At 49.4% G+C, this 121,896-nt stretch overlaps 8 protein-coding genes, 1 non-coding gene and 1 pseudogene across 35 annotated transcripts; 9 read left to right on the top strand and 1 right to left on the bottom strand.

Annotated features, from left to right (window-relative positions):
- The first annotated feature begins 1,655 nt into the window (after nt 1-1,655).
- Mon1a (MON1 vesicular trafficking associated A) lies at nt 1,656-16,238 on the top strand. Of its 5 annotated transcripts, XM_085688830.2 has the most exons (8): nt 1,656-1,944; nt 6,717-6,848; nt 7,550-7,667; nt 11,678-11,817; nt 13,146-13,631; nt 14,327-15,092; nt 15,735-15,882; nt 15,971-16,238. In XM_085688830.2, the coding sequence occupies exons 4-8, from the start codon at nt 11,691-11,693 to the stop codon at nt 16,109-16,111; spliced, it is 1,668 nt and encodes a 555-aa protein (XP_085544956.1). In that variant the 5' UTR covers nt 1,656-1,944; nt 6,717-6,848; nt 7,550-7,667; nt 11,678-11,690; the 3' UTR covers nt 16,112-16,238. The 5 variants fall into 5 exon arrangements, with proteins under 5 accessions (XP_085544956.1, XP_048279610.1, XP_048279608.1 ...); XM_048423653.3 differs by lacking the exon at nt 6,717-6,848; XM_085688831.2 differs by lacking the exons at nt 1,656-1,944; nt 6,717-6,848 and adding an exon at nt 2,524-2,870.
- A 2,789-nt stretch (nt 16,239-19,027) lies between these two features.
- LOC125393805 (U6 spliceosomal RNA) lies at nt 19,028-19,124 on the top strand (annotated as a pseudogene).
- Nucleotides 19,125-20,229: 1,105 nt separating this feature from the next.
- Mst1r (macrophage stimulating 1 receptor) lies at nt 20,230-34,698 on the top strand. 2 transcript variants are annotated; one of them, XM_087905266.1, is made up of 20 exons: nt 20,230-21,751; nt 25,800-25,988; nt 26,072-26,200; nt 26,366-26,536; nt 26,838-26,995; nt 27,325-27,490; nt 27,585-27,721; nt 28,305-28,466; nt 28,560-28,653; nt 28,789-29,004; nt 29,090-29,236; nt 29,318-29,483; nt 29,625-29,717; nt 29,827-30,006; nt 30,347-30,427; nt 30,566-30,747; nt 30,828-30,937; nt 31,436-31,601; nt 31,985-32,121; nt 34,128-34,698. In XM_087905266.1, the coding sequence occupies exons 1-20, from the start codon at nt 20,516-20,518 to the stop codon at nt 34,384-34,386; spliced, it is 4,179 nt and encodes a 1,392-aa protein (XP_087761392.1). In that variant the 5' UTR covers nt 20,230-20,515; the 3' UTR covers nt 34,387-34,698. The 2 variants fall into 2 exon arrangements, with proteins under 2 accessions (XP_087761392.1, XP_048279815.3); XM_048423858.3 differs by having other exon boundaries at nt 20,231-21,751; nt 28,792-29,004.
- A 7,290-nt stretch (nt 34,699-41,988) lies between these two features.
- Nucleotides 41,989-45,859, top strand: LOC125393394 (uncharacterized). Its single transcript, XM_048423854.3, has one exon. It carries the CDS (start codon nt 42,163-42,165, stop codon nt 45,826-45,828), a length of 3,666 nt encoding a protein of 1,221 aa, XP_048279811.3. The 5' UTR covers nt 41,989-42,162; the 3' UTR covers nt 45,829-45,859.
- Nucleotides 45,860-49,654: 3,795 nt separating this feature from the next.
- Nucleotides 49,655-63,057, top strand: Camkv (CaM kinase like vesicle associated). Its single transcript, XM_087905265.1, has 11 exons — nt 49,655-49,820; nt 58,607-58,710; nt 58,825-58,956; nt 59,215-59,289; nt 59,504-59,642; nt 59,781-59,901; nt 60,056-60,131; nt 60,221-60,357; nt 60,519-60,597; nt 60,758-60,845; nt 61,121-63,057. The coding sequence occupies exons 2-11, from the start codon at nt 58,616-58,618 to the stop codon at nt 61,697-61,699; spliced, it is 1,521 nt and encodes a 506-aa protein (XP_087761391.1). The 5' UTR covers nt 49,655-49,820; nt 58,607-58,615; the 3' UTR covers nt 61,700-63,057.
- A 1,278-nt stretch (nt 63,058-64,335) lies between these two features.
- Nucleotides 64,336-91,189, top strand: Traip (TRAF interacting protein). The gene is made up of 15 exons (XM_085688835.2): nt 64,336-64,555; nt 72,927-72,984; nt 73,484-73,567; nt 75,824-75,863; nt 76,409-76,536; nt 78,042-78,136; nt 78,576-78,689; nt 79,508-79,595; nt 80,147-80,236; nt 80,651-80,739; nt 87,086-87,238; nt 89,450-89,498; nt 90,164-90,313; nt 90,402-90,452; nt 90,649-91,189. The coding sequence occupies exons 1-15, from the start codon at nt 64,458-64,460 to the stop codon at nt 90,769-90,771; spliced, it is 1,410 nt and encodes a 469-aa protein (XP_085544961.1). The 5' UTR covers nt 64,336-64,457; the 3' UTR covers nt 90,772-91,189.
- A 3,825-nt stretch (nt 91,190-95,014) lies between these two features.
- Uba7 (ubiquitin like modifier activating enzyme 7) lies at nt 95,015-103,889 on the top strand. 4 transcript variants are annotated; one of them, XM_085688836.2, is made up of 24 exons: nt 95,015-95,202; nt 95,288-95,456; nt 95,548-95,682; nt 95,778-95,884; nt 96,194-96,284; nt 96,388-96,523; nt 96,620-96,717; nt 96,816-96,962; nt 97,413-97,583; nt 97,769-97,876; nt 98,025-98,105; nt 98,186-98,341; nt 98,583-98,748; nt 98,827-99,032; nt 99,121-99,185; nt 99,267-99,450; nt 99,524-99,598; nt 99,811-99,958; nt 100,605-100,687; nt 101,047-101,139; nt 101,219-101,410; nt 102,943-103,035; nt 103,110-103,210; nt 103,651-103,889. In XM_085688836.2, exons 1-24 carry the CDS (start codon nt 95,174-95,176, stop codon nt 103,787-103,789), a joined length of 2,973 nt encoding a protein of 990 aa, XP_085544962.2. In that variant the 5' UTR covers nt 95,015-95,173; the 3' UTR covers nt 103,790-103,889. The 4 variants fall into 4 exon arrangements, with proteins under 4 accessions (XP_085544962.2, XP_048279405.3, XP_085544965.2 ...); XM_048423448.3 differs by having other exon boundaries at nt 98,183-98,341; XM_085688837.2 differs by having other exon boundaries at nt 95,024-95,202; nt 96,623-96,717; nt 98,183-98,341.
- A 188-nt stretch (nt 103,890-104,077) lies between these two features.
- Inka1 (inka box actin regulator 1) lies at nt 104,078-105,764 on the bottom strand. The gene is made up of 2 exons (XM_048423456.3): nt 105,548-105,764; nt 104,078-104,933 (listed from the first exon to the last, which is right to left on the bottom strand). The coding sequence occupies exons 1-2, from the start codon at nt 105,596-105,598 to the stop codon at nt 104,133-104,135; spliced, it is 852 nt and encodes a 283-aa protein (XP_048279413.1). The 5' UTR covers nt 105,599-105,764; the 3' UTR covers nt 104,078-104,132.
- A 1,923-nt stretch (nt 105,765-107,687) lies between these two features.
- LOC148122199 (small nucleolar RNA SNORA61) lies at nt 107,688-107,815 on the top strand. Its single transcript, XR_015737782.1, has one exon. It is a non-coding gene; the product is annotated as a small nucleolar RNA SNORA61 (small nucleolar RNA).
- Nucleotides 107,816-111,773: 3,958 nt separating this feature from the next.
- Cdhr4 (cadherin related family member 4) lies at nt 111,774-119,585 on the top strand. 19 transcript variants are annotated; one of them, XM_087905246.1, is made up of 19 exons: nt 111,774-111,892; nt 112,160-112,347; nt 112,451-112,613; nt 112,688-112,779; nt 114,190-114,300; nt 114,857-114,960; nt 115,148-115,284; nt 115,481-115,664; nt 115,763-115,916; nt 116,138-116,231; nt 116,705-116,908; nt 116,989-117,128; nt 117,344-117,494; nt 117,579-117,799; nt 118,007-118,149; nt 118,539-118,595; nt 118,697-118,760; nt 118,943-118,970; nt 119,429-119,585. In XM_087905246.1, the coding sequence occupies exons 1-19, from the start codon at nt 111,844-111,846 to the stop codon at nt 119,482-119,484; spliced, it is 2,340 nt and encodes a 779-aa protein (XP_087761372.1). In that variant the 5' UTR covers nt 111,774-111,843; the 3' UTR covers nt 119,485-119,585. The 19 variants fall into 19 exon arrangements, with proteins under 19 accessions (XP_087761372.1, XP_087761370.1, XP_048280214.3 ...); XM_087905244.1 differs by having other exon boundaries at nt 118,943-118,972; nt 119,425-119,585; XM_048424257.3 differs by having other exon boundaries at nt 118,940-118,970.
- The last annotated feature ends 2,311 nt before the right edge of the window (nt 119,586-121,896 follow it).

Here is a 121,896-nt window from a genome sequence, read left to right as displayed (position 1 = left end):
GCTTACAGGTTATAGTTGATCCTTGAGGGAAGGCGGAGCAGGAACCCAAAGCAGAAACCAGGAAGAAACACATGCTGCTCACTGGCTCACCTACTTGTGCTTAGTTAGCTTTCTTACATAGCCCAGGATCACCAGCCCAGGGAATAGTACTGACCACAATGGGCTGGGCATTCCTACATCGGTTAACCATAAAAACAATTCCCACGCTGGGAAGTGGTGGGGCAAGCCTTTAATCCCAGCCACCACTGCCCAGCTCTTTTCCATCTTTTCCTTCTGCTTCCTCTGGTATCTCTCTCTGAGCCTGAAGTTCTGCCTATCCTCCTTGCCTAGCTATTGGCCATTTAACTTTATATTAAACCAATCACAGCCGGGCAGTGGTGACGCACGCCTTTAATTCCAGCACTCGGTAGGCAGAGGCAGGCAGATAGAGCTAGTTCCAGGACAGGCTCCAAAGCTACAGAGAAACCCTGTCTCGAAAAAAACAAAACAAAATAAAACAAAACAAAAAAAACCAATCACAGTGACACATCTTTACATAGTGTAATCAAATATCTCAAAATACTTTTGCAATGAAATAATATGAAATAAAGTATATAGAACAAAACTTATAAATTATATTTGACTCAAGGTAGGGAACCTGGAACCCTAGGCTCAGGAAGAGGGAAAATCCTGAAAGACCTGTGGAGAGTTGGAGAAGCTCCACTCCAATCTAAGGGAATGAACTCTCACATGGGAACTTGCCAGGTTCTAATCACCCTGTGCAAAGCTGTCTCTAGTAAAAGATCACAGCTTTGTCACCACGTCAGTCATACATATGCCAGTATCGTGAAATGGCACGAGAAAACAAAAAACAAACAAACAAACAAACAAAAAAACAGGGACACAGATCTCCCCAACTTCCTGATGTGACCGACTGAGATTTAGGGGACTGACAACCTGAGAGTGCTTGTCCAACAGCAAGTAAGGGTCAGGGTGGGATAGTTAACCGTGAAGCTAAAGAAGTGAGCAAACTCTTCACAGAAAAGATGAATAATACTATTGTCATGCCCTGATTTTGCTTCTTTAAACTGTTCTCCAAACAAAAGTAAGGACTGCTGGGAAAACTTGTTTTCTTGTTTTTGTTACTTTGTGCCTAGAAAATTACAAGCTGGGGTTCCTTACCCTTAGAAATCACCCTGGAGCTTTAAAATATAAATTCGATGCTTCGTTCCCCACATTCATTCAATTAAGTAAAAATCTCTAGGGGTGGTGTCCGGGCATTAATGTTTTTTAAAAGCACCCCAGATCAGTCTATGCGAAACGTTGAGAACTGCGCCTTCTAGATTCTTATACTAATATACTGAGGGTAAGCAACAATTTTTTAAAGCAACAATTCGTGCACCTTTTCGATATGTTCACATCCATCAGTGTGGCTGGGTTCACTAACGACATTTATCCAATTTCCTAAAATCACATTTTCCTTCTACGATCAGTGGGGAAACACAGACGTCCTTCTCTAATGCGCTTTGGGGGAGGGGTGGGGGACCGGCCTCTAAGACACGGAAGAAGGCGGCGCCAGGTGAGGCAACCCAGGACCTGGGTCAGACCCCGCCTCTGGCTCTGCCGGGCTCCGGAACCGCCCCCGTAGTGCTTAGGCTGCAGAGAGCTACGGACTACATTTCCCACAATGCACCGAGGGACGGGCTGGGACTGGCAAAGCGGCTGGAACCGGGCCTCCGCCACCAGAGGCCGGTGAAAGCTGTCTTCCTGCGCCGGTGACCGGTTAAGGGTGGGCAGGAGAGATCGGTTCATCCGCTGTGGCCATGTTTGTATCCTCCAGGGGCGGTAGCCCCACGAAGTTGCACCCTCAGGCCAGGCACGGCTGGACACTCATATCCCCCCAGGGGTCTGGCAGAGGGCAGTGACTGGCACCCTCCGTAGGTCCTGTGTTCCCCCAAGAAACAGGTGAGTTCGACTGCCAACCCACGTGGCCTGGGGGCGGCGAGAGGCGGGCAAGCTGTCATCTTTAGAGGGAGGGGCTTGAAAACTGGGGGGGTCCCGGCCATCTACTGCACCGATAGGAGTACTGCGTCTCTTTGGGGTCCTTCAGCCAGCTGGCCCCAACTGGGCAATATGAATGATGAGGCGAGAACTCATTCTTTGGCCGGGAGGGCAATGTCCCATAGGCAGCAGTAGTTGGGTAAGACACCAACCCCCAATTCGGACGTATTCAGACCTTAGAGGTCTCTTAAACAGTGACAGAGAGGTGGAGTGAGCAAGGCAGCTCACGGAAGGGTCGCAGTCTTGCGACTTCGTTCTCAAGGGTGTCCTGGCTCAGATAACGAAGCTGCCCTTAACACTAGGTGAGCCAACCCTTTCTGGGCTGGAGTTTGCTTAGGAAATGTGAGCAGCCTTTGTCAGGAAGGGGAGTGGCCTCCAGAGGTGACCAGCAGGATCAGGCTAGGCTCAGTGTAAAGTAGGTGTCCTGCCCGAACACCCACAGCACAGCCTCAACTGGCCCCTTCCGTCAAACATTCGGCTTCACCCTCCCAGGTAGACCAAAAGGTCAAGGCCAAAGGCGTAGCCCTGTCAGAAAGGGGAGGAGAATCAAGGTGGTTAGGAGCCACTAAGAAGGGGCTTTTGGAAGACCCTCCCCTCTCAGGAGCCCTCTGAGGGAGGGAGGAACAGTAGAAGAAGGGCTGACACCAGTTCAATCGGTGGCATCATCAGAGGCTCTACTGGGCACTTCTAGAAAAAGTTGCATGCCCTGTGGACATTTAGAGGAGCTGCCTAAAAAGTGTTCCTGTGGAGATTTCTGGAGCTTCATGCCTAACTGCTTCATGCCCAGTTTCCCAGGAGCGTCAGCTGAGAAAGTTAAAGCTCCAGTGGAGGTGAGAGGTGGGCTTGACCTGATCCACTCAAGCTTCCTGCTTGAGAGGGTGGATATCCAGAAAACTGTTGGCTTCACCAGGCCGACCTTGTAGAGGATAAAGATGCTGTGTCATCTCACGTGGCAGCGGGATTGTTGTGAGAAAAGCATCTTCTAGTTCTAAACTGCTGACCCTGATCCCTTACTCAGGCAGGTACCAGGCTGGGTACACTCAGAAACACTGGCTCCTTAATGGAGGCACAAAGGCATACTGACAGAGTGAAGCTGCTGTAGAACTGGTTTGAATCTTTAAACCAGAAGTACAAGACCACAAAGAGGGGAATTATGCAAACCCAGGAGGTAAACTTGGAAGAGCCAGAGATCAGCCAGTTTGCTTGATACTCTGAGACTGAGGTGTATGGATGACTCTTTGACCTGACATTGAGGGTGGGGGTTATAGGGGAGCCTTCAAATTGGAGTTCACCTGGCTTCATCAGGTCCTGGCTTACTGGCAAATTCCCAAGGGATTCATTAGCAGAACAGAGACCACCAGATCTGGCAGTCTGGATGCTAAGAATGACCACAATGTGCTAATAACGGCAGCTGAGTACATGATATGCCTACTCTATATAGCCAGATCACATGTATTATCTCATTTAGTCTTACCACCCCATAAATCAGAGGCAGCTGTTTAAAGGATATCTCCATTCCATAGCTTGTTTGCTTTAATTAATTAATAATTTAATTTTTCAGGAAGGGTTTCTCTGTGTAACAACAGCTCTGGCTGTTCTGGAACTTGCTCTGTAGACCAGGCCTCGAACTCACAGAGATCCGCCTGCCTCTGCCTCCCAAGTGCTGGGATTAAAGGCGTGTACCACCACTGTCCGGCTTCTATTCCATACCATTTTATAAGTGAGAAAACAGACCAGTAAAACCAGTCCCTCTAACTACAGAGCTGTTTTTCCTGAAGACTTGATTACTTTCAAAGAAAAGCCATCTCTATAGACAAAGATTTTCTAGCCTGATCCCAGGTACCCGTGAGCTGGTGTTTGTCACAGACCTTTCATTTTCTTTCTCTGCCAAAGATATTTATTCATTAAATGTTGGTTTAAATCTCCTGTATATATCTCATGTGTAGCAGGCCACATGGAGGGTGGCCTTTAATCTAGAAAAAAAATCAGAGTGAAGAGGTTTATTGCGGGAAAGGCCTCTCGGGTCAGGTGCTTCAGCAAGGAGCTGAAGTGAGGGAGTGAGTCATGGACTAGCCTAGAAAGGGCTATAAAGGAAGCCGGGTGAGGGCAGAGTAAGGGGCAAAGGTTATGTGAAGAGGTGTTCAGGATAAGCTGAGCTGCTGTAGCAAAGGGGTGGGAAGAAAGGGTAGAGAATAAGCTTGGAGAAATAAAGGGGGAAGGGCCTGGTGTGCCATCAGGAGGAAGCTGATTTTCTTGCTAAGTGAGGTGAAGGTATTGCAGACCTGTGAGCAGAGGACGTCACCTGACCTGTTTCCAGAGGCTCACCTTGAATGCAAGGGCAGAAGTGGTGGAACGCATTAGGACTGATAAGGAGGTTGTGGCAATAATTTGCTAGAGAGATAATGGTGTCTTGGACCAATCAGATAATCACGGAATTGATAAGAAATGGTCAACTATTGAGCCCAGTGTGGTGGCACACACCTTTATTCCCAGCACTCAGGAGGCAGAAGTTGGTGGGTCTCTGGGTTCAAGGCCAGCCTGGTTTACAGAATGAGTTCTGAGATAGTCAGGGCTGCACAGAGAAACCCTATTTTGAAAAAAAAAAAAAGAAAAAGAAATTATCAACTATTAGATACAAGCATTTATCACTTAACTTTCATAAGTTATTCTGTGAAAGGAACCATTTTTTGTCTTGTTGTCTTCCTCCCACTATTATTTACCCATTTTTAAGATTTTAATTTTATTTAGTTATATGTTTATGTGGAAGAGGGGAGATTTGCATGTGAGTGCAGTACCCGAAGAGGCCAGAAGAGGGCATTGAAGCCACTGGAGCTGGAGTTAGAAGTAGTTGTCTACTGCCTAACCCAGATGCTGGGAATCAAGCCCAAGTCTTCTCTAAGAGAAGTATATGCTCTGTTCTAAACTGCTGAGCCATCTCTTCAGCCCCCACTTACTGTGTTTTTGAGACATATCCCCCAGGTTGACTTCAAACTCATATAGTTAAAGAAATTAACTTGTGATCCTCTTACCTCCACCTCCCAAGAGTTGAAATTACAGGTGTGTCACTACACCTGTTTATTTAAAGATTTAGCTTTTATTCGTGTATATGAGTGTATATACATATGTGTATATAGGCGCCTGAGGCCAAAAGAGAGCATTGGGTCCCCTAGGAGCTGGTTGTTGTGAGCCACCCAACATGGGTCCCAGGAAATGAATTGCAGTCCTCTGCAAAAACAGAAAAAAAAATCCCTCTCCTTTTGGTTTTTCTTTGAGACAAGGTTTCTCTGGGTAGCCTTGGCTACCTACCCTCCTTTACTCTGTAGACCAGACTGGCCTCAAACTCACAGACCTCTGCCTGTTTCTGCCTCCCGAGTTTTATGATTTTTTAAAAAATGCTGCAAGATCCCTGGTGGCAGTAGACAGCAGAAATGCTGTAGGTCCCAAATGGTGGTAGCGGGCCATGTGGCAGCAGACAGCGGGCCCTGGGAGCAGCCAGTCCCAGGCAGAGATGGCCGGTGGCCAGAGCAGTGGTGGCGGGCCATGTGGCAGCAGACAGCGGGGCTCTGGGAGCAGCCAGTCCCAGGCAGAGATGGCTGCTAGTCCCCAAGCAGTGGCTGGTCCCAGGCAGGGAGACACATGGCAGGCGGGCAGGAGACAGAGACATGGATAGACATGACAATACAGAGTGAGGTTGAATATTTATTCAGGGGGTTATGGAGGGGGAAGAGAGAAGGGGGGCAGAGAAAGAGAGAGAGAGAGAGAGGAGAGGAGAAAGAGACAGAGAAGGGGGGAAGCAGAGAAGTGGGGAGAGAGGCAGAAGTGAAGCTGCCTCTCTGAGAGGAAGACAGAAAAGAGCAAGCTCAGGCAGGAAGCTGAAGATCAGCCTGCCTCAGCAGATGGGGGAGGGAGTGGGCATGGCTTCTCTCTTAAAGAGACAGAACAACCATTACACCGAGTGCTAAGTTAAAGACATGTGCCCTCACCACCCATCTTGCTCAGCTTTTTTTTTTTTAAACAAGGGATTCAACTCTGGTTTTTAAGCTTAACTGGCAAGTGCTTTAGCAGCTGGGCTCTCTCCCCAGTCCCATACATGGTTTTATATAGTACAGGACTCAAACTCAGAGTTTGCATTATAGGGAGGCACTCTATCAAGGAGGTTATACCCCTGAGCCCTAATTTGGGTTTTACTGAGACACTGTAGCTAGACTGGTCTTGGATTCACTCTAGTTCTGGATGCCCACAAACTCATGGCTGATGGTGACCCTCTTTTCTCAACCCTTTGAAGTACTGGGATTACAGAAATGCACTACAACAACAGCCTCTGCCTACATTATACTTTATTTTATTTTTTCCCTGCCCCTTATTTTAATTTTTAAGCTAGGTATCCCAAACTGCTGCCTCTACATCTCAAGCACTACAATTAGAAGTGTACATCACTATGCAGAGCTTTTTTTTATGCAGAGATGAAGATTGAACTAAGCAACAGCCTCATCCTCTGCTGTTTGTCTGTCTTTGAGATAAGGTCTCACTCTATAGCCCAGACTAGCCCCAGTCTTTCAGAAACCTTCTAGCATTAGCCTATGAAGTTTTGGGACTATAGGCCCTGAGCCACGATGCTCAGTTTTGTGTCATGGAGACTAAACTCACTATGCATCCTCTTGTGTCTGCCTCCACAGCCCTGGGATTACAAGAGGCCCTAAACCCAGCATCTTCACGTTGGTTCTGGGGATGGGATTCATGTTTTCTTATTTGCAAGGCAAACACTTCATGGACTGAGCCATCCCTCATATCTCTGTTAGACTGTTTTTGTAAGATTTATTCTTATTTTATTCATGTGTAAGTGTCTGTGTAAATGTATGCCACTTGTGTGCACACCCTGTGGAGCCCAGAAGAGTACATCTGCTTCTTGGAGTGGAGGTTATAGGCAAACTTGGGTTTTCTAGAATAGCAGTAAATATTTTTAACTGCTAAGCCATCTCCCCAACCACCCTTCTGTTTTTGGGTGTTTTTGTTTATTAGTTTGTTTTGAGACAAGGTCTCACTTAGATAAGACAGGACTTGACTTGCTTGCTTTGTACCTTAGAATGACCTTGGAGCCTCTGGCCTCCAATTTTCTAGTGCTAGGATTTTGGGTGTGTGCCATCACACCTAGCAAGGAACATCCTTTTGTTTTGTTTTTTGTTTTTGTTTTTTTCTTTGGTTTTTGTTTGTTTGTTTGTTTTTGGAGACAGGGTTTCTCCATAGCTTTTGGAGCCTGACCTGAAACTAGCTCTTGTAGACCAGGATGACCTCGAACTCACAGAGATCCACCTGCCTCTACCTCCCAAGTGCTAGGATTAAAGGCCTGCACTGCTGCCACCCAGCTAAGGAACATCCTTTAAAGAAAGGATAAATTAGGATCTTGGTTTTTCACGCATAACCTTACGATAGAAAACTAAACAATTACGTGTGTATGCCTGTAAATAAAAGAAAGATTGGAGCTAGAAACAAAAGTCATATCCATTAACAGGTAGAAGTAATTTTAAACTATGAGACCAAAATGAGATCACAGAGGCACTGAATGAAGACAGAAGAGAATCAAGGACTGAACTCTGGGCCCCTCCAATAAGAACTGTAAAAAGGCTCAGGTGAGTAGTCCATGAAATAATAGGTTTTCTGTCCATGAATAATGGGTTTCTCCACCAAGGCAACACAGTAAGCCAGATCAAGCCAAATTGAAAAAGTAAAATAGCAGGTTTATTTAAGCAAAACAACTCCCAGGTGAGTTCTCCAGTCCCAGAGATTGAGGCCAGAGAAGACGCTGCATCTGAACTGAAGCAGGGAGGTTATATAGCCTGTAGTTGAGGGGTGATGATGTGTCCACCACAGCTGGGTTTATGACCAAGTATGGTCAAAAGCTGACCACTTTAGGCAGGTACGTGGGCTGCTGGCAACTTTAGGGGAGGAACTGCTGAGGCCACCAAGAATGCAGAACTAGGATTTTTGGTGCCTTCCCTTTATTGGAGATAGTGTGAGAGGGCAGGGTTTGGAGAGAGACGGGATAGGGCTTTCCAGATCAAGCTGGAGTGAAATGGAGGTTCCAGTGAAACTGCCAGGAGAGAAACTGAGGAAAGAGAGTGGTATACTAGAAGCCAAGAGTGGAAAGTGCTTTAGAAAAGAAAAGTAAGCCAAGAAATGCCAGGACTTGGGAGAAGAGACATTATTACTTGGTGAACCTCAGAAAAGCAGAGCAGCCTTAGCCATAAAGTGAGACGTGGTCTAAAAAAGATTAAAAAGATAGGCTAAGGTAAGGGATGGAAGAGGGGGAGGGAAACAAAGCAGAGCGGGGGAGAATGAGGATGTGTCAGGAGTTTCTATTACTGTTCAGGGATGAAGTAAGTTGATCTGGAGAGTCATTGGTAGAATAATATCTGGATGTAACAGATTCCAGAGAGAATAAGAGATCTGAAGATGCTGTGGCAGAAGCCTTACTGCTTAGCAGTTGTCTGTGGAACTCTCCGCATTTCCCAGCCCCCTCAGCTTTGACACTAATCCTAGATAGCTTTGACTCTGGAGTATTGAAGAGCTTATACATAATCTTGCTATGGTTTCCCATGCCACAGCATGTGGAAGGCCGGGTTCTGATGCTAGTAGAATGGGTCACGGCTTGGAAGGAAGCTACTCAGAATTATTTCCAGACAGGAGCTGGAGGGATAGCTCAGTGGTTAAGAGTGTTTTCTCAAAACCGTGAGGACTGGAGTTGAAATCCAGCATACATATAGCAAGCCTCACAAATAACCTGTAACGGGCTGGAGAGATGGCTCAGTGGTTAAGAGCATTGACTGCTCTTCCAAAGGTCCTGAGTTCAATTCCCGGCAACTACATGGTGGCTTACAACCATCTGTAATGAGGTCTGGTGCCCTCTTCTGGCATGCAGACATACACACAGATACACAGAATATTGTATACATGATAAATAAATAAATATTTAAAAAAAACCAAATAACCTGTAACCCCAAATCTACAAAGTGAATTCCAGGACAGCCAGGGCTACACAGAGAAACCCTGCCTCAAAAAACAAACAAACAAACAAAAATCTGTTGATCAATTCAAATTTTGTTTGTTTTTGTTTTCAGACAGGGATCCTCTATGTAGCTCTGGAAATCCTGGAACTCACTACGTCACAGATCAGGCTGGCCACAGAGATCCTCCTGCCTCTGCCTCCCAGGTGCTGGGATAAAGGTGTACAATACCACATCCAACCCTTTTTTTTTTTTTTTAAGACAGTGTCTCTTTTTGTAACTCTAGCTGGCCTGGACCTTGTCTCTGTAGACCAGGCTGACCTCAAACTCACAGAGATCTCTGCCTTTGCAGTCCTGGTGCTGCAATCAAAGGCATGCAGCCGCCATGCACGTCCATGGAAAATTTGTGGTAGACTGTGGAGTAAAAGCAGCATTACAAAAGTGTTTCAATTCCTATATCAAGTTCTCCCCTCCTGTAGTAACACCAGACCAACTCTCAGCCTCAGTTCTTAGCTCATAAAGTTAATCTACTCTGAATTAGATACATTAACCCGCATACACTTTGTAGCATTCTAACTGTACTTGAACTTTTTTGAGACAGGGTTTCACGATGGATTTCAGGCTGACCCAAAACTTTGAACAATCCTTCTGCTTTAACCTCCCAAGTACTGGAACTGCTATTGTACAAATACTGGTGGCTATCCTGACAGTGTTACTTCCTTCTGGTCCTCTTCCTTTGTGTATCTTATTTGTAGTTGATATATAAAAAATTATGCATTGGGGGCTGGAGAGATGGCTCAGAGGTTAAGAACATTGCCTGTTCTTCCAGAGGTCCTGAGTTCAATTCCCAGCAACCACATGGTGGCTCAAACCATCTGTAAAGGGGTCTGGTGCCCTCTTCTGGCCTGCAGGCATACACACAGGCAGAATATTGTACACATAATAAATAAATAAATATTTTAAAAAAATTATGCATTGTCTTTTTAAAATGTATATAGGGGCTGATGAGATGATTCAGTGGGTAAAGGCACTTGCTGCCAAACTTGAGTTTGGTCCTTGGAACCCACATGTGAAAATCTGGGATCAATGGCACATGTCTGTAATGTCAGTTTATCTAGGATGAGATAGGAGGCAAGGACAGGAGAACCAGCAGGAAGCCTGAGTACAGTGCACAGTGACAGGAAAAAGAGAGATCCTGCCTCAAACAGAGTGGTAGGGAGAACTGACTCCTGCAGAGTTGTCCTTTGACCACCTTACAGTGCTGTGGCATGTGTGCACTTGTGCACACGCACGCACGCACACGTGCGCGCACACACACACTAAATAGTTTATTTTACTTTTAATTATTTTAAGGATTTATTATTTTATTTGATGTATGAGAGTGTTTTGCTCCTGCATTTATGTATGGGCACCACATATGTGCCTGGTGCCTGATTGGCCTAGACTTACAGGCAGCTGTGAGCCACCATGTGGGTGCTGGGAATGGAACCCAGATCCTCTTAACTACTGAACCATCTCTCTAGCCTCTAAATAAGTTTTTGTTTGTTGTTTTTAGTTTTCTGAGACAGTTTCTCTGTGTAACTGCTCTGACTGTTCTGGAATTCACTCTGTAGACCAGGCTGGCCTCAAACTCACAGAGATCCACCTACCTTTGGCTCCCGAGTGCTGGGATTAAGGGTGTGCACCACCGCATCTGACTCTAAATAAATAATTTTAAATGTAGGTTAAAATGCATGTTTTAAAACTGGTGTGGTGGTGCACACCTTTAATCCCAGCACTAAGGAAGCAAAGACACATGGATCTCTGTAAATTCGAGGCCAGCCTGATCTACAGAGCAAGTTCCAGGACAGCCAAGGCTGCACAGTGAAACCCTGTCTTAAAAACAAACAAATAAAAAACAAACAAAAAGTAAAAGAGCATGTTTTTAGATAAACTGATTAACATTGTCAGCATATCTAAGATAGAGTGGTAGGGAGAATGAGTGATGTTTCCCCACACTTTCCTGTGTTTCCCTGTTTTCTGTGATGAACGTCTTTTATAATCAGAAGAGAAACATGATGGCTGGGTACAGTTCAGTGGTAAGGTGTCTACCCACTATGTACAAGGCCCTGGGTTCAATTTCCAGAAAAGGAGAGAGAAGATGGGATGGAGAGGGAGAGAAACAGGTTATAGTTTTGAAACAAAGTTTTACTATGTAGCTGCAGCCAGCCTGGTACTCTGGGCAATTCTCCTGACTCTGCCTCCTGAGTCCTGGGATTAGAGGTACACCCTCTAATCTGGATTTTCACATCCAGAAAAAAAAAACTTAAAACTTAATATTTATTTATTTATTAGTTTTTCAAGACAGTCCTGGCTGCCCTACCCTGGAACTCACTTTGTAGCCTAGGCTGGCCTTGAACTTACAGAGATCTACCTGCCTCTACCTCCCAAGTGCTAGGATTAAAGGCATGAGCCACCACCACCTGGCTAAAACTTTATTTTGTGAGCGAATACCCAGAAATCATTTCCCAGGGATTTGACTTAGTGGGGTCCTGGTAAGAAGCTTAACTCTATTAATTACACCAGTGCCTACCAGCACCTTACTTCTATGCCCTCCGTGATATATTTTTGTTTGTTTGTTTGTTTTTACCTCATAGGACAGCCCCAAAGATGGCTGCTGACATGCAGAGGAAAAGAAGCAGTGAATGCCCTGATGGCACATTGGCTCCTTCTGATGGCCAAAGTGTGGAGAGAGCTGAGAGCCCCACGCCAGGACTGACCCAGGGAACGGAGCCAGGTATGGGTAGAGCATGCAGTCCCCAGCCACGCCTCCAGGGGGAGGTAGGGCTCACAGCGCTCTTTCCTTCCTGCTCACTTGTGCATTTGCTCATTCACTAGTATTTATTTGTTGCATGCTGGTAATGCTGCAGAGAGCAGGGCTGTTTCCATCTTACCTTTCTTGCCATTTCAACTAGACAACTGTGAGGACCTGTCCCTTACGAGAAAAATAAGGAAAGATGCCTCCTTTCTTCTCTTAACACTCTTACTTAAAGTCTCTATTTAAAATATCGTATTTTTTTGAGACAGGGTTTCTCTGTATAACAGCTCTAGCTTTCCTGGAGCGCACTCTGTAGACCAGGCTGGCCTCAAACACAGAGATCTGAGTGCTGGGATTAAAGGCATGCGCTATCACTGCCAGGCTAAAATATCTTTTAATAAAAATTCAAACTGAGTTTCACAGGAAAAAAAGAGCTCGACGTGGTGGTGTCCACCTGTAATGCCAGCAGCTGTGGGTGGAGGCAGGATTAGTGTGAGATCATGGCCAGCCTTGGGCTACATAATGAATACCAGGCTAGCCAGGGCTATGTAGTAAGACCGTATCTCCAAAAGAAGAAAACTAAGTAGGGGTTAGGGCTTCACCTCATTAGTCAAGTACTTGCCTAGTATGCCTCAGTCCTTAGATTCCAGCACCCAAAAAATATCTAAGAGAAGCCCAACATGGCTCCTGTCCTGGAGAAGCCACAGGCTAGTGGTCAGGGGCTATGGTAGCCCTCCTTCATGGATGGAGAGGGTTAATAACTAAATTTGTATTCTTAGGGGATACCACCGTAGTGACCAATAACTGGTTAGTGTACCAAAGGAAATCTAAGAGAGAAAATGATAGTGTCTGGGGTTGGAGGTCAGGGGTGAAAGTAACTACATCTTACCTGAGAGAGGGATTGTGACAGGTACTCATCCACATGGAGAGATGGGGATGCCGTCCAGGTACACAGCAGGTGCAGAGCTCTTGGATATGTGTGGTGTGTGTGTGTGTGTGTGTGTGTGTGTGTGTGTGTGTGTAGAGGGGGTCCTTAGCGCAGATGGATAAAGACCAGTGTGTTTGGAATGGGCAAGGAGGTGAGCTGTTCAATGTTAGTGAGGGGTAGGTAGATATCAGTTTCTATTGCTGCCTTGAGACCAAGACCCATTAGGCTGTAGTTGAGCATGATCCATGGGAGACAGTGGTAGGGCAGACAGTAGCTTGGGCCCATCAAGACAGGCAGCGATCCTCTAGACATCTCCTTGGTGAGTGCTGAGTATCTGCCAGTAGCTACCCCTCTAAGTACCAGTGCTTTTGGTCTGCAGGTGCAGGGCAGGAGGGCGCCATGTTTGTCCATGCACGTTCCTATGAAGACCTGACAGAGTCAGAAGACAGGGAAGCTTCTGGGGACAGCCCCAAAGAGTATGCTGGAAGTCCCCCTCCACTGCCTACAGACATGCGCCAGATCAGCCAGGACTTCAGTGAACTGAGTACCCAGCTAACAGGGGTGGCCCGTGACCTGCAGGAGGAAATGCTACCAGGAAGCTCAGAAGACTGGCAGGAGCCCCAGGGAGCAGCCGGACGACAGGCCACAGAGCCTTCTCAAGAGGGCACAACTGAAGGGGATGAGGAGGACGCTACGGAGGCATGGCGCCTCCACCAGAAGCATGTGTTTGTACTGAGTGAGGCAGGGAAGCCCGTGTATTCTCGCTATGGGTCTGAGGAAGCACTTTCCAGCACCATGGGTGTCATGGTTGCTCTGGTGTCCTTCCTGGAGGCAGACAAGAATGCCATTCGCTCCATCCATGCAGGTGAGCCACCTGAAGAGGGTTGCGGGGAAGGCTCCAGTGGCAGGGCTTATTCATACCAGGTTTTACACACACACATGCACGTGCACACACACACACACACTCACACCTAGAAAGCTGGGTGGTGCTATTTGCTTGAGAGTAAAGTCCTTCCATCTCTCTGAGCCTCAGGCTCTTACTGGACTGGGATAACAGTATCAGCCTCCTGAGTGGCAGGGCTGTGGTGAGAGCTAAAGGCAGTTCTTTGGGGCAATGACAAAAATTATGAATAAATTTTAAAAAAAGATCTAGCTTAGATCCCTTGCCAATTGAGTTAGCATTTAGCATAAAATGTGTTTTCCTAAGTTGGGCCTGGTGATGTATATCTGCCTATAAATTCCAGCACTTGGAAAGTGGAGGCAAAAGTATCAACCTCTGCGGCATTAGCCAGTCCCGGGTCAACCTAGGTAGGCTACTTGAGACGCTATCTCAAAAAGCAAACAAAGAATGTGTTTTCCTGAAGAGCTTGTGTGTCGGAGGGTCAGGTTGTGAAGCAGGTGTCAGGGAAGAGAGGTGACTGACTACCCATAATCAATAAGCCCCTACTGAATTCAGAGCTCCCAGCAAGGAAACCCCGGAAAGTGAAGCCCACTGGGAAAGCCTGTCCGGGAGGGCTTCTGGGAGGAGGGCTGAAGCTGACCCCCTGCCCACACCCTCAGATGGCTACAAGGTAGTATTCGTACGCCGGAGCCCTCTGGTGCTGGTGGCGGTGGCCCGCACGCGGCAGTCGGCCCAGGAGCTGGCACAGGAGCTACTGTACATCTACTACCAGATCCTGAGCCTTCTAACTGGCGCGCAGCTGAGCCACATCTTCCAGCAGAAGCAGAACTACGACCTGCGGCGCCTGCTCTCAGGCTCGGAGCGAATCACCGATAACCTGCTGCAGCTAATGGCTCGAGACCCAAGTTTCCTGATGGGCGCAGCGCGTTGCCTGCCTTTGGCAGCGGCAGTGCGGGACACGGTGAGTGCCAGCCTGCAGCAGGCGCGTGCTCGCAGCCTGGTCTTTTCTATTCTGCTGGCCCGCAACCAGCTGGTGGCGCTGGTGCGCCGCAAGGACCAATTCCTGCATCCCATCGACCTGCACCTGCTTTTCAACCTCATTAGTTCCTCCTCATCCTTCCGTGAGGGGGAGGCATGGACCCCCGTGTGCCTGCCAAAGTTCAATGCGGCCGGCTTCTTCCACGCGCACATCTCTTACCTAGAACCTGATACCGACCTCTGCCTGCTGCTGGTCTCCACTGACCGTGAAGACTTCTTTGCAGTCTCTGACTGCCGCCGCCGCTTTCAGGAACGCCTTCGAAAGCGGGGAGCCCACTTGGCCCTGCGGGAGGCGCTGCGCACACCTTACTACAGCGTTGCCCAAGTGGGCATCCCTGACCTTCGTCACTTCCTCTATAAGTCAAAGAGCTCAGGACTCTTCACCAGGTGAGAGGAAGCACTGTTTCAGGGAAACAAGGATGCAGAGATGGGGGGAGGCTGGTTGGTCCTGAGACCTAAGATGCAGCCCTGAAACTGACCACTCCTTTGAGAGTGTACCGGTGTGCTGGGGCTGTTTGCCTCGGGCATCACTCGGTGGGCATACACCTCTCTACTTGAACATATGTGAGGCCTGGAACAACTTGGGAAAGAAGTTGGAACAGAGGTTTCCCGGGTACTTTGCCCTGAAGTAACTCTGCCTTTGGGGTCATTTTGGTCCAGGTCAGGATGCAGAACCCTTTTCCCACGCACTCCTCCACTAAAGGAGCTGGACAGATATGTCCTCCCTCAACCCCCACTTTTGGCTCAGAAGGTTTCCCAGAAAACCTCCTCTGCTCTAGGCTTTCTACTCCGTTAGGTAGCTAAACTCAGAAATAACCTCTCCAAGGAAGGGTCACTAAAGGGTTACTATGAACCCGGCAGGGGGGCAGGGTCCAGTCTGTCCTGGGTGGTCTTCTGTAATAAGATGATAGATAGCCTGTCATGGGGAGAACGGGCAGTAAAACCTCCCTGTCCAGAAAGAGGTGTTTCTAGTTCTCCTGAGAAGACAGTGAAAGGCATTCCTTTGTGAACCAACTTCTCCATCTGCAGTCCTGAGATCGAGGCCCCATACACCAGTGAAGAGGAGCAGGAGCGGTTGCTGGGCCTCTACCAGTACCTGCACAGCCGCGCTCACAATGCCTCTCGCCCACTCAAGACCATCTACTATACAGGCCCCAATGAGAACCTCCTAGCCTGGGTAAGGTGGCCCTAGATGAACAGATACTGGGTAGATACCACAAGAGGCGTGCCTTTTCTAGGTGATGACCCTTTGCCCCCTCCTCCAGGTGACAGGTGCCTTTGAGCTCTACATGTGCTACAGTCCACTGGGAACCAAGGCATCAGCTGTCAGTGCCATCCATAAGCTGATGCGCTGGATCCGTAAAGAGGAAGACCGGCTCTTCATCCTCACACCCCTCACCTATTGATGGAAGTGGGAAGGCACACTGGGTGTGGGAAGCCGTGAGAGCCTCCAGGTGAGGCTGGCTTCTCCTGTCCAGCCAGCAGGCAGGGACTGTGGGTTGGTGCGTGCATTAAAGTGCTTTGAGAAAGACACTTGTTGCGCTTTGCCACTGGTTCTTTTTTTGCTTGCTTGCTTGCTTGGTTTTGAGACTCTATGTAGTACTCTCTATGTAGCCTTATCTGTCAGGAGTTCACTATGTGGGCCAAGCTGTCCTCAAACTCCTGAGTGCTGGGAATAAAGGTGTGTGCCACCACACCCAGCTCTGGCGCTGGTTCTTTTACCCATCCATTCTTACATATAGATACAAAATCCTTCTTCCTGGCCCAACACATTCCTTATATGGCAGCACATGTTCATTTGAGCCCTTCTCTCAGCTTTTGCCAGCATCAGGCCACTCATATGGAGTCAGATTCCAGTTTGGGATTATTTTGGTTCCATGAAATCCTGCCATATGTAAAAGGCTCACAAGTACCCTACTGCCTTCCCCTTGTCCACTCCCATCTTTACCCATACTCAGTCTCCTCTAGTGCCAGCCTGCCCTTGGTGAAATCACCAGAAGCATGCTTCCAAGGACAGTTCAGTCACCAGCACTCTAGTTAATGGGCTGCTGTAGTTAGGCACAGGCTGAACTGAGAAAAACAAGGGCAGATGACCTGGGCCAGCTTCTGGGTAGGAGCCATTGGCAAGGCAACCCGGTGTTGAGCATGATCAGATTCAGAGCCCAGTCCTCTGTAGCCACAGGCCTCTAGGGAGAATGCTTAGGTCTACCCATAAAGGGCTATCTTAGTTCCTGTATCTCCGCCAGCCAGTTCATCAGAACAGCTTCCCAAGAATGAGCCTTGATCTGTACGGCCTTTGGAAGTAAATCTGTCTTAAGATCACTTGATATGCGGGGCTGTCCTCAGTCACCCTCTTCCTCAGCCTGTCCTACATGAGATACTGTGGACACTTTCCACACTTTAGGCTTAGCAGTAAAGGACTGACTCCACACACTCTGCCGTAAGACCCTGGGAGCTCTCCTGGTCCTGCTACAGCCCAACTGTCTCACTGCTCAGAGGAGCAAAAGGCTGACTAAAGAGAATAGCCTGGCTGGGTGATGGTGGCGCACGCCCTTAATCCCAGCACTTGGGAGGCAGAGGCAGGCGGATCTCTGTGAGCTCAAGGCCAGCCTGATCTACAAGAACTAGTTCCAGGACAGGCTCCAAAACACAGAGAAACCCTGTCTCGAAAAACCAAAAAAAAAAAAAACCAAAAGAGAGAGAGAGAGAGAGAGAGAGAGAGAGAGAGAGAGAAACAGCCTGATAGTGTCCTCAGGCTGCCAGAACCACCTTCAAGCAGTCTCTGGAAATAGGGCTACGATTATTTTTGCCACTAAAACCACATCAGAGAACATGTATGAATTAAGACGAACCACACTGAGGAGACACCGTGACAGCTGTACTTAATTGGCAGCATTATTTTGTTACTGGTTTCATCCAAGATTGTGTTAGACTTAACATGGCAACCAGCCACCTTCCCAGACCCCTAAGACCCTTGGAAGCAGACTTAGTGTACATGCTGCACATATGCCCTAGGTCTCTTTCCTGCCTGTTTTGTGCTTTTCTTCAACTTGCTCCTGCCAGTGATGTCAGATCAACCCTTTGGAACCAGGGTGATGTGAAGATAGACATCCCTGGTTGTTCTGATCAGCAGTTAGCCCCTAAGTACTTCTGGTAGCTACTCTAAGCCTGTAGATATTTAACTTCTCTCTGGTTCAGTATCCCTTCTGCTCAGGCACAGGAAAAGGGGTCACAGATAAGCATGGTACCGGGACAGTAGGTTCCTAGGTGTGGGTTTGCCTATTTGGAGGCCAAGGATTAGATGACATATAAATAAAGGAGATATTCCTACTAGAGGCACCAACACCGGCAAAGAGAAGCACCTGATAAAACTGCTCTGCCGTGAAACTGTCAGAATCTGCAAGCTCAGGGCTTTTCAACCTCCAGATAAAACCACAGCGGGGCGAGTCACTTAGAGCTGCAGTCTGTTATGGTTAGTTACTGCAGTTGGAGAGAAACCCCTAGTTTCACTAAAGTGATTTCTGGGTTTTAGAAGGAGACTATTCCTAACCCTTGGAAGGAATGTTCAGAGAGACCTGAGCCTACGGAGGGCAAAGAGGCTAGCATTCTTTTTGAAGTAAGATCTCAGAGTAGTTAAAGAAGTCCTAAACCAGCAATAGGCCAAACCTAGTGAGTTTACCTTAAGAGTGCTTAAACTTAACACTGCAGGGTCTCATACCTTGCTTGAAGTTCCTACAGAACCCTCAGATGAAGAGTAGCAAAAGGGGGTTCTCCTGTGGATCCCACAGCTGATAAACAAATCACCCCCAAGTGGTGCATTGTCGTGGACTGGGGGGGGGATGTCACCATTATGGCCACATGGTGGCAGCAGCGAACCAATTAATGGCTGCTCCCACCTCTAAATGGCTTAGGTAAGGCCATCTAAACAAGCTTGTGAAGCCTCCCCCCAGAACCCAGAAATGTCTCACAATCTCCGGAGGCAGGACCACATTCACAGAGCCCCTGTCTGGGTGCTGTGTAGAGGGTGTTTCAGTTTTTCTCTGCATGGCTATCTTTAGACATGTTGACTACGGAACACTGGAAGGGTGCCATGGTTTCTGGGTCGGGTCCACTTGGGTAAAGGAGCACCTTTCATGTTGCCTTGGGCATAGTAATCTCTCTCCACTGGGTGTGGCTGCTCCATCTACCATTTCCTGTCAGCTAATAGGTGCTCATGAACCTCCCTGTCCTGGAAGGAAGGGAAGTCCTACCCTGGGGACAGAGGAAGAGAATGAACTAATTGTGTTTAGCCCAGGCTCCTGGTGACCCATGATCTGCATCTGACACAGGCTGGGTGTGAAAGGCCTCCTAACCCTACAGAGAAGATTAACATGGCCCCTGCAGGAGGACGAGCAAATTTGTGAAGGAGTCCATATTTTTTCATGACTTTAAATACTGTTTTTAAAAGTATTTAGAAAGGCATCCTAGGGTAATGCCATCCCATCTCTGAAAGGATGATGGGGAGAGGAAACATTCGCTAAGGTCAGGTTAGAAAGCAAATGCAGGTAGGGGGGTTGTACTGGGTGGGAGTGGGCCAGTAAAGAGCCCCAGGCCAAGACTGAATCCTCCTAAGCTCCTCCCTCCCCAGCCCCCTTATCCTCTGCTACCCTGGGACTCACAACTGCCTACAGCCACCCTGTGAAGAACCCTCTGGAGCCCAGGCTCACTGGCAGGCTAAGAATGCCTCTCCCTGCCCCATCACCCCCCGGGTATTGAGAAAGACTGCTTCCCAAGGGATAGCTGCCGAGGTCCAGGTGAGGGAGACGGCAAAGCAGAATGGGCTTCACTCATGCACACATTCTGGAAGAAGGACCAACCAGAACTACATTTTTGTTTCAGAGACCGAGTCCACAAAACAAGGCTCAGAGCAGATCAGAGGTGCCTGGAAGTCAGAGACTCACCCCTTCCCTCCCGCTCTACACTTCCACACGCTAAGGCCACAGTGACAGGATCAGAGCTACTCAGAGCTACAGCTAGGTCTTCGCATAAGTTACCTCTGGCTATTATCCAGCCAGGCGGGCCAGACTCCATTAACCCTTATGGCTCTGGGCAGACAGCATAGGGCACAACATGGAATTATGGTACCTGCCCACAGAAGGTGTGTCCCGTGGTATTCCTTTCTGGATACCCTCCCATCACTCTGTCCTGTGTTTTCCGGCGTGGAAGAACTGGTGCCTGAGGGTGTACCTGTGAATGAGGGCCATGCGGAGAGAAGAGCCATATTGCCCTGTACCGTTCTCACCTTAACCTGGTGGGTTGTGGGGGAATAGGATGGTTCAGGAATACTCCTTCCCAGTCCACTCCATTCACACACCCACACACCCACAGACCACTGAGAAATACACATCCAAGAGAGGAAACAGGAGACAGGCTTCTCAGGGTTGGAAAGAGTCAGACAGGGCTGGAAAGAGAGAGAGCAGCGCCTTCAACAGGGCTCCGCCCGTAGCCCCGCCCCCAGCCCGGCCGCACCCACGGGGCCCAGCGTCTTTCGACTTTGATCTAAGTATCTGTGGCAGCGGCAGCTACAAGAAGCAACTGGAGCTGCAGGTGAGGTGGTCATGCCATTGCCCTGCCCGTGGGTCCACAGCCAGATCCTCAGACTACAGGGCAGAGAGGGAAGGTTGGGTTTGCCAGGAACCAGTGCAGGGGGTCAGCTGCCCAGGAACTTTCAGTACTGCTACTGAATAATGCTGGCCTCAGGTCGGACCTAAGTCTGGTCCCGTCAAGTCCTGGGACTTCTGAGGTTCACGAGAAGTTCCAGCTTAGTCTCGATGGGGCTGCTTCTGCCGCTGCTACAATCCTCTCTACTGCTAAAGCTTCTTTTGTGGTTACCGGCGGCGTCCACCAACCTGGACTGGCAGTGCCCACGAATACCCTTCTCAGCCTCCAGGGACTTTGATGTTAAGTATGTGGTCCCCAGCTTCCATGCCGGTGGTCAGGTACAGGCCATGGCAGCCTACGAGGACAGTGAAGACGGGAGTGCGCTGTTTGTGGCCACACGCAATCGCCTGCATGTGCTTGGGCCTGACCTGCAGTGTATAGAGAGCCTGACCACCGGCCCTATTGGAGATCCTGGCTGCCAGACATGTGCGAGCTGTGGTCCAGTCCCTCACGGACCACCAAACGACACAGACACAGTGGTGCTGGTGATAGACCCAGGTTTGCCAGCCCTGGTCAGCTGTGGCTCAACCCTCCAGGGCCGGTGCTTCCTCCATGAGATATTGCCTCGGGAGAAATCCCTGCACTTAGCAGCACCAGCCTGCCTCTTCTCAGCAAACAGTAACCGGCCTGAGTCCTGCCCGGACTGTGTGGCTAGCCCCCGGGGCACTCGTGTGACTGTGGTTGAGCAGGGCCATGCTTCCTACTTCTATGTGGCATCTTCACTAGACCCAGAGTTGGCTGCCAGCTTTAGCCCGCACTCAGTGTCCATCCGTCGCCTTAAGGCAGATGCTTCTGGATTTCAACCGGGCTTTCCTTCGCTATCTGTGCTGCCCAAATATCTGGCCTCCTACCTCATTGAATATGTTTACAGCTTCCGCTCAGGAGACTTCGTCTACTTTCTGACCGTTCAACCTTCCAGTGTTACAAGCCCTCCGGGTGCCCTGCAGACTCGTCTTGCCCGACTCAATGCTGTAGAGCCAGAGATGGGTGACTACCGGGAGCTGGTCTTGGATTGTCAGTTTGCACCTAAACGCCGGCGTCGGAACGCTCCAAAGAGCATACAGTCTTACCCAGTGCTTCAGGCAGCCCACACTGCACCCGTGGATGCCAATCTAGCTGTGGACCTGAGCACCTCAGAGGGCCAGGAAGTGCTATTTGGGGTCTTTGTGGCTGTCAGGGTTGGTACCTCTGGCACGGGTCCCAGTTCTGTTGTATGTGCCTTCCCCATTCACCAGCTGGACGCCCTGATTGAACAGGGCGTAGAACGCTGTTGTGACTCTTCACTTTCTCCTCGTCCCTCGAGAGGCCTCGAATTCTTCCAGCCACCCAGTCTTTGTCCTAATCCGGTGAGCAGAAAGAGCGGGCCCCTGACCTGTGAGTACTCAGTGGGGCTGAAGACAGGCCATTTCCTTGCTATCATTGAAAGGGCCTGGGTGGGAGGAGGCAGGCAGTGTGAAGCATTCGCTCCTTCTCAGCTCCTAAGTACTGGATGGAGGTAGTGGGAGAAAGCAGACAAACAGAGGCCATACTGGAAGCGCATCCCAGTATGAGATTCTGTCACCCTTCCTGCTATCTGAATTTTTAAGGTACTTTCCCTGGTTATGTGAGGAGAGGCTTACGTCATAGTTGCCTCTGTCAGCACAACTTCCAACTTCCAGGTCAAATGATAGGCATCCCCTCCAACCTGTCCACCACCCACACCCTCAGGCTCCCAGAGAAAAGTATACACAAAGGCAAAAACCCCGTGGCAGCTGCTCGTAGTCAAAGATTCACCGCTGCTTGCCAATATAGTTTCACTTCCCTATGAAGGCACTGTGTTGCTCTGCCTTCCAAAGATGGCAGGGCAGGGTTGCCAGAGAACCCCAACAGGTTCCCAAAGAACCCTGGCAGTCTGGGAGCTTCTTAGGGAGCCTGCATGTTCTGTGATTTACTAACCCATTCTCCACAGGATCATTACAGGAAAATTTGGGACATAGTGGAAAGGCAGTTTCAGCTCAGCTCTAGAAGGTTCCTGGAAACCTCACCCCGGTCTTGTGCAAGCAAACTCTAAGCAATTGAGGATGAGTAAAGGCGTAGGAAGGGCTGGTTGGAATGGGTCCAGCCTGGACTTTCTGTCTCTGTAGCCAAGGCCCTGCCCCAGGCGGGAGGGTCTCTCAGTCCACCTATCATATCACGGAGGAAGAAGAGAAGAAACAAACAGGAAGCAGGATGTTTTTAAAATGCTACCTCGAGGACCTAGGGCCTTAACTTGGGGCCTAGTCAGGGTTTGAGGGCCAAAAATAAAATCAAATAAAAACAAAAATGCTTGCTTGAGGACAAAATGAAAACTAACTCCTTGAAACCATTCAAATAGTCTCACCTAAGACTATTGAGAGATTAGGGCAAGATAAAGGGTTGAATGGAGCGCTGGGTGCCACAGTCACACTCTTTGGTCACACAGTGCCTTGACTTTGCTGTAACATTTTTTGTTTGTTTTTCCCCACACCCATTCAGACACACTAGGAACTGCTAGTCAAATGCTCTACCACTGAGCTGGGTCTCCAGCGCCCTCCTCTCCTTTTATATTTTTAATTTTGAAACAAAGTCTCACAAAAGTTGCCCAGGCTGGCCTTGAACTCACTCTCCAAACACAATCAATTCTTGAACTTGTAATCTTCCTGCTTCGGCCAGCGGAGTAGCTAGGGTTCTGGGCCTGTGCCACACCAGGCCTGTCAGTGACTATGATACTCTTGTCTGATTGATTTCTAGCTGCTGTTAATGCCCTGGAAGTATAGAATTTACACCCAGTGTTGGAGGGGGAATTCATTTTTCTTTTAGAACTTGAAGGACCAAATCCAGGGCCTCACATGTGCTAAGCCTCTACCATGGGTTGTATCTTCAGTCTTTGGTTTGTTTTTGTTTTTATGAGAGAGGACTTAGTACATAGCCAAAACTGACCTTGAATCAATCGTGCAGCTCAGGTTGACCTTGAATTCAAGATTTTCCTGCCTTCACCTCTCAAATGCTGGTTTTTACAAGTGTGCACCAGGCCTGGTGCAAATTTCTTTCTTTTTTTCTTCTCCAGTACTAGGGATTGAACATCTCTAGGGCCTTGGACATCTTAGGCAAGTGTTCTGCTGCTCAGCAACATCTCTTGCCTTCGAGTGGGGGTCTTTAGCTCTTCTTCCTCAGATGAGTATATTTAGGTTGAGAAATCCTGGGAGTAAGAACCTTTTGTCCAAATCTAGATGGGAAATCAGAACCTCTCCCAATTTAGCTAGAGGTGCCAGGCACCAGGAGAACTAATCTTGGGCCCTACCTACGGGCTCCATGTCTGGAGGTCTGCCAGATCTCTGAAGATATGTAAGTCAGTGTTTGATGATCACCACTGGAGTAGCAGCCACTGTGTACTCAATGGTTGATCTAAAGACTCGGTCGGGCCTGCCTAAGTGGATTCAGGTAGGGTGTGGAACAGCTATGGGGAATAGGACACTTAAGGCAAGTTTTCAGGGCTAGAGACCTTCGTCAATCTTAGGACCCAAATCTAAGACCCCTGTGGCCTAGAGGCAAGCAAACAGGACCACGTTCTTACCTGAGTTAGTGCCTGTGCCCCGCCTGTCCCTGAGTCATAATGAAAACACCTGGCAAGTTTCTGGCTAGGGTCAGGCCCCTCCTTTTCCTTCTCAAGTGCTGACAAAGTCTAGGTCCCCACCCAAACAGGATAGAGACCCAGATTGGGTGGGGTGTCTAGACTCAACACTGCTTGCTCTTGCCCCTCCCCCTCCCCGGTCCTACCTATCACTGAGGTCCAGGGATAGGTTAACTCTGTGTGAACTGAAGGAGGTTCTGAACACCTAGGGCTCTCTTCTGGCCCTTTCTGTACCTCTACTCCAACCCCAAGTCTTAAATGCATACCTTGGCTTTCTACTTTTCCAGGACCATTCACAACCCTGTCCTAAGAATTTACACCTCCTGGCTAAGAGCAAGGGAGAGGTTTATGTCTTCTAACTTCTTCTCTCTTTTGTTTTTGTTTTTTCAAGACAGGGTTTCTCTGTGTGACAGTCCTGGCTGTCCTGGAACTCACTTTGAGAATAGCAAACATAGCAGGCTCAACTCACAATCTCCCAATTTCTTAAGCATAATCTGACATTCAGATCATAGGGCCTTGATTTTTTATTTTTGTACCTGAGGGAGGTTTAGGTAACTGAAAGATCTGTAGACTTTCAGGGAAAGACGCCATATAGCCAGTTTTGGGAAGCCACTTAAGCTCAGAATTCAGTCCCTTGTGCAAGTAGGGAAACTGAAGTCGAGAAGGGACATTTGCTAAGAAGCGCTCACACAGGCAGAGAAGGGCCAGCAGGGGGCGTGAGAGTTCTCTGGTTAAGGGTGAGGGCTTCTGACTTAGATCCTGAGGGACTGTGAGGCCTTGAACAAATGAATGGATGGGAGGACCGGCCCGGTCTACAGTCTGCAGAATTAATCATCAGACTGGACATAGCAGGGTAAGGCAGGGAGTAGGTGAAGGGAACTTCCACACAGTGGGGCTGCCTCCCAGACCCTGGATCCAGCACAAACCACAGCTAAACAACTGTTTTTCTTTTTCTTTTTTTCCTTCACTAAACAATGACCCTATAAACAACTGTTTTTCACAGAGAGATCCTTTATTAAGCAGGGAAGAAAAGTTAAAGTGCCTGCTTTCTGACTCTGGCAGAAAAACAACAGCAAATGACTGTGCAGGGGTGATTTTTAAGAAGAGAAAAGGGGGAAGTCTGTGTTAGAATGGGCTAGGATTTGGTAGTAGAGGGGATGGGGGAATGAGGGAAAAGGGAAAGGGTCAGAGGTATTCGTCCCGGAGGAACAAAGGAGACAGGCGTGGCACATAGGCAAATGGCAGTTTATAAAGGTAAAGGGGAAGACCCTGTGTTAGGATGAGGTGCTTAATTTTAATTGGGCATGTTAATTAGCATAATCAAATGGGGCTTCTGGTTGCTGAACTCCAATAGTTTGATAGCTGAACCTTGGTAGTCAGCGTCAGAAGGAGGAAGTGGCTGGCCAAATAAGGAAATAGACCTTGGTGACTAGCTTCAGGAATGTAATCTAATGGTTTTTAACAAGGCAGAGGAAATGGGAGAAAAGGGGAAGGCTGGCCAGAGCTGTCCTCACTACTCTCAAGCTGGTCAGAGTCCCTTCAGTGGGGGATCTGGCTTTCTAGACTGGACCTCCCTTCTTCCCTGCCCTTGCTTCCCAAGCACCTATGAGCATGGTGGTAGTAGGTGAGGGGTAGCTCTGGGCCTCCTCTAGTCAAGCGAGGTGAGGAATAGTAGTTTAGAGCTGCTGTAATCACTGACAAAAGCCCTAAAGAGTCAGTAGTGCACAGTCCTGAGCCCTGACTCTCTCTTGCCTGGGTTTCCCCAGCCTGGTGTAGAGGCCTCCAGCCCCAGCTTCCGCTGCCACTACTTCCCTCTGCTGGTCAGTGAAGACTTCTCACGCGTGGACCTATTCAACGGAATGTTAGGATCAGTGAAGGTCACTGCACTGCATGTGACACGCCTTGGCAATGTTACAGTGGCCCACATGGGCACTGCAGATGGGCGTATCCTACAGGTAGGTCCTTCACCCCACCATTGTCTGTCCCTGCATTCCTGGACCTTGCCCTTGCTAGCCTTCTCATAGCAGACCTATGACAGGTGGAGATAGCCAGATGGTTCAGCTACTTGCTGTATGTGTCCAACTTCTCCCTGGGCAGCAGCGGGCAGCCTATTCAGCGGGACGTCAGTCGCCTTGGGAATGACCTACTCTTTGCCTCTGGGGACCAGGTGAGGTGTGCAGGGTTCAGGTGGTGGTAGCATAGCCTCTCTGTCAAACCCAGACAGGCATTGATATGCGGACCTGACCTCTCTAATCTAGAAGGGACCAGCAGGGTCGATGGGGCCCAGTTCCCACCCTTAGCGATTGCTGAGCCACCTATTTGCCACCCTAAGGTCTTCAAAGTACCTATCCAGGGCCCTGGCTGCCGTCATTTCCTCACCTGTTGGCGTTGCCTGAAAGCACAGCGTTTCATGGGATGTGGCTGGTGTGGGGACAGGTGTGGCCGGCAGAAGGAGTGTCCTGCCTCCTGGCAACAGGATCACTGTCCACCTGAGATCACTGAGGTACAGCCTACCCCCCCAGGGCTCAGGTGACAGAGGGACAAGCAGGGCGGTGGGAAGGTGTCAAAAAGTCCTGGTCACGATCTTCCGCGCTCTGAAATGCCCATAGGAGGGCATTCTTGTCAGAGGGGATGGCACAGAGGGAGACTTGGGAGGCAGGAAAAGGTCTGAATGAGGACTAGCACATGACCCAGAATGACTGGAGCCGGAGTGTGAGATAGGCAAGGGGTATGGCCGGAACTCTGGGGGAAGCGCTGAGAGAATCCCACCCCGCACAAAACTTGGGTTGTTCTCTCCACTTCAGTTCTATCCTCACAGTGGACCCCTAAGGGGCAGTACAAGGCTCACCTTATGTGGCTCCAACTTCTACCTGCGTCCTAATGCGGTACCTGAGGGAACACATCAGATCACTGTGGGCCAAAGTCCCTGCCGACTGCTACCGAAGCACTCTCCAAGCTATAGGTATAACCTGGTCCCTGCCTTCCCTGTCCCTGATGAGAGTGACCAAGCAGCCTCTCATCTGTGAGACCCTGTTCTGTGAAGGGTAGGGACAAGCTAGATTGACTTCTTGTGTCTTAGATATCTGTCCCTTTTTGAAACTGCATGTGCCCTACTTGTCTGTTTAGTTATGGACTAGACAAGGTTAGTCCCTGTCTCCCTCAATTCTGTCTGCTGTCAGAAAGCCATAGGTGTAGCTGCCATTCTTCGGCAGATAAGCCCCATGACTTTTGGCAAGCATGCAGCCAGCCCTCTGGGATTCCTGACCTCATGGTATCCTTCTGATGTCCCAGGCCAGAGTTCCCCAAGGCGTTTGTGGAAGAACTTGAGTGTGAGCTGGAGCCTCTGGTCACCCAGGCAGCAGGGACTACAAATGTCAGCCTTCTCATCACTAACACGCCAGCAGGCAAGCACTTCCGGGTGGACGGCAGCTCTGTTCGGGAAGGCTTCTCTTTCATGGTGAGTCTACACTGCTCGGTCTTTGCCCTGGGTCAGTGGGAGGTACAAGAGGAATAGACTTGGAATGAAATTTTCCATTTCCATATCCTCTTAGGAACCACTGCTGACATCAATAAAACCTGACTTTGGCCCACGGGCTGGGGGTACTTATCTCACGCTTGAAGGCCAGAACCTGTCTGTAGGCACCAGCCGAGCTGTACTGGTCAATGGAACTCAGTGCCAGCTGGAACAGTAAGTGTTATCAGGTAAAATCACAGGAAGCCACAGGTCCCTACTGCTGTGAGGCTCCAACTTGTATTTGCATCCTGAGTTGGCCTGATATCTGAGGGAACCTATCAGGTTCCTCCTGATTGCTGCCTAAGGTTACCTCAAGTCTCAGGCACAATGTAGTCCCTGCCTTCCCTGTCTCTGATGGGGACAACCAAGCAGTCCCTTCCTTGTGAGACCCTTTCTTCTGTTCCCACCCAGGGAGCTGCACCAGGTGGGTACCTAGATACTGCCAGTGTGGAGAGAAGAGGGCTCAGTCACATGATCAATGTAGGGATCAGTTCCAAGAAGGATCTGCTGTCCCCTCCAACCCAGAGACAAGAGAGCCCACCACAGAGGCCACTGTCTCCAGCCAAGGGTGCAGGAACTTGTTCCGTCCCTGCCTTCTTGGAGGTCTTACTGGGAGCACCCTCTCTCCAGAACCATGGAGTGTAGGTGGGTGGGGAAGACAACCAACAGAGGAAGTAGGAGGGATTGCTAATCCCTGGCGGGGGTAAACCTCTCATCATAAGAAGGTGTCCCAGTGCCCAATCCCTCCATCCTGCAGGGTGAGTGAGGAACAGATCTTATGTGTCACACCTCCTGGAGCTGGCACAGCCAGGGTCCCCGTTCATCTGCAGATCGGAGGTGCTGAGGTGCCTGGCTCCTGGACATTTCACTACAAGGAGGACCCCATTGTGTTGGACATCAGCCCCAGCTGTGGCTACAGGTAAGCGCCACCTGCTTGGCTACTTTGGCCTCCAAGAAATAAGAGAGTCAGTCCCCTGAGTCCTCTAACCCCAACACCCTCCCTTCTCCGCAGTGGCTCTCATGTCATGATCCATGGCCAGCATCTGACTTCTGTGTGGCACCTACAGCTCTTATTCCATGATGGACAAAGTACAGTGCAGAACAGCGTGAGTGAAGGGGGTTGGTGGACAGGGTGGGGCTGGACCAGTCCCCTGATGTCCAGCGTCACCTCACACTGGGCTAAGGAGACTGGAGCGGTCAGGCGTGGGCCCTTTGCCTAACTAGTTTCATATGGGTCTCAGCAGTGCGCAGGGCAATTTCTGGAACAGCAGCGTCAGTGCCGCCTGCCCGAATATGTGGTCCGAAACCGTCAGGGGTGGGCAACAGGGAATCTGAGCGTCTGGGGGGATGGAGGAGCTGGCTTCACACTGCCTGGTTTTCGCTTCCTGCCCCCACCCAGTCCACCCAGAGCTGGCCTGGCCCCACTGAAGCCTGAAGAGCATTCAGTTAAGTTTGAGGTGGGTATAAGGGATAGGATAGGGACAGTGGTGGTTAAGAGACAAGAGTCCAGCCTCTGGCTGATTCTCATGACTGTCTCTGCAGTATATTGGGCTTGGCGCTGTGGCAGACTGCGTGAGTGTGAACATGACCGTGGGTGGTGAGATCTGCCAACACGAGTTCCGGGGGAATATGGTGGTCTGCCCCCTGCCCCCTTCCCTGCAACTTGGCGAGGATGGTGTCCCACTGCAGGTAGGTGCCACAGCTGGTCTTTTCAGGAAACCACAAGCTGAAGGGTCTGCAGTCTGGGCTTAAACTGCCATCTGCTTTCAGGTCTGCGTAGATGGTGAGTGTCACAAGCTGGGCCAAGTAGTTCGGTCAGGCCCAGGCAGGGCCTCACAGAGTACACTCATAATTGCTCTGCTGGCTTTGATTGCGCTCGTGGCTGCCCTGGCCGTTGCTCTGGTCTTCAACTCGCGGAGACGGAAAAAGCAACTAGGTGAGCTCCCTACACCCATCTAGACTCAGCCTGCCCCTCTAAACAGTAGTGTCTGAACTTAGGGGTATCCCACATTTCCTCAGTGGGACTTGATCTTCAGGAGCTTGGAAAGGCTCATCACCGGGGGCTGTCTTTCCACAGTCCTTGCTCCCAACTTGGATGACCTGTCATCTCTGGATCGGTCTCCCAGAGCCATGTCCCTGTCTACATTCTACTCTGGCTCTGACTACAGAAGTAAGTAGCCTTGATGAGATGGTGGGAGGCGCTAGAAGCCAGGGCTTGCCCCGCCCCACTAGCTCTCGCTCCCTCTCCCCAACAACACTCTCTGACATTGATGATATAGCCTCCACACCTCAGAGCTGGGAGGAATCTACGGATAACAGGGATGAGACAAGTATCCCACTACTGCGAACAGATTCGATCCGGCTCAAGGATCTGGACAAGACGCTTCTGGCCGAGGTCAAGGATGTACTGATTCCCCATGAACACGTGGTCATCCACAGTGACCAAATCATTGGCAAAGGTGTGGGGGATGGATTGGGAGGTGGGGCAGGGCAGAGGAGGAGTCTTGAGATTGACAGTTCAAGTAGACTTTCCTGGCCTACTCACTAACTTGTATGATCTTGAGGCTACTACTTAACTTCTGAGCCTCCACATGGTCATCTTTGAAGAATTTAATCTTCAGTGGCTTCTGGTATGGATAAGTGGGCATGGGAGGACGGTAAATGGTTCCACCATTGCGTAGCTGCTGCTTGTTTTTAATGTCACACTAGTCAGTTTGGGGCTCTGAGGTTACTAGTTATAAGGGGCCATGCAGTGAGTCTGGGCACTGAGGTCCCTCTTTACCATCTCGCTCTTTCCAGGCCACTTTGGTGTTGTCTATCATGGAGAGTATACAGATGAGGCACAGAACCAAATCCACTGTGCCATTAAGTCACTGAGTCGTAAGTGAGGCATAGGCTGGGTGGGCATAAGGGTGGTCTCAGGCTGAGAGGTCCTTAGCTCCTTTTGTGCTGGCACTTTATGAAGTGAACCCCCACTGTCTCCGTCTCGCCCTTGGCCTGACCTACGCTACTCTACAGGCATCACAGAGGTGCAGGAGGTAGAAGCTTTCCTGCGGGAGGGACTGCTCATGCGCGGCCTCCACCACCCGAACGTTCTGGCTCTCATTGGTATTGTGCTACCCCCAGAGGGGCTCCCCCGGGTGCTGCTGCCCTATATGCGCCACGGAGACCTGCTTCGTTTCATCCGCTCCCCTCAGAGGGTCAGTGCCCTTCCATCCGGGGTGGGAGGTGTCAGCCGCACCCGCCTCTGCCTGTACTCACCAGTCTCCTTGTGCCACAGAACCCCACGGTGAAGGACCTCATCAGCTTTGGCCTGCAGGTAGCTTGCGGCATGGAGTACCTGGCAGAGCAGAAGTTTGTGCACAGAGACCTGGCTGCTAGGAACTGCATGTGAGTGGCTCAAGTAGGCGGCGGGGGTGTGTGTGTGTGTGTGTGAAACAAAGGGACAGTTATGAGGCTATGCAGCTGCTCAAGGCCAGCTTAGAGGAGGACCCAGTCCCCCACTCCACCCTTTGCTCTGCAGTGCTAGGCATTTTTCTGTCTACCTGGTATAGGGTTAGACAGTGTGATTTTTTTGTTTGTTTGTTTGTTTTGTTTTGTTTTGGCTTTGGTTTTTGGAGACAGGGTTTTTCTGTAGCTTTGGAGCCTGTCCTGGAACTAGGTCTTGTAGACCAGGCTGGCCCTGAACTCACAGAGATCTGCCTGCCTCTGCCTCCCGAGTGCTGGGATTAAAGGCATGCGCCACCACACAGTGTGATTCTTAAATCCTTAGAAGGGCTAGGAAGCGGTGGGCTCCAGACCTGGCAGGAGCCAGTGCTAGGCAAGTGTCTGCCACTGAGCTACAGCCCCAGCTGAACATCAATTGTCTGTGTGATGTCCTCTTCTCAGGCTGGACGAGTCCTTCACAGTCAAGGTGGCTGACTTTGGTCTGGCCCGTGACATCCTAGACAAGGAATACTATAGCGTCCGACAACACCGCCATGCTCGCCTGCCTGTCAAGTGGATGGCCCTGGAGAGCCTTCAGACCTACAGATTCACCACCAAGTCTGATGTGGTAAGGGACCCTCTGCTCCAGGTCCACTTGACCCCTCCATGCCTTAAAGTATTTTGCCCTGCTTCTGTGTAATCTGACACTTCCCAGGTTAGCAAATCCCGTAGCTCCTTTGTCTTGGACAAATGTGAACTAGAATCTGGTATCTGCCAGGGCAGAAGAAGTCTGTGCTTTCATCTGTTCCTTATGAACAGTCCAGGGCTCAAGTCACATTGTGGGAGACAGAGGGACGATATTTGTACAGTATTAAGGAATGAGCTCTGTGCAGAGGTGGGGTCCTTCATTTCCAGTAAAGAATCCTGAGAGGTAGAGGACCTGGGGGGCCCATGTGCCCCCCCCAAATTTGGGGTGATAGTTGAGTGAATCTCCTCACCTTTCTCCAACAGTGGTCATTTGGTGTGTTGCTGTGGGAACTGCTCACACGGGGTGCTCCACCGTACCCCCATATCGATCCTTTCGACCTCACTTACTTCCTGGCTCAGGGCCGTCGCTTGCCCCAGCCTGAGTATTGTTCCAATTCACTGTGAGTATATAAAGGGCGATGGAGGGGCAGGGCTGGGCTCTAGAGGTGCGGAGAGGGCAAGAGACCAGGCCCTGCCTGGCTTTTTGTCTGACCCTTTGGTTGACCAGGAAAGGGAGCCTCTCTGGGACTTAGTTTACTTATCTGTGTACTGGTCCCACCCCCATGCAAGGAAGGACTCTGAGAGGCCCTCACAGTTGCCATGGTAACAGCATTCCAACTCAGAGTCTGGGTTGAGGCCAGTGGTTTGGTTTCCCAGATCTCTTTCCAAACCCCACTGCTGCAAAGGGAGAGAGAGGGGCTGTTTTCCATCTCCTCCACTCATTCAGCCTCAAAGAACGGCTTAGTTAGCTCCCACACCAGTCCCTCCGCATCTCTCCAGCAGGGCTTTTGCACTGCATGTAGTTCAGATTTTTTTTTCATTCCCAAGGGATGGCGGCAGCTGTGTCATCAGTGCCCGTGGGGTAGGTTTGGCTCCCTAATCAGCAGGCAGACCTCGGCTGTGCTCAGGTCTGTATGCTTAGAACAGGCAGAACCAGGTCACAGGTAGAGCCCTTGATGACTCCTGTCCCAGGCTGTGTTCCAGAAAGGCTCTGGGTGGTTCTCAGGGCTCGCCCCATCTTGGCCTTGACTTTTCGGTTATCTGTTTTTTTAATGTACACGGTTTGCAGTAAGAGAAATTAACCTTACTGCCTGCCTGGATCTAAGACAGGCTCTCTGAACAGATGAAGGTAGAGATTTCTATGTGGGGGGCTTCAGTGGTAGGTTTGGGAGAGACAGCGGAAACAGGGCTTGTCAGAGGGAGGTGGTGGCTGGGATGGAATCATGAGAGGGACGGAGCGCATGGGGCAGCCCTGTCAGAGCTGGGCTGGCCCTTCAGAGTTTTCTGAAATTGAGACCAACGGGCCAGGTCTCTGTCCCAGGCATTAGTCAGTCACTGTCACAGGCGAGCAGATGTGAGATTGGAAAATGTGTTTCCCTTCTGCCTAGAGAAGGCTTAAGCTAAGAGCCGTCAACAGGTAACACTCTAAGTGGCACACGAATAGGGGGAGTCCCTTTTCCTTGCTGGGCTCGGTTTTGCTCATCTGTAAAGTGGGTATCATAACAACATTCCCCTTGGAGAGTCCGAAACACTGAGACTATAATTTAAGGCAGGATGCCGTCCCTACGGTGATAAGGCAGGTTCTAGGATCCAGCAGGGTAATCTACAGGGCCTCAGCCTCAGGACCCTGGAGTCGCCGGAGCTGTTCCATATGTTTCTCTTTCAGCAGTCCCCGTTTAACTTTCCTGGACTTTTTTGCTGCAGTTTTTTTTTGAGGCTTGGTCTCTGTAGCTTAGGCTAGCCTTAAATGCAGGCTAATTCTGCTTCACCCTTCCAAATTCTGGGGTTAAAGGCATCTTTTACTGCACCTGGTATGTATTTATTTGTTGGTTTGTTTTTGAGACAGGCTATCACTCTGTATCTTGGGCTATCCTAGAACTCACTATGTAGCCCAGGCTGTCCTCATACCCCTTGTGTAGCTAAATCTGATCTTGAATGCCTGATCTTTCTCCCTCCACCTCCCAGCATTGCCGGAATTACAGGTGTGCGCCACCATGCCCAACTCTCTCTGCAGGGTTTAATCCTCACTTTATATCTGATCTGGAAAAGGTGTGATGATCCTATTTCATGAGCCTCTTAGCAATGTACTGAGGATTTCACAAGTGTCTTTTTACCCTGTGCCCCTAATGCTGTGGTCAGAAGAGGCCATCTAGGCACAGAAAAGTTAGAACACACCCACACCCAAGATCACACAGATAAGGCCCCAGGGCATAGTCGCCCTCAACCCTTTTCTGCTGAGGTATCTGGACTGCTGCCAGGCATCGCAGCCGTGAGAAGAGCCAGCACTGTTCTGATGGGGCTCTAGGGCCTGTCACGGCTCTTCATTTCTGTTTCATTCAGTGAGAATCGGGCTGCCCAGAACCCCCCAGTAGGACGACACCTAGACCTGACACCCCTCTTTTTACAGGTACCAGGTGATGCTGAGATGCTGGGATGCTGACCCAGCAGCACGGCCCACCTTCAGAGCCCTCGTGATGGAAGTGGAGCAGGTGGTGAGCTCTCTGCTTGGGGATCACTACGTACAGCTGTCCCCAGCTTACGTGAACTTAGGTCACAGCATCTTGGATGACGTGAGTGTGCTTCCAGAGCAGCCACAGTCTTCAGCACAGCAGCACAGAGGCACATCAAGGCCCCGGCCTCTCTCAGAGCCACCTCTGCCCACTTGACCTAAGCCCTCAGTAGGTCACGGACTGAATCTGCTAAGTGGTCTTGAGGTAACCCCAGCCTGCCTCTGGGCTATGACAAACTAAAGGGCATTGAACCTCCACCCTTTAGCTTTCTGAAGCTACTGGAGGTGGGAAACAGCCCGTGTAAGCCCCTCACTCCAGCACAAGTCAGTGAGGGCAATCCTTTTGTAGCATGTATTTATGGAATGTTTGTTTTATACCCTGTCTGCTGAGCAGAAAGAACTCAGCAGTGATCATACGGATACCACAGTGTAAACCACTAAAACAAATAAATGAATATTCAAGCACAAATTATGGTATATGCTGTGAAAGAAAGGAGGCACGCTGAGGGGATGGATGGTTGCTTTAGAGAGGTGACGGAAGGCTCCCAGGAGCTATTATCTTTGCCAAAGCTCTTTCAGGAGGTCTGAGTTCAGATAAGAGATTTTGGTCAGGACTGAAGAGATGGCTCAGTGGTTAAGATCACTGGCTGCTCGTCCAGAGGTCCTGAGTCCCAGCAACCACATGGTAGCTCACAACCATCTGTAATGAGATCTGGTGCCCTCTTCTCGCCTGCAAGGCATACATGCAGGCAGAACACTATATACATAATAAATAAATAAATAAATAAACCTTAGAGAGGGGGGAGAGGGAGGGAAGAGAGAGAGAGAGAGAGAGAGAGAGAGAGAGAGGAGAGAGAGAGAGGAGAGAGAGAGAGAGAGAGAGAGAGAGAGAGAGGAGAGAGAGAGAGGAGAGAGAGAGAGAGGAGAGAGAGAGAGGAGAGAGAGAGAGAGAGAGAGAGAGAGAGAGGAGAGAGAGAGAGAGAGAAGAGAGAGAGAGAGAGGAGAGAGAGAGAGAGAGGAGAGAGAGAGAGAGATTGATTTGTGCAAAGGCCCTGTGATTCTAAAGAGGCTGGGTCTGCCAGAAGGCTTCCGAGCATAGGGAGGGTGACCATGCCCAGATCAAATTACAGGGCCCCTGTGGACTGCTGGATGAACCAAGGGGGTAGGTTGAGTGTCTAATCATGCAACAGCCAAGATGGTTTCTTCCAGGGCTCAAACTAGCTACTGCGCTGCCCCCCCCCCCCTGCAGTTCTCCTAGGCTTCCTATGTAGTCCACATACACATACATACATGTATATTCACTGTCATGGTATGCAGACTTGCCTGCCTCCCATCTTTGCCAGCACTGCATTTGAGAAGGAGGCTCTCATAGAGAGGCATCAGCTCTACACTTGCAAGGAGCCAACCTCAAAGGACCGACTTCCTCAGCTATTTATACCCTCAAGGATACTACAGCATAGCGATTGGAGGGGCACATTCCTCTGGAGGAGGAGTTAATCCCAACTCCTACCTCTCCCCTATGCTATGCCTGCTGAGGGGACTTCATGTGTTAGGAACTGGAGTGCTGGGGAGCCTGGGCCTAGGATATAGATCTCAATATTATCTCCCCTTTGACTAAGCCCACCCGCCATGGTCTCCCCTACTCCTCTGGTTTAATGTCTCCTGGGTCTGTAAGAAGGGAAAGCTTGGTACCTGTGAGTGCCTTAGAAATGCTCTGTCACCGAGGAACCCAGGATTTGGAGCCAGAGCTCTTTCCTAAATGGGGTCTCCTTGGGATAGCAGCCATCCAGCTGTTTTCTACCCATATTGTTACCTATCCTGGTATCTTGGACTGGAAAGAGGTACTAGGGGTCCAAAGGACCCCAAGGACATGTGTGTAAAGTGTGGCAATGGACTCTTCTGCTGGGAAGCAGGTGTAAAGGGGAGGGTCCTGGGAGTGGAAGGCAGGGGGAACTGCCCGCCCACTCCCAGTGCCACCCTGGTGTCTCAGCACAGGCACAGAGGAAGGTGTGGCTTTGTAGACCTGGTCACTGACTGCTTGGCCATATGCTGTTGAAGACAGGACAGCTGTGTTGTTCCTTCCCAAGGGGACCACTCAGAGTTCTAAGCCATGAGTTGGGGTGATGTGAGGGGCTTGTTCCCCACTGGCTCATCTGTTCACTAGAAAGGCTAGAAAGGAACGGTGACTCTGGACAGAAGGAGATCTTAGCGTAGAAAGGGGTCCGAGAGAACTGAGTGAGAGGCAGAGCTAAGGGGTAGCAGGTTTCCTGTTTAGCTAGAATGTGGAATTTGGGGTCTGATTGTCACGTGGTGATACTTTAGGCAAGCACCAGTCCTGCTGATATGGCCTGTTAGCCAGAAAACCCTCATTTGAAGGGTAAGATAAATTCTTTGAGCAGTTAGCCCATTATCATGAATTTCCTGGACCAAAGGCCTCCCAGGGTCAGAATTATCCAGGAAGGAGCTCCAGTTAAACAGGTACTTGGGGTACTGGATTGCACCCCATAACACATTCAACAGCTCCCAAGCTCTGAGTTCCATTTTTAGCCATCTGATAGTTTCAAGCCCATCTAGGCTCTAGATTCTAGGGTGTCAGGAATTGAAACTCTTTTAGGATTTCAAATTGGTGACTGAGCTACTGGGGCTGGGGCAGGGGATCATATAGAGAGGTTCTAGGTTCCCAGATGGGTTTGACATACTAGGTGGTTTCTGAATGGCCTTTTTTGACTGAGGGAAGCTGGACTGCCTCTCTTCCAGCATGTGTGTTTAAGTGCATGTGCAAGATTGCGCACATGTGCATGTATGTGCATATGTATGTGCACGCATGCGTGGGGGTGGCTGGGAGATTGTTCAGGTACAGCAAATGACTAGTGGAAAGGAAAAGTAGGCTAATGGCCTTGCTAGGCCTGGGCCTCCCACCAGGTTAGGATGGCATTCTTAGAGTTTTCTTCTAGGACTCTGAAGTCCAACCTTCCCACCAAGAGCTGTGGACAGCAAGTTACTAACCTTTCCAGTCAGGCATGATTGTGCACACCTGTAATCCTAGCACTTGGGAGGCGGAGGCAAGAGGATCAAGAGCTCAAGGGTAGCCTAGGCTACATAATAAGCCCAAGACTAGCTTGGACTACATGAGATTCTATTCCAAACAAATGAACGTGTCTTGTCTCCTTCTGGGACAAACCAGTGGGGCCGAGGGGCAAGCAAATGCCAACAAAGGCCAGGGGAAGCCATGGTGGCAGCTGGGACTGAGAAAGCAGCTGATGACTCACAGCCTCCTGACTGCCCATTGGTGTCACTGTCTGGCACCTGGAAGGCATGCAGTGAGTGGACTGACCTGCTTTGAAGGGGAACCATAAGTCTGGCCTGAGATTCCCAATAAGCTTTGTCTCACTCTTGCTCCATTGGACCGCAGGGGATCTGGCCTGCAGTGATTCCTATTTTGAGTTCCGTTGGTAGGAACTGAGTGAAGCTACTGACTCATTAAAGGGCTTCGGCATGGGTACCAGCAGAGGGACCAGTGAGTATCAGTGCTCTCAGTGTCAAAGGGACCCCCGCCCCCCCCCCCCCCCTCCTTCCAGTTGGCTTAGCCATTTGCACAGGCTTGCAGCCAGTTGTGGATCTAGCATCCAATAGAGAAGTAGCTGATAGCAAATATCACAGGATTCAATTAGCTTGGAAGCCAGCACTCCCTCTCCCATGCTACTAAGTTCCTCCAGGGATGTTGCTGTGCCTTAGAGAACTGGAGGCCTCAAAGGAGTTAGCTTCATCCCTGGGCTCTATGGCAGTGCTAGCATAGGTCACTCATTAATAAGTTTTGCCGACCTGTTCTGTCAAGAAGGCCCCTTCTCAAAGGGGAACATGAATACCCTGGGTAGTTCCAGCCACCCTGTCAAGGGGGCGTTCTGGTCTCTTTATCTCATCATTTCCTCTCCACAGGGTGCAGGTCTTTTCAGGTCCCTGGCTCTCCCCACATCCCCTCTGCAGGCCTGGTTGCAAATCTCTGCGCTGTAGCCATGAAGTCGTGTGTGCTTTTGGCAACACTCCTTCACCCCTTACTTATGCTGGCTTCTGGATGGGGGTCTGCTCCCAGTAGAGGCAAGGCGCAGCCAGCTGTGAGCAGCAGTCAGGGCGGCTGTGCCATTGCCCTCCCTCCGGCTGATGCGGCTGGCTATCTTTCACGCAGAGTTACGTAAGCTTGAATCAATTGGGGCTCAGAGCGGTTCATCGTGGGCTATTTTTAAGCTGCAACACATCACAGCAGAGGGGTCACTGCACCGGCGGCTTGCAGGGAAGGTTGTTTAAACATCTGTTATTTAAATTTCTCTGTGCCTAGAGCTCAGAAGCCATCGCCTTCCAGCACTAGTGGCTTCTGCCTTCCGCATCCCAGATCCCACATCTCCTCACTTTCTTTAAATTCCCTGAGGCTGGGGGGTCTCTTCTCTGCCTGTCTTCCTCTGGGGTGGTGGAGGTGGGACAGGTAGCGAGAGTTGCTAACTCCCTTACAGACTAGCCTCGCCTCCATGGAATGGGTGAACCTTGGTCAGGATAAACTGCAGGGCTGCCAATGGTCTAGGGCTTTAGGGTCTCTTACACTGCTCCAGAAAGGAGTGGAAGGGGGCACAGAACTAGGAAACTGAGGCCCTTCTCAATTTCCCATCAGCATGGAGACAGGATTAGGTCACAAGAACCTTTAGGGCCTTTTCAGAAGCCTTCCGTTGTCTGGGCTCTGCTCTGTTAGATGGGATGCCCTCCCTACACAGATCTACTACAACAGAGCACTTCAGCTGATGTACACAGCCCAGAGACAAAGCCCCAAGGAAAGAAGACTCAGTTTCTGATCCATTGTTAAGTATAGGACCACACTGCGAGGCACTGAAGGTGCCTTTTGATCTTAGGTTTTCCGAGACATCTTTTCCCAGGGCCCTGAGTGTTGAAGGCAGGTGCACCGGAAGGGTGCAGAAGCAGGGTTACGAGCTAGCTGCCTCTTAAGGAGACAGGAGAGCCCAAAATACGGTCTGTGTTTGACAAGCAGGCCAGGCTGACCTCAGGGTCACAGAACTCCTGATAGAACATAGTCTCCCCTCGATGCCCTTTCTGTCACGTCCACATTTCCTAGGGCCCTATTAGGTGACAGGGCTTCAGCCTGATCCATAGGGGAGAAAATTTTCTCCCATGGTGACTGGATCTTCTAAGGTTGGGTCTCCCACAGTGCCTGTTGGGAAGGTGAGGTGAAGTGTAAGAGGGAAGGCCAAGTTAGGCATTTGCCTTCACCCTCAAACTGAATTTCTCAGCTTCTTCTTGCCACCCCTTTCACCCCACCCTTCCAGGCCTGCAGCCTGGGGAATGGGCTTAGCCTGGGGGAGGGGATTTCAGGTTACCATGGCAACACATTGGCCCTCCTCACTTCCCAGAATCAGAAATAGAATTGGACGCCCTTCTTCCTGGAGAGAGACTATTTAAAAAACAAGTGGTGGGGGGGGAGGGCATGGGGGCACTATCCTCAGAAACCAAGCAAAGGGGTCCTAGATTAGAAGCGTCTTCACCCTGCCCCCTCAGCTGGGTGAGATCAGAATGGGCTTCAGTTGGTCAAGAGTTCCGATGACAGAGGACTTAGCCTGGCCACACAGAGTGTGCAGCTGGACCATATTCAGTTCATCAAGATCCTGGGAGGGCACTGGCTTAGCATCCATACAGAGAACATAACCTTTCCCAGGCCTTGAGCTGCTTGCGAAGTTACCAGGAGGGGAACAGGTACAAGAGAGACACAGCTTTAAGTGTGGGGCTTGGGGCTGCAGCTCCCTGGAGCAAGGCCCATTGGCTCTCTTCCAGCAGAGCTCATTACTGCATGGCCTTGGAGTGGCACCCGGTGGTAGCACCACGTGTTTCTACAATATGGGTCCAGAGTCAGGGACTCTGGCTTCCATGTCTGATTCAACTCCACAACTGCTTTCCGGGTCATGATTTCCTCGTCTGTAGTATAGACGCCAGAGTGCCCAGCTTGTTGAACGGCTGTCGGGCTGTGTCCCATGTGCCTCACACTGTGCAGGCACAGAGAAAGAATGGGATCACTTTTAGTCACCCTTGTCATAGCTCTAAGGTATGTTTGCTTCACAGGTGGGAAGGGCTTTCCTGGACCAGACCCTTCAGCTGGCTCCACTATCTTCCTCTAAGAGACCTCAGGGTAGTTGCTTACAAAGAATTCCAGGTCTGGAAAATGGGGTTATTCCTCACTTCCGAATGAGGCAGAGTGAGCTCAGTCATCAAGTAAGCAGGCAGCAGGGGTGAGGGGATCTCTTAGGACATCCCACCTCACTTCCCATTCTTCCCAGGTACAGCTCAACTTTTATATCATATAGCTATTAGAGGCTGCTACCAGCATCTTTGTCATGGAAAAGCAAGTAGCTTGCTCAGATCCGAGATTAATGAATAGTGTTCTGCAAGGATGTGTTTGTGTATGAGAGAGCCTGCTAACCCGTTCCCAGGCACAGCGCAGTGATAAGCAGTTTGGCTCCTAGGAATCCAAGCTGCCTGTTCCCTATCTTAACGGAAGAGGGAGGGTGGCACAAGGGGCCTGAAATGTGGCTGAGTCAGGCTTTGCCCAGCAACCAATCAAAAAGGTGCGGATGCAGCACAGTGCCAGCCTTAGTCCCTGGTCACATAGCCTCGCACCCCACGGCCAACTGTAAACACTATTTTTAACCTCTGTGAAAACATGTTGCTTCGGAGGAGGACAAGCCTACAGCTGCATTCTCCATGAACCTGTTTCCTGGGTGGCAAGACTGAACCCTGAAGGGAACACAGCCCTGGAAGACAGGGGGTGTAGCCCTAGAGCTCAGAGCTGGAGGAAAAAGGAGGGTCTGACTGCCCAGGGCAGAACTTCCAGAAGTAGGCCCATGCCAACGACCTGTCCTCTATCTGGAGAGCAGTGCTGAACCTCAGGGTAGCCTTGGATCTGAGATCCAAGTAGATTTGGTTCCTTCCTACCCCTCTGTTTCTCCATCAAAGAAAAGCAGAATTACTGATCATGCCTAAAAGCTCACATTTTTTTTTTTTTACATGTCTACCCATATCATGAGCTTTGTCTAGCTTGTCCTTGCAATACCGTTCTGAGCACACATATTGTGTGCTCAGTCTAGCACCTGCCATGTCCTGACTGTGAGACTGGTCCTATCCTACTATGTCCCTACAACTCCCCATCTTGTAAGCGGCACTTGATTAACATTGTGGCCACCGCAGCCGAGCCCTGTGCCTAGTGCTATACTCTCATTATGGCCAGAATCAAACTGACACAGTATGACGAGAGCTAGAACATTCTGACTTGAAGATTCTGAGTAGAGGCCCCACCTCCACCACCCCCATACCCACTCCTCCAAGATACCGGTCCTGGGCTTCAGGGACATGTGGCTCTGGGGAGGGGGCTCTATGAGGCACAGGCAGTGGAAAACCATCTGGAGCAGCAGAGACTGCCAAGGAGCTGCTGTCCCTGGAGCGGGAGCAGAAGCAGGGAACACAGGGGAGGGGAGCCTGGGGCTGAGCCTGGGCCCCTCATCCTCTTCTATCAGACAAAGTAGTAAAGAGGCTTTGTTCTTGCAAAGGGCCCAGTGTCAGGGAAGCCCTCAGGCTCTCCCGACTATTCTTCTTCCTTGGCCTTACCTTAGCCTTCTCTAGGACACCGTCCTTACTCAGGGGCTGGCCTGGGTAGAGTAGTCACTGATTGGTAAAGGGAGGACAAAGCAGATCTATAGCAGTCTAATGTCATTGAGAGCCCTAAGTTCCTCTACCTTCTAAAGTCTCCAGAGAAGCACCCTCTTCAGTGGGTGGGGCCCCTGTTACCCCATACTTTGTCATTCTCCAGGTCACTGGGGGCAGTGATTGTGTGTGGTCACCATGGCAATGAAGCTGGGGGCAGGGCACCAGGGCATGGAGCAGGACTATGGAAGCCACCAAGAAGGTGGGGGGCCCTGATCCATCGGGCCCCCAGGGCCATCCCCTGTCTGGCAGCCAGCAGCCAAAGAATGGCTTCAGAGGGTCCCAGGGACCATGGATGAACTCAAGATCCCTATACTCGAAGCAGGGTTTATCACTGTCCACTGGGGCCATCGCTGATGTGGGCTGCAGCTCAATCACCCAGGCTCCCTTCTCTCAACCTATTCACTCACTACGCCAGGATTCTGCTCAGGTCAGTTCCCAGTGTAATTATGCACAGGCCTCCCAGGACACCCTGAGATTATCCTCTTCTAACTCATTTTCAAACCGTGCTGTCGGAACCCAAGCGCATCTCCTCATAGACGATGGGACTCAGACTCTACCACTGTGCACGTACAACGACAGCACCAACGACAAAACCCAGTATGGATTCAACCTCTCCCAGATTCAGTTACAGATTGGGAAGGAGAGCAAAGCTCCAGCTAAAGTTCTGGTAGGCTGGGGCAAGGGAATCTGTAACATTGACCAGATGACCCCTGTAGGTCCCAGGAAGACTCATCAATGGCTACCCCACCTCCTCTCAGGAGAAAGTGGTGCAGTTGAAGGTCAAGATCCTTTGCAGACTCTGGCTCAGGGTCCAGTCCAAGTTCAGGGGCAGGACAAGGGTCCAGGTCTGGCTCAGGCTCCTACCCTAAATAAGACGACTTCTTCACCATCATTGCCTCTTCCGACTTCAATTCAGGCTTCTGCTCCAGCTGTCACTGCAACTCCAGCACCTGAGGCAGCTGCAGTTGAACCTTATACCGCTAGTCCCGACCACCTGACCGCAGCCACTAAAGACCCGCCTCTTGAGCTCAAGAACCAATTGTCCATTCTCTTAGGGTCTCCCAAAAAGGAGAAAGTGTTCTTTCCTCTTAAGGAGACTCCTTCCGCTCCAGCACCTACTCCAGCAGAGTTTCCAGCCCACACCAAAGAGCCAGAGGTTGCCAAGATGCAGGCACCACCCAAGCAATCTGAGGACCCTGCAAAGAAGTCTCCAATCCACACCTCCAGGCTAGATACCTCAACACCAGCCTCAGAGTCTCTTGATGCTCTTAAGACACAGAGAGGTAGCCACAAAATTTGCAGTTCTCAGCCAGACATGCAGCTCCCCAAAGCCTGCAACAACAACAACTGCTCCAATGTGCCACTGCCTGCCTATCAAGGGACCTGCAAGAAACAGTCCCCACCACAGACTCCCAGAGAAACCATGCAGATTCCCATTTCTAGTGCTCCAACCTGCCAGCTCCAAGGTGCTGAAGAAGACCATGTGCTGGTATTTGATATGGCCACAGGCAACACGAGGATGGGGCTGCTATGCCACGATCCCATGGGCTCACGGGCAGTGCTTGTAGGTCTCACGCCCAACCACCCATCGACTCACATCTCTGAAAATATGCTGTTTGCTCGGACATTGCCCAGGCCCATCCTCTCCCCTAACACTGACCTCTCCAGCATGTGGTCCACCACAGCCATGCTATCTAGCCCTGTGCCCTCAAGTCTCTCAGAGGGAAGCTACCCAGAGATAGCCCTGGCTTCCAAGGAGGCCAGACACAACCTAGAGGTGCGGAATTCCCCTGGCGCTGAAACCCCTATGAGGATTGGGATGCTGGCTAGACCTGTTGTACCGGGGACACCCCTCCAATATGGTGAAAAGATACCGGTCCAAGTTCCTGATCCTAGCTTGTCCAAACCTGAGGCTGAAAAGATTGACCCTGGCCGCACCATCTGGATGTTGGATTCTCCCAGGATGCAAGACGGCTCCACAGTCCAGACTAGAAAATTGCAGTGGATAAAGCCAGATACTGCTTCAACAGCCAATATCCAGATGATACTCAGATCTCCACTCCAGGAGAAAGTAGGCAGCAATAACCAGCAAGAGGTTAATTCTGCTCAGCCTAGTGGTTCCCAGGCTGAAGATACTAGTCAGAGTTTCCTCACTGGGCAAAACCTCCAGGCTAGACAGCTACATGTAGCTGAGCAGGGCTCCCTATCTGGTCAGCTCCCCTGTGTCAAACAGTACCCCCTTCCTAGTACATCTCGTCTTGGTGAGCAGACTCCTCTTTCCAGGCAACTTTCCCTCACCAGACAGGTACCCCTCACAGTGAAGTCCTCCACCACCAAAGAGCCCACCTTTACCTCTGGGGAGTCTGTCCAGCCCTCCACCCAGGAGAATGAGCCCTTGGGCAATCCTACACATGTGGGAATTCTCCGAGTACCCTTAGTATCTGAGGAGGCCTGCATTTATGTGAACAGAGATAAAGTTGGAAACAGCAATGCCCAAAGATCCAGCATACATCCGCTCCCATCTTGGCAACCGGCCAACTCCCACAGGACCCTCCAGGAACAACTGTCCCTGATCACATTTACAGGTTGTAAGGAGTTGCCCATATCCATGGTGGGCACTGAGTCCCAGAGTGGACATCCATTCAAACTGACGGCTGAGGACATGACAGGCTCACCAGCGGCTGCGCACCTGGGTCTTCTTCGTGGGAATTGCTATGAGCTAGTATCCACTATGAATGCTCTACCTGTGCACTCACCCGTGCTTTGCCACCACTCACCCAGTCCCTATCAGAACATGGCAGCCATAGTGATTGATACAGGCACAGGATTTACCAAATGTGGACTAGCTGGAGAGGACCATGTCCTCAGAGTGGTCCCCTCGCAAGTGCAGATGCTGCAGCATCCAGCCCAGGGCCAGCCCCAGTATGTGGTACCTGAACACCAAGAGGGCTCCTACTCTGTACTGAACCGAGGAGTGGTCTCTGACTGGGATGCTCTAGAGGTGCTGTGGCAACACCTGTTCTACTGCAAGCTCCGGGTGCAGCCTGAGGAGATGGCTGTGCTAGTGGCTGACTCCCCCATCTCACCGCGTACCAACAGAGAAAAGGTGGCCGAAATACTCTTTGAGCGTTTCCATGTGCCGGCTATGCAGACAGTTCATCAGGCTCTACTGACACTCTACGCTTATGGGCGTACCACTGGGCTGGTGGTGGGGAGCGGCCATGGGACTTCCTATGTGGCACCCATCCTCACTGGGGACCTGGCTCCACTTGACACCTACCGGCTAGATGTGGCTGGTTCTGATCTCACTGATTACCTGGCTCAGCTATTCCTGGCAGGTGGCCACTCACCACCCAAGGCAGGGCTTGTCAGACAGATTAAAGAGACCTGCTGTTATGTGGCTATGGATATGGCCTCTGAGATGGCCCAAAATCAGTCCCAGACCCAGGTGGAGCTTGTACTTCCAGATAAGCAAGTTATCACACTGGGGTCTGAGCGCTTCTGTTGCCCCGAGGCTCTCTTTCAACCCAATCTGCTAGGTCTCAACCAGCCAGGCCTCCCACAGCTGGCCCTGCTAAGTATTAGTCGGCTGGAGGCCAAGCAGCAGGAACAGCTGCTAGCCAATGTGGTGCTGGAAGGTGGTAGCACTCTGGTCAGTGGTTTCCCTGAGCGCCTGAGACAGGAGCTGGGCCCTGGTGCCACTGTGCTGGGTTCTCCCCACCGTGCAGTTGCTGCTTGGCTTGGGGGTTCCATTATGGCATGTCGGGACTCCTTCCAAAACCTGTGGCTCAGCCGCAGGCAATATGAAGAGGAAGGCCCATGGGCTATCTACAAGTATCAGCTGTGACCTCATAAATATCTGGTTCTGCTTGCTTTAAGTACTGTTGCATGTTTTAGGTGGAGGGTGGTTTGGGGAAGGTAAGACTCCAGACACGGGGTCAATGAGGGACATCCTGGTTCTCCCAAGACATACCTAAACTCAGCATTCAAGAACCTCATGAGCCTGGAAACCTGCCCTTTCCAAAGACCCCCAAAGCCCCTTGGTCATCATTATCTCTAATCTGGCTTGACCTTTACTGCACCCCAAGGGCAACCACAGAAAATGGCTGCTGTGGGGTTTTGCCCTGTTGCCCTGACGACAAGTGCAATTACCCTTGATTGCCAGCTTGTTGCCATGGTAATTTCAAACATAATGTAATAACCCACACAGCCTAGAGTGAGTCATGAGGTGGGGGTGGGGGGCAGCCCCTTCCCCTAGCTCCAGAAGGAAGGATTGCTTCCGGCTTCCTTCTTGGGCCTCCTTCTAGGGGCTGAGGCCAGCAACATGGACAGTAGCTGAGCAATTCCAAAGATGGCTGTGGGTATGAGGCATTGCCCCCAAGAGAGGGTGTCTGTCAGTCTATGCTTCTCAACACAAGCACCTCTTAGACTCTAAACCTTAGGAGGGTGTTCTATCTGGGTTATCAGGGGCTTCAAAATAAGAGGTCATAATAGTACTGCCTTTGGTATCCAGGGTAGGAAGCAGAGGGGGCAGTTGAGTGCTGGATCCCAGACGGAAGGCACAACTAGAGCTGGGGTAATAAGGCTCCAGCTTGCTCTGCAGGCTCTTTGGATGCTGAAGTTTGCATCTTATCCTGCCTCTTATTTTGACACTTTGACCCTCTAGCTTTGTTGGGAGCTAAAACTATATACTCTGGGCTCCTTTCTGCTTCCTAGACTCCCCTCCCCTCAACCCAGGCAACTTTTGAATGCTCTTTGATCAGAGTTCTCCTGAGGAGGGCTTTTGCAGAGGCCATTGGTAAGGCCAAAAGACTTTTTGGTTTTTGGAGACAGAGTTAAGAGGTTTATTATTATTATTATTATTATTATTATTATTATTTTATTACTATTATCCCTGTGGCTAATGGATAGCTGGAAGCCATGTCCCTTCACCCAGTCTGGCTTTGAACAGAGACTATGAGAGTAAAGTCTGGGGTTGGTTCAGTGCCTGGCCTGGAAGAGCAGAAAGGATAAAATTAAATTGGCCTTTTAAAAAATTATCAAACCCCCTGTCTTGTGTGTGTGTGTACACGCATGCAGGTGCGCACTTGCATGCATACGGAAGTCAGAGGCTAATCTCGTGTTGTTTGTTCCTCAGGCAGCATTTACTACTAGTTTGCTCTGAGGCAGGCTCTCTCACTAGCCTGGAACTCAGGTATCAGGCTGACTGACTGGCCAGCAAACCCCACCTGGCTCTGCCTCCCCAGCACTGGGGATCACAAACACTCATCACCATGTCTGGTTTTGGGTTTGTTTTGTTTTGTTTTTTGGAAGACAGGATTTCTTCGTATAGCCCTGGTTTTGTCCTGGAACTTGCTCTGTAAACCAGGCTGTCTCCGAACTCACAGAGATCCACCTGCCTCTGCCTCCCGAGTGCTGGGATTAAAGGCATGTGTCACCACTGCCCCATTTTTAAACGTAGGTTTTGTGGCTAGAATCCAGGTCCTCATGCTTACATTGCAAGCACTTTACTGACAGGTCATATTGCTCCTTGTCCAGAGGACCTCTGGACAAGCTACCTGAAGGCTACCTGAAGCCTAACCTTTGAAGCTGATCCTACCTTGTCTATGTTTCTCCAAGAAGTCAAAGGGCAAGTTATGCCTTCAGGTTATCCTCAACAAATGACATAAACTTGTCTATCCTCACATACACATGAATGCAAGGGGCTGTTCTGGAGTGGAGCTCAGAAACAGTCAATGATATAAAGTCATCACAGACCTGGCCTGCCCTGGGCACAATCCAGCCTCTTCCTCCGTCCTGCTCTGACAGCTTGATTCAGGCTCCACAATCCCAAGCTTTGTGTCAGACAGGAAGGGGAAGCACAGCTCCAGGGACTAGTTGCTGCATCCATGCACATGTGCCAGCAAGCACGCCTGGATGCACAGGGAGCACAGACACACATGCCCCTGGGCATTACTGCACACACTGCTGTTTCCATCTCCCTTGGCATAAGAGAGCATACATATTCACGTGTACACATATACCCTGACACGTGCTATCACCCACGTGCACACAGTGTGCACAGGACCAAAAAGAGGTGGAGTACTGCCAGCAGCAGCCAAAGCTCTAGGGAACCACCCCTTCCCCTGACTCTAAAGCCCTAATCCAGCTTCTTGGCCCCCATGCTTGGATGAATTATGATCCTTGAGAATGGTGGAAAACATGATACATGTGGGTTATGCAAGCCATGTCTTGGCTATACCACAAACTCAGAGGCCCACTGAGTTTGGGAACAATAGATAGGAAGGATAGCATGCCAGGTCTTTCATTCATTCTGCAAACCTTAGTTTGAGCATTGTGAGATTAAGAGACAGGCTCTGCCTAGCTTGCCAAAAGATTCCTACCTGGTCCTGGGGCAGATGTTATGATCAAGACTACTCGGTACACAAGGAGCCCAGATACGATGGCAGCACAGCCTAGAGGAGGTGACAAAAGGCTGGGAAAGATATAAAGGCCTCAAACTGGCCAGTGGTGGCGCACGCCTTTATTCCCAGCATTAGAGAGGCAGAGACGGGTGGATTTCTGTGAGTTTGAGGACAGCCTGGTCCTCACAATGAGTTCCAGGACAGCCAGGGTTACACAGAGAAACGATGTCTTGAAAAAGGTCTGAAGGGTTCAACAAGCCCCTCTGGAGGAAATTAACCAGAAGCCTTGAGACAGACAATTCTATGGCAATCTTCTGGTTCCAGTCCCAACTTTACTTGGTGGTTCCCTTCTGTCATCAGCTTTTGACGTAAGGAACCTCAATCACCATGTGACCCTCTTCTCATGATGGTTGGGCCAGGCAACTCACTAGAAGGGCAAGATGGGATGCAGTCCAGATTCAGAGTGAAAAACCTAAATCTAGCCTTTATTTATTGTCTCAGGATAGTCCTCAAGACTTGAAGGCAGTGGGATGGGCCTTGGGTCCATTTGCTGCCTTGACAAAGGACAGAAACTTGTTTAAGGTCTTTATTCAAAACTCCTTTCTAGTAGTTTCATGATCCCATATCCTAGCCCAGATCACCTTGGAATGTGTTAAGGATTATTACAAAGAGAAGAAAGAAGACCCCACACTGCATTATAGGTGACTTTTATAGTTTGGAAGATTCAGAGCTATACAAAGGAGGCTCACTGAGCCAGCCAACCTGTCTGGGAATTTAGTTAGGAAAGACTTTGGCCTTGCAGGAATTGGTGGTAGGATGATGTTCTGATATCCTCACTGTGGCATCTTGTTAATTCCCAAACTGACCACAATTGCACCTCTGTATGTTTATTCCTAGCTAGGGGGTGCTCTAGGTTCTAAATAGGTCCAGCCCTTTGGATCAGGTTTGGGAAACAGGGCATGACCCTAGTCTCCTGGGTCTTCTAGTTGAGAGACATCCGTGTAGCTCTAGGAGGCTGGTCTCCAATCTCCCCCCCGCCGCCCCCCCATACTCCTTACTCCCTACTTTGGGACTGGAAAGGCCCCCTTCGCCTCCTGTTGCTGGGTTTAGAGTCCGATGGCCTAAAGGGAGCCTAGCAGGTGTTCGCCAGCTCCGCTGCCAACCTGCATATGCCCTCCCTTAAGTGGGATTCCAGTCTCCGGGTCTGCCGGGGTGGGGGCGGGCCGGGCAAGGAGGCCCCGCCCCCAGCCCGCCCCCGGCCCGGGGTGCGAATCCGCTGCCAGAGAGCGACTGGCGATGCTGGAGGTTCTGGAGTCGAAGCGGCTGCAGCTGGCGCCGCGTCTGCCCCGCGTGCCCGGAGCGGATTCTGCCGGCCGCCCCCGGAGCCCTGCTGAGCCGGTTATCGTTTCCTCCCTGTGACCGACCAGCGTTGCAGGTGCGGAGCAGGGAGGGCTGGGCCGGTGGGGAGGGCGCCTCCTGGATGCACGTTGTGGGGGTCATGAGAGATTGTTTCTGTGGCTAGAGAATCCCCGCGCAGGATGCGCGCGATCGCCGCGAGGACTCTGGGGGTCCCAGCAGGGGCAGAGCGCGAGGTTTCCGCAGATGCTAGGTGGGGTGGCAAGCGGGGCTGGGCTAAAGTTCCCCATTACCTTGGACGGCTTGGGAGGGTCCCAGAAAAAGCCTCTGCAGCTCCGAAATGTAAAAGACATAAACCCTCGAAGATTCGTGGTTCCTCCTATAGGGGTAAGGTCCTGGGGCCGAGCAGTCCATCCTCGTTCCCAGAGCAGTCTCCTGCCCCTCCCAACTGTCCCTGGGGGCCCCCTCCCTCCGATTTGGCAGTCACTAATTTCCATGACAACGGAGAGTTCTTTATGGGCGACGATCCGGAGGGGGCTGGGCGGGGCTGTTGCGGGGCTGGGGGGGGGGGGGAGGTTCTAAACCCGAGTGGACCTATGCCCCCAAACCAAGTTCAGGCTTCCAAGCTTTATCTTGAGGGTCATTTGAGGGGTGGGAGGCGGTGCATGGACACACGTGCGAGGTAGGGGTGCGGGGCTCACATGTTCCTGCTGGGAGGTGCGGGGCTTGGTGCTCACACGTGTGCCTCCCGCATGTGTGTTGCTGTGCCAGCGGGGGCGAGCCAGCAGCACTGGGGAAGGGGGTCAGGGTGGTACCTCGGTGAAGAGCAGGGACCCTGGCTGGGACAGCAGGGGACAATTAAAACATTGGCTTCTGTCTTCTTCAGCTTGTATTGCCTGGCAGGAGACCCTGGGCTCTTGAGCCCCAGCCCCATAAAGGCCTGGCAACTGCTTTCCGACCCCAAACCTGCTCTAGCAGGTTCCTGCCTAGAGAACAGGGCCCCTCCTTGTCACGAAAAGCGCCTATTAAGTCTGTACTACTCTAGACCTTCTACACACCACCCCCCAAAACCAGGCTTATCTTTGGGGCCCCCAGGACCACCTTTGCAGACCTAGGCTGGCTTCCCCTCCCCCGCCGAGTTGATACCTGGCAGATCCAGTGACTTCTGGGCCTCAGTTTCCTCAGCTTGGAAATTAGTATCTCCATTCCTTTCAGAGCCAGGTTGGGACAGGGGTCTTCCTTTCTTTCCTCTTGTAGTGTGGGTCCCCAGGTGCCCTACCTGGCTTTATACATAATCTTCTTCAGTGTCTGTATTCCCGGGGATGGGGGGAGGGGCACCAGTTAATAGGCTGCTGTCAGTCCTCTGCTCTGAGGGAAGACCTCGGAACCTATGATCTCTGTTCAGGGAAACTGAGACATGGGGTGTATTGGTGTGCACTCGTTATCCTGTGCATGGCTTGCTTACTGTGCTGTTTTTGGTGCTGTTTTGGGCCCTCCTGAGAAGATCTGCCCAAGACCGATGATAGGATGAAGCTGGGCCACAAGAAGGGCCCTGGGGGACCCAAGACCTGGAGAGTTCAGCTGATTGGGGGTAGAGATTGCTGGGGACCCTGGGAAAAACTAGGCCCACTGAGAGGAGGCTCACAAAGGGAAGGAGCGAGGTTTCTGGACTTCATAGCTGTCCTTCCTATGTTTGTATCTTCAACTTTTGGACCTCTCTTGCCTGCCGCTATAACACAGGGAAAAGGGCTGCGGAACTGTCCTGCTGGGGCCAGCAACAGCTGGCCTCTTCCCCACCAAGAGGCTCCTAGAAGCTGACCTCTTTTTCCTGTGCCTCCCACGCCAAGTTCAGTGTATGTCTTGGGGATGCTGAAGTCTTGAAAGCCAAATGCCAAGGGTAGCTCCTGGCCCAGGGGATCAGAGCACATGGCCATGGAGGTTTTAGGCTGCTGCTGGGCACTCCGAGTCCTCCTCAGAACTTCCTGCTTTCTTCTGTCTTGTGTCCCGTTTACTCTGCCGCCTCCTTCTCCTCTTTCCAGTAGATTCTCCCTTTGTCTTTCTGTGCCCCTGCCTCTCTTTCTTTACTGAAGTCTCTTTTATGGAAACCAGGGTCACAGAGGCCTTGGGGAAGGAGCCAGCCCCAAATGTCAGTTTGGGAAGAGGGACCCTCACTAATACCTATCTCTTCCTCCTCCTCCCCTTGGTTTAAAACTTCCATCACCATAGCAACCCTTTACTCCAATGCCTTCCTCTGCAGATCCTTTCCTCCAACCAAAGGCATGCAGGGCCTCCAGCGGCTTCAAAGATTGGGACCCCAGGTTCTAAGGACACTGACAATTGGTTCTTGGATTTGCCTGTATGTGGAGAGCTGACTGTTCTGGAAATAGCAGTGGACTACATGCTCGCTCTAAAGGCTTGGGGGGTGGCGCATGGGTGGGCAGGGGCTCCTTCATACTCCTGACACAGGTAGAAAGAGTCAGCACTAGGAAAATTCATGGTTGTTTAGCTTGTCGTCCTCCCCACCCCCGCCCCAGGACTGTGCCCTATTCAAACTCAAGGCACTCGGACAGTGGGCTCGAAGCTTGACCTGTCTCTTGACACCACATACATTGGAAAGAGGCTGGACTTGTGGCTGAGGTTTCAGCTCTGAGCTAGACAGGGTTTGGGCTGGGGTATGTCCATTTGCAATAGGAAACTCAGTCCTCAGAGGAGAGAAAGGGAGGGAAGGAAAGAAGGGTGCCTGCAGGCTGGTGTTCACAGCTGCCACTAAATTGGGAGGTGTTGCCTACAGTCAGGAGTCAGCGGGAAGCCTCCTGGGCCCTTCCTGGCCTCTCTAGATTTACTGCAAGATCTAGAGCCCCACATGGCAGAGGCCCGGGCAGCAGTAAACTTCATTTATGGATTTTAAAGGTGAGACCTGAAGCAAGCTGACCCCTATTTTCCAGTGGAGGAAGCCCCGATGTGGGGTCTTTTGACCTCTGTTTCAGTTGGGTTTCACCCTGTCTCAGATTTGTCTAAAGATCCAATGGGGCTCCTAGGGACCCTTTATTACTAGAACACCAAATAGACAAAGGCTCAGTGAATCACTGAGACCAGTAGCCAAACTCCAGTAATGGGAGGGTTGAGCCCTGCAGTTTGCAGAGCCCGCTGGTGTGGAGGACAGTGGTGGTGTAGTTCTGCACGACTCTCATGCTCCCTTTGGGCAGTCCCAGGTATACGCTGTCTATTTCCTTGACAGAGAGAAAAAGGAATTCTGTCTCCAGGATAGTGACTGCAGTGGGGCTCCTGTGCCCTGCCTGGGCCAATGTGGGCCTGACCAGGTTCTGAGTTACTGGGAAGAAAACAACTTTTGTTGGTTCTTTTGTCAGCTGTTGATTTGGGGCCGTGAGGACGAGAAACACCACTCTCTTTCTGCTTGGCCTCCCACCTTCTTCAAGCTGTCTCTTACAGTTTTGGGGCCAGAGTCTCTTTATTGCTGAGAGGTACCAAGGGGCTTGTTGTACACAACCTACAGCCTCGCTGGGGCAGCAGCAGATGGCAGATGGTGGAATAAATGGGGGTGGCGGGTACTGATTGGAAACATGGTTCCCCTTTCTTTTTCCTTCACCCTGAAAGATCTAGGTATATAAGTGAATTCTGTTAGAATGTTGGGGAGGGGGTAATAATTGGGTGACATCTGGGTGGCCAAGGTAGAGGGGAGCGGTGGTGAAATAGATCTGTCCCTATCCCATCATTGCAACCTGGGGAACATGGCGGTAGGCTGACAACACTGTGAGCTTTCCATGGGAGAGACAGACCCCAAGGCCAGCCCAGGTCCCATGGACATGAATGCATATGCATAGCCAAAAGCTGGCACCAGAATCAGGGACAGGCATACACAAAACCTCCCACCTACACCACGTTGGCAGAGGCAAGAGCTGTTGGAATAGGGAGGGAGGTGGAGCTTGGAAAAGGTATCTCAGAAAAGGGACCTTTTGCATCAGGCCTTGGAGCATCAGGATTGTTTTAGACAACTTGTTACATGGACTTTATGATGTCAGAATTTGTACTGGAAGAACATTCAGCTCTGGTCTTGGTTCCTTGCCCATGTGGAGGCTGCTCCACAGGGCAGCCAAAGTAGGTAGCGCTCTTAACAATGCCTACACTTCCTGCCATTGAGCAGACACACTTGAGCTGGCGAATCCACCTGTTGTTGGACATTCAGGTAGTTGCTGATTCCTTTTTAATGTTATAAATAACTCTGCGGTGACAAATGGGATTCCCATGGGAGTCTTTGGGGGGGAAGGGTATTTGTATCAGAGGGAACAGAATAACAAAGCAACAGGATTAAGAATGATCCCTGCCCAGTCCTTCTGGGAGGCCTGTAAACCAAGGTGACATCATCTTGCCCAGTGAATGATCCTCAGATTCCAGCCTGGGAGGGTAACCGCTCCCCCTCAAAAGAAGAAATAAATAAATAAAAAGCCCTTAGAGTACAGGAGGACTGATGCAGGCCTCTTCCTTCAGATGTCACCTGTGGAGGTGGGCGGCTGGCAGGGGTGCTAACTGAGCCTCTGCTCCCAGCTGCAGGAATGAAATTTCAACCACACCTATGCAGATGTAGGGGCAGGGTTTTGGACATAGTGGCAAAGATACACCGCCGACATCTTCAAAGTGTCTCCTCTGCCTCTGTGGTATTTTGCTGATGACTTGAGTCCTGGCTCGAATCGCACTGATGAAATGCGTTTGTATTCCTCTGAGCTCAAGCAATGCGGATGAAGAAGTTACGGAATTTGATCCCTAATGCAGAGGACACGTTTGAGGGAGGACCTCCAGGGACGGTTGTGACCCCTGGGAATTGTATGGCTGGCCTCTGCTTGGAAGAAAGTGATTAACAGCCAGGGTTGTCCATAGGGCTTGTCTAGAGTCTGACTTTTGGCGCTAGGTTGGCAGAGTCCTGCTTGCTGAGGGACACTGACACTGTGTCTTCAGATAGGGGTCTCTTTAGGTGCTCAAGGCCCTGTATCAAGCAGTTTATGGAGGCAGAGGCGGCAGAGCGGTTTCAGTGAGGCTTCATTGTAGAGCTCGGTGTAGCTACAGGCTGGCACTAAACAGACTTTATGGAAGCCAGCTCGGGGGTTAGATCTATAAAGGTAGACACTGCCATCTCCCTCAGAACAAGGGCAGCGGGTGCCTTTTCCTTTGGATGCTGGGGCCAGCCATCCAGCACTGCAATTTAGAATTGAGCTGTAACTGACAGTGGAGGCAGGGCACGGTGCTCCAGGTGCAGAGTTCCCGGAGCCTACTGAGCCAGCAATCACTGGACTGAGCCTCACACCTGGTCCCCTGTGTGCTCCTGCAGTAGGTTAGCGCTGGGCTGGCTTGTCTTGCCTTCCCATAGCATCACCCCTGCATGCTTCCTGGCAAAGCATTCTCCGAGGCCCAAGCCTAATGCTGCTTCTCCCCACCATAGAACTCCTCCCTCTAGATACACCCCAAACATGTCTGAATTCAGTATTTACTAAATCCATCAAAGAAATGATGGTAAAAATTCTAAAGGAACATTAATGAACAGCATCAGAGATGGTAGCTCATGCCTATAACCCTAGTACTCAGGGACAGAGATAGAAAGACTAGGAGTCCAAGGCTAGCCTCCACTATATAGCGAGTTCGAGGCCTACTTGAATTACATGAGACCCCGTCTCAAAAAAAAAAAATTAATAAGGAAAAAATACAAATTTGCACCTTCAACATTCACTTCTTTGCCCTAAAGAGAATCCTTATTTTCCTTTTATGTCCTAGAAAAGTATGCCCCCACACCCAACCCCAACAAATATTTATTTTCGTGTATGTGTGCGCGCACGTGCGTGTGTGCACGTTGTGCACGTGTGTGTGAGCACTCATGTCTGTGGCTACTCAGGAACCAGAAGAGAAGCATCATGATCTCTGTCACTCTCCACCTATTCCTTTGAGACAAGGTCTCTCCCTGAACCTGGGGTTCGCATTTTCTTGGATAAGTTAGAAGTCACAAGCCCCAGAAGTCCTCTTTTTCCACCTTTGGAGCTGGGGTTTCAAGATATTCCAGTAGTCCAGAGACCTGACTTGTGTGGGTGCTAGGATTCAAACTCTGGCCCTCATAACTGTGCAGCAGGCTCTCTTAACTCCTGAACCATCTCTCCAGATCTGTGCGTATACAATTTTACCAAGATATAAAGTACATTCAGTTGAGCAACAGGTCTTCCAGAGGATCCTAGGTGCTCTAACGCAGTCAGTCTATCCTGTTCCTTAGGAGGAATCATTATGTGACTCCTAGAACTTATTTTCTGTACAGTGTTACTTTTTGAGTTTGAATCCGCAGCAGCATGGTGAGTTCTGCCTGTTTTGAGCTCTCTCAGTAGACGCACACTACATGCATTCTTTTCTGTTTCTATCAACACTGTTTTTGCACGATAGGCTATTTGGCTGAGTAGAACCATAGCTCCTCCATTTCCTTTGCAGCATAACATTCTATTATATGACTATACCACAATACATCCTGCTGCTGGTGGTTATTTGGGCTTTTTCCAGCTTTTAGTAATTATGGATATGGCAATTATGAGCATTCTTACACAAGTGTCCCGAGGCATAAATGTATGCCTGCCTCTCTCCCTTCCGCCCTCTCTTTGACAGGATCTCCCTATGTAGCCCAGGTTGGCCTGGATCTCCTAGGGCACAGTTGGCTCAAATGTATGCATTTTCAGTGGAGCAAATATTTAAAGTACATAGTGTGGGCTTGAGAAATTGTGCAGTGGTTAAAAATCACAGGCTGCTCTTCCAGAAGGCCTGGGTTCAGTTCCCAGCACCCACACAACAGCTCATAACTGTCTATAACTCCAGTTCCAGGGGATCCAACCCCCTCTTCTGGCCTCCATAAGCACTAGGCTCACATATTGTGCGCAGGCATACATGAAGGCCAAACAACCATACACATCAACATAAATGATCATAAAAAGAAAAGAAGCACATAGAGTATATGTGTCTGACAAAACTGGCCCTGTCCTGCCCTTTATGATAAAGTCTCCTGTAGCCTATGCTGGCCTTGAACTCATCAAGTAGTTGAGGCTCCCTTGAGCTACTTGATCTCCCGCCTCCACTTCCTAAGTGCTTGGATTTCAAGTATGCACCAAACCTGTCTCCCAGCTTTTTCAAAGGGGAATTGCCCTCTTTCAACAGTGTTCATTTTGTCCACAGCTTCACCAACATTTGGCATCCCTAGACCACCAGAGATAAATAACTATAGTATGGGGGAAAGCTCAGCCCTAGACAAAGAACTACAGACGACTAAGAGTTGCTGAGAGTTGGGGGCTGGAGAGATGGCTCAGTGGTTAAGAGCACTGGCTGCTCTTCTAGAGGTCATGAGTTCAATTCCCAGCAACCACATGGTGGCTCACAGCCATCTGTAATGAGCTCTGGTGTGTGGGCATATACAGAGGCAGAATGTTATATACATAATAAATAAATAAAAAAATCTTAAAAAAAATTGCTGAGAGTAGAAGAATAGTCTTCCCCACGGAAGAACACACCAGTTGATTATCCAATACCAACCAAATTGTCATCCCTGAAATCGTACATTCAAATAACAGTATATGGTCCTAGCAGAGGTTATATAATCAGGAATACACACACACACACACACACACACACACACCCCACAACAACTAAAGAAAAAGAGGTCATACATTTGATTAGAGCAAGAGGGAAGAGTGGGAAGGGGGAAATGATAATTATATTATAATCTCAAAAAATTTTTTTTCCAGGGGTGGTGGTGCACACCTTTAATACCAGCACTCAAAAGACAGAGGCAGGCTGAGACCAGCCTGTTCTATCGAGTGAGTTCCAGGACAGCCACAGAGCTGTTACACAGAGAAACCCTGTCTTAAAAAAAAAAATTTGCTGGGATAAACTTAAATTTATGTTCATGGAATTTTAAAGATTTTATTTATTTATTGGTTTTTCAAAGACAGGTTTTCTCTGTGTAACAACTCTATCTGTTCTGGAACTCACTCTGCAAACCAAGATGACCTTGAACTCACAGATCTGCCGCCTCTGCCTCCCAAGTGCTGGGGTTAAAGGTGTGCACCACCACTGCCTGGCTTTATTTCTTTTTTGAAATGGGTTTTTACACTATAGCCCAGGCTGGCCTCAGACTAATCCTCTTGCATCAGTTTCTGAGTGCCGGAATGGCAAATGTGAGTCATTATACCTAACTTTAAAGAAATTGTGTGTTTTTTTATTTGTTTGTTTTGTTTTAAAACTATACTTATTTATTTTGGGGGAACAGTATAGTATGTGCATGGAGATCAGAGGGCGATTTGTAGAAGTTGGTTCTCTCTTTCCATCATCTGGGTCCCAGAGATCAAACTCAGGGTTGGAGGTAAATGCCATTACTTGGTGAGCCATCTAACTAACCCTAAAGAAATTAATGGTTTAATCCCATTACTGGAGAATTGGAGTCAGGAAGATTCCAGCAAGTTCCAGCTTGATCTGCATATTGAGTCCAGGGCAACTAGGGCTAGATAGTGAGACCCCGTCTCAAAAATCGAAACTAAATAAATAAACAAATTGTTCTGCAAGTCTTTTCAATTATTTATAATGAGAAACTATTTCCTAATATGTCAACTTAGTAAATTTTTGCTTAGTCGGAGCTGTTGTATTTTAGGCAGCCAGACTGAGTGGTTGTAGTATGTCCTGAAATGCAAAGTAGATCTGTGTTTGCCGACTTTGCCCTTCACTTGACCTGAGCTGGGCTGGGGTTTCCCAAAAGCAGATTTAATGTTGTTGGAGGTGGGGCAGTGAAGGATAGAAAATGATGCAGCTGAGCCAGATCCCATCCTGTTTGCATCTTAGAGCCTAGCAATGCCGTTTGGGTGCGTGACTCTGGGTGACAAGAAGAACTATAACCAGCCATCGGAGGTGACTGACAGATATGATTTGGGACAGGTCATCAAGACGTGAGTATAGGGTATATTGGGCAATGATGGGTGGATGGACCAGAGTTGGGGAAGAGGGAGTGGAGTGGCCCCTGTCCCAAGCCTTAGACTAAGCAGCGTACCTGCTGACTTCAGTGAGGAGTTCTGTGAAATCTTCCGGGCCAAGGACAAGACAACAGGCAAGCTGCATACCTGCAAGAAGTTCCAGAAGCGGGATGGCCGCAAGGTGCGGAAGGCGGCTAAGAATGAGATTGGCATCCTCAAGATGTGAGTGTGAGGACTGATGGGAGATAGCAGGGAAGGGCTTAAAGGGCAGGGGGCCTCAGAAAGTACCAGTTAGTCAGTTAGAACCACCCACTGTAGGAACCAGAGCATCTTTTGGGTTCGCCCCGCCCTGACTACTGACTCCTCCCACTTAGTCTGTTAGAACCACCCTATAGGAACCAGAGCTTCTCTTGGGTTCGCGGCCCCAACCCCACTCTCCTACCCCCCTGCTCTGATACTGACTCCTCTCACTGTTACTAGGGTGAAGCACCCTAACATCCTGCAACTGGTAGATGTGTTTGTGACCCGCAAGGAATACTTTATCTTCCTGGAGCTGTGAGTACAATTCTGGGGTTCCAGGATCCTCCAGCCCCTAGGGCGTTTTCTTTTTCTTCCCCTTATAACTAAAGAAACCCACTTTTGGAACCCTTGTGGTCCCAAAGCCCTGGGCCCTGCCCAGCCAAATGCCTGGTACAAGTCAGGCCTCCCAAATGCTCCTGCCCTACCCCCGATCCTGCCCACGCCGGGCTCAGGGGCTGGTGTCCCTCAGGGCCACGGGGAGGGAGGTGTTTGACTGGATCCTGGACCAGGGCTACTACTCGGAGCGAGACACGAGCAACGTGGTGCGGCAGGTCTTGGAGGCTGTGGCCTACTTGCACTCACTCAAGATTGTGCATAGGAACCTCAAGGTAAGGCCAGAACCAGAGTGACTGGATTGCTTGGTAAATGGGCTGGGAATGGAGTGAGTGCCACACTGGGCTCTTGGTCCAGCTTCTGAGGCCCTCATGATAACATCTGCCCCCCCTCCACCATTCTCTTCTGGACAGCTGGAAAACCTAGTGTACTACAACAGGCTGAAGAACTCAAAGATTGTCATCAGTGACTTCCACCTGGCTAAGCTAGAGAATGGCCTCATCAAGGAGCCCTGTGGGACCCCGGAGTATCTGGGCAAGGAGGGATGGGACAGGGGATGGTGGAGGGACAGCCTTCAGGGAGAGACTTTGGGGTAGGAAGAAATCTCTGGCCCTGGAAGTGGGGATGGATGGTACAATACCTGGTTGACCCGACGGTGACCAGCAGATGTACACTTTCCTTTCTTTAGCGCCAGAAGTGGTAGGACGGCAGCGGTATGGACGCCCTGTGGACTGTTGGGCCATTGGTGTCATCATGTACATCCTGTGAGTGAAAGGGCAAATAACTGGGCTTGCAGCCAGGTGGGCTGGGCGATTGTGTCTGTGGCCGTCAGAAGTGACCCTGCTCCATGTAGCCTTTCAGGCAACCCACCCTTCTATGAGGAGGTAGAAGAAGATGACTACGAGAACCACGACAAGAATCTCTTCCGCAAGATCCTGGCTGGTGACTATGAGTTTGACTCTCCATACTGGGACGATATTTCTCAGGCAGGTGAGGAGATGGCCAGCATGTGGGCAGAGCAGAGGGCAGTAAGGAGGGAGGCGCTGCTCTCAGCTTCTGCTGGATTTTACTCCTGCTCCCCAGCCCATTCATCACAGCTAGACAATGAGATGGGGCGCCCATGCCTAGCCCATCCCTGGCTTTGTCCCCAGCCAAAGACCTGGTCACAAGGCTGATGGAGGTGGAGCAAGACCAGCGGATCACTGCGGAAGAGGCCATCTCCCACGAATGGTGAGCAGGGCCCCGTGGAGAATGGGAGTTGAGGCTAAGTTCTGGTTACCCTCTGAACTCTTATACCAGAAGTCCTCATCCTTGAGGCCCACAGGGAAGGGCTGTGTCGTCTCCATGAAGGCACAGAGCGTCCTATCTGAGGCACTTGCCTCCTTTCTAGGATTTCTGGTAACGCCGCTTCTGATAAGAACATCAAGGATGGTGTCTGTGCCCAGATTGAAAAGAATTTTGCCAGAGCCAAGTGGAAGGTAGGGTTTGGCCCGCTTTCTTCTTGGCCCAATTCCAAGTGCTTCCTCTTGCACCCACAGTTTCTTGCTGCCGCTGCACCTCTTCAGCTCAACACGAATTTTTCTCAGGCTATCATATGCGGCTTCTAGCTTCTGCTATTATCTTAAACTGAAGTACTGAGCAACTCGGTGGCCAGAGGCAACTGGGGTACTATGGAAGGGGATGGGTTAGCCATTTTGAAGGAGTAGATATGGCAAACCTCACCACGAGCTTTTCTCCACTGTCCTCCTTTCAGAAGGCTGTCCGAGTGACCACTCTCATGAAACGACTCCGGGCACCAGAGCAGTCTGGCACAGCTGCTGCCCAGTCCGCCTCAGACACTGCCACTCCTGCAGCTGCTGGTGGGGCCCTTGCAGCAGCTGCAGCTGCAGCTGCAGCTTCTGGGGATAGTGCTCCTGCAGCCACAGAGGGCGAGGCCGGGTGTGCTGCCAAGAGTGATAATATAGCCTCTGCAGATCGTAGTGCTACCCCAGCCACAGACGGCAGCGCTACCCCAGCCACAGATGGCAGCGTCACCCCAGCCACTGACGGGAGCATCACCCCAGCCACTGACGGGAGTGTCACTCCAGCCACTGACAGGAGTGCTACTCCAGCTACCGATGGGAGAGCTACACCAGCTACAGAAGAGAGCACAGTGCCCACCACCCAAAGCAGTGCCGGGCCAGCTGCAAAGGCAGCTGCCACCCCTGAGCCGGCTGTGGCCCAGCCGGACAGCACAGCCCTAGAGGGTGCCACAGGCCAGGCTCCTCCCTCTAGTAAAGGAAAAGAGGCTACTGGCTGTGCCCAGGAGTCTCAGAGGGAGAAGACGAGCTGAATGGGCAGCCTGTTGGGGGCTTTGAGGGATGGGAAATAGGGTGGGAATGTGGATGAGGGGCTTCTCATTGTATATAAAGTCACTGGCATGATGCCCTAGCTCCCCCCAAGCTCCTTCATCCCAGTGGGGCATGCCTGGGGGCCATGGGAGAGCAGTCTTGTCTCCTGTGTGGATGTGTGTGAGTGATGGGCAGGCCAGAGGCAGGGCCAGCCCTAGCCCCTGCATGGATTCCTTGTGGCTTTTCTGTCTTTCGCTAGCTTCACCAGTTTCTGTTCCTTGTGGGATGCTGCTCTAGGGAAACTCAGGGGGTCCTTGCTCTCCTTCTCCTTCCCTTCCTGCCTCATCATTTCCCCAGGCAGGCCCTGCAAGTCTCGTACTTTCCCAGGCCCTAAATTGGGTGGCCTTGCCCTGAGAGCTGGTCCTCCAGCGAGGCCCTATCAGCAGTGTTAGGCTCCTGCACATGAAGGTGTGTATCTGCGGTGTGTGAGCTGCTCTAGGGGTAGACACTGGCTGCTCGAGAGGACTCAGAAATCTAGGGCAGTGTGCTTTAAGTCAAGTCTGGTCACATGGTTGGGGGCACTGCACGTTAGCTATGGGGATCCTCAGATGTGGGAGAGAGAATGGGTAGAAAGGTAGAAGCTTCCATCTTTTCCCCTGGGTAGGCCCTCTGAAGATCCTTGTGTTATTTCTTGCCTTCCTTTGTCCTGTAATGGGTTGCTCTGTATCCTGATTCTTATGAAATTCTAAAGGAAGGGAGAAAGAGGATGCAGCGATGAGACCTGGGAGAACAGTAGAGGGTCAGCACCAGGGCCCCAACCTAGCTGGGTCCTTCCTCTGAGTGGTATAGGGAGGGCTGGTCTTCCTAGATGCCACTACCCCCATGGTCTTCCTAGATGCCACTACCACAGAAAGAGATCTTACCTGTGGCCACCTCACTCAGGCTCAGGCCATAAATCCTCTTCCTCCCAGGGAGGCATGGCAGTTCCTCATAGGCTGCTTGTGAGTTTGCTCTTAACAGCGGCAGATTTTCTGCTCTTTGTTTAGCAACATGGAGAGGGTTTTCCTCTATTTCTGCTATGACGGGCTGAAGTATCACTCAGCCATGTTAAGTTGCTCTTGCTGGAATGAGGAAGTAGAATAAGATTCCCCAGTCCTGGAGGATGCTCTTGGCAGGTGCCCTTGGTTCAACCCTATCACAGCCTGAACAGGCAGCCACGCTGGTCCTTGCCTTAGCTCGGCACTCCATGGTGGTCCTGCCCTTCTCCCTGCATGCCTGTGGGTCTGCTCTGGTATGTGAAGGTTGGTGGGCTAACTGTGTGCCTACTGAACCTGGCAAATAAACGTCACCCTGCAAAGCCTCTGGCCACCCTCTTGCCTTTGCTTCCTCTGTCCCATGGGAGGCAGTGGGGGAGGGGAGAGGCTGATGCTCAGTGCATTGCTTGGGGTGAAAGTGTAGGTCACCCATTCCAATGAGTACTTGGGTGGTGTTGCTGGGGATCCCCTGAACTCTAGAGAACTATGTGAGTGATGTATTTCAGCCAAGAACGATCCCTGAGTGAGCACTTGAAGGGCTGATGCTTTTCCAACTCTTGTTAACCAAGGAGCCTTTGTCTTAACATGGACATAGAGATGGGATCCACTCAGGGCCAACCACTACAGGGAGAGACATTGCTTGTGGCCAGAGTGGACCTCTTTGGACTGGCGAGAGGGTGGGATTGCACACAAGTTCTGTGCTGTATGTTGATGCCTACTTCCTGTGAATACCTGTGCTTTCCACTTAGACCAAAAAGATTTCACTCTGTCTTCCCCAGCTGGAGCAGATCTGCTTTATAATATGGAGTCATGTATGTTTCTTCTGGGGGAGTAATACTGCTAACTATATCATTAAAATCCCTACGGAGACTTGCTTCAGCTCAGATGGGCTTTGGTGAACTCACCTGGGTTGCTTTCTCAGGGAGGACCTTAAATTATCTGATGTGGGAATAATAAAGAGGGTTTGTTATTTCCTGGTCTTTGAAGCATCTGTGCCTCCAAAATCATTATCCTACAGTCCCAGGCATGAGGAATCCTGGGAGGTAAGAGCTAAGTTACTGGCCCTAGTATCTACCTAATTTCAAGGGTTCTTAGGCCATATTTGAATAAAACCAAAGCTAGTGTAGTAGTGTTTTGATGGGTTGGGACTTAATGTGTTCATCTTTCCAAGACCATTCATAATAGAAGGCTGAGAAAGTGGGGGCCTTCTCTTGGTCTGTGAACTGTGGGCTGCCAGCACACTATCACTTTTCATAACCTTGGTACCACCATCCCTTTGCCTTGGGATGTCATTCTATTAGATTGCCCCAAGTGCAGCAAGAAGAGATCTGGTTCGCTCCGCACCAGCTCTAGTTTGACACAATACTCAGTTTAGCAGGGATAGGGATCAACCTGCAGCGTCACTGTTTTCCGTCCCATTCCATCACTACTAGCAGAAATGGGGATCCATTCCAAGGAAATCCCAAAGAGCGGCCGCGCTAAGTCCCAGGATTCTGCACGGTTGGCGGGCCTCTTATTCCTGCTGATCCAGCGCTCCTCCCCGCCCTGAAGTTTGTCCAATCAGAGCGAAGTAATCAGCTATGGTTTGTTGTCATGACTTCCGGTTCAGCACCGGAAGTCGGGCGGTGGAGCGAAATTTGAAGGAAGTGGAGCCGCGGCGGTGCGGCCACCAAGCTGAATCTGTTGCAGTTTCCCGAACTGTCCTGTTAACTTGAGTCGAACCATTATGCCTATCCGCGCTCTGTGCACTATCTGCTCCGACTTCTTCGATCACTCCCGCGACGTGGCTGCCATCCACTGTGGCCACACTTTCCACATGCAATGGTGAGTAACAGCGGTGTAGGGTCCCCGGCGCGTGTCCTAGAGGCTATGGGGTATCGGGTCTAGAGGCAGGCCAGCCTCCGAACTCAGACAGGTGGTGACATTAGGGAAGCCTCACGGAAGCTTTCCGGCCTGGGCCGAAGTGAACCAGGTGGAAGCTGCCCGGGGTACGGTGAAAAGAGTTAGGTGCCTCTTTATTGTGCAAAGAAATGTGGCTTTAAAACTATTAGTCTGAGGGGAGATGAAATGAGCTTTTCCGCATTAACGAGCCCTTTTATTTCTTTGAAGCTCAACAAACAACCAGGTAGACGTCTGTCAACCCTTAAGGGTCTGTGTGATTTGCTTGAGGGTTTGGATTGTTTCTATCCAGCTCATTGCCCAGATACCCTAGTGTATTCACCACTCCGTTAAGTAAATCCGGCTTAACTTGGAAAGGCAAGGAAGTGCCTTCCTGTTAAGGGGTCCTGATGCTCAGCTATCTTGTGAGTGGGGAAAGGGTCCCTTTGCAACTGTGAACAGGCTGGTTCAAAGTTCCCAACAAAAGAGAAAATAAGGAAAAGTATGGTCCTTTGGGATGATGGGAAAGGACAGTATCCTGAACACTGCTGGGTATCCCCTTCCAAAGCTTTAAGACCAGTGTTAAAATCGAAAGTGTTGCATATCCCAGGAAAGGGAGGGGAGGAGAGTAGAAGGTGGGGAGGCAGGAAGATCAGGAGGTCAAGGGTAGTCTCAATTACACAGTGAGGTAGAACCTGGACTTTCTGAGACCTTGTGTCAAAAGACAAAATCAAAAACCCATAATCCAGTATTGCGTGGTCTGAGCCCCATGCTCAAAGAGTCATTGTATAGTTAGGAGTCAGTCCTACCACTAAAAGTACTTTCCATTACCTACGCTCCCTAACCTTTAACCTGGAACTCTCCTGTGTATTTGCGATTGAGGTTTGTCTTTTGAAAGCATATTTGACTTTGAAAATCTGATTTAATAATCTTTGCATTTAACTGGACCTGTTAGTCCATTTTAAAATAACACAGTTACTCCAGGCAGTGGTGGCACACACCTGTAATCCCAGCACTCAGGAAGCAGAGGCAGGCAGATCTGAGTTTGCAGCCAGCCTGGTCTACAAAATGAGTTCCAGGACAGCCAGAGATGTTACACAGAGTAACCCTGTCACAAAAAAAAAAAAAAGACACAATTACTGATATTTAGATTAAATTTATCATATTCAGTATTTTTTATTTTGATTTTTTGTAGTTTTGTTTTTGTTGTTTGTTTGTCTTTGGGTTTTTTGTTTGTTTGTTTTGGTTTTTCAAGACAGGTTTCTCTGTGTATCCCTTGCTGTCCTGGAACTTTATAGACCACAGTAGCTTCAAACTCATAGACCTGCCTCTGCCTCCCAAGTGCTGGGATTAAAGGCGTGCACCATCATATCCAGCTATTTTTTTTATTTTAATTTTAATTTTAAATTACATGTTCATGTGCCTGTCTGTGTAGCTGTGTGCACACCAAGTGCAGGTGCCCGTAGAGGCCAGAGGCATCTGATCCCAGTGAGGCTGGAAATACACAGTTGTAAATTACCTGATGTGGGTGTTGGAAACTGAACTCAGGACAGCTGAAAGAGCAATACCAATGCGGACTCTCAACCACTGAGCCATCTCTCCAGCCTTTTTAAAACAAATAAGTCTTGCTGTGTGCAGCTTAGGCTAACCTGAATTTCCAGTTCTGTTTCTTCTGTGCCCTAGAGCTCAGATGGCAGGTGGGTGCCCGCCCCCATCCATGCCTTGTGCACAGAAGACAAGTGTTCTACCACCAGTCTGTATCCCAAGGCCTTGCATCTGGTTTTTGCTTGCTTGTTTCGTTTTTGAAACAGGGTCTTGCTATGTAGCATTGACTTGTCTGGTACTTGGTATCCAGCCCAGGCTAGCCTGGGATTCGTGGCAGTCCTTCTGCCTCAGCCTCCTGAGTGCTAGAATTGCAAGTGAGTGTCACTACTTGTGGCTTCCATTGATGTATGTCGTCTTATGTACCCTAGTCTGGCCTTGAACTTACTGTGTAACCATGGATGACCCTGAATTCCTAACCCAAGTGTTGGAATTACACGTGTATACCATCCATGTTTGGTGCTAGGGATTGACTTCAGGTCTTTGTGCATGCCGGGCAAGTACTCTATTCATGGAGCATTATTCCAAGCCCTCCCTGCCCCATGTATTTTGAATAAATCTTTCCTTTTTTTGAGACAGGGTCACACTATGTAGCTCTGGCTGGCCTTAAACTCAAAGGATGTGCTTGCCTTTGCCTTCCGATTAATGGGGTTTTTTTTGAATAGTTTTCATCTATTGATAAGTTTAAATGATGATACAAAGAGTTATTATATGCCCTTTGCACAAGTTCTCCAGTATTCACATTTTTACAAAATGTTTGTGCAATTCTCTAAGCTAAGAAGTTAACCCTGGTGCAATACTCTGATACTACGGAGTTTGAGTTTTACTGGTGTTTTTCCTTCACTAATGCTCTTAAGTTTATTCCAGGAGTCAGGCTAAGTTACCAGGCTGAATGCAGTTCATATATCTTTTTAATCAATTCTGGTCTGTGTCAGATTTGGTGTTTTTGTAGATATTGTTGTTTTATTTGTTTTTAATGGTCTTGACACTTTTGAAGAGTCCAGGTCGGTTATTTTGTAGACTGTCTCTTAATTTGAGTTTATAATGTCTTCTTTTCTCTTTAATTAATTAATTAATTGATTGATTGATTTTATGAGCATTGGTGTTTTTGCCCACATGTATATCCTTGTGAGGGTGTAGGTCCATTAAAACTGAGGTTGCAGACAGTTGTAAGCTGCCATGTGGATGTTGGGAATTGAGCTCCAGTCCTCTGGAAGAGCAGTTGGTGCTCTTAATCACTGAGCCATCCTTCCAGCCCCCCTTGTCACATTTTCTTATAATTTGACTTGGATTTAGGGGAGACTACCACAGTGTGAGGTGCCCTTCTCCTGGCATCTTGCTGAGGGTGTGCAATTATATCAATATACCTCATCTTTGGGGACCTTAACTTAGAGTCTTTGGTTAAGTTAGTATTGTCCAAGTTTTCCACTGCAAAGTTACTGTTTTTCTTCCAGTATTCTAGAGCAAGTATACTAGGTCCAGTTCACAATCAGCCAGGAAGGAAAAGTAGTTTCTTGTGTTTATTCATCTTAGCTTTGAATTATGGACCTTATGTCATTTATTTTAATGCTCAGAATAGCTCCTGTCTCCTGCCTCTGCCACCTTCTAACTTAATTGTTTTCTGTAGCTATAATTTGAACTAAGGGCCTTGCTCATGCTAAGTAAATACTCTATCACTGAGCTACATCTCCAGTCCCCCACCTACCTACCATCTCTCTTTGTGTGTATTGCTGGAGGCCATGGGAGTATACAGCAGGTGACAACTAGTATTCAACAGTCTGGTCTACCAGATGAGTGACTCTCTGATGGCAGCCCCACTTGGCAAGGCTGGAGGGGTCTCTGTAATTTTTCTCACGTGCTACTAATAACAGCCATGGATATTTTCCCACTGCTTGTGTGCTTGTCTTGTGAAAATATTACATCTACTGGGCACACATATAATTGTGGGTGGTCAGGAAGATGATTTCTGCATAACTGTATAATTCTGGTGAATAGAAATGATTCATAAGGATATTTTTCATTACTTAGACTGAGATAAGAAAGTAATAGTATTCTCAGTCACAAAGACAGCTAATTTTAGACTTCAGAACAAATTCAAAGCAAACTGGTTGCCCCTGGAGATGAATATCTAGTTGCCCTTAGAGACAAATATATTTCCCAGGTGTTTATTGCTGATTCGAGGTCAGGCATGAAGCAACTTTAATAGACATAAGTGGCTCAGCAATGAACTTTCTGCACGTACTCCCAACCTCAAGGTTCAGCCAACTAACTACTTACTGTTTAAGTCCTGAATTTCAATGTCACTTTCTGTCTGGGAACTTTGACCACTTAGAGCTACGTGCAGGGTCAAGTGTTACTCACTGGCCAGTCAGTGTGACCCCTAGCCTGAGAGAAAAACTGTGTGATCAGTATGGCTGTTTCTTATTGTTTATTCAAGAAGTGCTTGCTGTGTGACCCTGAGAATGCAGTTCATATTTGTCCAGAGGTTTTGGCTGTGAGAAGAAGCAGGAGAAATGTAGGGAGAAGTAGGAGAGACCTGTGATGGAGAGAGAAGTGTTATGTAGCTGTATGTAAAGAGATGTAGCTGTGTGGAGACAGATTTTTATAAAGGGGTTTTTAAGATGAAGTAAAAGAGAAAGTTACCATTAGAAAGTGTGTGTTTCCTTATTTACCTCTCAGATAGAAGAGTCTAGCCCTTGCTGCGTTCCTGGATTTTTTTTTTTTTTTTTTTTTTGCCTCCAGAGCAGATTCTCCAAAAGGCCACTGGTAGTGTGTGTGTGTGTGTGTGTGTTGCTGGGAGTCACTTGAGAACTAATAGGTGTTCTACCACTGACATACATCCTTAGCTTTTTTTTGTTGTTATTGTTGTTGTTCTATTTTAAGTATGTGGGTGTTTTCCCTGCAGGTATGTCTGTGCACCATGAACATATCTGGTATCTGTAGATTCAGAAGAAGGTATCAGATATCCTGGAATGGAGTTACAGACGGTTGTGAACCTCCATGTAGGTGCTGGGAATCAAACCTAGGTCCTCTGGAAGAGCAGCCAGTGCTTCACACTCCAGCTCCAAGTCCTTGTTTTTTTAAATACTACTATTATATTATGTAGCTATATATATGGCATATATAATATGGTTCTATTATTATTATTATATTGTATATTATATAAAATTAACTATTTTAGCTTAAAATTTTTTTAACTTTTTTTTTGAGGCAAGATCTCACTATGTAGATCAGGCTGACCTTGAACACAAAGATCCACCTGAGTGCAGAAATTAAAGTTGTGTACCACCATACCTGACACTATTGTAACCATTTTTAGGTGCTGATTTGGTGACATTAAGTTCATTTACAATGTTGTATAACCTTCAGCATCTATCACATGATAACTCTCCGTGTCCTCTCGTAGGCCCTGAACCCCTCTCCTGCACTTTCTGCCCCTGAGGTGCCTACTCTAGAGATCCCATATAGGAGGAGACTTAATTCTTTACCCTTTTGAGTCTGATGTACTTCACTTAGCATAATAATTCTAACATTCATCCATCTTATAGCATGCACCAGAATTTTACTTTTGTTGTGGCCAATATTTAATTGTGTGTCTGAAAATGCCGTATTTGTTGACATTCATTTGCTGATAGACAAACACTTCCAGGTTCTGCCTGCTGTGAGTAGTGCTCCTGTGAACTGCGCTACAGGTACCTGTCTGGGTCTCTGTTTCAGTTCTTTAGAGCATATACTTGGAGCCGAGAGACTGGGCATATATGGAGATTCTATATTTAGGATTTTTGGGACCTGGCATACTATCTTCCACAACTGTCTGCTTCTCTTCTCTCTGTCTGTCTTTGTCTCTCTCCATCTCTCTATTTCTCTCTTGCATCTCTCTGTTGCACAAGCTGATTTCAGACACCATTTTATTATTTTTAGTGCTAGACATTGAACACATAGCCTGCTATATACTAACCCCATGCTCTATCTCTGAGCTAAATCTCTCTCTCTCTCTCTCTCTCTCTCTCTCTCTCACACACACACACACACACAATGTAGCCAACCTGAGCTTCATAGTGAAAACTTGTCTAAAGTGTTTGTGTGTGTGTGTGTGTGTGTGTGTGTGTGTTACTAGAATTCAAACCCAGGGCCTTGCACAAGTACTATCCCAGATAGCTATACTCGTAATCCTTCCCTTTTCATGATAGATATCCTCATAAGTACTGCATATTGATTTTTGGGTTTTTTTTGTATTTGTTTTTCAGTTGTGGCAAAATATGTCCATCATAAAAATTACTATCTTAATGATTTTAGGACTGGTTCAGTGGTAAAGTGCTTGCCTAGCTTGCACGAGGCCAGAGGCTCCATTTCAGGTCACACGCACACACACTTAAACAGACACACACACAAAACCAACAAAAGAAACCTCAAGCTGGAGTAGTGACTAGCTCTCATCCCAGCACTCAGGAGGCTGAGATAGGAAGACCAGCCTGGGCTACAGCAGAAGAATTTGGAGGTTATGTAATTCAGTGATGTTAAGCATTCACATTTTGTGCCACTGTCACCATGGTTTTAAAATGGTTTTGTCTTCCCAGATTGGCTTCAGTGGTACTCCCCGCTGTCTCTGCCCTGAGGCCTGGTGACTGTCGTTCTCCTTTCTGTCTCAATGAGCTTGATTTCTCCAAGTACAGTTTGTCTTTTGTGATAGGTTTATTTAAGCTAACTTAGTGTCTTAGAGGTTCGTTCATACTAATTAGAGCATGCTTCAGAATTCTTTCTGCCAGGCTTTTGATGCTCCTCATCTCAGGACTAGGAAGTGCAGCACAGCAGACCTCAAGCCGGAATGTGGGAGCGATTGGGTTCAATCCTTAACATTGGGGCAAAAACCAAAAATCCTCATCTCAAGATTCTTAGTTTAGTGACTTCTGCAAAATTCTTGTTGCTGTCTAAGATTGTATGTTCACAGTAGGGGTCAGGTTAGTCTTTTTTGGAGGTAGGTGGCATTATTCCACCTACCATTGTCTTTCTGGAGCTTTCATACATACATGTGCCAGATTTTCTGAGTACCTTCTATGTCTTTTATCATATCTATAATTTTTCATTTTTTTAAGTTCTGTTGTCTTGTTTGCCATCCTCAAACCCAGGATTTCCTACATGGTAGACAAATGCCCTATCACTGAACTATATCTCTGCCCTTAGCTTTTTAACTTGGTTGGTTGGTTTTGTTGGTGGGACTCTTGTAGCAAGGCTGGCCTTAAGTTTACTATATAGGTGAGAATGACTGTGAACTTCTGATCTTCCTGCCTTTGCTTCCCAAATACTGGCTTGTTTGTTTGCTTATGGTTTGAGTTAAGATCTCACCATTGGAAGGCCCTTCCTTGCTTTTCAAGCATCTAAGATACCGTGTGTGCCACCATACCTGGCTTCTTTGTTTTGTTCCTTTGAGGTAGAGCCTCATTACATAGCCTTAGTTGCCTCAGAGTTCAATTTGTTAGACCAGGCTGGCTTCAAACTCAGAAGTCTGCCTGCCTCTGCCTCCCAGGTACTAGAATTGAAGGTGTTCATTCCTGCACCTGGCTACTTATTTTTGAGATAGTGTGAAACTCACCATGTGCCCCAGACTGGCTTTAAATTCATGGCAATCCTGTAGTCTCAGTCCCCCAAATTCTGGGATTACAGGCATGAACATGTCTAGGTTCCTTTATTTTATTGAAGTACTGCAGAAGTAACTAGAGAAAAGTACACATGGTAAAAGTACTTAGCTTGTAGGGTCGTCACAACTCCAGCACATCTGTGCAGACAGAATTCGGGTCTAGAAGCATGGTGTAGAAGTGGGAGGGCAGCTCAGTCCTGCGTGAGTAAGGATCTAGGTTAGCTCTCCAGCTCTGCAGAACAAAGAGGATATTATCTGCGTTAGAAATCTCACGTGCTCTTCTGGTTATCCTGTCAGCGCCCACACACTCCTAACGCTACCACTTTGCTGATTTTTCTTTTATACAGATGAGATCATACAGAATATGCTTTTGTGCACGTGTCTAACTTCTCTTCATTATATTTTAATGATTCATTGATAATATGCTTCTTAGTTAACTATTCTACTTTGCCTTGTTAGCCTTAATTTTGTGTTGTACGTGGCCTTTGAATATATTTGTAGTTTTTAAAATCTATTTATAGGAAAGAATTGGCCGTAGGAAATGGTACCACTTTTCAAAGAGGAGTTTGTTTGTCTCTCATTCCTGGGGTGAAGAAGTCTGCCCCAGTCTCTTTCTCTCTCTCTTTCTCTCTTTTTTTCTCTTTCTTTCTCTCTGTATAATTCTCCTGCCTAGTGCTAGGATTACAGGTTGGTACCACCACACCTGCAGGAGACTGTTTCAGTTAATATTTAAGACCTGAGTTTTGCTGGACCATACTGGTAAATTATGTAAATCTGGGCTGTGTAGCCCTTAGAGTTCTAACTTAAAGTAACAGAATTTCCTAACAGAAGTTCCGCCTCCTGAGAGACTCTGAGTTTTGTCTGTCACCTACACTCTGCAGCCCAGCTTGCAAAGAATAGCCTTTGACCAAGCCTCCAAACCTCAAACCACAGCCAGTTGAGCACTGTGCAGCCCTTACGGAGAGTCCTCCCATTGCAGTCAGGCAGGTGTTGGGGCAGAGAGACGCTAACAGCAGTGGCCATGTGACCTGTATTCCCAGCCATGCGAGGATTACTTATCTTTTATTGTTTTCATTGTAGCCTAATCCAGTGGTTTGAGACAGCACCAAGTCGGACCTGCCCACAGTGTAGAATCCAGGTAAGGATGATGGAGTGTGGGTCTCAGCTACAGACCTTCTTTCCAGAAAACAGGGATGGGGAAAACATCTCTGAAAAAGAAATATTCTGACCTTTTTGGCCCCCTTGGCTTGAGGCCAGTTGGTCCTCACAGATGCCCGCGAGTCACTCTGAGGCTTGCTTACACCCACGGTGTAACCTTCTCAGTTGTGCTTCTCTTGTGTGCATTTGGCCTCCTTCAGTGTTTAACAAATGTTCCCGTGCATAAAGTTGAAGAATCTTTTAAGCACTCATAAGTGTTGTCTGCAGTGACATGACTTCAGCCACCAGTAGACCAGCAGTCCTCACTCTGGGTACGTGTAGAAATGAAGAGGTCTTCTCACTCAAAAAGATATGTGCTGAAAAGTTAGGCGTGAGAGCAGACCTGGCACACGTGGCCGGCAGCCAAAGCCACGTTTAATCTTTCCTCCTCACCTTTGACCTCACTCTACTGTTGTTCTCTGTCTTGTTTTCCCATCCAGGTCGGCAAAAAGGCTATTATCAATAAACTTTTCTTTGACCTTGCCCAGGAAGAGGAGAGTGTCTTGGATGCAGAATTCTTAAAGGTACCCAGGATTTATCTCACTCTAAGAGTTCACTCTTAACTTCCACTAGAGAAGGTGTCTAGAGTGTAGATGACGCTGGGCCTGTGGAACAAAGACTTGGCAGAGCTGTCAGGGTGAGAGCAGGCGGCTTGGAGACCGTCATCAGAGACATGTACTGTAAGGGGAGAGGGCCACGACTGTGAGAACTCCCTTTGGACAGTCAGGGCAATTTGGACTGAAGGATCGCACGTCTCTCTGAAGGCCCCTTGCCTTATGAAGGACTTAGAGGACTTCGAGCCTTCCTGCCCTGCACGCTTTTGTGCTGAACAGTTAGTGACACGTTACGAAATTCTTCCATTCTCACTAGTCAGGGAAGATGTGTAAATCCACCATTCCTTAACCAGCCTGTGCCTCAAAGTTCCCTGGAGAACGTGGTATAAAGGCAGACGCCTGAGCCTTTCCAAGCCCAGCTACAGGGAGCAAAGCCCCTGAAATCAAGATTTCTAGCCCAGGTGGAAAGCCTGACTATGAGGGGGTAATCAGGTTGCCTTCTATCTTCTCCTGTCTCCCTCCAAATCGAAGATTTCCTTGTTTTGTGTGAGGGAGCTAGATTGGCCGGATGTTGTGAGGAAAATTGGGTTGGGGTTTCCAAGTGCTTGCTGAATGCTAAGGGTTAATTTGCTGGGAATCTGTCAGATTACAACTCATTTGACCTTAGTCCCTGGGTGTTGTGATGTCCTTGGAACCTCCTTGCTTCTAATGGTCGAGCTTTTGTGTTTGGAGCCAGCCTGTTCATCGTCATGGTAACTGCTCCCAGTTTTAAGAGGTGTCTTCCCTGTGATGAAGACAACAAAGACAGCTTCGAGTCTTTTCAGCTTTCAAAGCCAAATTTATGAGACAGGGAGGCAGCATCTTGAATAGTTTGGAGCCAGGACTTGGAAGGTGTCCTGTTGAGGTGTGGAAGGACCTTGGAGAGATGGGGAGCTCTGCAGCAGCCAGTGTTTGTTTGCAGGCAGATCTGCCATTTCTGTTCCCAGTTGTGTGGTCTATGCCGCCCAATGCAGGAGCTCCTACCCCCAGAGCCCTGAACTGGTAGTCGGGGGCTTACCACTGGTCATGTGAAATCCTGGGTCTTCTGATAACATTTCAAGGGTAGTCTGGAGGAAAGTATGCCTGGAAGTGTGCTGTAAAAGTCCTTGCTCTCCTGACTGTGGCTATAGGCATCTCTTGTTCCCAGAGGCATTGAGTTCTCCAGACTCCCAAATGGGAGCTGGATGTAATTCTACCCCAGCTTCTCAGAGTCAGCCTGGACCTTAGAGGGAGGTACACAAAACAGACAAAGCCCACGATGGAGAGAACTGGTGATGGTTCAGAGTGAGGTGGCCGTCTCTGTTCTGTGTTCCTCGTGAGTGCAGCGAATGTTCTGGAGGCTGAGGGAGGCTACTGCTGGGCCAGGAGCCCTGGAAGCCTCTGCTCTTGACCAGCCAGCCAGCAGCCAAGCTTCATTTCCTGTGGGATTCACTTTGTATATCTCACCTACCTTTCTAAGAGGCTCAGAAAAGAGCTGGAGAGATGGCTCAGGATTTATAGGTACTGACTGTTCTTACAAATGACAGAGTTTGGTTCCCAGCACCCACATGGGAATCTGACACTGTCTTCTGGCCCCAGCAGGCAATGCGAATACATGATGCCCTGACATAAATGCAGGCAATACTGATACACTGATACACATACAATAAAAATAGTCTTTTTAAAAAGATTTATATATCTTATGTATATGAGTGCTGTGTCTGTCCATATGCTAAAAGAGAGCATCAGATCTCATTAATATATGGTTGTGAGCCACCATGTGATGCAGGGAATTGAACTCAGGTCTCTAGAAGAGCAGCCAGTGCTCTTAACCTCTAAGCCACCTCTTCAGCCCAAAAGTAAATAAATCTTTTTTAAAAATGTCCCATATGCCTTAAATCCCAGCACTTGGGAGGCAGAGGCATGTGGATTTCTGTGAGTTCAAGGCCAGCTTGGTGTACATAATGAGTTCTAGGACAGCCTGAGCTACCTAGTGAGACTGTCTCAAAACAAACAAAGAAATCATAAACATAAAACAATGTGCATCTCTCTGATGACTTGGCCTTGAAGTGTATTGTGTATTGGGTCCTTTCCTGGACCAACAGTCTTCATTGATCCTGGGGCTCTGCACAGCCTTATGGGGGCCCATATGGGATCCCATATGGAGGCTAGTTGTTCCTGTCATTTATTGTGTGTATTGTCTTGCAGAATGAACTGGACAGTATTCGAGCCCAGCTTTCCCAGAAAGGTAAATTAACAAGCGACAAGAGGCCCTGGGAAGCCCATGACTCGGGTATTGGAGAGAGGACCTAAGGGGAAAGCCAGGTGTTCTTCCTCCTTTGTCTTGCTAGCCCTTATAACCAGCCAAAGAGCAGAAGGCAGCTGAAGCTGTCTACCTGGGCCAAGGCAGCCTCTTTTCACTGTTTCAAACTTCTTGCCTAGGACTGGATTTGGCAGGGTCCCACCCCTGATGAGTTTGTATCTTCAGGGCTTTAGATGCTGAGTTCAACAGGGATTTGCTTGAGTTCTGTAATGATGAATTTAGTAGAGCTACAGGAGTGAGGAACAGTGAGATCTACCCAAATAGTTCATGCAGGGAAAAGGAGAGCTTGTCTCTTAGGTGAAAGCTCTAGCTTAGTTTTCTTGGTGCATAGCGGAGAGAAAAGCAGGCCACCTGACTTTCAGACCTTACCTTGTTCTTACCTGGCTCAGGGATAAGTTGCTTAAATTCAAGGGTCAAGGTTGTCATGCATGGATGGGCCTTTGCCTTGCTTCTCTCTGCCCTTGCTCCAGAGAGGGAGAAACGGGACAGCCAGGCCATTATTGACACTCTACGGGACACATTGGAAGAACGCAATGCCACTGTGGAGTCCCTGCAGAACGCCTTAGACAAGACAGAGATGCTGTGTTCCACTCTTAAAGTAAGTCCTCAGGGTCAGTGGGGAGGTATAGCCACAGTCCTGTGCTTGGAATACACAGTGATCTACCTGTTCCTGCCTCCCCAAGTGCAGAGATTAAAGGTGTGCACCACCATGCCTAGCCTGGGCTCACAGCTCTAGTCAGATCGAATAGTTCTGCCTCAAAATATACCTTTGTTTAGACAATGGTAAGGTGAAGGCAAATCTCTTCTTCCCAAGCCCCTTCCATACCATACCTATCAAGCTCATAAGAAAAGGGGCTATGTTGGCTGTGCTTGTGGATTTTGTACCAGGTAACAAGGCCTTGCCAGCACTTCACAGAGGGCCTGCTCAACGGAGACCTGAGTAGGCTGGGCCATGTTTCTAAAAGTGGCTCCTACTCCACTGATGAGGCCAGTCTGAAGAATCTTCCGTTAGGACTCTAGTCCTTGGCGGGGCTGCTCTCTGGAGCCAGATCAAACAGCATCCTAGGGAGGAGCAAAGGCCTTTGAAGTCCGCTGTGCAGAGCTGACCGAGCAGATCAAAGCCGCAGAGCAAGCCGACCTAGGCCCAGATGAATTTTGTATCAGCCTGGGTTCATGAGCTTCCTGCTCTCCAAGGGCCATGAGGCGATTGATCTGAACTCACGATTGATATTCTAGTCTTGTAGGCAGGAGCAGCCCTTGCTGGGTGCCATTTGAAAGGGATAGGAGCCATCCTCATGAGCAGACAAGGCCCTAGGATATTCATTTTCTGTTCCTGCGTCACATGTCCTGCCCGGCGGGAGGGAACAAACTTGCACCAGGTCACAGAACATTCCCAGGCCAGAGATGGAGTATCTTCCACTGAGAGCAGTCCCTGACTTGGCTCTCCTGTCCTGGCGCTTCTTGTCCTTGTGTCTAGATGAGAGATGAGTTTGTGCTCTTGGCTTCTTCAGCTATATTATAGCAAGTATGTACCATGAGACCCAGACCATAGAATATTGGTAGCCCACAGTAGGCCTGCGCCACTGAACTGTGCCTATAGCAAGGCACATCTCCAGAGGTGAAGATACAGCTGCCCTGAAGTCTCTTAGGAACAAAAGCATAGGCCAAGTGAGATCTATAGTGCAAAGCCTGGGTTGGGTTCCCAGCTCTTCACAGACACACACACGCACAGACACACACACACAGGTTGGCATGAGGGAGTTCCCAGCACTTCTCAGTCACACACATAGAAAACATAGAAGAGGTCAGCATGAGGAGCCCTTATGGGTTTTATATCTTATGATTTGGAGACACATGTTTATCAACATTTTCAAAAGATAGCCAGGTCTGGAGGTGCACGCTGCTGTAATCCCAGGACTTGAGAAGTAGAGGCAAAAGATCAGGGGTTCATGGTCATCCTTGGCTACATAGTGAGTTCATAGGCAGCCTGGGATGTGTGAAACCCTGTCAAAAACCAACCAAACAAAAGATGGTCTGCATAGCTCTCATTGACTGTGGTTCCAAGAAGCACCAAGAAGATGCATGGGTGTGCTTGCTCTTCAGAAACAGATGAAGTTCCTTGAGCAGCAGCAGGATGAGACCAAGCAAGCTCGGGAGGAGGCCCGCCGACTCAAGAGCAAGATGAAAACCATGGAGCAGTGAGTACTGTGCTTTCACTGGGGGCCCCTGGGAAAGGGGTGTGTTCTTAGAACTGCAGCTGGAAATGGGGTTTGGTCACCTTTGACTCAGATGTGCAGGAGCCTGTGGACACAGGTTTCCTCTCTTATCCTCTATGGCCCCTTTCCTTCTTATGGGTACTCTTGTGCTGCGGCCAACAGTTGCCTGTGCCTGCCATGCTCCCCGCAGGGACCTCTCCACATGAAGGCCCTGCCCTTGAAGTCCTCTGTTAGCACCTCTTTTCCTCAGCAACATCCCTGGAGCTTAGCTCAGCTCTGCTGTGGAACCTTTCCTTGGGCACACCCACCTGCTAAAGCATCCTAGCAGCCCAGGCTGTTGCCATAGCAACGGCAGCAAAGGGAGGCAGACTAACCATCAGCCTCCAGATTTCAAATGCCGTGGGCCGGGAATGTTTTTCAGAATTGAGCTCCTACTCCAGAGCCAGCGGTCTGAGGTGGAGGAGATGATCCGAGACATGGGTGTGGGACAGTCAGCGGTGGAGCAGCTGGCTGTGTACTGCGTGTCCCTCAAGAAGTATGTAAGGCCAGGAACTAGCTATGATTCCCCAGATTTGTATCTCTGCTGCCATCTTCTGTAAAGCAAATGGTGTGAAGGAGCAATTTCTAGAACCATATTGTCGTAGGGTGAACTCTAGCTCTGAGGCTGCTTTGGAGGGCTCTCTGATTTCCACTTTTTTGCATGGAGATAGAGACTTACCTTAGAATTGCTAGGAGAACAGAGTGTGGATTCTAAGTGTTTCTGTTTTGTTTTGTTTGAGACAGGATTTCTCTGTAGCTTTAGAGCCTTCCTGGAGCTAGCTCTTGTAGACCAGGCTGACCTTGAACTCATAGAGATCACCTGCCTCTGCCTCCTGAGTGCTGGGATTAAAGGCGTGCGCCACCACTGCCCAGTTCAGAGTGTGGAACTCATGCAGCTCCCAGCTGTGAGCCCTCTCGGTATCTAAAGTCTGTTTCCCATCAGCACTGTTCCTGACCCTGTGTGGCTTTGATAAGAAATTGCCCATATTCTTCATTATGGTGATGTGAAGTTGGGAGAAAGGAGCCATTTGACTGACAGGCACAGAGAATCCAAATGCCTCCATTTGGGGTGTAGGGAGCCCCCTAGTGAGGCCGGAGCTCCTTGCATATTCTCTCTAATCACAGTTCCTGCAGGACAAGAGAGGACAGTTTTTGTTTCCTGACCTCAGTAAAATCTTTGCAGACCTGCCAGGGGCCACCAGGAGAGAGGAGACTAAGAAGGACTAAGGCTCTGAGAGAGGCCTTTGTTAGGTGGTGCTGTGGCGTCAGGGTGTGCTTGCTGTTTTGTTATCTTTCCTCATGGCCACTTTGCAGAGAGTATGAGAATCTGAAAGAAGCACGGAGGGCCTCAGGAGAGCTGGCTGACAAGTTGAAGAAGGACCTGGCCTCCTCTAGGAGCAAGGTAACTGACTGGGGACAACAGGGAAAGGAGATACGGCTCTTCGTTGTCGTGTTCACCTGGGTCTCCTGAGCTAGGCCATCCAGCCCAACTCCAGTGGGCTAGTGGAGGTGGCCTATAGACATTAATTACTAGTTTTTACTGTTCATTGTCTCTGCTACTGTAGCTTGTGTCCTCGGGGGGCCAATTCATGGAGATATGCCCCTACCACACGTTTATGCTACCTCTTGCTCTTCTTGGTCCCTAGGTACATTTTTAGCTGGCTTGGAGAGCAAAGTCTTCAAGTGTGACAGCTTCAGAGGCCTGTCTTTTACCCTATTCCAAATGTGAGGGTTCTTGGGCCAGCTGCTTTTAACTTCTGTAGGCTGCAATGTGTAGAGAGAGAACCTTGCTCCCAGGCAGCCCAATGTGTATATACCTAGTTGAACCTGCCCCCAAGGGTCTGGGGTTTCCCTCATGCCACGTAGTTTCTTTTAGAGTACCCTGACCATACACTGGGTGGCAGAAGGTAGAGGACAGGACATGTGGCCCCACCAACTTGTCATTTGTTATAGCTGAAGACTGTCTACACTGAGCTGGATCAGGCCAAGTTAGAACTGAGGTCAACCCAGAAGGATTTACAGAATGCTGACAAGGAGATCGCGGTGAGACTCCTGGCCTCGTGAGAACGGGACACGGGGTTGTTTATGTGCCTCCAAGAGTAGCTCTGGACTGTTTCTGCCTGGGAATCTGTATAGCAGTCAGGGGTGGTGGTTCTGGGCTCTTTTTATCCTCCTGGGTCAAGGAGGTGAATCAGGATATGTGCCTGGCCCTCATCAGGCCTACAGCCTGTGGCTTCTCAGCAGAGGGCTAATACAATAGCACCGTGGATCTTCCTTTATGATCTACTGAGACCCTACCTCCAAAGTTCCTCATCTCCAGAGCAAGAACTTTACCAAGTAGGAGCTCTGAAGGCTGGTGTTGGGCATTCAGTCCTTGCTCTGTTCCCAGGACCCTTCCCACAGGTGTTGTCCTAGGCACCTCAGCCTTTCTCTCACGTTCTTCTCTATTTCCTCCAGAGCCTAAGAAAGAAGCTAACGATGCTACAGGGAACCTTGAACCTGCCTCCAGTGACCAGTGAGACCGTCAGTCGCCTGGTTTTGGAGAGGTTTGTAGAGAGGTTTGTTAGCCTTCTGGGGCGATACAAGGATCCTAAGCTGAGAGAGCCTTTATGCATGGCTTTGGTGGGATAGGTGGTATTTGTGAACTTTCTGGCCAGAAAGCCAGCCACCAGCTTTGAGAAAATTTGGGATCTGATAAGGAAAGGTCAGAGAAGGCCTTTGAGTAGTCTGCAGATGGGGAAGGAGCCTGGCAATCTTGGTATATCCTGGAGTTTATCACCACATGCATCTGCCTGCCCCCTTTCCTGAAACAAACCTGAAAGCACTCACTGTCAACCCCCTCTTGGCTGCACCTTGGTGGCACACAACCTTTAATCCCAGCACTCAGGAGGCAGAGGCAGGCAAATCTGTGAGTTCCAGGCCAGTCTAGTCTGCAGAATGAGTTCCAGGACAGGCTCCAAAACTACAGAGAAACCCTCTCTCGAAAAACCAAAATGAGTGAGTGAGTGAGTGAATGAATGAATATAAAATTACCTCCTCTGGTTCAGGACTGTGTTCTTTAAGGTGGCCAGCAGAGGGAGCCAAAAGACCCAGGGATTGGTGTCCCTACCAGGAACAAGTTAATCTTCCTGAGTTTTTCACAGAACCGGGCTAGCTAGGAACATCCTCAAGGCTGTCTTCTTCCCACTAGAGGACCCCAGCAGGGGAGCCAAATTAAAAATCACTGTCAAGGATCCAGAGTTTTTCAATATCTTTTGACAAATCAACATGCCCCTCTTCTTGCCGGTGAAATCCATACATTCAGTGCCTTCCAGCACTCCACTTTGTTCCTAGGCACTGTGCCCCTGACTCCGCATCTCAGAGCCTGAATACTGGATCTTGGGACATTCGTGGAGCTGATTTAGACTTTGGTTTCTTAGAGTCCGGCAGTGTCACAGCCGTAAGAGAACACTTCTTCCCGCTTCTGCCTGTGCCCCAGCTATTTCCTCACTAAAGGCTCTCTTGTCCTAGCCAGCCTCCTCTACCAGATAGCACTTGAAGTGTGGTGTGTGTGTGTGTGTGTGTGTGTGTGTGTGTGTGTGTGTTGGGGGGGGTGTTGTATGTGTATGTGCATGTGCATAAGCCCCGGGGTCTTGGGGGGGGGAGAGAGAGAGAGAGAGAGAGAGAGAGTATATGTGTATGTGTGTGCGAGCGCGTGCATGCGAGCTTGCATGTGGAGTCACAGGCCTACACTGAATGTCTTCTTCGACCACTTTGCAGTATATATGTACATGTGGTTGTGCATGTAACACTGGATGTGGAGGTCAGAGCACAACTCTGTGGAGTCAGGTTCTCCTTCTACCTTTCCATGGGTTGACGGATCTAACTCAAGTTGCCAGACTTGTGCAGCAAGCACCCCTATCCTCTGAGCCTCCTCATTAGGTATTATTGTCCTCAGCATCTCTCTGGAGCCAAACTTACCTGCCTGCTCCAGTTTAAGGTGGACTGAGAGCTGTGGGAATATGATAGATGCCTGATCTGCTATGATCCACTATCGGGTTGATTTTGACAACCCAGTAGGCGCTGTTCCTGATTCTTTCTCCCACCTCACCCAGCCATTGGCTAGTCCTTCTCTGATGTCCCATGTAACATGAGGGGCTTGTCAAGAGCTTAAACAGGTATAGTATGCACCCTTGGGGGAATGACAGTCTCAGAAACCATCCACTGTAGAAAAAACTTTAGAGCCCAAGCTGCCTCAAGACTGGCGATACAAAATCATTTGTTAGAATATCCACATTTGGGGGCTGGAGAGATGGCTCAGAGGTTAAGAGCACTGACTGCTCTTCCAGAGGTCCTGAGTTCAATTCCCAACAACCACATAGTGGCTCACAACCATCTGTAATGAGATCTGGTGCCCTCTTCTGGCCTGCAGGCATATGTGGAGGCTGAACAATGTGTAGATAATAAATAAATAAATCTTTAAAAAAAAAAAAAAGAATATCCACAGTCTCCTGATGGTGCTCCCTCTAACTTCTAGTCCATGAACCTCAGGTTCCCCCACACAGTTGTCTTCTGTGCCTGTCATTTATAGTGAGAAAAACACAAGCACATGGACTACCTCTGGTTCCTAGGGACTTAGCTTTTACTAATTTTCTTTACTACCCAGGTTTCTCTGTGCCCTATATTCCTATAATAAGTGTGCCTGCTGCATGCCAGCTCCCCATTCTCTGTCTCTCTCTCTCTCCCCCTCTTTTTAATTATTTTTTGAGACAGGGTTTCTCTCTGTAGCTTCACAGCATGTCTTGGAACTTGCTCTGCAGACCAGGCTAGCCTCGAACTCACAGAGATTCACCTGTCTGCCTCCCGAGTGCTGGGATTAAGGCGTGCACCACCACTGCCCAGCTCCTCTCCATCCTCTTGAGCCTTGTTTTAGTAGAATAATTAGCTGGGAGGTTAGATGATTTAGCCAAACCTGTGTGTCCAAAGCCAGGCTGGGCTGCCCAGTTGTATCCAGGATGACTGAACTCCCCTTTTTCACCATATTTTCTAGGTATGAAAACTTGGGTAATAATACTGTTGCATTTAGCTTTAGCCCTTAGAACTTGGCTATAACTAGTTTATCCTGAATTCCAGGTTCTCTCTTCTAGGGCTTTAAGATCTCAAAAACAGCTCTTGGCTCCTTGGGAGCAGCCTTTCTGGTTTCTTTATGCTCTGATGGCGTAACTCTTAGAACTACAAGTGCCTCTGTCTCTCTCCCTTAAGAACTGACTTGTTGCTGGGAAGAATTTTTTTTTTTAAAGATTTACTTATTATGTATACAGTATTCTGCCTGCATATGTCCCTGCAGGCCAGAAGAGAGCACCAGATCTCATTACAGATGGTTGTGAGTCACTATGTGGGTGCTGAGAATTGAACTCGGGACTTCTAGGAAGAAGCAGTCAGTGCTCTTAACTGCTGAGCCATCTCTCCAGCTTGGGAAGAATTTTAAACTTTCCTAGTCTGTATGAAATGTACAGACACATTCATGAAACAACCATTTAAATGTGAAGGAGGAGAAATCCAGGCAGAGAAGGTGGCGAGTTCAAAGTCCCTGAGGCGTTGCTAAAGTGGGATTAGAGGAGAGAGGCGGGTAGCAGGTGGGCCAGATCGCTGCCAGCCTTCACAAGTCAGCCTTGCAGGTGCAGATTTTACCCCAGGAGCAGTAGAAACTGTTGGAAATGTTTCCGGAAGATAGCTCTGAGGGCCTGGTCCATATCTTATTTTCATCCCATTATCTGCTACTGATTTCTTGAACTGTGCCTCAGTTTTCAGACCTGCCCAATGCCTTGTAGCTTCCACCAGTGAAGTCTGGCTCCTACGTCAGGCACACATTCCCCTAGCCATGCTCTCTCTCTCGGGACTTTGTGGAAGACTCTGGGTGTTATTGATGATGCCCACTTCATTTGTCATGGTGGGGTTTCCCTTTGCTTCTGTCATCATGTTTTAAAGATTTACTTATTATTTATATAGGTGCTTTGCATGTGTGTCTGCACACCAGAAGAGGGCTTCAGATTGTGAACTGCTCAGGACCTCTGAAAGAGCAGACAGTGCTCTTAACCTCTGGGCCATCTCTCCAGCCCTTATTTTATTATTTTATATTTTTGAAACAGAGCCTCATGTAGACCAGGCTGGTCTCCAATGCACTAAGTAGCTGAGTATGACCTTGAACTCCTTATCTTCTTGGCTCTACATCCTAAGTGCTAGGGATATAGACTTGCACTACCACATCTGGTTTATGTAGACTGGGATTGAGCCCAGGGCCTCATTCATGGTAGGCTGGCACTATACCAACTTAACCATGTCCCCGGCCCTGCTTGTTATTTTAGGCAGCTTCAGGAGGTAACCCTGTCTTTAACCTTGCCAGACCTGGCCTTGTCAGGTCTGAGGAGAACCTGAAGGAAGGCAGGGGCAGCTCCGAGGGACCTTGCTCTTTTTTTGCCTCAGGAGTTTAGCAAGGCTGCAGAACAGTCCTTTGTCCACCAGTGCTGATCAGAGAAAAAGAGGCCATAGAGGAGGTGTTGCTCATGGGCCCTAAGGGCTTCTAAATTCTGGGCTAGTGGGACCTTCATTTGCAGGACTGATAGGAGCTATGAGTTCATGGAGGAGGTGTTGACAGCCTCTGTGCCACACAGTAACACATCTGCCTAGGGCTTTGGCCCTGGCTTAGACAGGAGGGCTTTGAATCTCTTGCCTCCTTTCCTGAGGCCTCTGTCATGGAGCTGTGTAAGTTGGACATAGGTGAGTGTCTCAGAGGTAATAGAATCACTCAAAGTGCCTCAAACCAGGCCTTCACTATAGCAAAGGAGTCCTAAGCTTTCCACAGAGACTAGGCTCTCCCTCCCTGTGTCGGGGAGAGATACAAGTTAGGGATGAAAGAAAGTGAACCCCTGTCAGAAAGGGAACCAGACTTCTATTTGCAAAGGAAGAAAAATACCAGAAAAGGTTGGAGCAGTCTGAGAGAACAAGAAAATATGTCCTTATGAGCTTCATGTTGGAATGAGAGAGACAGTGTGAGCCTCCTGAGCCTTGGGTTTAGCGTGGTAGATAGTGCATGAAAAGACCAGCTTGACTTGAGCAAAAGTTGAGCGTGTACCGTGGGTACCACTGGTAAGACCTGGGGGATGGTAGTGCCAGGCTGAGCCTGTCTCTCAAGTTTGCCTTTTCTTCCTTAGCCTAAACTTGCTGGAGTTGGTAAGCAATTAGAGAATGGTGCTGATGAACGGAGGAAGAAATTTGGGCTTCCCAGAATGCTTATCCAGCCAGATTTGTAGGTAGCTCCCTTTCCTCTGGTCTGCACACCTCGGCGTGCACAGGGCTGACATGTAGCAACCAAGGGAAGTCCCTGGGGATAATGTCCTTAGATCTGTCCCTGCCATTCCTTACAGTTCTCCTCAGACCTTGGAAGCTGGAAGGTACTGCCAGGGTTGTCTGGCAAGGCTAGAAAAATTTACTTGGCTGCAGTTTTCTGAAAGAGTGAGAACCATCCTCTCATTACAAAAGTAGAAAAGTGGAGAATTTGAAAATTATGGGTTTAATTGCAGAGGGAGTTGGACACATGGTGTGTTTCCTTCAAGTCTTTTTTCTGCAGGAGGCGTATGGAGGATGGGATATCCCAAATCATGCAATTGTACATGCATATATATTGTTTTGTTTTATTTTTTGCGACAAGGACTCTGTGTAGTCCTGACTATCCTGGAATTCACTATGTTGACCCGGCTGGCCTTAAACCCACAGAGATCCACATGCCTCTGCCTCCTAAGGACTGGGATTAGAGGTGTGCGCCATAGTGCCTGGCTTTTACGTGCATATATTTTTATATATTTTTTTCTCTTTTAGACAGTCTCAATATATAGCTTAGACTGGCTAGCCTCAAACTTATGCAGCTCATGCAGGCTTTGAACTCATGATCTTCTTTACTGGGATCATAGGTGTGTGGTATTACATTCAGCTTTTATATTGCTTTTTAAGTTGACCATATGGTATTTTTCCATGTTACTAAAGTTACTCTTGAGAACACTGTCTAGTGTCTTCATCATTGTCGACTCCTGAAGTACCAGACCACTAGCATACTGTTTGCTGTGATAAGAGGCAAAAGCCTCACATCTATAGTCAGTGGGGACAGGGTTTCTCTGAGTAACAGCTCTGGCTGTCCTGGAACTTGCTTTGTAGACCATGCTGGCCTTGAACTCACAGAGATCCACCTGCTTCTGCTTCCTGAGTGCTGGGATTAAGGGCATGTCCCTCCACCACCCAACATCTAAATGGCTTCTTACACTGAATTCTGAGAAAGGAGGATGTCAATCAAAGGGAAACAGTCCTTTCTTTCTTTTGGTTAAATTTTTTCATTATATGTAAGTGTGTACATGTTTTGCATGGCATGCATGGAGAGGTCAGAAGGTAACTTGTGAGAGTCAGTTCTTCCACCATGTGGGTCCTGGAGGTCAAACTCAGGTCATCAGGCTTGGGCCCCACCAATGGTCACGTGACTGCAAAGGCTGAAGCAGGGATGGGCTTTAGGAACCCTTGGAGCTGAGCTGTCTCTCTTCTCTTCTGTTTCTTCTTTTTAATGTTTTGCTGTTGTTGTTGTTGTTGTGTGTGTGCGCGCATATGTGCATGTGTGTGCATGGATATGTTTAGGTGTGTGTGTACCATAGCGTGCATGTGGTATCAGAAGACAACTGGAGGGATTCATTTTTCTCCTTCCACCATGTGGGTTCTGAGGATTGAACTTAGGGCTTCAGGCTTGGAAACAATAGTTTTTACCAGCTGAGCCATCTCACTGGGCCAAGTTGAGTTGTCTTTCATACTTGAGGAGTTGTGCTCTCTCTGAGTTGTCACTGCAGTTCCAACTAACAAGATCATCTCTCCCTTCAGCCCAGCCCCTGTGGAGATGCTGAACCCGAAGCTCCACCGGCCGTCCTTCGGTGATGAGATCGACTTCAACGCTACCTTCGATGTCGATACCCCTCCAAGCCAGACCTCCAGCTCCCAGCACCACCCTAAGAAACCCTGCCTGGAGAGGGCACGGTGAGTGTTATTCCCCGGCAGTGCCCAGAACCTGACAGAGGTAAACCATCTGTAGGTCGTGCCCTGAGAGCCCTGAGTGGTCAGTGAGTCTGCTCAGTAGATTGCAGCTTTGGTTTGAGCCACCTCTTCTCTTCCTCCTTGGCCCAAGCACTCACTGTGTACAGTCCTCCTGCTTGTTTCGTTCATTCTAGTCATCCTCAAGACGATGTTGGCATGGGACTTAGAATTCTCGAGTCCCAGCAGGGCAAGTCTGGACTGGTGGTGGGGTAGGTATCCCAATCCTTTGAATGCTTGCCCACTGGAGTCCTGAGCACAGGACTCTGAATTTTTGCTAGTATTCGTGCTTTTTGTTTATTTGTTTTTGAGACAGGGTTTCTCAGTGTAACCTTGGCTGTCCTGGAACTTGCTCTGTAGACCAAACTGGCTGTGAACTCACAGAGATCCTCCTGCCTCTGCTTCTCGAGTGCTGGGATTAAAGGCGTGTGCTACCACCGCCCGGCTGAGGTTCATGCTTAATACAGAACCATGTCAAACCATAGATCCCCAAGACCCTACCATCCAGGGAAATATCCCATGTTGGCAGACATAAGGAGCTGTAAAGAGACAGGTGGAGCTTGCTATAGATGTGCAGGGGAACTAGGAGGGGCAAGCCATCTCCTTGGCCAGGCACACCTGTGTGCCACTGTGAAGTCGACTGCTTCATATACATGGGTTTGTGCTACTCCAGTTAGGGAATTCTTTTTATATTTTTTTTAAATTACGTTTATTTAATTATTTTGTGTATGTGTGGGGAATACATATGGAGATCAGAAGACAATTTGTGGGCGTTGTTTCTTTCCTTGCACTATGAGGGGACTAAGAACCAAAGTCGGGTTGACAGGTGGTGGCAAGCAATTTTATCTGCTGAGCCATTTCTCCAGTCCTAAGGAAATCTAATACAAAACTTTGAATATAAGAGAAAGAAATTTTTACGTTAGGCAATGCCGTGAAAGAGAACAAGAGGGCAAGCCAGCTGGGCTTACCACCCGTGTAGCAGAGGACCAGACATGATACCAGTGAGAAGCCTAAGTCGTGCAGACTGCACCCGAGAGCTTTCCTGGCTTACTTTGCATTGCTTCCTCCTCAGCTGTCAAAAATGAAGTACAGGTTGGGGATATAGCTCAGTGGTCGTGTTTGCCTCCCATGTGAAAGGCCCTGGATTCAATCCCAGTTTTGCAAAGAAGGAAAGAAGGAATCAAGAGAAAAGAAACAATGATTGCAGACACATAGGAGTGAGGGAACATAGAACACCCCTAACTTGGCTTAGCCTCACCAGAGCCAGACTTGTAACTGTGAGGAATCTTCTTATGGTCATCATGTGGGCTGCCTACAGGTTAGGGAAACAAGCAGAGGAACCCAGAATCAGCAGGCTCTGCTCCTACTTTGCTTATGGCTTGAGAAGCCACCAGGCTAACCTTAGGATACCATCCTCTCTCAGCTGGAAAAGTACCAGGGGGAGTATCTAGCTGTTAAGGTCCCAGAAATTGAATAGAAATGGTGTCTGGTTCTGACACTAAAAATAGAAAGCCACAACCTAGCTTGTGTTCTCTTCTGCCACAGGCTCTTCCTGCGAAGGTTCTATAGAGGCTCTGGGAGCGCTCTGCAGGCTGCCTTGCCAAGTCGCACTGGGAGGCTGACTACTGTGGGTTTTCTAGAGTTGGTGCCTCCAGACCCCAACAGACTGGATGAGGCCTGAGCTCATTTGATAGCTTCTGCCTTTGAGGGTGTGAATGTGTGCCTTTAATTCCAGCACTTGGGAAGCAGAGGCAAGCAGATCTCTGTGAGTTTGAAGCCAGTCTGGTCTACAGAGTAAGCTCCAGAACAGGCCTCAAAGCTACAGAGAAATCCTGTCTTTTTTTTTTTTTTTTAAAGGGTATGAATGTGAATGCATGTCCTCCTGTGCATTGTAAGTTGTCTGGGCTCCTAGCACTGGGTAGAGACTAGTACATGGTGAGAGCCCAAGAACTTGGAGAAGGTTGAAATGAAACCACAGATAGGGCATGGCCTTTTCAGCACTTCACAGATTGGCACTCGGGTGAGAAACCACTGAGGTACCTTGTCCAAAGCATTCATGACAGCAGCCATGCCACACAGTGGCTCCTCTAAAGGCTTTGTGCCAAGTCTGGCCCTCTTCTTGCTTACTTGTCTCTTTCCTTTCTCTCACTCTTGTAGCTCCCCCATGCAGGATGTCCTCAAGAAGATACCTAAAGTCTCCAGGCAGGTAAGGCCCGGGCTTCCTTGAAAACATACATGCAATCCCATCCAGCCTTTGCCAGACTGCCATGAAAACCTTACTTCTGAACTGGGCATGGAGGTTCATGCCTGTACTCCAGCATTCAGGAATCACCTTGAGTTTGAGGCCTGCCTGGATTGTATAGTGAGTTCTGAGGCATCCTGGGCTATAGTGAGACCATCTCAAACAATATAAAACAAATAAAGAAAAGAAAAGAAAAACAAAGAAAAAGAGAAACTCTTATTTCTGAGGGTCCAAACTATGTTCAGGTTCCCTCCCCTGGCTCAGGACTAATACTCATCAGAGCCATCTTTGTAATCCTAATTCATTATTCTCTGCCTCCTGTCTGAGGCATCAGACATCCTGATCTGTTATTTTGTTTATTTATTTATTTATTTATTTATTTTGGGTTTGGGTTTTTTGAGATAGGGTTTCTCTGTATAGCTCTGGCTGTCCTGGAACTCACTCTGTTGGCCAGGCTGGCCTTGAACTCAGAGATCTGCCTGCCTCTGCCTCCTTAGTGCTGGGATTAAATGTGTGCACCACCACCACCTGGTCAAATATCCTAATAACCAGATCTCTGTCACTATCACTACCCCATGTCCTTTGCTGCTGTCTAACTTAACAAGTCTGACTCTGGCATTACCCAACAGGAACCCCAGCTCTCACTGGGTGGCCAGCGCTGTGTAGGAGAGCCAGACGAGGAACTGGCTGGTGCCTTCCCTCTCTTCATCCGGAATGCTGTCCTCGGTCAGAAACAGCCCAACAGGACCACAGCAGCTTCCCGTTGCAGCACAGATGTGGTGAGTGTCACAGGTACCTGGTCTCCTGTGTGGAGCAAGGCAGTCAGCTCCCATTTTCCTGATCACTTATGCCTTCCTTCTGCCCTAGGTAAGAATAGGCTTCGATGGACTTGGAGGACGAACAAAATTCATTCAGCCTGTATCCTTTTTCTATGACCATGGCCTGAACTGAGAGCTAAGAGATATACACTGTGCCCTGACCTGTATCCCCAGGGTCCCCACTGCCAGTGCCTGCAGCCTAAGATGGGCAGAGCTGCGCCTTGCTCAGTGTATCTGTTTTTTCTGCCCTGCATTCCAGTCTCCTCTCCAAGCTTCTTCCTTGACATTGCTTCCAGACAGACACAGCCATTATCCGACCATTGCAGGTTAAGCCCAAGGCCAGGAGTAAACAGAAAGTGAGAATAAAGACTGGGAATTCTTCCTCCCAGCCCAAGCTGGATACCTTCCTGTGGCAGTGAGCAGTGACCAGAGTCATGTCTCCAATTAGTGGGCCAAGACCTTTGTCAACCCAGGAGTGTTTGGGGAGATGGCTCCTCTTCCTGGACAGTGCAAGAGAGAGCGCAGAATCTGCACTTCCTGTGCTCGCTTTGCCCTGCACCGCACTGGATTTTACCTCTGGGGGTTACAGTTCCAGTCAGCAGGGTCTGCTTCGTTTTGCAGGTTTTTGCGTATGGCTACAACCAGATATGGCTGGACTCCTGTTTTTATAGACCAGGATCACGTTTGCCTCTGTATGGATGAAAGTGCTGGAGGATTCCTAAGCAGGCTAGCCTGAACTTCTGTCTGCCTCCAGCTCACTGTGTGAATTAGAGGATGTTAGGGAAGTAATGGGGGAAGGTTTCCATGGGAAATAAAAAGGCATCTTTTCTTCCTGGCTCTGGGTGTATAAATCTGTACCAAGACTTCAGAAAATCAGTGTAAGTTTCTTTTTTTATTTATTTTTATTTTTTAAAAATTTTTTAAATGATTTCTTTAACTTTATTTTATGTGCACTGGTGTGAAGGTGTCAGATCTTGTGGAACTGCATTTTCAGACAGTTGTGAGCTGCCATGTGGGTGCTGGGAATTGAACCTAGGTCCTCTGAAAGAGCAGTCAGTGCTCTTAACCACTGAGCCATCTCTCCAACCCCTCAGTGTGAGTTTCTAAAGTGGGAGTGCCACCGAGACTCAGACCTGGTAGTTTTCTTCCCCTGCATGGCTTTCTCACAGGGCGCAGGAAGACTAGCAAGGTTGGCGTCCCTGTAGTCTAGAGTGGGTGAACCGAGTGAGTTCACATCCATTCAGGGAACTCAGCAAGCACATCAGACAACCAGCGACCAAGCTGTTAGTTAGCTTTTAGGTCTTAGCTTCAGGACACTTTCTCCTGGAGAATTTCCCTTACTGGCCACTCACCTGGGTGACTTCCTAAACTTTCTCATTCTAAACATCATTATTAGATGTTTCCCTAGCACATTGCCTGCTTCCTGTGCAGACATCCAGCCATTTGAAGCTATCTGGGGATGGAGATGATAGACAGCCTTGGTTGTATGATGCCTGGCTTTGATTGTCAACACAATCTAGAATCACTTGGTAAGGGCCTCTCTATGAGGACCAGAAGAGGTTATCTTGGTTATGTTAACTGAGGTGAGAAGGTCAGCCTACTTACAGTGTGTGGTACCGTTACCTAAGCAGAGGATCCTGGACTTTTCGGAGCAGAGAAAGTGAGCTGAGCACAGAATGAATGCACCCTATTGGGGGAGGCTGCTCATTTGTTCCCGCCGCCCAGACTCGAAATAACCACACAAAAACTGTATTAATTAAATCACTGTTTGGCCTATTAGCTTATGCATATTTCTAGCTAGCTCTTACATCTGAGATCAACCCATTTCTGTTATTTTATGTTTTACCATAAGATTCGTGGCCTACTGGCAAGGTTCCAGCTGGCGGCGAGCATCTTTCTCCTCTGGTGGCTACATGGCTTCTCCTTGACCCCGTCTTCTTTCTCCCAGCATCCAGTTTAGTTTTCTCACCTAGCTCTATTCTGCTAAGCCACTGGCCAAAACAGCTTTATCCATTAACTAATAAAAACAACAAATAGACAGAAGGACTTACCACACTAGCACCCTCTTTGCTCTTAACCAGCTGCTCCGCCTTCTGGCTTGACTTCCCTGCAATGATTGATTGTAACCTGAAACTGAGCTAAAATAAAAACTTTCTCCCCTAAGTTGCTTTTGTCAGTGTTTTATCCCAGCAACAGGAAAGTAACTTATGAATGTTACAGATGTTATAGACAGTTATAGATGTTATGACTTATAGATGTTACAGATGTTATAACTTATGGACAGTTATAGATGTTAAACTTATAGATGTTATAATTTATAGACAGCTATAAATGTTGAGCCCATCTGTGGCTGACATGAGCCAAAGAGGGTTGTGAGGGGGAATTGCACCATCTGGCTGAAAACATAGAGGCTGGCTGCTAGCACATACTGAGTGGTCTTAGGTCAATTATCCTCTCTCGATGTTATCTATACAGTGGGGGCAATAACACCAGCCACCCAGTGATGGGAATCTAGTAAGGCTATTGGTTAAGAACTCAAGATATGTAAGTGAGGGGCTGGAGAGATGGCTCAGTGGTTAAGAGCATTGCCTGCTCTTCCAAAGGTCCTGAGTTCAATTCCCAGCAAACACATGGTGGCTTACAACCATCTGTAATGAGGTCTGGTGCCCTCTTCTGGCCTGCAGGCAGACACACAGACAGAATATTGTATACATTTTAAGTAAATAAATATTTTTTTTTAAAGATATGTAAGTGAAACAGTGAGACAGACATCTACTCTGGTTCTGCTTACAGGAATTGTCTAGAATAGGTAAACTTAGAGAGACAAATATAGTGGCTAGGACTGGAAACCAGAGTTACTGCTTACTTGCTGACAGTTTCTGTCTGGGATGATAAAAAGGGTTTTAGAAAACCAGTGGTGTTGACCACTTGGCAGTATATGCCTTTAATCCTAGCACTCAGGAGGCAGAGGCAGGTGGATCTCTATGAGTTCAAGGCTAGCCTGGTCTACAGAGTGAATTACCGGACAGTCAGGGCTCACAGAGAAACCCTGTCTTAAAAAATAAGCAACAAAAAAAGATTTATTCATTTTATGAATATGAGTGCTCTATCTGCATGTATGCCTGCATGCCAGAAGAGGGCATTGGATCACACTATAAATGGCTGTGAGACACCATATGGTTGCTGGGAATTGATCCAGGACCTTTGGGAGAGTAGCCAGTGTTCTTAACTGACTGAGCCATCTCTCCAGCCACAGAGAAGCTTCTATTTGAAGTGGGCAGTGATAACTGCAGAGCCTCATAACTCGTCAAAGTGTGGACAATAAGTGTTGAGGGCTCAGCCCTAAAAGATATCCATACCAGCCCCACTCAAGACTCGGGAAGCATAGAAGGCTCATAGAAAAGAGGATGCAATAATGTCAGAATTGGAAGATGGGGTCTGCAAAACACTGTCTTCTGGCCATGATATGACTCTTGTACTCTTGAACTCGTAATAGCTGTGACCTATCCAAGATTTGCACAATGGGACTGGAGAGATGGCTCAGCGGTTAAGAACATAGACTGCTCTGCCAGAGGACATGGGTTCGATTCCCAGTTCCCACACAGCAGCTCACAACCATCTGTGACTCCGGCTCCAGGGAATCAAATGACTGCACACAGATATGAATGCAGGCAAAACACCAATGAACATAAAATATTAATTATTTAAAAAAAAAAAAAAAGATCTGCACAACATCTGGTCCTGTGAGCATGAGCATTCTGTCACGGAGGGAGCAAGGACTCATAAGGCTCCGCCCCTCCAGGAGTGGGAGGTGGCTTCTGTAAGTACCCTCTCGCCCACCCTACTATAAGCAACCCTATGGAACTCAGCAAGTCACAGAAACAAGACATGAACGTTGAAGGGGAACTCGTGGAAGAGGAAAGGATCAGCAAGAGTGGGAGCAGGCTAGAGAGGCTAATGGGATGAATATGATCAAAATACATTATACATATGTACAAGAGTGCCATAGGGGACCGGAGAGACGGCTCAGCAGTTAAGAGCAATGGGTGCTCTTCCAGAGGACCAGGGTTCAGATCCTAGCACCCACATGGCAGCTTACAAAAGATCTGACATCCTCACACAAACATATATGCAGGCAAAACACCAATGTACATGAAATAAGTATAAATTATTTTTTAAAAAAGAAAATGCCATAATGAGCTGGGCAGTGGTGGTGCACACCTTTAATCCCAGCACTCAGGGAGGCAGAGGCAGGTGAATATCTATGAGTTCCAGTACAACCAAGGCTACAGAGAGAAACCCTGTTTCAAAAAACCAAAAAAGAGAGAAAAAAGAGAAAGAAAAATGAAGCCCAGTACTTTGTGTAGTCAATGTATGCTGATGGAAAAACATGAACAGCACACAGCAACTCTTATTTCCACAACTTACTGTGAGTCTACAATTATTTCAAAAGTTTGAAAACAATATAAGGATGTATGTTCTCGTTTTGTAACTGCCCCATGCTCCCCACTCTCGGATCTGACTTCGAGTCACTGCCCTCTTGTAACACTGGGTCTTGTCCGGGTGATAAGCCCCAATCGGCCTGTAGAGGGCTGGCGTAAGTCCCAGTTTGAGAACTAGGAACCAATTCAGAGTCTAGTTTCACTTCTGTTTTCCTGAAGTTACAGAGGAGCCAGGGAGGGAACTGAAAGAAGCAGCAACCAGTGCTTAGGTTCCTGCTTGCATCAGTTACAAGCCCTGTTGTGCCACCTCCTCTTACCCCTGCCCCCCCCCCCAGTAGCTGTGAACATCACCGCCTCCTTATCCAGCCCACGACTGAGGATGGATGAGGAGCTATACTCGAGGCAGCTGTGAGTCTCTAAGTGGGATACAAAGTCGGGTGGCCTCCAGACCTAAGGTCACTCAACTGCCTGCCCTCCTACTTCTTAACCACAGGTATGTACTGGGCCTGCCTGCTATGCAGAGGATTCGGGGAGTCAATGTCTTGCTATCTGGCCTGCAGGGCCTAGGAGCTGAGGTGGCCAAGAACCTGGTCCTTATGGGTGTAGGCAGCCTCACCCTGCACGATCCCCAGTCCACCTGCTGGGCTGACCTGGCTGCTCAGGTGAGAGTTCTTGGGGTCTCTATGCTCTCTCTCAGAGCAGGGCCAAAGGGCTTTGTTCACTTTGATTAAAGCTACACTGTTCTGTCCTTAGTTTTTCCTCTCAGAAGAGAGCTTGGGAAGGAGCAGGGCCGAGGCCTCTCAAGCACAATTGGCTCAGCTCAATGAAGCTGTCCAGATCTCCGTCCACACAGGTGACATCACTGACGACCTGCTGCGGGCTTTTCAGGTACTTACCCCAGCCCCAGTTTGCGTGCCAGCCTAGTACCTCCGTCCTGCCCTCAGAAGCACAGAAGGTGACAAGTGCTTCTGGTATCCATATAGGTAGTGGTGCTGACCGACTCCCAGCTAGAGGAGCAGCTGAAGGTGGGAACCTTCTGCCACGAGCATGGAATCTGCTTTCTGGTGGCTGAAACCCGGGGCCTTGTGGGGTGAGGATTCTCCTGTATACCCCACTACATCACTGCCAACAATTGGTCCCAATGCTTTCCCCAACTCTAAGCTTGTCCATATCACCCTCCACCCTGCCTCAAACCTAGTCAAGGATCTTCTTAATTCTGGACTACTATTCCTCCCTTGTTTCTCAACCTCAGTGTCCAGACCTGTTCTAGTACACTCGATGTGCCCAAATCTTAATTTCCACATCTTTCCCAGAACTCCTTCCCCTTGGGCCTGTCCCAGCGTCCCTACCATCACTCACAATTGATGAGCTTCCTCATGACTCCTGCCAACCACTCTAGGCGGTTGTTTTGTGACTTTGGTGAGGACTTCACCGTTGAGGACCCTACAGAGGTAGAACCCATGACAGCTGCCATCCAGGACATCTCCCAGGTGGGTGCTAAGATGTAGAGATTCACCTGATAGTCAGAGAAAGGTGCCAGGGCCTGTGGAAGGCAGGTATAGGCACTCTGAAGTCAAACTACCTCTCTCCTAGGGGTTGCCCGGCATTGTCACTCTGAGACAAGACACCAAAAGACAGTTCTTCTATGACGGGGACTTGGTGATTTTCTCAGGCATTGAAGGCATGGTTGAACTCAACGGTGGTTCTCCTCAGCCTGTCCGTGTGCAGAGTAAGCTGACCCTACTCCATCCAACCCCTGACTCAACGCTATGTGGAAACTACTTATATTTAGGGGTCATAACTTACCTGACTGGATCTCTTCCAGAAGATGGGTCCTTGGAGATTGGAGACACGACAGCTTTCTCCCCTTACTTGCGTGGTGGGGTTGTCACTGAAGTCAAGAGACCCAAGACTGTGAGGCATGTAAGTGCAAGTGCCTGTGAGGTGGGAGCCCCTGGTTTCATCAGTGGGTGCATAGTGTTCCAGACTTCATCCTAAGCCAAGCAACCCCAACCCTACAGAAGTCCCTGGACAAAGCTCTGCTTCACCCCCGTGTGGTGGCCCAGAATACTCAGGAAGTCCAACGTGCTCACTGCCTGCATCAGGCCTTTCATGCACTGCACGAGTTCCAGAAACTTCATGGCCGGCTACCCAAGCCCTGGGATCCTGTGAGTGGCACCACATCGCACAATCCATAGCCTGTCTTCCTGGACCTCACCCTTCAGACCTCACCTCAGTGACCATTTACAGACCCAAGTTTGAACCCTAGAGGCAGATTCTGTACTCAAAAACAGGGCATGAGTACCACTATCTTATACCAGAGGTTATGGCCATAGATGTACTAGGCCTATAACCCAGAGACCCTGCTTGCTCCATCCTTAAGCCTGCAGAGACAAGTTGGAAAACTGCTCAGGTTGGTGATGCCTTCAGTGTCTCTAGCTGGTACTGAACATCCTTTGGTAGTACCTCCCAGCCCAGCAATGATGCCAGGCTTTCCCACTTAGGATTCTGCTGCTTCCGTGGAATAGGGTAGATGGGTACCTGAAGGCTTTGAGTGGAAGGTTAGAATTCAGACGGGGGCTACTAGGCATATGCTATGCCTGAGTGCCATTCCATAGGTTGATGCAGAGACCGTGGTGCATCTGGCCCGGGACCTAGAGCCACTAAAAGGGACAAAAGAAGAATCGCTGGATGAGGCTTTACTTCGGACAATTGCCCTGACTAGTGCTGGCAGCTTGAGCCCCATGGCAGCCATTCTGGGGGGAGTGGCTGCCCAGGAAGTCCTGAAGGTAGACAAAGGTGGGGAAAGGGAAGGACTGGGAAAGTGGGCAAGTCAGTGGGTGTGCCAAAGGGCACCCATACCAAGCAGCCACCCTGGAGCATTTTATCAAACCAGGTGCAGCCCTTAGATGGGATCTAAGGGTTTTAGGATTAAGGAGTTGGCATAAGCCCCAGAGTGAGTGCCCACCCCCAGGCAGTCTCCGGGAAGTTCATGCCCCTGGACCAGTGGCTGTACTTTGATGCCCTTGAATGTCTTCCGGAAGATGAGGAGCTCCTTCCCAATCCTGAGGACTGTCATCCGGTGAGAACTGATGGTGAAAGCCTTATTCAAAATCAGGGTTGGAGGAGAAACCCGAGAAATGGTCCTGAGGTCCTGATTAAAGAACTCAGTGAATGACCACACTTAGCACAGGCATCAGCCATCGCTGGCCATCATTTGTGTTTCCTAGAGAAACTGCCGATACGATGGGCAGATTGCTGTGTTTGGGGCTGGTTTTCAGGAGAAATTGAGCTACCAACATTACCTCTTGGTGAGTTTGAGGGATGATGGTGGAGATGTCTTGGGGAAATCCACACCAAGTGCCCTGGATAATTCTGTTCTTGCCAGCAGGTGGGTGCTGGAGCCATTGGCTGTGAGATGCTTAAAGGTTTTGCCCTAATGGGCCTGGGAGTCAGCGTTAATGGAGGTGTGACTGTTGCCGACATGGACCACATAGAACGCTCCAACCTCAGCAGGCAGTTCCTCTTTAGGCCCCAGAACATTGGGGTGAGTGCTGGTCCCTCTTACATTCTTGTTTCTCAGGTGACATTCTTTTGTTTGTTTGTTTGTTTGAAATGATCTCTCTGTGTAGTTTTGTTTTTTGGTCCCTGTTCTATAGACCAGTCTCGCCTTGAACTCACAGAGATCCGCCTACCTCTGGCTCTGGAGTGCTGGGATTAAAAACACATGCCACCACCACCACCCAGCTCAGGTTGCTTTCTTATATGCCCATTTCCTCTCTTCCCAGAGCCCCAAGGCGGTGGTGGCTGCAAGAGCAGCCCAATGTCTAAACCCAGACCTACAAGTGACCTCGTGTACCTACCCTTTGGATTCCACCACAGAGCACATCTATGGTGACGACTTCTTCTCCAGAGTGGATGGTGTTGTTGCTGCTTTAGACAGCTTCGAGGCCCGTGAGTGTCTGCCTTAGAGCTGAGCTCCTTGCCCAAGACTCTGGTAGCCTCGCTTCATACCCTGTACCCTTTTGCCAGGGCACTATGTTGCTGCTCGCTGTACCCACTATCTGAAACCACTGCTGGAGGCAGGCACACAGGGAACCCGGGGGAGTGCTTCTGTGTTTGTGCCGCATGTGACCGAAACCTACAACGGTCCTGCCTCGGCTGCAGCTTCTGAAACTGCTTCCTACCCTCTGTGCACTCTGCGGTACTTCCCCAGCACAACGGAGCACATCCTGCAGGTAAGTATATCCCGCCCTACCCATCTCAATTCTCAAACGGCAGAGCTGTTCTTCAGCTGATACCTTATCATCCTCCCCTCCCCCGCAGTGGGCCCGGGATGAATTTGAGGGACTCTTCAGACTATCTGCAGAGACTATCAACGGCTACCAACAGTAAGGCCAACAACAGGGGTAGGTCGGAGTCCAGGTATCCAGGCACAGAGTTCAATCTCAAACTTCCTCCTCTCTCGGCAGGACATGCACTTCCCTGTTGGGCATAGATAGGACACAAACACCAGCCTTACTGCAGCAAGTGATGGGTGTCCTAAAAATGCGCCCACAGGTTTGGCAAGACTGTGTGGTGTGGGCTCTAGGCCACTGGCAACTATGCTTCCATGATGGCATCGTAGAGCTGCTGAGACTCTTCCCATCTGATAAAGTAGGTAGTTAGTGGCTGGGCAACTGATGGCTCCAGGAGACCAGACTAAGCCCAACCGCCCCTGTTTCCTTAGGCGCTCGAGGATGGAACTCTGTTCTGGTCAGGATCCAAAAGATGTCCACAGCCCTTGCAATTTGACCCCAGCCACGTGAGTGGAATCCTTAGACATGAGTCCCCTTAGAGTAGAGGTAGCCACCTTTGCATTCCAATAAGATGCACAGATGCTAAAAGAGAGCCTCCCTTGTCCAAATGTGGGTGTTTGTTCTTGAGACCGTCAGGCATTCAAACATATCCACCAAAGGGCAATGAAACCCATCCCATGTACCCATGAAACTGTTCCTGCTCTCTACCTGGCTTCAGGACATGCATTTCCTCTATGTGCTGGCTGCTGCCAATCTGTATGCACAAATGCATGGACTTCCTGGCTCACGAGACGAGACTTCATTCAGGGAACTGCTGGAGCTGCTGCCAAAGCCTGAGTCCATGCACCCAGACCTCATCTCTGATGGTACCTTTGCTCCTGCTGAGTTTGGCGAGGTTCTAGTCTTATACAGTAATCCAAGGCTTGCCCCCTGCCCATAGCCAGCCTGCTTCCTCCCTCTGGCTTTCTTTGGGAGTTTTTGTTATTTATTTAATTTTTATTTTATATATATAAGTATTTTGCCTACAAGTATATCTGTGTACCACATGTGTGCCTGGTGCCCACTGAAGCCAGAAGAGGGCATTGAAGCCCTAGAACTGGAGTTATAGACAGTTGTGAGCTGCCATGTAAGTGCTGGGAATTGAACCAGAGTCCTTTACAAGATCAACAAGTGCACTTAACTGCTGAGCGATCTCTTCAGCCCCCTCTGGGCCTCTTACTTTGCTGCTTAGTTTATATCCATCCTCTTGCCCCTCAGTAGGTCCACTCTTTGCTGCCTAAAGCATATCCCAGTTCTCTCGAGAGATTTTCAAAATTTAAAAGAAAAAAAAATGTTCTGCAGCATGCCTAGCTATGGTCCCCAGGTGAGGACGGAGCAGATGGCAGCATCAGATCAATCCTTGATTTGATCAAGCGGCAGCAACTGGCAGATTAGACAGAGATCAAGGATGGACACAGGCTCTAGAGTATAGGAAGTGAGCAAGGACTGACCCCACACCTTGCTCCCTGACAGCCCCGGGACAGTTGAAGGAACTGCAGGAACGTCTGGAAGACTGGATCAAGGGCCCTCCGTTGAAGCCTGTGCTGTTTGAGAAGGTGGGACCCAAGTGGGAATGACAGACTGGGCTGGGGGACGGTAAGGAAGTGGGGGTAGTCTGAGAACCCGAGTTTCCTTCTTTCAAGGCTACGGAAGCAGCCCGTCCCCCTTGCACCTCAGTTGTACTGTGTGGCAAAGGAGGGAGATGGTGGATACCAACCAAAAATTTGGTACAAAGACCAGTCAATGGCATCTAGTTGGCCATGGGGAGGGATACCACTGCAGCGCTAACCCTCCTGTGATGGGAATACCACTGCAGCGCTAACCCTTCTGTGATGGGAATACCACTGCATAGCTAACCCTCCTGTGTCAGGGAAACCGCTGCAGCGCTAACCCTCCTGTGACTTGGGCCTGGCAGGATGATGACAGCAACTTCCATATGGACTTTGTGGTAGCAGCAACTGATCTGAGAGCTCAGAACTATGGGATCCTACCACTCAACCATGCTCAGGTAACACCACCCCTTTGGGGCTCAGCCTGGAAGGGAGGGCCAAATCTTAAGCCCATACCAGATGCCCTGTCCTTGACAGATCAAGCAAACCGTGGGCCAGATTATCCCAGCCATTGCCACCAGTACAGCAGTTGTAGCAGGCTTATTGGGCCTGGAGCTGTATAAGGTGGTAAGTGGGCCACGGCCCCTTGATACCTTTCGTCAAAGTTCTCTGCACCTGGCTGAAAACAACTTCATACGAGCAGTGCCTTCTGCCCCAGCCATCCAGTCGGTGAGCCCTTGCTACCCTACCCTTGTTCCCATTAGACTCGAGTTGTCCCTTTACCCACCCAAATAAATAGTATGGGCTCTAGCTGTGGACTCTCTCCAGGCCCCAGACTATGGGGAATCCTCTAGACTCCCTCCAGCTCCCTTCCTGATATGAAGCCAGGCTTGGACCTTTCAGACACAGGAAACAGCCATCAGCCATACCTCCCAACCCCCTGCAGCCCAGGGTCTGGGGGAGCCGCAGCTTTAACTCATTAGTGGAGCCAGACATCCCCCATAGCCCCCTCCTTCCCAATAATATCCTGGTGGGAGGAAGTAGGGAGGGGCAGCCATAGACTCAACCCCAGAGAGTCTAGCTTCTCTCTGTAGAACCCAGTACTGTCCACCTCAAGCCAAGTTAAAGGCCACCAGGCTTGCTACCGTGAGTGTGGGTCTCAGCCCTATAGGACAGTGTGTTCACGCTACAGATCAAGTACATCAAGGTCTGGGCAGCCCTGGTGTGTAAGTGTGGAGGGATTGAGTTTACACATCTGTGTGCCAGATGGGCCAGCAAGGCTCTTCCTCAGTGTGCGCATTCATGGATGTGCACGTGGACACATGTGTGGGTGTTGTGGTTTTGTTTGTGTGGTGTTCCTATGAAGGCAGGATGGTAATGTGTCCAATTGTGTGCCCAGCCTCTGCCACAGTTGGCATTTCCTTGAGAAACAGGAAAGGGGGTAGAAGGAATGCCCTGACCAGGGGAGAGGACAGAGGTCACTAGCTAGCCTAGGGTCCCTCTGGACATGCACACAGAGTGCTTTTGTGAGGTGCCCCACTGCTAACCAGCACACAGACTGCCTTTGTCCATGGAATGGGGGTGGGTAGGAGTCCCTATCTTGCCTCTAGCCTAGTCTCAGCTCAACCCTAGTATGCTTTCCGAGGATTGGCAGGGCCCCTTTGTCTTAGACTCTGTCTGCTGCGTCTGTCCTCATCTGTAGATACCAGAACTCTCCAACTGGGAAAAAGATGGGCTAAGAATAAAAGCTCCTATAGACTGTGTCTCTGCTAGGATCTCTGGGTCAGTAGGGTTCCATTGTCACCGTGTCCTTGGTTTTCACATGCCCATGCGCAGTCCAAATCCTTGTGTGTAAGGACTGGGGAGCAGCATGAGCTGTAGCCTCCAGCTCCCAGCCTCCTCTTTGAGGAACAATCAGCTTTATCGGAGACTGCAGCAGCCCAGCTCCGGCTTCCTCAGGAAGCAGCACCCCCACACACACTCCGCCACCCACCCCACCCCCGCCTCCAACTGGCCTGTGTGATGGATGTCTGCTTCCCTGTACAGGGCCCCATAGCTCCATTTCCTGTGTTGGCCGCAGCCTGGGTTGGGAGGGGGCTGAGACTCTGGGCCCAAATCCCACCTTCCACCCCCCCTCCACCTCTTGGCTTCGGCTTTCTGCCTCTTTAGCAGCTTCTCCTCTAGGAAAAGCTGCTAGTAACTGGGCCAGGGGCTGCAGATTTGTGCGAGAAATCTAATTCTTCCTCACCTTCACCCCATAGTTCCATCACCTGACGTGGACCCGTTGGGACCGCCTGAAGGTGCCTGCTGGGCAGCCTGAGAGGACACTGGCATCACTGCTGGCCCATCTCCAGGTGTGCCCTGCCTCCCCTCTGCCCCAGGCCCAGCCCAGCCTGGCCCACTGAGTAACTGATGTTTGTCTCTCTAGAAAGAACACGGACTGAAGGTGAAGATGCTGCTGTATGGCCAGGCCGTACTCTATTCTGCACGATGGTCTTTGGAAAAGCGGACTCAGTGCCTGTGCCTCAGGTGAGCCAGTGCCCGACCATAACCAGGCCCTACCATGTCCCTGGATGTTGAGGATGGGTAGCAGCCTCTTTTTCTCAACCCAATTCTAGGCCCCTCACACCTTCTTGAAGCATTCTTCCACCAAATGGAGCCACCAAATGGGCTTGGGGTGGGGCTAAGAGCCTGAGGAAGGGGACTTTAGTAGCTGTCTGCTTGGTTGGCCCCCCTCGCTCCCCATATACTGCCCAGCCCCCCCCCCACTTCCAAGAGATCCACAGCTTCCTGCCTCCTGCCTGCCCCACCAGCTGCTCCTAAAATAGTTCAGATGTTTCCTGCCTTGAGCCACTCCTGATCCCAGTTCGGGCTCCTGAGGGCTCCCCAGCACCCTCTAATCTACACTGGGTTGCCCCTGTCTGCCTCAGCTCACCTACCAAATCTCCCTGAACCTCCTCCCATTCCAGGGTGACAGAATGGGTTCAGCAAGTGACCGGCAGGGAGCCTGAGCCTGGGCTGAGGGTCCTGGTGTTGGAGCTGAGCTGTGAGGGTGAGGAGGACGAAACTGCCTTCCCACCTCTGCACTATGAGCTGTGGCATGGGTGACTGCCACCACGCCGTCACTCGGCCATAACAAACAAGACACACGATGCCTGTATCTCGAGCCTACAGCAGACAGCGCAACAATAAAAACTTGTTGAAGGAAGTAGAGAAGATGGGCAATAGAACATGGATGTAAGGAACATGCGTATGACATGGGCAAGACAGGAACCCTGGAAAGGAGAGGAAAGATTCTAGATTGGTCTGTCTTGGTTGTGCCCCACAGGGCTGGGGATGCTTCCTTGCTGTGGAATAAGGCTCAAGTACACTGTAAAGATTTGTCACTCATATTGGTTTAGGAACCAACAGTCTAGAAAAAGGCCTTTATTGTCCCTGGCTGGAGGGCAGGTCAGAGGTAACTGACATCGTTGTAGATGATGGGTTGGCGGCTGCGACAGTTCATGAGGGCTGCAAATCGTGAGATGTCCGCAGGCAGGTCAGGTTCTGGCCGAGGTGGGCATGACAGCCGCTTTCCTGCCATAGCTGCCCTGCGAGCCCTGGCCAGCCGACGCCGTAGCTGCTCAGAGAGGCCAAGCAGGAACTGAGGGGGTCGAGCACGGGCTCGGGGTACACCTCCATCACCCCCCTCACTGGCTGCCTCAGGCAGTTCCATCCAGTTGTGAACTAAATCAGCAAAACAGTTATCCCCTAGCACCAGGGGCTGCCGACTTCGCCCCCTGTTCAGCAGGGCTGCCGTCCAGTCCTCTGCTTCCAATCCCTGCCAATGTTCTAGGCAAGCATCTGGTGTGGACTTGGGCCGAGGACGGTGGGCAGGTGATATACCGGTTACAGCTGCCCTACTGCGCAAGGGGAGGTCACTGACTGAGAACCGCTGGCTATGAGGTGGCCGCTCTGAGGGTGCTTGACGCCGGGGTACCGATAGCTCTTCCTCTCTCCATGTGCTGCCCGACACCTCTGAAAAGCCAGAGTCCCAGTCTAGGGCATGTTCCCGAGGACATCCCAAGGGTACACCCCTGTCTTCCGCTACCAAGGCTTCCTCTTCCTCTTCCTCTTCCACACAGCAGACAGAGTCCTCTTCCAGAGCATCTGAGGCTCTCAACTGGCGGTTGGGCTGTACACTTGGATCGGTTTGGGGTTTTGGTTGCAGTGGGCCAGACATTGGAGGTGAGCCTGTGTCCCGACCACACAACTGAAGGGAAAGAGAGAGCAGAAGTCGGAGAGGGATTTCTTACCATCACTTAGTGTCTGACCAGGCCAGCCGTGAACAGAAAGTTCACAAAGACTTGAAAAACCTCTGGGCAACAAGGCAGAACTGTAGGCATAGGGCCCATATGGGGGCACTGGCAGTCGAGGCTCATATGGCTCCCATCCGCAGAGCTGGTGGCAGTCCTGCAGGCTGCAGCACGCAGGACTGGGCAAGTCAGCACGCGCCACCAGGGCGGGCAGGCAGGGTAGAGGAAGGAGGTACAGGCCAGCCCGTGGTAGGGGATGTCCACGACAGCACAGTACTTCTTTAGGCCCTTGGTGCTCCCTGCCGGTCCCCAAAAGAAACCTCTCTCCCGACTATCCTCCCCCGCCGCCCAGCAGAGCCAGTTGGGCGCCTGTTACCTGATGCCCAGAACAGCTCCCAACCGTCAGAAACCCGAAGCGGGCCATCTGGGCCATCTGCACCGCTCTGCCCTGCCCCCATCCTGACTCGGATGGGCACCCGGAGCCCACTCCGAACCCGTTTGTTGTTCCAGCCAGGCGGCAGTCACGCACCCCACACACATCCTTACAACCACACCCACTCCAAAACCTCACCAGTTCCCAGCGGAGCTGGCTCAGGAAGCTGTCAAGGCGAGCGCTGTGCATGTTGGTGCTGGTGCTGTAGCCCTCTCCAGGTCGTTCGGCTCCTTCTCGATCACCCGCGAGAGCAGCGCAGAGTGGGCCGGGTCGGCCCGCCAGCGGCGTCGTCACCCTTGCCTTACTCCCAGGCTCCTCGCTCTCCGTAGCTCCCGCCGCTGCCGCCCCAACATCTGGCAGCTGCGCCCTGCCCCGCCCCCGGCGCCCTAGCCAATGGAGGCGGGGCGGACTGCAGATGTCCTACCCCTTCTAGCCCCGCCCTGCAACCCCGCAGGGCCGAAAGCAGCTCAGGACCCCCTGGTTTAGCGTGACGCAGGACAGACACGACCTCCTCCCGCCCCACGCGTTCGTCTAGTGGTCTCAGCTTTTCAATTTGTCCCCTGGTGAAGTAGCGGTCTCTAATATTGGGGCCGCGATGAGACGCCCACGTGTGGGCACTGCGCCCGATCGTCTGATCTGACGATATTGTGGCCACTCAGGGTCTGTCAAAGCGGGCCTTGACAATCCCTGGAAATGGTGGGAGTGAGGTTCGGCGCAGTGACTACTCTACAAAGAACCTTAAGGGAAGGGTCATTTGCTAAATTCCCTCCGGCATCCTTCTAGCCCGCTCTGAGTCGAAGTAGGCTGGACCGCCCTCTAGTGGGGATCGCGGGGCTATGGTCTTACATTCTCACTCCCCAGCATCATCAATCACATGAAGGAATGGAAAAGGAAAACTGGTCTTTGGCCAGAATATTCAGAGCCTTTTCCCTGAGGCCACTCCATAATCAAAAGTAGAGTCTATCGAGGCTGACTGAACCTACCAATAGACAGGAAAATATAGGAGAACGAGGGCAAGAAGTTCAGTTGAGGAATAGATAGGACTCTTTAAAAGATGTGTCTGAGCTGGGTGGTGGTGGCACATGCCCTTAATCCCAGCACTTCGGAGGTAGAGGCAAGTGGATCTCTGTGAGTTCCAGGTCAGCCAGGACAGTTACACAAAGAAACTCTGTCTTGAAAAACAACGACAACAAAAAGATGTGGCAGACACAGATATGCAACAGACGTTTGTGATGGGTGGGGCAGGAGTCTGTGGATTAAGGGGAGAAGTCATCCAAACCAAACTTCAGCAGCCTTAGGGGGAACTCTGCGTTTTATTTTTGGTGCCACAAGGAGCACTGAACTTTTTTCAGGGAATGGCCAGTGCTGGTTCCTATGAGACACAATTGTTTAGGGGAATAACACTGTAATCAGAACTGAGGCTCTACGTTTTGTCCCAGGCAAGGGTGTGTGTATGGAAGCCTAGTTCTGGGCCCAGAAGGTAAACAGGAGCAGCATTCTAGAGAGGTGGTTCTCAACCTTCCTAAAGCTGCAACCCTTTAATTCATACAGTTCCTCATGTTGTGCTGACTCCCAATCATAAAATTATTTTGTTGCTACTTCATATCTGTAATTTTTCTTTTGTTTTGTTTTTTGAGACAGGGTTTCTCTGTGTAGCCTTGGCTGTCCTAGAACTCACTATGTCGACCAACTGGCCTCGAACTCAGGGAGCTTCCCGCCTCTGCCTCCCAAGTGCTGAAATTTAAAGGCATATACCACTACACCTGGCCGTAACTGTAATTTTGCTAATGTTATGAATCATAATGTAAATATCTGATATGAGTCCCCCATCAGGGTCACGATCCACATATTGAGAACTACTGTTCTAGCTGGGAGGTGGCAGCGCACACCTTTAATCTCAGCACTTGGGAGGCAGAGACAGGCGGATCTCTGTTAAGTTCGAGGCCAGCCTGATTTACAGAGTTAGTTCTGGGAAAGCTCCGAAGCTACAGAGAAACCTTGTCTCAAAAAACAAACAAACAGAATGAGAGAGAGAGAGAGAGAGAGAGAGAGAGAGAGAGAGAGAGAGAGAGAGAATGCTATTCTAAAGAATGTTTTGCAGCTAAAATCTAGCCTGAGTGAGATATATATATATATATATATATATATATATATATATATATATATATATATATATATATATATATATATGCAGGAAAATAAGAACAAAGAGCATGGAGTCCACATTTCCAGCCTGAACAGCTGGCTGGATGACACTGCCTTTAAAAACATCCAGTAGAATCTCCTGTTCCCTTTTCCATCAGATTTTGTGGCTGGTCTTGGTGGTCACAAAGATGGAAGAGAACCCAAGCTGATCTCACAGCCATGTAGTTTGGTACAGAGCATGTGGGCCAGATTCAAGCAGGCTTGACTCCTCTATGTAAAAATGGGATTAGTTGAAAATTATTAAAAGGATGAATACGAAGCTCTGGGTAGTTATAGCAACTGCTGCCTAAATACTTGGGGGAGGCTTTCTTATCTTTTGAGTTTTGCTTTGCTTTTTAAAGGGCTATGTAAGAAGTGAAGGGACCCTAGTCTACGATCTGGTCTAGAGTTGGAAAGGCAACCCTAGAAGGAAGAGGCAGGTAAAAGGACAGCTCTGAAAGCAGAAACTTTTGGCTGTGTGATTTACACACATGTAACTAGATCATAATCTAGTAAAAAACTGGAAAGAGAGGCCAGAGAGATGAGATGGCTCAGCAGTTAAGAGCACTGATTCTTCTTCTTGTAGAGGACCCCAAGTTTGATTCCCAGAACCCATATGACAGCTTAAAACTTTCTCTAACTTTAGTTCCAGGGGGTCCTCTGCCCTCTTCTGCACATGGGTACACCAGGCAAGACACTCATATACTTAAAACATAAAAATAAATCGAGCATGGTGGTGCATGCCTTTTATCACAGCACTTGAAAGGCAGAGGCAGGAGGATCTCTGTGAGTTCAAGATCAGACTGGTCCACACAGTGAGTTTCAGGACAGCCAGGGCTTGAGATGGCTCAGTTGTTAAGAATGCTGATTGCTCTTCTATAGAATCCTGATTCGATTCCCAGCACCCACATGGCAGCTCACAATTGTCTATAATTCTAGTTCCATGACATTTGATGCCTTCTTCTGGATTCTTCAGGCCTTGTAAACACATGATTCACAGACACACATGTAGGCATAACACCTATGCACGTTAAAAATAAATAATTTAAAAGTAAAGAGAGACTTGTGGAATATTACTTGGACTGTGTAAAGAAGTGTTACATATGTTTAGCTGCTGTTGTTAACAATGTAAAGATGTGTTATGTTTGTTTCACCTTGCCTGCCTAATTGGTCTACTAAAAAGCTGAAGGGCCAATAGCTAGGCAGGAGAGGGATAGATGGGGCTGGCTGGTAGAGAGACTAAGTAGGAAGAGAAATTCAGGCTAGAAAAAGAAGAGAAAGAGGAAGAAAAAGAGGGACATGCCCGGTGCCAGAAGCTAAGTGGCCGCCAGACAGACACAGAATAGATATACAAAAAAGAAAGGTAAAAAGCCCCAAGGCAAAACATAGATAAAGATAAACAGATTAAAATAAGTGTTAAGACCAAGCATTCCTAATTAATAATAAATTTTCACATCATTTGAGAGCTGGTTGGTGGCCCCCCAAAAAAAGCCTGGTACAACTTGTCTTGAAAAATAAGAAAAAATAAAATAAAATAAATCTTTAAAAAATATTTTTAAAAAAGTCTGAAAGATTAGGAGAAAAGCAAATGATGACTATGGACATGTGAGCCTTGAGGAGATGCAGGGTCAGCAGGTAGGCGTAGGGCTGTGGAGTTCCACGAGAGAGGAACATTGGAGGATTACAGTGGGAGGTCAACGCCAGGGGGTGGTACTTTAGGCCATGGCCTTCCGGAGTGGAGGTGATGAATGTAAAGGAGGGGAGCAGTGAGCAGTTTTCGTGCCCTGAAATATTTCGTTGGATGGAGGTAAGAAAGGTGAAGCCGCAGCCGCAAAGCTGGACAAGAGTAGAGATGTGCGGAGCAATCTGCAAGAGCATGCGTATTTAGAGTCAAAGGGAGCAAGCAGCAAGCCCTTTGGAGGAGTGAGGGCAAAGCACAGACGTCTGGGGTTGGGGCTGAAACAGTTCAACCAGTGAGGTGCTTGCCATACAAGGGTGAAACCCCGAGGCTACTCAGGACCCATGTGAAGAAGCCACGTGTAGCCACAAGGGTTTGTAACCCCAGTGTGAGCAGCAGACACAGGCTGATTGCTGAGGCTTATTGGCAGGCAGCCTAGCCCGGATGATCATCTCCAGTGAGAGATTCTGTATTAAGCAGCAAACCAAGGTGAACAGCTCCTGAGCAATGACACCCGAGGCTGACCGCGGGCCTCCACATGTCTACCAGTCCAAACACACACCTCCATTTACACACAGAAGAATAAACTTCTGGCTTCAGAGTGTGCAGTGGCATGTGCCTGTAGACTTAACTACTTGGGAGGCAGAGGCAGAAGTAGTCTGGGCAACATAATGAAGTCCTGTCTCAGAATAGAGTCGGTGGGATGACTTATTGGATAAAAAAGTCCTAAGAACCTGAATTTAATCCCTGGATCCCAGAGTAAGAGAAAGCTGACTCCTGAAATGGTCCTACGACCTCCACATAAGTGCTATGGCATTTGCCTATACATCACACATCACTCACTCACTCACACACAAATAATAATTAAAATTAACAAAATAATGAGACTGGAGAAATAGCTCAGTCTTTAAGAATATTTGCTGCTCTTTCAGAGGACCTGGTTTTGATTCTCAGCCACCATATGGTGCTTCAAAACCGTCTGTAGCTCTGATTCCAGGAAATCTGACACCCTTTTCTGACCTCTGTGAGCCAAGGCATGCATATGATACACACAATATATGCAGGCAAAGCACTCTCATAGAAAATAAAAGTAATTAAGCCAGGCGGTGATGACTCATACCTTTAATCCCAGCACCTGGGAGGCAGAGACAGGTAGATATCCGTGAGTTCGAGGCCAGCCTGGTCTACAGAATGAGTTCCAGGACAGGCTCCAAAGCTGCAGAGAAACTCTGCCTTGAAAAACCAAAACCAAACCAAAACAAAACAAAACAAACAACAACAAAAAAAAACCCAAAAAGCCAACAAAACAAAACAAAACAAAAAAACCAAAAAGGGGGGGCCTGGAGAGATGACTCAGAGGTTAAGACCACTAATTGCTCTTCCAGAGGTCCTGAGTTCAATTCCCAGCAAGCACATGGTGGCTCACAACCATCTGTAAGAAGATCTGGTGCTCTCGTCTGGCCTGCAGGCAGACACGAGGAAGACCCCTGTATACATAATTAATAAATAAATCTTTAAAAAAGAAACCCCTAAAAAATTAAATTTGTAAAAGAAAATCAGTGGTCATTGAGGTTCCTGCCAAGGATAGTTTTGTGGAGACAGGGACGAGCCTACTCACGTGACTAGAATAAAGAGTGATAAAAGTCTAGAGAGAGCAGGAGGAGAAAAGTTGAAAAAATGCTAAACCTTGGTGAAGACCTGTAACTCCTGCACGAGACGTGGGAGGGAAGGAGGAGAATTAATTTGAGGCCACTCTCTGGATGACACAAAGAGACCTTCTTTCAGAAAGTTTTTTTTTTAAATAAGATAATTAACTGACAAATCTCAAAGATACTGGCTCAGTAAACCTTAACCTGAGGAGCTTTGTGCAGTTGCCTTGCAGATCAATACACAGCACATCTTCAGGCCCTCTCAGAAGCGGTCCTTTGTCCCCTCCAGCTGAGAGCCCAACAGGTAACTTTTCCCTCGTGACAGGGTTTCTCTGTGTAGCCTTGGCTGTCCTGGACCTCACTCTGTAGACCAGGCTGGCCTCGATCTCACAGAGATTTGCTTGCTGGGGTTAAAGGCGTGTGCCACCATGCCTGGCTGTAACCATTGCTTTTATTTCATCTATAAAGGATCCTTCTGTTTGTTGAATGTAGACGACTTTTGGGAGGTTTTCTTGGTGGCTGAGTTTAGGTTTTACAGGCAGATCAGGCTGTGATGGTGGGAGGAGGCAGCAGGAATGCGGACACTGGGGGGTGACTGGTCTCGGGGCTAATTTTCCTGGCCACTGTACTTGCTCTGTCTCCAAGGACAATGTGACCAGTTTCACCATCTGTAGCTGAGCCTCCTACCCTTGTATCCCCTTAGGGTTGGAGTAATGAATGGAAGAATTCACTGGAAACAGCAGAAGGTGGGATTTTCCAGCCCCTCCTGGAGCCTGCCAGGGGTCCAAAGCTCGGTCTGCCGGGAGGAGGAGCTGCATTCTGGGAAGCCCGCCTGACAGCTATGTTCAGTTATGTTTAAGCAACTAACCTGGCAACAGAGTTAGCTAGACAAACAGCTCCCTCTGCCATTTCTTTAGGCTCCCATGGCGCTGCTCAGGCTCCTGGCGCTTCTTTTTGCTTCACTTACCTCTGGTGAGGAGCAGGTGGGTGGGGGGACTCCAGTTTCCCAGTGAATTTCTGAAATTTAGATAAGCTACTGTGTGTGGGGGGAGGCCGAGGCTGAGGGACCCCTTACCCTTGTTCCTTATCTTGACTGTTTCTTCAAGTTCTCTCTCTCCCTACCTGTAAAATGTCAGATGTGGGAGGCAGGAAGGACTTTGGTTGCTTGACCTCAAGATGTGGTCAGGGCCTGAAGAAAAAGGTATTGCTCTGTTTCTGTATGTGGCTTTCTCTTCTTAGTCCTCCACAGCCTACCCTGGTCCATAGATATCTCTGAGAGCCAAGGCCCTGGCACTGCCCTTCCACCTTTGCCCTTCAACTGCTCCTCTTACATGGCCACCTTGGAGTTACTCAGTGTGAGACCCCCCACCAGCTTCTTCAACAAACCCAGCCTGTACAGGAGTAATAAGGAAATCTACCTGGGAAAAGTAAGGTCATGGGTACCACTAGGAATTGTGAGGGCCAAAGGCAGAAGGGATTTTCCAGAGACAGAGCGCCTAGGCCCTGCGTGTTGTTGCCACCCTACCACAGGTGACCTTGAGCCCCTCTGCTCGGCTGGATGCCCTTGCAGTGAACCGCTATGAACTTCAGCTGCAGTTCACATGTGGTAACTCTGTGTTGGCGGGACCACTCTTTGTTCATGTGCTGCGGGACCCTGGTCGTATCCGGTGTGCTGGTCCATTTGCCAGCCCAGGTGAGGCTAGGGGCGGCAGGTGGGAGAGGGAAAGCATGGCCTGGCAGAGCCTCCCTGACTTCTTCTCTGGACAGCTGGGGAATTCATCTATGTGCCAGAGACCGTCACACCTGGGGCTGTGCTGTACACTGTGCTTCTCCCAGGCCTCGGAGTCCAGAGAGCCCAGGTAAGCTCAGCTCCCAGGGTGGTGAGTGGCAGGGTGTGGGAGGCAGTCACAGGGAGACAGATCTCCGTTTGTGCCAGGCCAGGCATCGCCTCCAAGACCCCAAAGTAGACAGCTGAACCTCTGCATGATGTGTGTTCTTGGAGAGGGTCCCTAATCACTTTTGTAACTCTAGAAAGAACTGTGGACTTTTCCCCATTTTTTTATTGTGAGTCTATGCACATGGGTATGTGTGAGCTTACACATGCTGTAACACGCATGTGGAGTTTAGAGGACAGCTTCTGGGTGTTGGTTCTCTCCTTCCACCCTGTGGGTTCCCCGGGTCAAACCCAGGCTGTTCAGGCTTGGCAGCAAAGGCCTGAGTCAATCCTATTGTGGAAGAGTTTAACGAGGCACAGGTGTGTTGCATTTGTTTCTGTCGCAGACTATGACTTTAACTGTGTAAAGGTGTGTTACCTTTGTTTCTGCTGTATTTGTTTAATTTTGTAAAGATGGGCTGCAGCTGTTCCACCTTGCCTGCCTAAGGCACCTGAAATGGTTCAATAAAGAGCTGAAGGGCTGATAGCCAGTCAGGAGAAAGGCTAGGCGGGGCTGGCAGGGAGAGAGAATAAATAGAAGACATCGAGGCTTGAGAGAGAAGGGAGGAACAAGAGGAGAGAATGAGGGACACTCCTGGAGCACGAAGTCAGGCAGACACCAGTCAATCAGATGCAGAGCAGCAGTGAAAGTGAGATATACAGAAGTGAGCTGGAGAGATGGCTCAGTGGTTAAGAACACTGCCTGCCTTTCCAAAGGTCCTGAGTTCAGTTCCCAGCAACCACATGGTGGCTCCCAATCATCTGTAATGAGATCTGGTGCCCTCTTCTGGCCTGCAGGCACACATGCAAACAGAATACTGAGAATACTGTATACATAATAAATAAATAGATTTAAAAAAAGATATACAGAAGAAAGGTAATAAGCCCCAAGGCAAAACATAAAGACAAATAGGTTAATTTATTAGAAAGAGCAAGCCAGAAAAAAACAAAAAGAGCGAGCGAGCCAGAAGCCTAAGCTAGGCTGAGCATTCAAAACTCTGTATCATGATTTGGGAGCTGGGTGACCCAAAAGAAAAATCCTAGTACACAACTCACATGTTTTTGTTGTTGCTGTTTATTTTTGAGACACCCAGGGTCACATAGTGAGATCCTGTCTAAAAGAGTTTTAAAAAAATCCTGAGGGTCTTTGTTTGTTTTAGCAGAAAGTCCTGAGGATCAGAACCAGGGATCATAATGGAAGGCAGAGGCCTCGGCTGGAGTAGCCAGTAGCAGGATGCAGAACTGTCAGATATAAGCAGCAGTCTGCTGGCTTATGGAAGGATGTTGACGGGGGCACTGGGGCTGGAGAGGACCACTAATCTTTCTGTTCTGTTAGATGAATATTACGAGTGCCCAAGACCCTTCACTCTTCCCTGGGCCTTTCTCCGTCGATGATCAGGGATTACTGCGCGCACCATCCCAGGGCCTCAGAGGCCAGGCTCCAAAGGTAAGCATGGCTTCAGACCTGAGGATAGATATGGATTGGATAGGACCACCATCTTTGGAAAGTTATTTGTCCTTGGCTACCTTGACTAATACACTTGCTGCCCCCATGTGGACTGTCCCCTCAGCCTGGCTGTGTCCAGAAAGTGGACAGACCTGTGGCTCTGGGACGCCATAGGTCCTCTAACATACAGTGCAGTGTTTATGGCCATCAAACTTGGAGAGAAAAACTCTCTCTGGATAAAGTGGTTAGTGAGAAGGAAGTTCCTTCTTTAAAGTGGTCATTTCTGCAGTTCCCTGGGTTCCATCCACAGCACCACAAGAACAAACACCCTCTGCCTCTTAGTAACTGGCTCTTAGCAACTCTAACCTAATTCACTCTGACTCAGAAGACTTGGTGGCCCAGAATTATAGGGCTTTGGGGATACTTGTCAGCAGCGTGGTAAGTCATAGGGTTCCTTGTGAAGTTCTTGAGGACTGCCTATTTGAAGGGAGGATGAGGAATGGATTAGCAGTGGATACATAACATGGTTTCCTTCCTGTCACATGTGCACTGACAGACCTTCCAGCTGCAGATTTTAGTGTCCCTAGGAAAAGGTCAAAACTGCAACGGGATGCTGACAGTGAAGGTGTTGCCTGTGCCCTCCAGCCAAGTCTCCTTCCCGTAAGGCTTCCCTACCTTGGGAACAGTGGTGGAGTCTGCATCCATCCCCAGGGAAACAGCTGGGGAAGGCTGAAGGTGGCAGGAGCATTCTAGCTCCCATAGGAGGAGGGAGCCCTAGGGAGGGACCTGGGGACCCTGCTGGAAGGAGCAGCAGCAGGCAGGAACTAGATTTGCACTTTTGGTTCAGACAGAAGGCCCAGAGTATCACCATCCTAGAGGATCTGGTCCCTGGGAGCAAGGTGGTTCAGGTCCAGGCTAGGGGACTCAACTTACTCTATGAAATCATCTCTCCAATACCCAGCCCACTCTTCTCCATTGGACAAGGTGAGGGAAGGAGAGGAATGGGTATCGGGATGTCTGTAGCTGGGAAAGGGTCGTGGCGCAGAGATGGTGCCTACAGGAAAGGCTGGAGTTGAGAGCCCTGACCTTAGAGGAAGAGGCGTGAGTGGGCCTTGGGGCAGTTGGTGGAGAGCAGAACTGAGCTGGGACAGGGGTGAGCTTTGTTTCTCACATCCTCTAGCTGACGGTATAGTGCGGACTACGGCGCCCCTGGATTTGGTCCGCGCTCAGGGCGCTGTGGTCACGAAACTGCAGGTGAGGGCCTTTGAGAGGTTCCGACCTTGGGCCAGTGCCGAGTTCGATCTCACGGTTAACGTACAGGCGGTCAACCAGTGGTCCCCACGCTGCCATCCAGCGCTACTGGTGTGAGTACCCGGAAACCATGCCGGGGCTGGTTGGGGTGAGATCCCCTTGCTCACCATTGGTTCAGACTCATGTCTTGCCTCCTACCCTCTGCTCCCAGGACTCAAATCCCAGAGACTGCACCCGTGGGTACTGTGCTGCACAAGCTCACTTGTGTTGACCCAGACTCTGCCGGCGCCCCCCTCGACTACCAGCTGCAGTTCCATAACCCTCCCCACTCTGCCAGCCTCCATCTCCGTGACAGAGTCCTTGAGGTACCCAGCACCTACTCCTAGATTCCCATGCACACAAGGTGGGTGGGCCAAGGTTTGTTGGCATTGAGACTGTGGTGTGGGCTGGGAGGGAGCGTGGTTGTGAAGACAGCCTGAGTCTGGAAAACGGGGTCAAGGTAGGCTATATGTGGATACGCTGGTTCGAGGCACTGTGACTCAAGCTCTTCCAGATGGCTTCGTCTTACTACGGTCTCCTTGGTCAGGTGAATTCTACATTGGACTGTGACACTCCTGGAGCTTGCTTCCAGCATGCAGCTTCCATCTTGGTGTTCGATAATGGTCAGCCCCAGATGACCAGTGAGTGACCATATTTAGGCCTGAAAACTCAGGACAGGGCTATTTTGTCTACCCCTTTCGATTCCCCAGATATGGACAGCTTTCTTCCCTCAAAAACTAGGTCAGGGTAGTCTCAGTTAGGATTCCTAGGATGTCTCTCTTAAGAACCCCTTCACCACTCCCCAGAAAACCCTCCCTCCAATATTGGACCATGTTTTCTTATTAAGAATCCTAGGCCATGGGGCTGGAGAAATAGCTCAGTGGTTAAGAGCACTGACTGCTCTTCCAGAGGACCCGGGTTCAATTCCCAGCACCCACATGACAGCTCACAACTGTCTGAAAATCCAGTTCCAGGGGACCTGACACCTTCACACCAATGCACATAAAATAAAAGATAAATAAATCACAAGATTTTTTTTTTAAAAAAAAAAAAAGAATCCTAGGGCAGGTCTGGGTACCTTGTGCCAGCTCCTTAATTGCCAAATGGTCTCCAGCGGAGGTTCCAGTCCTGGTGACGGTAACACCCGTCAATGAGTTCTCCCCAGCCTGTGTCCCACGCACGTTCCGGGTTCGGGAGGATGCAGGGCCCCACACTCTGCTGGGCTCCATAGTGGGCACGGATATGGATTACCCTCGTAACAGCCTTGAGTACTACATCTCTGGTGGACCCTCCACCTTTGCTGTGGATCGTCTCAGTGGTACTTAAACCCCAGGGCTGGGAGGGAGGGATGGGGCCAGACTCGACTGTGCAGGCTAAGGCTGTGACCATCCTTTCTAGGAGAGCTTCACCTCCTGGGGCCTTTGGACTACGAGCAGCAGAGGCTGTACAGGATCATTATTCTGCTGATTGACCACAGCCAAGACTGGGACCTCAATCGCCGTCGCTCAGGTTCATGTACTATAACCATTGAGGTTGAGGTAATTGACCTCCCAGGCCTGGGGAAGACAAACTTCCTTCATGCAAGTGTCTCCGTTTCTTATATGGGCTGCTCAAGGGGAGGAGCTCATGTGGGAAACATTACCACCTGTTGCTTGCCACCTAGGTTCAGTGTTTTTAAAGGAAACTGAAGGGCTAGTCTGGGAGTTTGAGGAATGGGCTGTAGTGGTGGCCTAATGTGGTGGCCTTTCTCCAGGACGTGAATGACCATGCCCCCGAGTGTGAGCCTCCATTTCAGGAACTGACTATCTACACTCCCCTGGGTCGTAGCTTGGAAGTGACCAAGGTGTCATGCTGGATTCCTCAGGAGCCACAGCGCTCGGCGCTCTCCTACAGCATCATGGGAGGTGTGAATTGTGGGGGCCACGAGGCTGTTTGTGAGGACCAGACTATGGTAGTAATACGGTCTTCTCCTACTACTCTGCTTCCAGGGAATAGCCAGAGCCGATTTAGACTGCAAGGGACCATTCTGATGCACAATGACACTGTATTGGGGCCACCATGGCCAGAGCAGCCCTGCACCTATGAGCTATTGATCCGTGTGGCTGATGTGGGCCCTTCCAGCCCCCACCTCAGCACCACAGCCACCATCATTGTGCATCTAGTTCCTTGGAGGGCCAGCACAGTGGCCACCAGCACCTACAGAAGCACAGTGAGGGGGTTCTCAGGCCCTTGGGAATTGGGAGAGAAGACCTTGAAGGGTGAAGATACCTGGTTTTTTTAAGATGAGAGAAGACATTTTGGAGAAAACTGCTGGGTGGGAAAAAAAAAACAAACAGGGTGTGAGGTGACTCAATTTGTAGAGACTTTGAAAGCTGAACTGTCAATGGCAGTGGTGACTCTGTGGCCCCCCTTCCAGGTGTCCTCAACAATGACACCCCTGATTGTGACAGAGGTAGAGGCTTTCTGGAAGCCAGAGCCTTGGTTTGTAGTAGTGCTGACAGCAACTGGCGCAGCTTTCTTTCTGGCTCTGGGCTGGCTCCTCAGCTGGATCCTCCGGGGGTATGTTTCTATCTCTGTGCTTCCGGCCTCCCAGCCTACACACATACACACACTGGCCCCAATAGGTGGCTGTACCCACTATTTGATGGCACTGCCAACATTGATGGGCAAACAAATTGAGAAGGGCAGCTACGGTCTCTTCAGAAGTACTCAGACTGAGAGACATTGAAAATGGTCTGGTTTGGGAATTAGATGGACATAGATGGCTCAGAGCTTGAAATTTACCCATTCTCAACATCTGTTTTCTACCTGATATCTGTCTTGCTTCTGTGAATCGAATCCTCTGAGTCTAGGGATAGGACAGATAACAGTGCGGGCGTCTCACGCAGGCACTGGCTGTTTCTAGTATAAATGGGCAGGCTTGCTACTTTTCACTGTTTGCCTTTTAGGTTTGCCCAGTCACTACAGGCACCAAACAAACCAGCCAGAGCTCTGCTGCTAAACAGGTCAGTCTCCTTTGCTTACCTCTAGGCCTTGGGAACCCATCTCCCAAACTTAGGCTGGGACCCAGACTCTTACCTTGTACTTCTACTCCGATTTGCTCTAGCATCCAGGGAAAGGAAGGCTCCACTGGGAGGCTCATGGAGACATCAAGAAAGGAGATGTCCCAGGTACCCAGAACTCCCATGAGTCTGGTATAAGCAGCTCATATCCCAAGCTGAGGGCACTGAGGCTGCTTTAGTAGGGTTCTCCCTAGCCCTGAACAGCCTGACCTTACTGCCTGTGAGTGGCCTTCCTTCTGCTCCCTCTGGGCAAGGTTCAACTCACTGTGCCCTTTTATTCTTTTCAGCAGCATTTTGATGGCAGAGCACACGATGTCTGTAAGTCTCAACTTTTTGTAACTACGCTCTCCTTGGACTCTCTCCCTTTCGCAGAATTTTCTCTTCCCTTTAACAATCTCCATTTTCACTGCTGCCACTAAGTAGCTACCATCGACATCTTCACTGACCGAGCTCTTCTCTTTTACCCCAACTTCCCCTCTAGCACCCCTCATCCTTCAGTCAATGACAACTTAGACCTTGTCTTGTTCCAGCTCCCAGTGGGAGGGAGATGGTGGTCAGGGGAGAGCTCCCTAGATATTCCAGTTTCAGCAGTATAATTGTAGCACAGTCATCTGACATTGCTGCTGGAGGGGGTCTGGTATCCTTTGGCTTTCTGTTCACTTGAGGTGAACCTCGGGGTTCTTTGTTGAGAAGGGAAGGAGGGAGATAGGTTGGATCCCTGGGGGAGGGGTCAGCGGTCCATTCTACCCTCCTCTCTCCTGCTCCTCTGGGTTCAGGCACAGGGAGAGATTACCTGTTCAGCACGCACACTGGGACCCGGCGTTGGCTCTGAGACCAAGCAGCTATGTCATTGTTTGTGGACTTCCCTTTTCACATGATCATAGTCTGCATTTGCAAGTTGATTTAGCAATAAAGATTACAAACAGAACACTACCCCTTGTGTGGGAGAAGCTCTGAGGTCTGTTGTCTTGTTCTTACTTGGAGAAAGTGCCACCTCCTTGTGGGCACCCTATGGAACAGAAGATTCCTTCTCTTTGAAGAAGCATTGTCTGATGCTCTAATAGTGACTGACACTTTGTGGAAGAGACTCTTATTTTTGTTAGTGACTGATGGGCCTCCAGTTGGCCTGTTTTCTCAGAGATTTACTATTAATTTTTTGAGAGGGTCTCACTGGGTTACCCTGGTTGGCCTGGAACTCTCTCTGAGGACCAGACTGGCTTCAAACTCACAAGACCTACCTTTTGCCTCCTTAGTTCTGGGTTTAAAGGTGTGTACCATCATACCCAGCAATACTTGGTGTTTTGTTTTGTTTTGTTTTTGAGACATGATTTCTCTGTGTAACAGTCTTGGGTGTCCTGGAACTTTTTTGTAAACCAGGCTTGCCTCAAATTCAGAGACCCATCTGCCTCTGCTTCCAAGTGCTGGGATTAATAGCAAGTGTCACCACCACCAAGCAAAATAGGGAGACAGTGTCCTCCTATATAACCTTGGCTATCCTGAAACTCACTTGTATACCAGTCTGGCCTCGAACTCACAGAGATCTGCCTGCCTCTATCAAGTGCTGAAATTAAAGGCATATATCACCATGCCAGGCAAAAATTTAAAGACATGGTTTACTTTTGTAGTTTAAACAGGCTTTGAACTTGCATGCCTGCCTCAGTCTTGTGAGTGTTTGGAACATAGGCACATGGGTGCCTTGACACTAGTCCATATATGTCCATGCACATGGCAGCCAGAGGACAGCCTAAGATATCACCGCCATCGCCATCCTCCCACCCCCCTTAAGACAGGTATCACCTGACCTGAAACACTCGCCAGGGCCAGGCTGGCTGACCAGTGAGTCCTACCACTGAGCTCTTTTCCCTTTCCCAGCACTGGGATTACACGTGAGCATCATCATGCCTAACTTTTACTTTACCTTTTAAATATACTGTAGATTCTGGGGCCCTCTCTCTCCAGCTGTTGGTTTGTGAGTCGCACCAGCCCTCATGGGCAGCTTGTCAATGTTATGTAGAGGTTTTTGTCGGGAAAGATCTGGGATTTCTGCATAAAGTAAAGGAGTGGGAAGGATGTGGGAATCAGTTCTTAGCTGGTCTTGGAGGGGTTGAGGAAAGCCTCTTTCAGGTGGTGATGTCACGACTTCATATGTTTGCACTCTTATTGCTTAGCTCTTTCTGTGCTAATCTAGGTTGTTGCTCATAGTCAGGTGCTTTATAGCAGCCTGCAGAACAGATTTTACTATGTGCAATGCTGACCCCATGCCCAACCTGGCACTGTTGTGCCAAGAGTACCTGCTGTCTGAGTAGAGGCTACACTTTATTACTTCAAGTAATCTCAGTCTTGCCCTCTTGTCACTTCTGTGGGACTGTACTCTACTTGAGAACTGGACAGTCTCCATCCTGGGGCCAGTTATTGTACCCTAGGCCAGGAAGAGTATGAATGCCCTCTGGAAAAAGCACTCCTCTGGTCTGGCTTATTTTAGAGACAGGGTCTCATAATGCAGCCCTAGCTGGCCTGGAACTCACTATTTTTTTTTAAAAAAAAGTTTGCTTATTTATTTTTATGGTTTTATTTAACTTTCTATTTTATGTGCATTGGTGTGAAGGTGTCAGATCCCCTGCAACTGAATCTTCAGACAGTTTTGAGCTGCCATGTGAGTGCTGGGAATTGAACCCGGGTCCTCTGGAAGAGCAATCAGTGCTCTTAACCTCTGAGCCATCTCTCCAGTCCCTGGAACTCACTATTTAGACCAGGCTTTCCTTAAGTCCAGAGACTGGCTTGCCTCTATCCCTCGAGAGATTGAAGGTGGTGTGTATTACCATGTGCTGCCCAAAAACTCTAAAAATTATATGTATGTGTGTCTGTGTCAATACATGTCATATGGGTGCTGATGTCCATGATGGTCAGAAGAGGGTGCCGGGTCTCATGAAACTGGAGTTATAGGCTGCTGTGAGCTGCCTGATGTGGGCAGGTTTTCTGGACATGGTTTACTTTTCATAATGGTGTTTCCATCAAAGCAAGAACGTTAGAGGCGCCAGGCGGTGGTGGCACATGCCTTTAATCCCAGCACTTGGGAGGCAGAGGTAGGTGAATCTCTATGAGTTCGAGACTAGCCTGGTCTACAAGAGCTAGTTCCAGGACAGGCTCTAAAGCTACAGAGAAACTCTTCTAGAAAAACAAAAACAAAACAAACAAAAAAAACGTTAGAGGCTTCAGGTTCAGCAGCCGAGAGTGGCTACAGGGG

This window comes from Myodes glareolus, chromosome 4, assembly GCF_982192425.1.
Source record: "Myodes glareolus chromosome 4, mMyoGla1.1, whole genome shotgun sequence".
In the NCBI taxonomy this organism is placed as follows: Eukaryota; Metazoa; Chordata; class Mammalia; order Rodentia; family Cricetidae; genus Myodes; species Myodes glareolus.
This window is presented reverse-complemented; position numbering and strand designations above follow the sequence as displayed.

What these genes read in the sequence shown, in the direction of transcription:
- Uba7 (XM_048423448.3), top strand. Translation starts at nt 95,174, where the DNA reads ATGGATGAGGAGCTATACTCGAGGCAGCT. An exon ending in ACTATCAACGGCTACCAACA is followed by an intron (nt 99,186 to 99,266) that starts GTAAGGCCAACA and finishes CTCTCTCGGCAG; the next exon opens with GACATGCACTTCCCTGTTGG. An exon ending in GACTCTTCCCATCTGATAAA is followed by an intron (nt 99,451 to 99,523) that starts GTAGGTAGTTAG and finishes CTGTTTCCTTAG; the next exon opens with GCGCTCGAGGATGGAACTCT.
- Camkv (XM_087905265.1), top strand. Translation starts at nt 58,616, where the DNA reads ATGCCGTTTGGGTGCGTGACTCTGGGTGACAAGAAGAACTATAACCAG. An exon ending in TACTTTATCTTCCTGGAGCT is followed by an intron (nt 59,290 to 59,503) that starts GTGAGTACAATT and finishes GGTGTCCCTCAG; the next exon opens with GGCCACGGGGAGGGAGGTGT. An exon ending in TTGCCAGAGCCAAGTGGAAG is followed by an intron (nt 60,846 to 61,120) that starts GTAGGGTTTGGC and finishes TCCTCCTTTCAG; the next exon opens with AAGGCTGTCCGAGTGACCAC.
- Mst1r (XM_087905266.1), top strand. Translation starts at nt 20,516, where the DNA reads ATGGGGCTGCTTCTGCCGCTGCTACAATCCTCTCTACTGCTAAAGCTT. An exon ending in GTCCACCTGAGATCACTGAG is followed by an intron (nt 26,537 to 26,837) that starts GTACAGCCTACC and finishes TCTCCACTTCAG; the next exon opens with TTCTATCCTCACAGTGGACC. An exon ending in AGGATGGTGTCCCACTGCAG is followed by an intron (nt 29,237 to 29,317) that starts GTAGGTGCCACA and finishes ATCTGCTTTCAG; the next exon opens with GTCTGCGTAGATGGTGAGTG.
- Cdhr4 (XM_087905243.1), top strand. Translation starts at nt 111,844, where the DNA reads ATGGCGCTGCTCAGGCTCCTGGCGCTTCTTTTTGCTTCACTTACCTCT. An exon ending in TCCGTGACAGAGTCCTTGAG is followed by an intron (nt 115,917 to 116,137) that starts GTACCCAGCACC and finishes CTCCTTGGTCAG; the next exon opens with GTGAATTCTACATTGGACTG. An exon ending in GCAGAGCACACGATGTCTGT is followed by an intron (nt 118,973 to 119,424) that starts AAGTCTCAACTT and finishes GCTCCTCTGGGT; the next exon opens with TCAGGCACAGGGAGAGATTA.
- Mon1a (XM_048423651.3), top strand. Translation starts at nt 11,691, where the DNA reads ATGGCTGCTGACATGCAGAGGAAAAGAAGCAGTGAATGCCCTGATGGC. An exon ending in CATTCGCTCCATCCATGCAG is followed by an intron (nt 13,632 to 14,326) that starts GTGAGCCACCTG and finishes CCACACCCTCAG; the next exon opens with ATGGCTACAAGGTAGTATTC. An exon ending in AGCTCAGGACTCTTCACCAG is followed by an intron (nt 15,093 to 15,734) that starts GTGAGAGGAAGC and finishes CTCCATCTGCAG; the next exon opens with TCCTGAGATCGAGGCCCCAT.
- Inka1 (XM_048423456.3), bottom strand. Translation starts at nt 105,598, where the DNA reads ATGCACAGCGCTCGCCTTGACAGCTTCCTGAGCCAGCTCCGCTGGGAA. An exon ending in GCCAGCTCCGCTGGGAACTG is followed by an intron (nt 104,934 to 105,547) that starts GTGAGGTTTTGG and finishes CTTTCCCTTCAG; the next exon opens with TTGTGTGGTCGGGACACAGG.
- Traip (XM_085688835.2), top strand. Translation starts at nt 64,458, where the DNA reads ATGCCTATCCGCGCTCTGTGCACTATCTGCTCCGACTTCTTCGATCAC. An exon ending in ATGCTGACAAGGAGATCGCG is followed by an intron (nt 80,237 to 80,650) that starts GTGAGACTCCTG and finishes TATTTCCTCCAG; the next exon opens with AGCCTAAGAAAGAAGCTAAC. An exon ending in GAACAAAATTCATTCAGCCT is followed by an intron (nt 90,453 to 90,648) that starts GTATCCTTTTTC and finishes CATTGCTTCCAG; the next exon opens with ACAGACACAGCCATTATCCG.
- LOC125393394 (XM_048423854.3), top strand. Translation starts at nt 42,163, where the DNA reads ATGGAAGCCACCAAGAAGGTGGGGGGCCCTGATCCATCGGGCCCCCAG.